Raw genomic sequence first — 144,179 nt, 5'->3', positions numbered from 1 at the left:
AGTTGAGGACTACCTGTATTTTTTTTATAGTTAAGTGTAGCAATTGTGGTCCAGGTCATAGTATAGTATGGAGTGATTTGTTGGTTGAGTTTGGGAATAAACTCATCTTGGTGGTAACATTTAAATTTAGGAACAAGTGATATAATCATATCACTAACTTTCCTGAAGCTCTTAGAACATCTTGGTGACATTTTTTTTATCTGTTTTCATTATTTGACCTATTTTAAAGTATAATTTAAATAGTTTTGATTGCTACATGCCTGATGTTGTGCTATATTTCATATTACAGCCATGTGGTAACCCCCCAAATAACTTTACACCCAGATTTTCTTTCCTCCCCTTCTTCTTACGAGCTCAGTTGAGGCATCTACTTGCTGACTGGAATGCAAAATTCCCCAGCATGTCCATGATTTGCCAAGTAGTAGCTATTTCTCAGTGCTTCACATTGTAAGTCACAGACTTGAGCATTCAACTCCACTGCAGAACACTTTCAAAAGTCGAATTAAATTTTAATGGTGAAAAATGTAATCACTACACTGTTTTATTATGTATGAGTAGTAAAAAATAATTACTTTCAATTTACATAATATCCAACTCTTTTCAAATGCTATTCATTAGCTTGGCACATGGCGAATTAGAATTATTTATCCCACTTTTCTAAATGTTTGCTGTTTCCTAACAGTTTATCACCAGGTTTGCTTTCTCTAACAAGAAGAGATAATTGAGAATTGATTGTTCTGGCCAATAAATGCCTTAGTTTGTTTACTGTGTTAAATCTGCAGACCAAGTATTGCTCCGTTCATTTCCCCAGAATCAACTAAACTTTTTTCCAAATCTGCTAGTATTATTTGGTTTAAAATTTTACTATTTCTTATTTTGTTGTTTGCCATATTCTGTAGATATTCCATCGGGAAGGCTAATTTCTATAGTTTTCTAGCCTGGTCAAACAAAGATGGAAGGAGTATGCTAACATTTTTAATAGTAGGAATCAGGCTGGATTTTATTTAAATCAAGTTGATTTAAATCACTAGTAAAAAGGCTTGATTTAAATCAACTTGGTTTAAATCATAATTTTTAAAGAGCAACTGTCATCTTTGTCCCACAGCAGCTCCTCCTCTCATCCGCTGTTGACTCCCCGACAATTCCAATATTGCAGGATATGTAGCCTTATGCTACATAACTAAGGTCCATTCCATGCTGAATAAACTACATTATTAATGTATCTTAAATAGAAAACTATCTTTAGATAGATCTTTACTCCAAAAGCATTTTATTAAAATAATATTGATAAAAATTTAAAAAATCTAATTTAAATTTTAAAAAACTGATTTTTTAAAAAAAATCATCAATTTTTATCCACCTTGGTAGGGATGTCCACATCCAAAATACCTTAGAAAATATTCCTTATTTACTGGAAGATCAGCCCTTTGGTTATTACCAGGTTGGAAATTCCTGGTGCAATATCTACAGAACTATGACAAAGGAGGAGGGGGAGGAGACATCTCTATCATTCAGAGCTTTAGTGTATTTCTTCTATCTTTGTTTGAACTGGTTTGAATTATTACTATCTGTCCATGAGTATCTGTAGCAGTTTTGCTATTGCCTTCTGTGACTTTATATGAATGGATCCTTTTGCCAAAGTCACTAAAGTGATTGCCTGCCTCCAGCCTCTTCCTATATTGCCGCTGACTAATAAAGGTCCCTCTTGCTTTATCTAGGCAACTGGAAGAACCCCCCTCCCCCAACCTTTGAGTGACTGTGTTAGAGGCATATGCTATTGGCAACAGCATTCAAAAAATCAAACTGGAGTACAGAGTGAATTTACATTCTTTAAAAACGTGCCACTACGATTCCAAGAGTTGTGGACTTTTAAATAGGATAGCACCATCCATGTATGGAGTGGGACAATTGGCCACGGTCAACTCGCCACAGCTAATTCGCCACAGCCAGCTCACCATGGCCAACTTTGCTGTGGGACAATTCAACAATTCAATTTAATTATTTAAAATAATGTAAGAATTATTTCAATTTTTGTCATTCACATTTCATTTTTTCACTCTTGGTATCCTTTCCTTAATTATTCTATTCCACTATTTTTTCGACATTAGTGTAACTCTTGTTCCGTGACGAGTTGTCTCACAGCAAGTTGGCCACGGCAAGTTTTCCCATGGTGAGTTAGCCCTGGCGAGTTGAGCGTAGCAAATTGGCTGCGGTGAGTTGTCATAGACAACTCATGTAGAATTCCTATTCATAAATCTCCCATTTGTAACATTTAAAAATCCGTCTCAAAGGCAGAAATCTCTGATGATATGTAAGCACTTGCCTGTGTTATTGTGTGAGGTTTGGTGGTGGAGAGTTCAGTGGAAACTTTGCATGAGAATTAACTCCTTTTTTTAAAGATCCCAACTTTTAAATTTTTTAGATAATGGAAAGCACTGTGCAAGTTCAGGCAATGGTGATCTAAAATGCCCAAAAAGGTTACCAACATAACATATGGGAATAATCCATTTGAATAAATTCTTTCCAGAGGCGTTGTTGAGGTAACTCATACAGCTGTTTTGTAATCTATGAGCCAACCTCACATGATGCTGATTCACAACCCTTCAAGAACTTGTGCGTGTTGAAGTTTAGGAAAGAAGGAGATAAAACTCAACGGATGGTTGGGCAAGATTGCTGAATTGTATGAGTGCTGTATTGTCTTTTAGGGTGGATGATAATGAATTACATTTTCTGGACAGACATCTGCAATCCATGTAATGACAGATGGATCATCTCAGGCAAATCAAATCTAATTCAAATGGACTTGTGGTTGTAGGATCTTTGTGGGTGGCATAGGAACCATGCTGGAAGCAAGTCTGATCTTACCAACAGTGGTAGGACATCGGTTCCAGCAAACACCCTGCAGATAAGAGCTAAAGAAACATGGGAGTTTGGAGGAAATATGCTAGTATAAGTTACAACGATCCACATTTGCCAGAATTTTTACTTTATTTGAGATTTATTAAATTTTGTATGGTCTTGGGATTTAAAGGCCTTGGACAAGATTGCTTCTGGGTGCCATTCATTCTGGACATTCCTTTTCCCAGGTTTTCTTGCTAATGTTTCTCTCTCTCTTTCTTTCTTTCTCTCTCTCTTTTCTGGAGCCCAAAGCCTGCCTATCTGCCATTTTCCTTTTCTTTCTCAATGACGGGAAAGAAATTCTGCAGTTGTAGCCCTGGTATATTTTTCGTCTTAACCCTTTTCTTAGATTCCATTTAGAAAATCTATCCACACATTGCCCCCGTCCACAAATTCAGTGGTGAATTTTAAAAAGCTCTTGTGCTAAGATCAACTTTCATCTCCATATTTGGAGAGCTTGCAATGCTGCCAGTTAATTTCCAGGTACAATTCAAGGCGCTGATTTAAAGCTCTTCATGGCTGACAACATGAAAATTTGTGGGACTACCTAGTCCCAGCTGATTCTGCCTATCCAGGAAGATCAGATACTGTAGGCTCCCTTTATATCTTTCCGTTCAGACACTTTTTTATGGATCACAAACATGATCCTTCTCAATTGCCGCCTTCCTTCAATGGGACAACATTTCCAGGATATATTTAGGAAAGGGATTAAAAATGGTTATTCCAGTAGGCCACAAAGTTGGGACATTTTGAAACTGTTCCCTCTGATGGTGGATTCCCACCCCCCCTCCAAAACAGTGAATGTTCTGAGTTATATTTGTTGTTGTATTTCATGCTGATGTGGTTTTATTTTTGTGTTCAGAGTTATTTACAACTGGAACTGTATAAGGGGACAAGAGGGAAGGAGGGGAGGGGAGAGATCTGTTGGTTTGAATTTTAAATGCATAAGGGACCAGCACCCTCACTATATACAGTATATGATGAGAATATATACTCATATATATATACACCAATAATCTGCAAAGCATATCTTTATCCAGATGTGCCTTTAGTGCTTTTCCCTTCACTTTCATAATGTCAGGGCTGGAATTAAAGTTTGAAATGCATGGGGAGAACTCTTCCACAACTATGGGGACAAGAGAAGGGAGCATGAATCTACATCAGGAGATAACTTTCTCCTCTTCTCAGAGGGTCAAGAGAACTCATCAAATGACAATACAAATAACATTAGAAAGGTTTGGGTCAACACGTTGTCCTTTTTTGTGCTTATGAAGATTTTAAAAGTGGGAGATAGAATAGCAATCTCTGAAAAGCAACCTACAGTTCCCATGAGAGAATTATAGTGGGAATAGTAGTTCCACCTTTAACCCCTTCCCCCCATCCCCCATGTCCCTCTCAGCCTCCAAAATCATGCAGGGTTTTAAGGTGAAGAATTAAGCCTCCTGCCCTTTTTCCATCTTTCATTTGGGGTGGGGACTCAATCCTGGAAAATGACATTGTGAAAAGGTGGCCATTTGCTATCTAGGTTGAGCAACATGATCTCAAGCTGTGGGGGGAATGAATGGGAGGTGGGGAGGGGGGGCAGAAGTAGCACACAAGCTGCAGGCTGCCACAACTTTGAGAGGCTTCATCTGAAGCCTTGAAACAAGCCCTCCCTCTAATTAGATGGAACCCGTCTCCTGGCCAGATATTCTTGAAAGCAAATTGCTTCCATGAGAGGAACATGCTGGTCCTCTTGAGAGCCAGGCAGCTAATGATGGATAGTGCTTTGAGAAAGCTGCTGAAAGTGAAGAGAAGCATTACTGACAGGTCTTCCTAATGCATCAATATGTCAACTTAAAGCAGGTCTCTGGGGGTAAATCAACAGCTGTGATGTGTTGAATTGCCATGAGGAAGAGCCACAGTGGCTCCAAGCCTGTGAAACCAGACTTACTCCAGGATATGCTGTTTGTGCACTCAGGATAGCTTTCCTCAAGGCTAATACCACATGGCCTGGGCTTTCAGCTGTGCATCCTGAAGAAAATTCACCAACATGGCTGCTATGCTTGTTTGCTATTAAAGGGAGAATGGGAGGTGTTCTTTTCCTCAAGACAGGGAAATGGAGACGATCTAAAAATCTTCATCCCTCCAACTTTGTGGAGTTCCCACAAAAGTAATACAGTTAGTTCTCGAATTGTGACCCACAATTGAGCCCAAAATTTATGTTGCTAAGTGAGACATTTGTTAAGTGAGGTTTGTCCCATTTTACAACCTTTCTTGCCACAGTTGTTGAGTGAATCGCTGCAGTTGTTAAGTTAGTAACGTGGTTGTTAAGTGAATTTGACTTCCCCGTTGACTTTGCTTATCAGAAGGTCACAAAAGGTGATCACATGACCCCGGTACACTGCAACTGTCATAAATATGAGTCAGTTGCCAAACATCTGAATTTTGATCATGTGACCATGGGGGAATGCTGCAACAGTCGTAAGTGTGAAAAATGGTCATTCACAATTTTCACTTCAAATGGTTAGTGACCATTCGAAGTGAATGTTGTCACTTCCAATGGTCACTAACTGAACTGTTGTAAGTCGAGGACTACTTGTAAAATAATTGTGGTGGGCTGCCTTGTACACTCATGTGCTTTGTGAGAGATTTCTGGTTACACCCATTCACAGCAGTGTGACTCTTTGCAGATCTCATTTTTTGGGTGGGAGGGGGAAGCAAATAGATTCAGGCTTTTCTGACAGGAACCTGAAATATCAGGGTGACATACTGATCCCTTATCCCACCATAACTTAATACAGCCTTGGGAGGATGTTTTTGATAGACTAGCATCTTAATTTAGCAAGGAATTTCCAGCATGAGGCTGGCCTTCTCACACCAAAGCTATTGGTGAGCAGGGAGAGCACGGGAGAAAGTTGGCTGGCCGTTCCATCATTATGACTCCACGTGTCTCCACATCTACAAGGGGAGGAAGAGAAATTCCAGGAAAGCAAGAACTGTCAACAGACAAGATGGCACCAGGCAGCTTCAAAATACACAGCTATTTTCTAAAGAGGTTCCAGAAATATCAGGACTTATGCAACACACGATTGGAATGAGAATCGAGGATGAACTAAGTAGTATTAATTCATGCAGGACGTAACAATGAGAAAGCAGGAAGGAAAGAGGAGAAAATCTAGGGGCTGCAATTGAAAGGTAAACAAACTCAGGAACTGGGTAACTGATGGGCTGGCGTAGAGGAAGACAAGTTGGCGCCAAAATTCAAGGAAGATGGAGGAGGCTATATAGGCAAAAGGTAAGAAGGGCCTTGTGATATTGTGGATAGAACATCATGAGAGAATTAGTTTTTAGGGTGATTTTAATGAACTATAAAAAGAAATGGAATGGAATCAAATAGAGTTTCTTCTCTGACCCCCCCCCCCCCCCCCCGGTTTTGGAATTTAGCCTCTCAGTCCAAAAGAGATTGTACACCTCTGCCTTACATGAATCACTATCTCTAGGGTTAAGGTTTTCAAGGGAATAGCCTGCTAAGGAAAGAAGAACGTGCCTTGAGCTCTTCCGATAAAGGTGGAACAAAACACATGATAATAAAAAGGAGCTACTGACAAGAGAGTCCAACTATAAGGAATACTGTAAATTCATGATGCCTATCTCTTTGTGTGTAATGTTCCTCAAAGTCACAAGTATTAGAATGGCCTTTCTAATCCATGCTACATTGCTTTTATATCAGTAGATTCATCAGGATGTTATTTTAATGAGTAGAGTAATATTAACGTTTTGGTTAACTAAAGACATATATTGCCACTGTAATTTATCCACTGTAAAAGTAGCATTTCTTGCTTAACATCTGTTGGGATAAATCATCAAAAACCCACAGTAAGGGATTATCTTCCCACGTTTGGCAAAATTGTCTGTACGCTTCTGACTCCCCAAAGCCGAGCAGAGTTCTTGGAAATTCAAAAGCTAAGAAGCTATTTGGGCTGCTTAGTAGACGTTTTGGCATGATGCATCTCTTTGATTTCTGCTGTCTCATGTTCAATATTGCTGGGTCTGCTTTTTACGTGACCAGAATGCCTAACCTGCATTCTGATGAATTAAGCTTATTGACTTGTGTCTTTTCTGCTTCTTGCTTGTTGTTTGAGAGAAAAGCATCTGATAGATAATAAATAATGAAGCGATTTTATTACCCAGCATAAGCTGGCTACAGCTTTCATCGGGCTACAATAGCTTGATATTCAGTGTTGGTTATTGTGTTCATTTCCTTATGACAAAATATTCCAGAGATGTCTGTAAATCATGCCATTCTGCATTTCTGATAAGCTGGAAAGTTTTGCACTTGGCAAGTACAAGAAATCAGCATGTGCCCAAGCGTTATATCCGGGTGCTATGCAGGTAGTCCTTCACTTATGACCACAATTGAGCTCCAAATTTATGTTGCTAAGCAAAAGAGTTGTTAAATGAGTTTTGCCCCATTTTATGACTTTTCTTGCCACAAATGATAAGTGAATCCCTGTAATTAATTTAATTTAATTTAATATTTAAATTTATATACCACCCTTCTCCCAAAGGACTCAGGGCGATGAACAGCCATAGGTAAAAAACATAGAATACAAAATTTAAAAACAATTTAAAATATATTAAACAATTTGGCCCGACAATTAAAATACCCCATTTAAAATTCAAATTCAAATTGAATGTTGTGTTGTAGTTGTGAAGTTAGCACAATTATTAAGTGAATCTGGCTTACCCATTGAGTGGTTATCAGAATGTTACGACATGATCCCAGGACACTGCAACCATCATAAATACATGACAATTGCCAAGTGTCCCAATCTGATCATGTGACCATGGGAATGTTGGAGGTCATAAGTGTGAAAAACGGTCATAAATCACCCTTTTCAGTGCTGTTGCTCAAGGTTGACTCAGCCTTCCATCCTTCTTAGGTCAGTAAAATGAGGACCCAGATTGTTGAGGGCAACATGCTGACTCTGTAAATCGCTTAGAGAGGGCTGGAAAGCACTGTGAAGTGGTATATAAGTCTAAGTGCTATTGCAACTTTGAACTGCCACTAAATGAATAGTTGTAAGTTGAGAACTACCTGTATTGATCATGGGCCAGCAGAGTTGACAAGAGAAGTGCAGTCCAGCTACCAGTTTCAAATTCCTGCATCAAGAAGGGTCCCTTTAAACCTCACCCAAATGAAGATTGTCTAATTTTCATTTGAGAGCAAGGACCAGCAAACATGAAACATAACTTTTGGAAAGACCGCACACCATATAGAAGTGTTCTTAACATTGATGGAGAATAAAGATTTAAGTAATCAAAAAAATGTTGCTTAAAATTTGATGTTGTTTGAGATCTCACCATGGCTGCTGACACACAGCATACTACCTCTAGCCTGGAAGTCAGGTAAGGCTGTTGCACTACATCTTACATCTTACATTTTATTTTATTTTTTTTAATTTGATTTATATGCCGCCCTTCTCCGGAGACTCAGGGCGGCTTACAATGCGTTAAGCAATAGCCTTTATACTTTTGTATATTTACACAAAGTCAGCTTATTGCCCCCAGAAACTGGGTCCTCATTTCACCTACCTTAGAAAGGATGGAAGGCTGAGTCAACCTTGAGCCTTGAAGAGATTCGAACCAGCAGTAAATTAAATGAATCGTCACTTACAATTTTCTACTCATGCATTTTTACAGACTCCTGGTTTACAACATTTCCCACCACTCTCCACATCCCAGAGATACCTGGAGGATTGCAGGTTTTTTTTGCTGCAACATGTAGTAATTCTTCCCAAAGCATACATATTACAAATAATTTCCCTGGGGCGGTCAGTTACAAGTGAGATTACCATCACAAATACCAAGATAGAACATAGTCTTGTGAATTCCTATCTGTGACTCTAGTAAAATGCCCATGGAGGGTGTGGTTTCATAGGAAGGACCTTCTTTTCTCTTGGAGGTGACCTTTGAGGGCAAATTCTTGAATTCTGATCCTGATTTCCAGCAAGATTCTCAGGCATTTCCCTCTCTAGTTTAGCACGGCTCTTAAGGAATGGATCCGTTGATCTATTTTGACATTTGCTTCATGCATCAGAAGATAAATTGTTATCCACTTGCACCATAATCCAACATATGTCTCCTTGGAAGTAAACCATATCAACTTTCTGATCTCCAGATATTTGAAATAAGGATGACATCATCCTTCAGCGATAAAATGTTCAAGCTGAATAGAACATCAATGATCCCCTTTCCTGACTCTGGTTTGCAATCCACAGGAGCAATGCCACAGTTTGTGGCTAATCACAAAGACATACATAACAGGGTGAGATTGTAGCATCAAAGTAGTAAGCACAATAGGGCGACTGAAACCCCACCTCTTTTTTACTTATAAGTGACATGTGTGGTGCACATTAAAAGGGGGCAGGGCTGCAATTGCACAGCCATGTCTGACAGTTTAATGTCAATCCTCCCCTTGGATGCTTGTAGACATGTAGGCTTTGGTTTGTTGTAGTTTTATTTACAAACTACAAATATAAAGCAGGACCAATACCCAATACGGGACCCAGAAACATTTGACAGGTATGGGATGCTTCTTTTTTCTGCAAACTGATCTTTCATAGAAAAAATAATAATAACACATTTGGTACTCTTAAGGCCCATACCGAAAGAAATTGTTTTCCAGATTTCAACCCCTTTTTCTGCTTTGGCCATAGTGAAATTCTTTCTAGACCAGTGATGGCTAACCTTTTTGCCATCGCATGCCAAAAGTGGGGGGAGTGCGCCCCGCCGTCCACGCATGCGTGTGCAACTCCCCCACACTCCCCTCACTTTTGGCATGCGATGACAAGATAGGCCCGTTTTTCACTCTCCCCAGGCTCCAGAGCCTTTCTAGGAGGCTGGAGAGGGCAAAAATGGCATTCCCCACTCCGCTAGAGGCCCTCCGGAGGCCGGAAACAGCCTTTTTCCTGACTTCTGCTGGGCCCAAAAGGCCCGAAAATCAGCTGGTTGGCGCATGCATGCATGTCAGAGCTGAGCTCGTGTGCCCACTGATATGGCTCTGCGTGCCACCTGTGGCACGCGTGCCATAGGTTCGCCATCACGGTTCTAGACTATATTTACCATGGCTGCTCATGCTGCTTCCTCTTCTCATCCCTCTCCTCTTCCTCCTCCTCCCAAAGTTTTTATGGGGAAATAGGAGGGAGTATTAGTTATATTCATTATCCTGAGTTATATATAAAATGTGGTAGTTGAAATTTTCTTTCATTAAGGATTGAAGATTGACTTATCCAGTGTTTTCAGTTCTAACAGCTGAAAAGTACTTAAACAATTTCCAAAAGTGTTTAGAAATGGAAGTACCGGTATGTAAACCCAAGACATTGACTGCAGTTTGACCAAAAAGACTGTTCCCTGATTTCCTAGTGTTCAAAACCTATAGAGTCTGCTGCCTCAAGATCTCCTTGGGAGGAATTGCCTGGAGCCTTGTAGGCAATCCCGTCTTGTCTTTGTCGGTTTTCAAACAAGCACACATAAATAAAAATGCATTGTGTGAAACCATACGCTTGATTTACGTATGTTTTTGCAGAGACTGTAAGATGAGTGAACTATTTTTCACTCATGAAACATCAGAAATCCTGCAATTCAGTCTTTAGAAATGGGGATGAAAATAGTTGAGCTCTAACAAGAAAGAAGAAAGATCCCAGAAAACTGTTGTCTGTTTGTTTGTTCCCTCCCTGGCTGTTCAAGGTTTAATAATAATACCTAGAACATCAGAATGTGGACTGGCAGCTTTGCAAGTCTAATAAGAGCTATTATCGATAGAGTTTAGTCTTTCATTAATATGAATGCAGCTTGATCGTTTCTCAGGCGCTGCAATGGGAGATTGATTAAAAGCAGCCTCTGGGCAGCTACCAGAGATTAAGAAAAATGTAAATAACTACCTGTTATGTCAAGTTTGATGTTTTTCAGATCAAAATTCACTGTGTCAGCTTGTTTCCTTTGTTGCTAGTTTAAAGAAAACCCCACACAGAGGCGTTTGCACACACAGACACACTCACAGCTATAATGAGGACTTTGCATTCACTGGAAACGTCGTGAGACTGACTCACTAGATTTATATTTTCCAAATTGTTGTTATTTTCTACTTAAAAGACAGCTTCAGATAAAAGCCTGAGTGGTTTAGAGCAGGGCAAGCTGGGATGTTTGATGATGCCATTCCCATGGTTTTATTCACCAATCCAGATTCCGGATGGTTCTTGAGAAACAGATGAAAGCACCAGGCAGGACAAAAATGTGGTCATAAACCTTCTATCAGCAAAATAAACTCTCTTTGTTCCCCCAGGCTTCTGTGGGAAAGACAGAAGGGCCTGCTAAATTCTTCCATTTGTGGAGGGTTAAATTAAAGCAGGACCTGCATTATGAGTCATGCCATTGGTCCCTGAACTCCATATTGGCCCTGTAGTGAGCAGTTACTGAGCTGTGGTGGCACAGTGGTTAGAATGCAGTACTGCAGGCTACTTCTGCTGCCTGCCGGCTGCCTGCAATTTGGCAGTTCAAATCTCACCAGGCTCAAGGTTGACTCAGCCTTCCATCCTTCCGAGGTCAGTAAAATGTGGACCCAGATTGTTGAGGGAAAATACGTGATTTTAATTTTTTTTTTCTGAATCTTTGTTTTCATACTTGGAGACTAATATCTTGGAATATTTTTCCCAATATTGAGACTGAGTCCATTTATTTTATTGAGCCATAATTTATTTTTTTTTGTTTTGAATTTGTGCCATATGTGATGTATAGATTAATATAATTATCACTCTTGAAAGTTTTGAAGGTATTTTAAAAAACATGAGTGTTGATATCTATAAAGTATTATCCAGCTTGTACTGCTATAACACAATTATTTCACTCTGCTTCAAAAGTGCATCATGATTAATATACTTCTCCTTCTATTGTGTGGTATACTCTGAAAGTATTTGTTAGGGAGAATCATAAATTATTTCAATCCAAGGGTCTCTACTCTGGTTTAAAATATATTTTTAAGTAATTATTTGACTTACAAGCAATCAGATCAAAGATGCTAGATAGTGAAGCTATTATAAATTTAATAACTTTTTATTAAATTATTTTTAACAGAATAAAAGATAAATGAAAACAAAAAGAAGTCCAGGAACAAAAGAAGGTATGCTGACTCTGTAAGCCACTTAGAGAGGGCTGTAAAGCACTGCAAAGTGGTATATAAGTCTAAGTGCTATTACTATTGCTATTTTTGCCTCCACACCAATTTGCACTACTCCGGTGACCCTGAGGACACAGATAAACCTCCAAGTGTCCTCCCTGTGGACATTGCTGATATCAAGTACAATGGGAAATCAAAAGGAAGGCCTGTAAAAGGTTTGTCCATGAAAACCACATATTCTTACTGGTCTATTGACCAAACGTAATTGAGGTTTGCTTTTGTAACACAAGGTGGGAGGGATAAAAAAAGTAGAGGAATTCACAAGGTATATCCCGTAATAAGTGCAAGCAAGACAGATCCTTCCATCAGGCCCTCACATTGGCCAATGTGGAGGAAGGGACTGAATACATCCAGAAAAGATTAAGGGGGTTTCATTTCCAGCTCACTTACACAGGAGTCAAGCTGTTTAAGGCTGCCGTGTGAAAGATTTTACTCTCTCCTGCTGCTGCAGCATAGAGAGTAAGACCTAGAGAAGCTCTCCCCACAAAAAGGGGCCTCTCTAGGAATTTCCTGTCTTAGTACACAGACAGAGACCACAAAAGCCTGGTGCTGGCAAATGGGGAAAAAAATGACACCAGTGAATAAGTTCCCCCTCTCCCTTTGGGGTGTCAATCAGGTCACCACGGAAAGGTGAAAACACAGCAGCAGCTACAATAACAGCATCAAGTATTGGGAAAAGAGTTTAAAATAGCCACTCCTTAGTTGATTGGACCATTCCTCATTGTGAATCATCAGCAGAGGGGATTAAGTTGCACATGGATACAGATAGTCCTCAATTTAAAACTATTTGTTTAGTGACCAGAGTTACAACGATGCTGAAAAAATTTACCAGTCCTCACACTTATAATTAACACAGCATCCCCATGTTCATATGATCAAAATTTAGAGATTTGGCAATCAGCATGTATTTATGTTTGAGGCGTCCTGGGGTCACATGACTTTCTTTCTTTCTTTCTTTCTTTCTTTCTTTCTTTCTTTCTTTCTTTCTTTCTTTCTTTCTTTTCTTTCTTTCTCTCTCTCTCTCTCTCTCTCTCTCTCTCTCTCTCTCTCTCTCTCTCTCTCTTTCTTTCTTTCTTTCTTTCTTTCTTCATTTCTTTATTCCATTTTTATTATTTTTACAAATAACTCAAGGTGGCGAACAGAGCCGTGGTGGCGCAGTGGTTAGAATGCAGTACTGCAGGCTACTTCTGCTGATTGCCAATTGCCAACAGTTTGGCTGTTTGAACCTCACCAGGCTCAAGGTTGACACAGCCTTCCATCCTTCTGGGGTCGGTAGAATAAGGGCCCAGATTGTTAGGGGCAATATGCTGACTCTGTAAACCGCTTAGAGACCCCTGCGAAGCACTGTAAAGCGATATAGAACTCTAAGTGCTATTGCTATTGCAAGTGCACGCACACACACACGCTCACAGTTCTGAACCGGTAGCGAAGGTAAGTGGAACCCACTACTGAAGTGCTTCCCTTGAGTTCAAGGGAAGGGGTGCCCATAGTCCCTGTCAAAAGTAGTCAATAAGTGACAGGAATTTCTTGCCTCCTAAAAGCTCACCTGACTTTGCCACAGCCATGCATAGACTGTGGATGAGATGTATGAGAAATGTCCTCATAAAGATGTCACCAAAGCATGCTTCTAACATGGTAAGAGGCAAAGAGGAAAATAATCACTTCATAGTAAACCTCATCGAACTTGGTTCCATTTAATTTTCAGCAAACATGGTTGGGATTATACCACACATCTCAATAAATCACTAATATGAAATGACGTAAGTACCAGTAGCTTTCCAATCAGCGCATTGCCAAGGATCCGTTATATTTTCATGCATTTTCCTAAAAATGCTGCTTTGTTTCTCCACTCATTTTGTTCTTCTCTTTTCTTTTTATCTGTGTGAGGCTCATGAGCATTCCAAGATATGCAAATCCACGCTTCAGCTATCCAGATTCTGGAAATAGTTGGAAAAATCTCATTTTTCAATGTCTTGGCTCCATCTCCTATTTTTCTGGGAGGCACTCCAGGTACCTGAAAATTGCAGAACATAAAATTGTGGGAGAAGATGGATAGGGAAAAAAAAACAATGTATAATTCAAGCTCCTTCAGGAGAAAACTTGGATTTGCTTGATCAAATCAACCAACTTCCAGTCCAGCTGGGACTGAGCCAATCAAACATGCTGAAACAAATATTTAGCATAACTATACCACTAAAAGTATATGGAGAAGGCAGAGGGAAATCACTTATTTGAAAGCAGCCCTCTGCCAAAATCCATGCATGAAAAAAAAATCCAATTTCTGTTAGCCTTTGACTTTAAGGAAATAAACAATTCCTCATGTGCAGGCTGAAGAAGTCAGAGCGAAACATATATCTGTATGCTTGATTGAGACTCTCAGTTCAATAAACATCTCATAATTGTTTTCCCTCAAATTTTGCAATGAGTTACAGTAGTTAGTTTGAAAAATCCTGCAAATGACTTTAGGAGGCAATATAATTTGGAGTGCTTTTCTTTTCCCTTTTTATATGTATTGCATGAACAGTTTCCTATATGTTGGTCCAATACTAAACAACTATTCAAAAGGGTTCACGTTTCTAAATTTATGAATTGAGGGTAGTTGACCTTCAGATGAACAAAAATTGGGAATGGTCAATACCTCAGAAAATGGTACTTTGTATAGACCATTTGCTCTATCTGAATATAAACTGCTGCAAATAGCAGCCATACCCCATACAATTCTGCACGAAACTCTTCTCTCTTTTTCCTCTCTGGCCTCCTTTAAAATAATTCCTATGCTAGAACTATGCAAGTATCATGATTATCACTACTCGCAATTAGTCCAAACCAAATCTGTGCTTCAGTTCTAACCATATTTGCAATTTGTAAGCTATCATTGCATGTAGCCAGCGTTCCCATTAGAAAAAACACAACAAGAATTCGCTTGTTTACCTATGAACTTTATAACACGCTTTCTCTCAGGAGTGAAGGGCAGCCTCCATTGTACTCCAACTTCAACAATCCTTTGAAAAACATTGGGCTAAGAGGAAGCAATCTGCCCCAGGCATCTAAGGATCTTCCTGGATCTCTCAACCTGGATCTCTGGATTGCTCAACGTGGCTCTCTCTACAGCAACGGCCTCCAACCTTTTGGGCACCAGGGATCAGTTCTGTGGGGAGAGGTTTTTCCATGGAACGGAGGGGGCATTGTTTTGAGTGCTGCCTGCATCCTGTAGATGAGGCTTTGTTTGTGCGGTCTGGTTTCTGGCATGCCGTGAACTGGTGCCAGTCCACAGACTGGGTGTTGGGTGCCCCTGCTCTACAGTACTCCTGGTCCAACACCTTTGCCATTTACCACACTTATCTGATCAGCCCAAATTGATCAACTAGCCATGTCCATAGCTAAGAGGGAAATTAAAATTCCACACAAGAGGATTTGAGGCCTACAGAGTGCCACAAAGTTACAAAAGCAAGTAACTGTAGGCCCACTGAAAACCCAAATAATGCTTTGGAGGAGGGGAGGAGAGAGTTAGAATATATTTTGTTTTCTTTGCAATTTTTGCAAGAAAATTTAATCTACTCAAATAGGGCTGAGAATTTGTTACCTGCAGTCAGACTCATGCGTTCTGAAATTAGAAAGAGTCCCATTTTGATTCTGATTTATTCAATATAAATACAATAACCCTTTTCTCCAGAAAAGCAAAACTTTCAATAGGCTTGAATAATAGGTCAAAAGCACTTGCTGATAAATATCTCTGTCTACCTTTGTTGGGTAAAGTGCTCCCTACCAAGCAGTTCTGACTTTCAGTAGGAAGCCTTTGCTAAGACCATTTTGTCTTAGAAAATTAGACCAAGTCTAATTTTAACTGTTGATTCCTGCATGCAAAGACTTACTTCAGCATTTCAGAGATGGTTTGGTTTGGCAGAAAGTATACTTTTTCAAAGCCTATTAACATGAAATTAAGAGAAAGTATAAACAAAGTAAAATGAGACAAAAGAGAGCTAACCAAAGTGGAGAGATAAACATCTGCTCTTTACCTTGATGATTAATTTAAACTTCGGAGTGGAAACAAGTCTAAATGAATACAATACAGTGCAAGAGGGAGTCTCCATTTAACTAAAATCAAAACAGAAATTCAAACTTACATTAGGGATAATTACAATAGTTCTTATAGTTTCACTTTATCTGATCAGAAGTGGGAGAAAATGAAATGAATACAGCCTTCGTCCTGCGGCTCCTTTAAGGTAAACCTGAATATAATTTATAGTCTTTAAACTGCCGCATTAGTTATTTTCACAGCAATGTATACAGCTACCAGTCTGAAAAAAAGAAACAAACCAGGACAAACAAGTTTTTCTAGCAGCCTGGTAATCAGAGTGTTCATGGAGCTTACCTTGGTTAAGAAATGGCCAAGATGCATGTAGGACTGCCATTTTTCTTGTTGCCAGCTTTCACATGTATCATTATCACAAGTAGTAAAGGAGCACGGTGGCTCGTGTGCTTGGAACACTGGGCAGGAGGTTAACAAAGCTGCATTTGAGACCCGAGAACTGCCATGGGGAGGGGTTGAGCTCTTCTCCCTTCCTCCAGCTTCTGCTGGGGATATGAAAAGAGCCCCCAAGTGGGTGTGATGTCACTTCAGTCCAGAAGCTCTTTGGTGCTTCTGACACAAGTAAAAAAAAACAACCTTCAACTAGTAAGTATCCCACCGTCATGTTCACATAAATGCTGATTAGTACAGGACTCGGAAGGCCCTAGGCTACCTTGGTTTCACTTAAGTTTCCTAATCAAAATTTAGTACTTTACATTTAGAAGGGGGGAAAAAAAAACTACAGACTAATCTAAAGGTTTAAGAAGCAGTATGAATTCTGAAGAACACGTGCTATGACTGAAGATTCACCTATCAGTCTAGTTTCTCTAGTTTCTTATTTTTCTAATCAAAGTTGAGTTAATCTATTTATATCAACATATTTTTTTAAAAAAAAGGTTTATACTTGAATGCATTCACTTACAGTTTTCCCCAAAATATGGCCTTGTAGTAATATAATGTCTTTTCTTACTATAATGCATTATTTTTTACATTGGTTTCATTAATACACACAGTTTTGTGCCAACTTTTGTTTTTAAATTTGATGATTTGCATTGCCAACTTTGGAAAGAAGCAAATAACATAGGAACATTGAGTTGTACTTTGGGAATTACCTTCAAAAGGCAACGTGAAATGCTTTCATATCAAAAGCAAACCACACAGATTTCTTCTCCATCTTGGTATCCTCCTTTGGGCAATAAATCCTCCCATTCATCCAATCCATAATGTACAGTATACAGGTGCAAATTCCATCCTACTTTTAGCCTCTCAGCCCTATGAAGGAACTTACTATCTTGGACTCTCTTTTTCCACCAGCTTTGGGAAAGCAAAATTATTCAGCCCCGAGTGATGAATCAGAACCAAGTCAGGAGACGTGAACTTGGCCCAGCAGACAATAACACATCCCACAGGACTTGTTTTAAGAGGTTTCAAAAATTTCTGGGTGTAATCTTCTTAGAGGCTGATCAGACAGTCTTCCATGTGCCCAGGAGTAAACTCTTCGTGTATAGCTCAGGTAGGACAGTCTGGTGAGATCATCTGGGCTTCCACCATCCCTTCCCAAGGGTGGTGTCTGCAACCCACAGGCGCCAAGCTGTGAAGTCATCATGATCTTTTGAAGTTTCAAAAAGGGTGGAAACAGCCTGGCCTGTGCAAGACGGAAAGTGCTGACTCATACTTGTTTGTTCTCTCGGATCAAAGGCCAACAACCTGTGGCAAGGAGATGAAGCTACCTGGTTTGCTTGATCCCAAAAAATAAAAAATAAAAAAACATCCACTGAAAAACATCCATGTCAAGAGGGCCATGTGAAGAGAATTTCTGACAAAAGATTATATTGGTCAGATACTGCAAAAGCTGAGCCTTGCCAAAAAGAAAAAAAAGTGCAACCTAATTCAAGGACTCAAAGGTTGCAAAGTCATAATTGTTCCTAGCTGAGAATGACTTACAAATTCTGCTTTAGCAGAAATTGGAGGTGATTTTTGTGCCCTGGGTGGTAATTGGACAGGAGCAGACTTAATTAACTGCAATACTACTTTATTGGATCTACAGGAAAGTCAATTCAAGAATTAGTCCATGTTTTATTTAGCTTTAGCAATCTACAATATGCTGCAATTTAGCGCCCAAAAACTTTGAGGTAATGTAAATGAAAACAAAGTAAATGTGTTCCTGAACCCCACCTGGGGTTCATGTGAAGCAATTATTAGTGGGGTCAAAATACAAATGGACAGATTTTTGAAAAAAAGAATATGTCTGCCAAGGTTAGGATTAAAATATATTTCATGAATGAATTCTTCCTGGAAACTTTATCTATTCCTATTCCTAAGTATTTTTATATATAAAATATATGGGGAAATACTCAGGCATCATATTCAAAGATTTTTAATTCCCTGGGCTGAATTTCTCTCATTCTAGCTCTAGCATTGTACATGTTTCTTTTCAGAAAGATTTAGGCCATCATGGGCAAGATTATCAAAATATATAGATGAACTGAGGGAGAAAACCATTATCCTTCTCCCTGGCTCCCATCCCATTTGCATGTAAAACCTGCGTATATTGGCTCATAGGTTGCAATGAAGCCATCCACTTTCTGGTTTTTCTGGTGTACGATTTGCATAGTCAGGATCCGTGTTTATATCTGCACACTTAGGGCTCAGCTATCAACACTACTGTTGTAGCGCGGGAATAACGAGAGGCACAAGCAAGCTAGTGACAACAGCTCTTTAATTCAGGGTGAGACTTCAGCAAAGAAATACAGGCAACAGCCCTCCTTATATACAGTTCTGAAATAACCATTAACCAATCACAAGTACTCGTGCATTTGAATTTCCCACACAAAATAGATACATACATAACACCCCTCCATTCGCAGAAGGCACTTATCCTATCTATTTACATATTTACATACAAAATCACGCAGGTGACCAGAGCGTGACTTCACTCTGGTAAATCTGCGCAGTTCAGTTGCAGGCGAGGTGTCGAGCTGGTCAGAGGGACCTCCTGTCTCTCCTGGCTCCGCCAATGGAATCTCCTGGATTTCTCCAGAGGCGTGGCCATCCCCGGCTGGGAGTGTCGACTCGTTGGGGCTGCGCTGAAACTCAGGCTTACCTGATAAGTAATCCGGTTCACTCGGGCTTGAGATAGCTGTTTCAGGGAAACTTTGGAAATTAGGGTTAACAATATCGGGACTTTTACAGGCTTCACAATTCAAACGTTTACGCAACTGATCAATGTGCCTTCTCCAAATTTTTCCTTTCCCTACGTCCACTGTGTATGATTTCGGCCCAGTGATTCCAACAATAATTCCCCCTATCCACAGCGGACCGGTAGCATAATTCCTTGCAAATACCGGGGTCCCGATTTGGAATTGTCTTAATCCTCCCTCTTCCCCCTTAAAATTATCTGTGGAATAGTTCGGATGTAAGCGATCGAGAGTGCACCTGAGTTTACGGCCCATTAAAAGCTCAGCTGGGCTGCGCCCTGTGGCAGTGCACGGGATTGCATGCTGTATTGCTAAGAATTGGTCAATCCTAGCTTGCCAGTCCCCTGCATCGAGTCGGGACAGGGCTTCTTTGGTCGTTCGTACGAATCTCTCTACAAGGCCATTAGAAGCTGGATGGAACGGAGCAGATAATGCATGTCTTATTCCTAACTCAGCCAGGTAGCCTTCAAACTGAGTCGCCGTGAATTGGGGCCCGTTATCTGATACCAGGGTGTCTGGTAACCCGTGGGTAGCAAATAGTTTTCTGAGGACCTTGATTACTGCCTCAGAAGTGGTTGATGGCATTAGGGCTATTTCCAGCCATTTGGAAAAAGCGTCGACAATTATTAGAAAATTCTGGCCATGGAAAGGCCCAGCAAAATCTATATGAATCCTCCCCCATGGGCCTTTAAGCTTTTCCCATTCTCTAATGGGAGCTACAGGAGGATCGGGGCGGGATTCCTGGCAAGGCCTGCACTTTCCCACCCACTCTGTGATGTCTTGGTCAAGTTGTGGCCACCACACATAACTCCGAGCCAGGCTCTTCATTCTGACAATACCAGGATGCCCCTCATGTAGCAATTCCAACACCCGATGCCTTAGCCGGGAGGGGATAACCACCCTATCGCCCCATAATAGACAGCCCCCCAACATAGACAACTCATTCTTTTTGTTAAAGAACACTTGAAAATCCCCACTGTCCACCTTAGTTGGCCAACCCCTCATGACCCAGCCCATAACAGTTCGTAAAACAGTGTCTTTGGCAGATGCCCTTGCCACCTCGCCGGACGAGAGGGGCCCCAGGGACACAACATCGATTAACAATACAGGGGCTTCCGGAGTCGGGTTTTCCAACAGATCGGGCAAGGGACATCGGCTGAGGGCGTCAGCATGGCCCAGAATCTGGCCCGGCCGGTGGATTAGTCTATACGAGTAACTGGCCAGGAAAATAGACCACCTGGTCATCCGAGGGGAGAGAGCAGCCGGAGTAGGTCTGTCGCCAGCCAAAAGTCCCAACAATGGCTGATGGTCCGTTACAAGTTCAAAAGTCCGGCCAAACAAATATTCGTGAAATTTTTTGACCCCCGCCACAGCCGCTAAGGCTTCCCTGTCCAGCTGGCTGTAATTTCGTTCTGCACTGGACAGGGTACGAGAGTAATAGGCAATGGGTGCCTCTAACCCATTCGGTAGTCTATGGCTCAACACAGCGCCCACTCCAAAAGGGGACGCGTCGCAGACAAGTACAAGAGGCAATTCCAAGTTGTATCGGATAAGAAAACTGTCATCAGACAAAAGTTTTTTAATAGCCTTAAACGCGGCCACTTCAGTCTTGCCCCAAACCCAAGGAACGTTTTTTCCTAGCAGTCTATGTAATGGTTCCGCAATGGTGGCTTTGTCTTTGAGAAACATGGTGTAAAAGTTTAGAAGTCCCAGCAAAGAACTTCAGCAAAGAAATACAGACAACAGCCCTCCTTATATACAGTTCTGAAATAACCGTTAACCAATCACAAGTACTCGTGCATTTGAATTTCCCACACAAAATAGATACATACATAACAACTACATTTTTGCCTCTGTGCTGACATGAAACCTAATAAACAAAAAATAAGGTCCTTGCAGATCAGCTAGGCAGCTAGTGATGGCGGCAAAGAGTTCTTCCAAAAGTCTAAAAAGTATTGCTTGGAGCAGAAAAACAGAATAACAGGGTTGGAAGTCTTCCAGTCCAACCCCCTCTCACGCAGGAGACCCTATACCATTTCAGACAAATGGTTGTCCAATCTCTTTTTAAAAACCTCCAGTGTTAGGGCACCCATAACTTCTGGAGGCAAGTTGTTCATCTATAGGTTTCTGTCGGGGATTAAGGGGCGTGAGAGATGATATATGCATGATGATGTCCTCACAAATGTTGTGACTTGTATATTTGGGGTTTAGACCCAGGAATTCAAGCACATAGTGACATTTGGCTTCATCGCGGTTGGACAAGTGTCTCCCATTCAACTCCTTAACTCCATGTTGATGTGAAAGATGAAAGCTATAATCCTTACATCTACATAAAGATAACCTTAAAAAATCACCTCTGTTTCTTTTATCACTCAAGACAACATGTAGCCCAGTGGTCACCCAACCATTTACTGTAGATCTTGAATTACCAACTACCAACCTGCCTTCCATTGAGGACCGGTATACTGCACGAGTAAAAAAAAAAGAGGGCTGTGAAAATATTTACAGACCCCTCGTATCCTGGACATAAACTGTTTCAACTCTTACTCTCAAAACGACGCTATAGAGGACTGCACACCAGAACAACTAGGCACAAGAACAGTTTTTTCCCGAACGCCATCACTCTGCTAAACAAATAATTCCCTCAACACTGTCAAACTATTTACTAAGTCTGCACTACTATTAAACTTCTCATCCTTCCTATCACCCATCTCCTCCCACTTATGACTGTATGACTGTAACCTTGTTGCTGGTATCCTTACGATTTATATTGACTGTTTCCCTATGACTGTCGTTAAATGTTGTACCTTATGATTCTTGACAAATGTATCTTTTCTTTTATGTACTCCGAGAGCGTATGCACCAAGACAAATTCCTTGTGTGTCCAATCACACTTGGCCAATAAAGAATTCTATTCTATTCTAATTATAAATATACATAGGAGGAATATATATATTCTGAAGAAAATGAAGTGGGGATCTTCCCCTTAGCCAAGCACTGGCTTACTTCATCAGAATGGAGAGAGAAACAATAAATGAAAAGATGTTCAGTTAATTCTTCTGTGGCATTAACACCCTATTCGGTCTTGCCCTGTCTTGAACAGCTCCAGGCAAGGCAGTTAACAGAGATCCCATGAAGATCATCCCTAATTTCTCTCTTTGGTATGTAATGAGGAGTTATACCTAGGGGAAAGCATCATTAAAGAATCTTTCAGTGTTATTATTGCTACTATTAGGGCTACAACAATTATTCCCACAGAACCACCAGACAGATCCCCCCCCTCCTTTCAAAATATGGCTAACTTTTTTTTTCCTTCCAAATACCGCTTCTCACATGCAGGATCAGGATGGCTAAAGGCGTAGGCTGCTCAATGACGCATTATTAATGTCTAGGCTCTTATTTATTTTAAAAACTCTTTGTTACAACAGTTACAATAAAAGCTGGGAACTCCATACCAGCTTTTTCCCCTGAGATGATTTCTAGCTGTATTTGGGACTATTAGACTCAACGTTCCCAGCCCTTCTGGGACGGTCTGCTCAGAATGGTTTGGGACATAATCAGTGCAAATAAGAAATGAATAGGGCTAATAAAAATTAAATTGTTGTTGTTGTTGTTAGTTGTGAAGTCGTATCCAACCCATCGCAACCCCATGGACAACGTTCCTCCAGGCCTTCCTATCTTCTACCATCCCCCGGAGTCCATTTAGGCTCATGCCTATTGCTTCAGTGACTCCATCCAGCCACCTCATTCTCTGCTGCCCCCTTCTTCTTTTGCCTTCAATCTTTCCCAGCATTAGGCTTTTCTCCAGTGAGTTCTTCCTTCTCATTAGGAGGCCAAAGTATTTGAGTTTCAGGATCTGGCCTTCTAAAGAGCAGTCAGGGTTGGTCTCCTCTAGGACAGATCGGTTTGATCACCTTGCAGTCAGAGGTGGGATTCACTTACCTACCCTACCTGTTCGCAAATGTGAGCTCGTGCCTCCTCTGTGCATGCCTACAGCGTTCTGCACATGCTCTTTGCTTGCGCATTATGTATGGGCAGGTGGGCGGAGTCTTCCATAGTCACCACTACTGGTTTTCCCGAACCAGACAGAACTGGCTGAATCCCACCTCTGCTTGCAGTCCAAGGGACTCGCAGGAGTCTTCTCTAGCACCAGTAGTGCAAAGGTCTCAATTCTTTTGCACTCAGCGTTCCTTATGGTCCAATGTTCACAGCCATACATTGCAACTGGGAAAACCATAGCCTTGACACATACTGCTGGAGCCCAGCTTGTAGGAGTTTGAGCATAACTTTGCTAGCATGTGATATTTATTTTTTATTTTTTATTTTTTTAATTTGATTTATATGCCGCCCTTCTCCGAAGACTCAGCAATAGCCTTCATCCTTTTGTATATTTATACAAAGTCAGCTTATTGCCCCCACAAACTGGGTCCTCATTTCACCTACCTTAGAAAGGATGGAAGGCTGAGTCAACCTTGAGCCTTGGCGAGATTCGAACCCTGCAGTAATTGCAGGCAGCTGGTCTTAAGCAGCTTAATAACAGGGTGCCTTAAACCCTTGTACTACCAAGGCTATGAGTGCAATGGTGCGATAGTTTGAACATTCTTTGGCATTGCCCTTCTTTGGAATTGGAATGTACACTGACCTTTTCCAATCCTGTGGCCACTGTTGAGTTTTCCAAATTCGCTGGCAAATTGAGTGTAGCACTTTTACTGCATCATCTTTTAGGATTTTGAATAGCTCAGCTGGAATACTGTCACCTCCAGTAGCTTTGTTGTTGCTCAGACTTCCTAAGGCCCATTTGACATCACATTCCAGGATGTCTGTCTCGAGGTCAGTGACCACCCCATCGTGGTTATCAGGGATGTTAAGCTCCTTCTTGTAGAGTTATTCTGTGTAATTTTGCCACTTCTTCTTAATCTCTTCTGCCTCTGTTAGGTCCCTGCCATTTTAGTCCTTTATCATGCCCATCTTTGCATGAAATGCTCCCTTCATATCTCCAATTTTCTTGAAGAGATTTCTGATCCTCCCTATTCTATTGTTTTATTCTATTTCTTTGCACTGTTCATTTAAGAAGGCATTCTTATCTCTTCTAGCTATTCTCTGGAATTCTGCATTTCTGCAAAAATTAAATAAGACTCCCCAAATAAATGCTTTTTGTAGATGATACTAATATGAGAGGAAAGGCAGCTGTCAAGCTGCCTTAACCACGGGGGTGGGGGGCAGGGGGTGGGGGATTAGGAAGTTTGACAATGGATTTAAAGGATCTTTTACAATTTTGACATTTTTGTGGATGGTTTCAGAGGTGGTGAGAGAAACCTTCAGAATTAAAAAATCATTAGTCTCGCTGAAAAGAAATCACTCTCTAGCTCCCTCTAGTGTAGCAGTGCTCAAACCCAATATCTTTTTAAAACTTAAAAAACAAGAGTGGTTCCTTAAGAGGTTATGGTGTTCCCCACTAGCCAATACTAAAGGACCTTACTAAAGTTAAAACATCTAAGGAGCATGCAATCTCTGCTACACCTGTTACACATGTACTCCAGGTTATAAATAGAAGTCACAAAATAATATCTATAGTGGACTGTATAGGAAATACCTTGTAAAAGTTGCATTACATATTAGTTTACTTTATTATTCCTTGAGGCATTTGTCTTGTTTTTTTGCAATCATTTGTTTTTTATTTATTTTTATTTTTTCAATAAAAATTATTTTTAAAAAACATTTTAATAATTTTTATTGAAGAAATGTTTAACAAAGAAAGAACCATAAAAGTAAAAAGATATAATTGTTAAAACCCAATAAAAAATAAAAGATAAAAAGATAAAAATAGTAAAGAGTGAGGAAGGAAGGAAGGAAGGAAGGAAGGAAGGAAGGAAGGAAGGAAGGAAGGAAGGAAGGAAGGAAGGAAAAAGAAAGAAAAAAGAAAAAGCTTCTAAACTTCTTGAACTGGTTATAGACAGATTTATATTTTGCGTTCTCTCTGTCTCTCTCTCTATCTATCTATCTCTCCCTCCCTTTCCCCCCCTCTTTCTCTGTCTCTCTTTTCAGTCTTCAAACTCATAAATCACAAATTCAAATTTCTCTTTTCTTTTTCTCTGTTTCTCCTTTTTGTCCATAAAGGTTTCCAGGCACTAAAGTATAATAAAATTTAAATAAAATGAATTTAAACTGTTCCCTATCCACACAAAAACTAAAGTATGGTGGGGAAAATCTGGATGAAAGCAACCTTTAGATCAGGTGGCATATTGCTATTCATAATAACTAATTAAATTAAAATGTATTAGCCACCCAATTCCAGTGGACTCTGGTGGGGGTCTTCTTTGACCATTTGACAATCATTATGCAGAAGCCTCAAGCAAACCATAGCAAGGGGCAGTCAGCGGAACAACTTGTGTATCTTTCACAACTTTCTTTTAATTAAAATCTCTGATCACATTTTTCTTTGCTTCAGATGGCAATTAAGAATTTGATACCCTAATTGGCTTCCTAGGAATGGAAACAGAAATACTGTTATTCCAATGCCCACTTCTTCTCCTGCTTTTATCGTATGCCTGGCTAGGTGGTTCAGTGGCTAAGACTCTGAGCTTGTTGATCAGAAAGGTCGGCGGTTCGAATCCCTAGTATAGGTCTCCTGCGTGAGCAGGGGTTGGACTATGTGATCTCCAAGGTACTTCCCAATTCTTAGTTACTGTTAACTAACTAAGCCTATTTCCTCACCTCTGTTGAAGTTCTAACTAGAAGCTGGTGTCCTCTGATGCTCCTTCCAGTCCCCAACTTGTACTACAAACAAAGTTTACTCCACGTCCTCTGATGACTCCACTGTAGGGTCGCGTGCATGACATTCTTACTATATGACTGCATGTGTGTCAGAGGTGGGTTTCAGCAGATTCTGATCAGTTCTGGAGAACTGGCAGCGGAAATTTTGAGTAGTTCGGAGAACCGGTAAGTATCACCTCTGACTGGCCCCATCCCCATCTATTCTCTGCCTCCTGAGTCCCAGCTGATCGAGAGGAAATGGGGATTTTGCAGTAACCTTCCCCTGCCATGTCCACCAAACCACGCCCACCAAGTAATGCCACGCCCACCAAGCCACGCCCACAGAACCGGTAGTAAAAAAATTTGAAACTCGCCACTGGAGTGTGTGCACAAGTGTAAAGACACTCTCAAGTAGATCTTTTTAGAGTTCTTTTGGCACAGTTAACAGAAGTAATTTGTCATTGTGTTCTTTTTGGATGTTTCTCCATTACAAGTATCCTCAACTTACATTTGTTTAATTGCTGTTCAAAATTACAGGGGCACTGAAAAAAAAGTGAATTAGGACCATTTTTCACACTTATGACCATTGCAGCCTTTCCATGGACAGGTGATCAAAATTCAGCGGCTTGGCAACTGATTCATATTTATGACAGTTGCAGTGTCCCTGTGACAAGCAAAGTTAATGGGGAAACCAGATTAATTAATTTAACACCGGTGTTACTAACTTAACAACTGCAGTGATTCCACTTAACAACTGTCTCATGTAGCAACAGAAATTTTGGGCTCATTTGTGGTGGTCAGTTGAGGACTACCTGCATTTGATCAAACCAACAATCCTGGGATTCTCATGAATAGTCCAAAGAAGACATAGCCATGTTTTGCTGCTGAAATCAGCCATAGCCAGGTAGGTGCTGACACCCTGATACATGATTTACATCCTTCTAGTAAATCAAGGGACAAGACAGCTCACTACCCCTCAAATTTTCTCACGAGTCATGGACTCAACAGAAAGGAAGGATTGCCTAAAATTGCACAGTGAGCTTCCACTTGTGGACCGTGGACTTGGACCTCGGTCTTCCTAGCTTCCTAAACCCAACTTTTTAACAAGTAACCGAACAATACTTTGGTTCATGGCTTATCTTTGGGTTCAGCAGTATTTTCTATGTTGCCTACTTCAGGGGCACCAAATTTAACATTTGCTCCAAGTTTTTAAGAAGATGTTGGATAACCATTTGTCTGAAGTAGTGTAGGGTTTCCTGCCTGAGCAGGGGGTTGGACTAGAAGACCTCCAAGGTCCCTTCCAACTCTGTTATTCTATTCTGTTCTGTTCTGTTCTGTTCTGTTCTGTTCTAAAGTCTCTCCCTCTACTTATAGGAGGAAAAATATATAAAACTCACAGTTCTGCTGCCTTAGATTTGATTTGCACACAGAAACCACCATCCCTGCCATACTGAGAAATTGATGTATGTCCAGGGGATATCCTGATTCTTATCAATGACATTTATTTGGAAAGTTGCTGTGAGTTCATTATCTGAATGAACATTTTAAAACAGACCGTTTCAAAATGTTGAGAATCCAGGTGTAAATATGAGGCCCCGTCAGGAGAGAGAAAGAGAGAGGGGGGGGAGGGAGAGAGAGGGAGAGAGAGAGAGATCTTTGGCAGCTCCCAATGATAAGGCACCAGGTTTCTGCTCATCTCCTTCCTGGGGGGGATCTTGACAATAAAGGATAACCGATGTTGTGGTTTACATTATTAGAACCAGTCTCAGTGTTGCCAGAGCGATTATCCTGTGTCTGCAGAATCGTTTTAAGTAGGGAGGACAACGGGTGCCTATGGTTTCCGGACCACACATGGACTGAGTTCCATCCAAGGTATTTATTCCGTGTTTGAAATGAACAGATGGAAAGGCATGCTTTATTCGATTTGGTTAAAATCTAAGAGCAACAGTTATTTCTAATTTTCCATTTCGTATACCACTGACTTCAAGGGACAAAAATAAATAAATAATGGGGAGCCACTGAAACAGGATTAAATGAGCAGGGATAATGGATTCAAATAAACCCTGATAAGACTGAGTGTCTGTGGGTGTTTGAACTTGGAGAATTTCCATCTTTAGTCCTCAATATGGTGATGCTTCCCCACTTGGGACTGGGCTAGTTTTCTTGGATTTAGAGCCCCTGTTCGTTTTGGGTTATTTATAGATGAAATTGTTTGCTTCTAATATATCTACACCGCAACACTCTGCATGTTCATCTACGCAGATTGAAGGCTCTGTATTCAGAGAGATTTACATTCAGGTTAAGCATGCACATGGGATGGATGTCAGTTCCTCATTAGGGATTTCCACGGCCTTCCAGCATCCTCCCACTTTCACTGGGCCAATGGAATAGAAACACAATCAGGCTGGATATTGCTTCAGTTATGGCAGATGCTGAGAGTCCCCAGTGAGGAAGGAGCACTTAATCACAACAATGCTAGAGGAAGTGGTAAGCCCTGAAAATGTGACAAGTTACCATTCTCATCATTCTTTACTGCAGGATATTGACAGCTGGAAATCAGGGGAATTGAATTCTACCTTCATTGCAGGGCATGAGATTGTGAAACAGGGATTGGACCTGGGATTGCCCTTATCACTTCACCGTTATCTAGTTAAGGGTTAGGAGTTTTACAATGGTGGGCTAAATGAGAATATGTGATCTGAGAATATGTTGGAGCCGTTGAACTTCATAGAACATAAAATAATAGGGTTGGAAGGGACCTTGGAAGTCTTCTAGTCCAAGCCCCAATTAATAAATTAATAATTAATTCCATTAATTGTGTTTATACCTACATTGTCCCAAGTAGCTAGATGTGCCCATTTAATTGTTGGCAGAACAGGAACCCAATTCAGTAGATTGTGGAAATCAAATCCTGAGATTTCCTTGTGCTGATCTGCACTACCTGCTTCTCCAGTTCAAGAATGGGCCACCTCCTCTTTCAGGAGAATAATAAGTGATGATATAAACTTCACCCAGCTGGGAAGGTGATTTGGCTTTGCATCAAAAGTCATGTTTCGCCTTCTTTCTGGTAGCGCAAAGAGGGCAGTCGAGCCCATCTGCTTTGTTTCAGTCTATCTCAGAGAAATGCCTCTGTTAAGGTTGGCTGGTAGATGCTCTGGAAAGTCTCCACTGGTCCCTTCTCTCTGCACCCAATGACCATTTTAAATTGGGGGCTGCTTGCCATGAAGAGATGGACCTTCTTTTTTTCCTGTGAGCAAGTTCAGTGATGGATTTGCAAAGTGCTGTTCCTTTGGGGATTTCCTCCCTTCTTTCAACTAAGTGAAAAGCACCTGAAAGCAGAACAAGAAGCAATAGATAGAAACCAATCAAGGAGAGTGGTGCTGGAGAAGACTCCTGCGAGTCCCTTGGACTGCAAGATGATCAAACCAGTCAGTCCAAGAGGAGATCAACCCTGACTGCTCTTTAGAAGGCCAGATCCTGAAGGTGAAACTCAAATACTTTGGCCAACTAATGAGAAGGAAGGACTCACTGGAGAAGAGCCTAATGCTGGGAAAGATTGAGGGCAAAAGAAGAAGGGGACGACAGAGAATGAGGTGGCTGGATGGAGTCACTGAAGCAGTAGGCGTGAGCTTAAATGGTCTCCAGAGGATGGTAGAGGACAGGAAGGCCTGGAGGAACGTTGTCCATGGGGTCGCAATGGGTCGGACATGAATTCGCAACTAACAACAAATCAAGGAGAGAACCAAGCTAGAAATAAGGAGAAATTTCCTCACAGATAGAACAATTAATCAGTGGTACAGGTGGCCTCCAGAAGTTGTGAGTGCTCCAGTGCTGGAAGTTTTTAAGAAGAGATTGGACATCCATTTATCTGAAATGGTATAGGGTCTCCTGTTGAGAAGGGGGTTGTACTAGAAGACCTCCAAGGTCCCTTCCAACTCTGTTATTCTGTTAAATGAACAGGAGCCCTGCCAAGTTTTCATTTTCTTTTCCATCTTAAGTAGCTGGAAGATCTGTAAAACTGTGGTGTGATTTGTTTTCTCCACTGATTCTCAGAAGATCTGCCTACAGGAGGGTGAAGATTGGGAAGGGAAAAGAAGCAGCACCAGTTGTGGTCCAGATACAGCAGAGCTCCTAGTTATTCCTATGGAAGAATCCAGAAAGGGATTTCTCAAGGAGCTCCATTTTCATTTGGTTTATACCCAGTAGATAAGCAGCTAAAGGGACATGGAAAAGCCTTCAGTGCCAGAACTAGTATGAGCTCATGTGATGAAGCATTTCTCTCTTCACATGTCATGCTGGCTGGGGAATTCAAGGAATTGAATTTTTAAGTCTTAAAGATGACAAGGTTGGACAGCCCTGTAACTTGTTGGGGGGGTGGGGTGGGTGAAGAAGATAAGGTGTGAATGCAAGAATTATGCAGCGTTTCATAAATCTTATTCGCCAACAAACCCAGGGCAAAAAAGCCATTGACCTTGGGAAGAATTGCAGTTGCATTACAGTAATTAATCAGGATGCCAGAGACAGAGAACCTCTTTCCTACTTCTAAATGGGGTTTCTTCCATTATCCCTTCCTTCCTGGAAGTGCAGAATGAAGGTTGAAGAGAATAACTGGCCACATCCTTTCCAGTTGTTCACTGGGGAGTGCTCAATATTTTGCCCTCTTCCCTTCTCGTTGTTTTATTTCCTTCCCTTCCTTCTACCCTCAGTCCTGAGAACACAGTATATGCTTTCCAAATACTTCCCATATCCCCAGTAATAAGTGCATCTTTAAAGGTTTGCTTTGTAAATAGAACCCAGAGCAATTTCACATCTTCCTTTCCCTATCTTTTTTGCTTCTCTGCCATTTGTCCCATTCTCTGTTCTTTGGCCTGTCTTGCAATGGACATTCTCTCATACTCTCCATATTCATATCAGGAAGCAGAAAACAAACATCCTCACCAGGATTTGTATAAATATCCTCCACACCACCATTAAAATAAATCAGGACAACAATAATAATATTAAAAAAAAAAAACCGGGTAGATGGGAGCGGTGTCTGAGAAAGGAGGAAAACGTGGAATGGATTTTATTTTAAGGAAATAAAATGAAGGTGTCCCTTAGCCTTCTTCATCCTACTATTAAAAACAGGTGATAATTTATTTTTTTTAATTACTGTGTTGCAACTTGCCAAGGATGTAAGAGAAATGTTTAGTATTCAGAAATAGCCCTCTAGGAAATGAGGGATAATAATTTTTGTGTTTTTAGATCTTTTTTCTTAATTCTGGGCACCGTGACAGCATGCAAATAAAAAGAGCCCTCCTTGTTTCCAGCAACACTTTTTGTTGTGACAATAAAGAAAACCTTTAACTAACTGAATTGAATGTACGTTGTAGACTCCTGCGGGTAACTCAATTCTAGGAGTATGCATTGGTTTCAGTCAGGTGACAGGGGAAATGGGTGGCATAAACATTTAATAAATAAATTAAATAAATAAGTTGATGGATATTTTATTTACTCCATGAAAAAAATGAGATGGGGGCCTTCAGAAGGGACAACCAGTGGTATGAAGTGATCACGAGATTGTCTTGAGGGAACTGTCCAGGGGTGGGATTCAATTTTTTTTCTACCGGTTCTGTGGGTGTGGTATGGCTTGGTGGGCATGGCAGGGGAAGGATGCTGTAAAATCTCCATTCCCTCCCCACTCTAGGGGAAGGTTACTGCAAAATCCCCATTTCCTCCCGATCAGCTGGGACTCGGGAGGCAGAGAATAGATGGGGGCGAGGCCAGTCAGAGGTGGTATTTACCGGTTCTCCGAACTATTCAAAATTTCCACTATCGGTTCTCCAGAACTGGTCAGAACCTGCTGAATACCACCTCTGGAACTGTCCCTTTGGAATTCAGGCTCCAAAACCTGTGACTTTCTAGAATTTGGTAGGATTCAGAAACAATAGCACTTACACTGTTACTCCTACAAGAGCTGAAATGTTTGTAGATACTACTGACTTCATTTTTAGATATGACTCATAGAGAGAAGGCTGCAAATGTTTTCCTACCTAGCGATAAAAAAAATTCCCTTAAAGCCTACCCCAGCACATATTTTGTACTTGGTAACTCAGAAAGGCACAATTAAACATGCGTATTGTATCAAATTCCGTTTTAAAACAAACAAAGAAAACTTTAAACCCATCACTTAACCAAATCAGCAGGGGGAAAAATTCAGCTCTGAAACCCCGAATGCATTTCTCTAAGATTAGGTATATTATAGAATTGACTAGGACTGGAAATTTCATCCTGTTCTGCTGAAAAGTAAAAATCAGCAGCCGTTGTGGATTTCCAAAGTTAATTAATAGGAACATAGAAACATAGAATCTTAGGGCTGGAAGGAACCTCAGAGGTCTTCTAGTCCAACCCCCTGCTCAAAGCAGGAGACCTTAGACCAGCCCAGGCAAATGGTTGCTCAGTGTATTTTTGAAAATCTCCAGTACTTTCACTTCTTCCTGAACATTTGCAACTGGAATTATACAAAGAGAGACCTGGAATACACTTGGGTGTGTTGTGAGTGTGAATTTCACAAGCTTATTAGTCAAAGATTGTAGCTGTCTGATATAAAACATTCACTGGCTTAAAGGCACTGAAAGGTTATTTATTTATTTATTGGTTCAATTTATATGCCGCCCTTCTCTGGAGACTCAGGGCGGCTTACAATGCGTTAAGCAATAGCCTTCATTCTTTTGTATATACCTGCTTAGTAGGGCTTTCGGGCCCCCCTAAGTGGTGTTCTTTTTTATACGAAGTCAGCTTAGTTAGGTTAGTAGGATCTGTACCTACTTTAGCCAATAGGTTGAAGTGTGCATTAAAGGCACCAAGCTTGCTCAATGGACAGGAGACAGAGATTTCTTCAGAACTTTCTTCAGATCTCTCTCAAATCCAGCTTGAAGCAAGCTACGGCCCAAAGTGTCAAATTGGCCCAAACGGAATTCTATGCTTGGTACATATGCTAATAAACTCATACAGGTAAATAACTCACATAAGGACCCTATGGGTAAACTCAGCAAAGGACAGGTTTGCTTTTCCTATTGAGAATACATGTGGTGACAGGCCTGCATTTGCCCTCCCCGAATAATGTGATGGGGATTCTTTGGGGAGGCAGCTGCGAAAAGTTTACTGCATTACGGCTTGCTGTACTACTGAGCCCAGAGAGACAACCGAAGCAGCCTTAAGCAAATGACCAGGGGGTGGAAAAAACGTGTACAAAGAATTATTCTTTTTCAAAGGGGGGTGGGGGCGGGGGAAATATCTGTTTTCTGTAACATGTCTTGTACTCCCAGATGAGACTCAAGGATCTGGCTTTGAGATATTTACACAGTCGTGAGTTTTTACATTTTAACCTCAGGTCCCATTTGTTTCTTTTGGCTCATTCCGGGCAGCTGAACTGGAATAAATTTCGTTCCCCAGAGTCCGGCAGTTAATTGGAACCTATAAGAGGTTCCAAAACCCAGTGGACATGTTACTCTCTGTGCAAAATGCTGTGAAATCATTGACAAATCTCCAGGAGCGTCTGGTAGAAAAGGAGCATACTTGGCTGGGCTGTTTACTTGCATCCATCTTCCGAAGAACATCCATCTTCATTTTGCTTAAACATGACATGGCACGCTTCAAGACTCTTCCTCCAACACATAAAAACCAAGAATGCCGCTGAAGCCAATCAAGCAGCCTAGGCCATAGGGGATGGGGAGCATACGCTCAGTAATTTAGTGTTTACTGGCCATTTACTGGCAGGGAATTCTAGGCAACAACTAAGGAATGGAGAACATCTCAACCACTTCCCCCCCCCCCAGGTTCTACAGACAATGGGAAAGTTAGGAACAAACATGCAAATGTGAGCTCAGAAGCCCCTTCCCAAAAGTTGTTCCCCCTCCTCCATACTCAGTACAAGTAGTTTTAACGTACCACCATTTGTTTAGTCACTATTTGAAGTTACAATGGCATTGAAAAAAGTGACTCATTAACATTTTTCACAAATGGGGAAGCCAGATTCACTTAACAACCGGGTTACTAATTTAATAACTGCAGTGATTCACGTAACAACTGTGGCAAGAAAGGTCATAAAATGGGGCAAAACTTAGTTAACAATTGTCTCAGTTAGCAACAGGAATGTTGGGCTCAATTGGGTTCGTAAATCAAGGACAACCTGCAATTATTGCAAGATATTTTTTTTCTTTCAATTTCTCACAGAAGAGTTGTACAACTGAAAGGCAGAGCTGTAGGCAACCAGATCCAGCTTCTTTCCAGGATGCTAGAGATGTTGAAAACATTTTATTATATCCGTTCATTTGGTTTAATTTAATTTAACTTCATTTCATTTCATTTAGGTGAAGCCTAACTCTAAACTTAATAAAACTCACAAACTGCCTCACAGATCTGCTATTTAATTCCTGTGTTCAGCTTAGCTTTCAAGAAAAACAGGAAAGTTGGTTGCTGCGATTGCTGGGTCCCCTCCCAAGAAGAGGGCATGAAAAGGAGACCCTTTTATGCCTTAGCATGCAGGAAGTGCTGGAACAGGTCTACTTTTTATTTATTTATGTGCCTTTAAAATAAATCGTGTAGTATGAACACAACAATGGTAGAACAAGGCTCCTCAGAAGTCTATAAGATCATCTGGCTGCTAAATAAAGAAACAAATTTAGTTGGATTTAATTGGTGTTTCTTTTTTTTTTATATAGTTTGATATAATTTGTTCTACACCAAAAATGAATTAAACACAGCTTTAATATAAGGTGATATTACCTAAGCAATAAAAATACTCTGAACACTATATATGTGTGTACATTTAAAAAATGGAATCTACAGGTAGTCCTTGACCTACAACAGTTCATTTAGTGACCATTCAAAGTTACAACAGCGCTGAAAAAAGTGACTAATGACCATTTTTCACATTTATGGCCTTTGTAGCATCTCCATTATCATGTGAGCAAAATTCAGATGCTTGGCAACTGGTTCATACTTATGACCGTTGCTATGTCCCAAAATCAATGGGGAAGCCAGATTCAGTTAACAACCATGTTACTAACTTACCAACTGCAGCGATTCACTTAACAACTGTGGCAAGAAAGGTCGTAAAATGAGGCAAAACTCACTTAACAAATGTCTCGTTTAACAACATAAATGTTGGCCTCAATTGTGGTCGTAAATTGAGGACTACCTGTGTAAGGAGGTTGTTGAGGAGAGGGTCTGTTTTTCCTTGCTCAAGACATTTTTTCAGTCTAAGGCTGGCTCTATAATCAAAGGACAACCTATTCTAGTATTGTTTCACTCGGTGGCCGACTGGATGTGCTTTGGCATTCTGCCATTACATACCACCACAACAGGGACCAGAATTTCCATTCCTCAGCAAGACAGTTCAGTGAGTCGTGCCTGATTTTACAATCATTTTTGCCACGGTTGTTAAGTGAATCAACTGCAGTTGTTAAATTAATAACACGGTTGTTAAGTGAATCTGGCTTTTTCCATTGATTCTGCTTGTCAGAAGGTCGCAAAAGGTGATCATATGCAACTGTTATAAAGGTGAATCAATTGTCGAGCATCCAAATGTAAATCGCATGACCATGGGGATGCTGCAAGGATCCTAAGTGTGAAAAATGGTCACTTTTTTCACTGCCTTTGTAACTTGAAACTGTGTCTCTAAGTGAACTGTTGTAAAACGAGGACTACCTGTAATCCAATTTATGCTGTGATTGCAGCAGACTGGAATACTGCATAGCATGCAAACTTTTATGTTACTCCTCTAGACATCTCTACTAGTAACCTGAAGTGCTTGGGTTTTAAGGATCACAATCAATATCCAGATGGAAACTATCTATAGATGCTTCTTTAATCTGGGGTTTAGCCCAATGGCTCTTTTGAAAAAAAAAATACAGCTTTGCAATGTGAGTTGAATAAAATACCTATGAACCGTGCCTAACTGGTTTGTAAACACACTAATCTCAGTCCAGCTTTCAAAAGAACAGATGAAACAGCCAACTTCAGCTTTGCTCAGTTTAAGGTTTTTTTCACAGTCAATCTCATTTTTGTATTAAAATGCCTACAGTTTTGCTAACTTACGTAACGATTGCATGCTCTTTTCTTAATCTGCTCACTTATGGGCATAGTTCCTCCTAATATAAGCATTTCTGTTGTTCAGGAACTACACTGAGAAATTCATACAAACTGAAAATTGAAAAACAGTAGTAATTTCATCTGCATATTAGATGGAGAAACATGATTATGATCACTTGAACATCTGTTTTCTGATATCTAGTTTCTATTCAAAGCCAGATAACGAAAAACATCTTTGGATTTCTGACTATACAACAGGGGTAAGTGAGGTTCATGTCCCTCTGTGCGCGCGCGCGCACACACACACACACACACACACACACACACACACACACACACACAAATCCATCTTGGGCTCCCTGGGACCTTCCATAATGGGTTTCGCTGTTCTGAATGCTAATGGCCCTCATGGCCAATAGAGAACTTGGCAGAAGAAAACATGTGTACAATGGAAACTTATGAGGATGAGTCTATGGGACATTCTTCCCCCTCCCTTCCCCCCGGGGGTCAGCAAACATCCCTAAACAGGATGAACCAATTCAATTTCAGCATTCGCAGAAAACGCAGAAATGAAGAGATTGGACAAGCACTTGTCTGAAATGGTATAGGGTTTCTTGCTTGAGCGGGAGGCTGAACTAGAAGACCTCCAAGCCAGTGGTGGGTTGCCCCCGGTTTGGACTGGTTCGCAAGATCTGGTAGTAAAACCGGAATGTGCCAGTGTAGAAGCACACGCACGTCAGTGGTGGGTTTCAATTTTTTTTACTACCGGTTCTGTGGGTGTGGCTTGGTGGGCGTGGCAGGGGAAGGATACTGTAAAATCTCCATTCCCTCCCCAATCCAGGGGAAGGTTACTGCAAAACCCCTATTTCCTCCTGATCAGCTGGGACTTGGGAGGCAGAGAATAGATCAGGGTGGGGCCAGAGGTGAAATCTAAAAATTTTCGCTACCGGTTCTGTGGGCGGGGCTTAATTAGTGGGCGGGGCTTGGTGGTAAGGTGACTGGGTGAGCGTGGCTTGTTGGTCAGGTGGGCGTGCCCAAGTCAATGTCACTTCTTTGCCCTCTTTTAACCTACAAAACACAACGCAACACAACTGGCTCACCCACAATGTAAAAGGAGCTGTACTAGACCCAAAATGGCCCTGCAACAAGCAGGAACCTCACACAGCCACAAAAAGCCCAAAAACACAACTTTCACACTTTACACACACACAACACAACACAACACAACTGCTCACCCACAATGTAAAAGCAGCTGTGCTAGACCCAAAATGGCCCCTGCAACAAGCAGGAACCTCACACAGCCACAAAAAGCCCAAAAAACCAACTTTCACACTTTACACACACAAAATTCCACATACAGCTTTGTGAGATTTTGTGTGTTTGTGTAGTTAGAGTGAAACACTACAGAAACACACTAAATCTCAGAAAGCTGCACAAATATTATTTTATTTTAATTTATTTTTATATAAAAGCAGCTAAATTTAAAACTTCCTAAACTTTAAATGGCTAGGTCTAAAAAAAGAACAACTAAAAAAACCCCAATTAACTATTTTTTTTAAAGCTTCCAAAGGGGGAAAAAACTTACCCAATAGAACAGGGGTCTCCAACCTTGGCAACTTTAAGACTTGTGGACTTCAACTCCCAGGATTCCTCAGCCAGCAAAGCAGGCAGATAGAGCTGCTCAGTTTGATTGCAGGCAGGGAGATTCAGTTGCTTGCTGATGCAATGGATTGCAATGGATTGCAGGGAGCAAGCGAAGCAAGGCAGGTGTTGCGACCAGCAGCTAAGGTAAGCAAGCTGGAGGCGGGGGGGGAAGGGATTTTTGCTACCGGTTCTCCGAACTGCCCGCCACCATCGGTACCTACTTGCCTGAGCCGGTCCGAACCGGGAGTATTTCACCCCTGGGTGGGGCCAATCAGAGGTGGTATTTACCGGTTCTCCAAACTACTCAAAATGTCCACTACCGGTTCTCCAGAACTGGTCAGAACCTGCTGAAACCGACCTCTGGCGCTTGGTCCCATTGCGAACTGGTAGTAAAGGTAAATAGAACCCACCCCTGCTCCAAGCTCCCTTCTAACTCTGTTATTCTTTTCACATCTTTCTATCCTCATAGTCAACCCTGATTCAAAAGCAGACACTGTGAAGACTTGTGGCCATCAACTTTCTGGAAGATGTCCCTTCAACAAAAATGAGTTGAAAAACAGTCATAGAAGAGCACCACACACCCAAAGATGAATAAATTCAAGATTTTCAAATTCAGAAAGTCCTATAATTGCTACAGCTCACTTCCAGGTTAAATAATCTTTCATTTGACAAGACATCTATGTCAATTTGGTAGATATCTTCTGATGCTAGGAACAATAGTAATTCATAGATCTGTATCGGGTAGGTAGGTAGGTAAGTGGGTATGGTATAGTATGACATAGCATGGCATGGCATGGCATGGCATGGCATGGCATGGCATGGCATGGCATGGCATGGCATGGCATGGCATGGTAAATGAGTAGGATGGATGGATAGATGGAGGGAGGGAGGGAGGAATAAAAACCAAGCAGAATAAGTGGTGAATGATTGTATTAAACCACAAGACTTTAAAATCAGTTTAAATGCTATCCTTGCATGAAACATCATGTCAGTGGTTTCACATTAGTCTCTGGAGTGATTACATTTCACAGTATTTAATTAGCACACAAAGAGATACGATACAAAATATCTTGAATTTACACTCCAGAATTATTCTTTTCTTTCTCCCTTTCCTATCATTTTTAGTTTGTCCAGTGCTGTATATGAAAGATAATACAGTCTTTATTCCAGGTGTTGTGTTATAATTTATTTTGTTTCCATTTCTGAGATGTATATGTTAACTTTCCCTTCTGTGTTCATAACACCCCCTCCTCCAATTTTTCTCAACAACCATCTCGTAAAGCCAGTTGGGCTGTCTTGAATCTGAGATTAAGCACTTCACTCCTCCAACATTTCCAATGAAATTGGCAGTTACCTATCAATGTTCAGAAGGAAAGAAAAATACTGCAAGACTTGTAATGGATTCGACTGGAGGAGCTAAGAGTGACTGGGCTGAGGGTTGAGAAAGTAAAACAGGACTTGCCTTGAATTTCTCCCTCTTTGAGGTCAGCTGCACAACAAGGAATGTCTTCTTCTGGATTAGTGGCCAAAGCCATCCCCTCATCCCCACAAATGCCCACAATGGCCCTAGAGCTGTGTTAGGAGCAACGTTCTGAGGGAGCTGTGCTACTATTATGGTTCATTGCACAATCAGACTGGATTTTGGCATTTTTATTCGACTGTTGAGTCCTTCCCTGGGAAAGGCAGAAATAAAGCCGGTTTGGTGTAGTGGTGAAAACATGAGGCTAAAAATCAGGAGACTGGGAGTTCTAGTCCCACCTTAGGCCCAAAGCCAGCTGGATGATCTTGGGCCAGTCACTTTCACTTAACCCTGGGAAAGAGGCAAGGCCAAACAACTGAAAAATCTTGCCAAGGAAACTGCAGGGACTTGATCCGGCAGTCTCCAAGAACTGGACATAACTGAATGAAAGAAATAAAAAAACTGAGGAAAGTTTTTGTATGTCTGTGTGAGAGAGGGTGTGGGGGGAAGAGAGGGAGAGAGAGAGTGAGGGAGGGAAAGAGAGAGAGAGAATAGTAAAAGAATATCAGCCTTCGTCTTAAGTTGAATCTCACTGAGGAAACTCAGTTTGTTTTCTTTATTCATTTATTGAATTTATATAGCCGCCCATCTCATGCTTGTGACTCTTAAAGCTTTCCAGATTGTGTGCTACATAGAACTCTGCTTTCTACTTTGCTGTAACTTATTTTATAGAATCTGCTCCCATAATTCTGTAATTTCTAATATCCTGTTAAAATTTTTAACAGAGTATAAATTACCACAGTATAGTTGGATGACATATTTATAGGTTCACAGTCATGCATTCATACATATGCACATACATATTGCCAGGCCAATCCATATTCCAAACACTGTTCTATGAAAAAACCTCATTAAAGACTTGTTTTTTGGGGGGGAGGAGAATCATAAAGTGTCTCTATACATTTCAGGGTTTTTGTTATTAAGAAGAAACAAAATTGCTGAACTGGATGGAAACACAGATCTTGCTTTGCTGGAAAGAGCCTGCTGAGTAGCCCCGCCTGCTGCAGGAAGATGAGAGAAGGCTCCGCCCCTGTCTGCCCACAGATGCCCTCCCACCAAATTGAAGAACCGCCCCCTGACTTTACGACTCAGAAAGCATTTAAAGACACGATATTTTAAGCATGCATTTGGGGCAAGGATGAGAGGTGTACCTGAGTGGAGATCAATCAGCCTGTTTGGTCTCTTTTCCTCCCTCCCTCCTTTTTCCTTTCTTCCATTCATCCATCCATCCATCAATCCATCCATCACATCTATCACATCATGGTCTTCATGATGCAGTTATGATTATAATGAATGGAAGTGATTTAGTATCATCGTCACTAATAATACTATATAATTTTAATAAATGATGAATTAGAATTTACTGCAGTGTATGTATTTTGTGATTTTTAAAAATAACCTAGTGTTGTTATGATTGAAGCAGCATAGTAGCATGTAAAATAAATAAACACCTTTTCACACATGCACGTGCACACACACACACACACACACACACACACACACACACACAGGTAATAGCATGCCAGAAAGGTTGTTTGCCTTAAACCTGAAATATAAAAGAAGTCTTAATTTGTCTTTTAAAAAAATATTATAATCATAGAACCATTGATTGGAAGGCAACTTGAAAATCTTCTAGTCTATTTCCTGCCCAATAGATTTTACTCCGTTGCTTAATTTTTATTAGCATTCCGAAGCATCCTTCTACACACATGCACATACACACAGAAAGAACATTGTACAGCCCTTTACATATAAATTTTGGCTACTTTATACGATGTTTGGCATTTCCTAAGTGATATCATTAATAATTTGGGGGAACCGTTACTCAAGGGGATAAAAAATGTAACAACTTGTGCTTCCTTTTTTTTCTAGCTATGTTCTGTTATTTGTCTCGTCTTTATGCCTTCCAAAAGAGGAACAAAAAGAAAAATCACAGGAAATGTTGGAATGCCGAATTATTACATTCATTGCCATATTTTAAGATGCTAAAAAGAGGTCAGATGTAACGTTGAACAAGGAGTTGCATTTATTTACAGAATTAACAATGGAATTGGCAACCATATTTTTGCAACCCCTTTGGATCTCTTTCTCTCTCTCTCTTTTTTTTTTTTTCAAAATTGCAATTCAGTGGAATGGACAAGGCAAAATTTAAGGTTCCAAACTCAGGCTGGGGATTGCTGCAAAGTTGCAGTTTGAAATCCAATTCTAGCAGAAAGCCAACATATGTCCTTCAATTGTTGGTCAAAAAACTCCCAGAATCCTACTTGCCTCATTGTGGTCGAATTGAGGTAAGTGAAGAAAAAATGATGGCCCTTCCATTGTACATCGCTTGATGGTTTTTGATTATGCACTATCGAATTGGTGTCAAGTCTTTAGAATAGATTTTCTCCAAGATACTCTGTCCCTAGCTTGATCTTTCAACCTATAGCTATTCTGAATCCATCCACATTGCCATTGATCATTCTTCCAATGTTTCATGCATCAGAGATCATTCATCCTCTTTCCTTCCACCAAAGACTTTAAACACTCTTTCAGAGAGCCAGTTCTTCACACCGTATGTTAAAAATATGGTCATTTGAGCCCTTGAATGAGAACTCTTAATTGGTTGGTTTTCTTGGCTAACCATGGAATTCTCAGGAGTCTTCTCCAGAGTTGAAAAATGTCCATGCTTCTTTTATCCTACTTCTTCAAAGTCCAACTTTCACCTCCATAGAATGTCACAAGAAAAGTGTTGTCTCCACAACTGTGATCTTTTTAGCCTTAGAACAATTGGAATAACAGAGACAGAAGATACATTGACATAAGTCTGGTCAGTTTTAAGCTAATAACTCAGGAGATCTGGGATCTCTTCCTTCAGAACATATCACAGACTCAGACAAATTTAAGGTGGTTGCAAAAAACTTACCTAATGCTTATTTGGCATCAGTAATACATTTCATGCTGGGGTTCTCTGAATAATTGTTCAGCTCCAGATAATTTTATCTGGGCAGATTATTTTGTTCTGTTTTTTACAGTAACTTCTGATAGACCCACTATTGAATCAGATGGGTCTAAAGAAACTGGAGGAAGTAAGTGGAAATGATCCTGCTTCTTCTCACGATCCTGATGGAGGACTTTGTTTGTACTGAGCATGAGACACACACCTATTAATGTAAATTGTTATACTATATATAGTTAGAGTGCACTTTCCTCTTTTCATTAATTGTCTTTAATGATGGAAGACTATATTTGGTACTTGTGTTTTACCTGTATACACTGCCCAGAATCATATGCAAGTAAGATGGGCAGCCAAATAAATTTAATAGATAAATAACTGTGGCAAATGAAGTAGCCCTCTGAATCTGTAGCATGACCTTGAGAGGTGGGGAATTATCATTCCTTTGGAGGGAAATCCTTGCCATAATTTCATGTGAGGTAAAATTGCCAGCCTAGTGCATATATCTCCCAAAATATGTATATCATCATTTGTACCTCCACAATGGACTAAACAGGAAGCCTCACTGAATTTAACAGGACTTATAACATGCATATAATTGCACTGCTTGTTGGTCAAAAGCCTCAATGTTCATTTATACATTGTTTAAACATTTTAAAGGTTTGAGAATTGCCATTACTTTATGATATGAGAGCCAGCTTCTTCAAAGTCCTAAGACAGACACAAGGCCACAGGTGTCGAGGAACAATGATTTAAGGAGAAGGATTGTAGCTCTTTAGATATTGTTGAGTGTCATTCCCTACCATTTCCAGCCAGCATGAATAATGGTAAGACCTGGAGGCCAATGGCATCTGGTCTACTGTACCTCAAATTGTCCATCTGCACCAAGAGATAGAGAAAATTCAAAAAAGGAGTTGTTTGGACCTTCAGGCTGGCCACATTTTCTACTGTGTGGAAAATGGGAGGGGGGATTGTATAGAGTATGGGTGATATATAGTCAAAATAACATTCTTTTCTCAGACAGTCAAGGTCACCTTGCCCTGCAGCTGCAATGAGGTGACTGGAAGGTGATTGGATCATGTGATGGACATGTGGGTGCTGGGTAGGGACTTGAACTTTCTTTTGGGTAGGGAAAACCTGGAAGCTTTCAGATTCGGGTTTTCCCAGATGTGCCAATATGACATCTCTAATAAAATGGAACTTTGAGGAAACTCAAGCCTTGGAGTTTTCTTTCATTGGCGGTGTTATTTGGAACCCTGACATTAACCCGAATCTGAAAGTCAAAGCCTGTCTTTCTCCCATCACATTTAGATCCATTTTAACCCTCTAAAGTAGCAAGAATTCTACTGGATGTGACACTTCAACATTCAAGATATATTTAATTGGATATATAATTGTATCATGGATTTTTTGAACTTTTCAGATGGTGGAACTCAAGGCAGCATTTGTAGAGGTTTTAGGTCACTTTGCATCCAAATACTCAGTTCAAACTGCTTAGCTTCCACAAGGGGATTGCATCATGACTCAAAGAGAGGAAAGAATGTGATCCATCTTGAAATGGTCCATCTCCAAATTGTATACAGGAAGAAGGAAGGAAGCTGATTCCCGGGGAAAAGAAGTCAATTCCTCCCTTACTAGAAGATGAAGGCAGAGAAAAGGCTAGTTTACTTTGTTGTTCCCCAATGGGTAAGTGGGCTCTTTGCCAAATTCTTCTGAACGCCTTTACTACTACCCTATTAGGTCTCAATTGGAAACAATTTCACTAACAGGCAACCCGATGAGATAAGTATGGTGTTTCCGTGCTTTGCTCTTTCTTCTGCAGCCAACCCTGTCATGTTTGGCTCTTCAACATCTGCTTGTTTGAAAAACATTCATAAATAAACACCAGAAATGCCTAAATTGCCGGTCTTCCTTCCTGGAAGAAATTGAACATAATTAATCAAAATCCAGTGCTCCGCTGACTCACTGCCTGTGAGTAATAGCAAATCTGTCTTGCTTTTGAACTTGTGATCACATCTCCGTACATATCCTCTAATCAAGATGGCAAAACAGTCTTTTGGTTGGAAAAATGCAGCGAAGATCTGTTTCATTCTGTGACCAGCTGACTACAATAAAGGGTCACATTGGGATTTGTTAAAAATGTTCCTTTATGTTAACAAGAGAGAATGTTAAGTGTGGTAACTAGAGAATGGGCAGGAGCACTTTATATTTATGAGGGAAACAAAGGGACTTTGGATTCAACTTACTCAACACAATTAGGGATACATGCGCATTGCTGGAGCAAGTTAGAAGCATAAAATATTGACAGTGGGGAAAAAACGGGGCAATAAAGTTGTTGCTTCTTTCTCTTCCTCCTTCATTTCTTCTTCAGAAAAAAAGCCAACAAAAATTATTATGTGTTAAACATTGAATGCCTGTTGGAAGAAAGTCTTAGCTGATCTACACAGTACACGTAGTGAAGATGTCAGGTAGATCTCACTAGGAAGGGAATTCTTCTAATGGAAAACATCCTTAGAAAGTCCACTTTTCTCTCCATTATCAAGTATGTATAGTGGCAGAACAGTTTGTTGCAAAGATGACGTCTCCAGGTATGGAACTCTCCCTCTGTCTTGCTCTGTCCACTTGGAGACCTCCTCTCCAAGCAGAACATCCCCCAAGCCCCTTCCTTCCTTCCTTCCTTCCTTCCTTCCTTCCTTCCTTCCTTCCTTCCTTCCTTCCTTCCTTCCTTCCTTCCTTCTTTCCTTTTTTCTTTTCCTGGGAGCTTGAGGTTGCTTTTTAAGTGAGACCAGTAAATATCGGTACTTATTAGCTGTAACACAGGTATCAATAACTTTCCGACCGAAATCATTGGCTATGATGGCTATCATAAAGCTTCCTGTCAAGTTCTCTGTTTCAATATTTCAAAACTTGTGTTCTCAGAGAAGTGTCCAGTAAAGGATGGAGCAAGTGCTTGGATTTTTTTAGAAAATACTTTTGGGGACTGTAGGAATGTAAGAACTTAACTATCTGTCTTAAAAGGGAGCCTTGCTTTTTTCCTCATGTAAGAGTGACAAGCTGCCATGGCATGTGGCTGGTAGATAAGGAAAGCAATCTATCTATGGTAAGAAACAAATTTCAAAATGCCTACAAAGCAAAAGAGCAGTAGCAGAGAGTTGTAGATGCTTTATGGATTATCTCTGTGTTGGGATTTCAATAGCCACATGTGAATGTTGACAATCCCCAATCAACATTTACAATCACATGTCTTAATGTCTGAAAATATGAAAACAACAACCAATAGTTCTTATTAGGTTCATTTCATTTGTCCTAACACAATAACAGAATAGACCAGGAAGCTTAAGACCTCTATCAGAAATTCAGTCCATCATACAAACTGCATTGGTTCCCAATTTATTTCTTGGCAAAATTCAAAATGCTAATGATGACCTTTAAAGCTTGAAAAAGGTTTAGATCCAGAATGTTTTAAGGTCCTCGTCCTATATCGGTCAGTCTAATCACTAGATGGTGAGACTGTGTTTTGTGTCTTAGTTATAGTGAAACCTGAATTGATAGAGACAAGAGAACGATCTGAATTTAAAGAGTGGGACTCCCTGTCCTCCAAGCTCCAAGCTACCTGGATCCCTCTTTGATAGCCATTCATCTGTACATATGTTCTACAGTGAATATAATTTTTATTTGATATTTTATTGTAGTTAATATATCCTTGTTACTACATAATGTCTCTTTGTATGAGGAGTCAATCCAAGAGTAGAAATGGGTGGCTATAAAAATTGAATATAGAAATTAAATAAATAAAAGTAGTTTTTAACTATTATGCATCTCGTCCATCAAAGCATAATCATTCAAAGGGAGGAATATCACCTTTTATAAGAAATAAATACTGCTGTCCAGTTATTGGAAATGAAAACCTAACCCAAAGATCTTCAACTTTTTGGGGCTGGAGAATCATGCTTGGAATTTTGAAGAGATGCTTTGAGCATTCTCTTAAAATGGTTGACGAGAAATATTTGCCTGTTCTCCAAATTACTGCCATGGTAGAGGTTCAGCATTTATAAAGCACAAATTTATTCCATTTGCTACTGTTATTTCTTCAAGATCCCTCTCCATCTGCCCTTTGGGGTCCCTTTTGAATCCCTCAGGCTTTCTTGGAAATAAAATGGGGCCTTTGATCTGCAGCATGCCAGCTTCCCATCTTTTAATTAAGAAAATTTTCTAAAATGTAAAAAAGCAGGTAGAGCATGAAGTCTGGAGGTGTCAAGGGAAACATTCACAGATAAGTGGGTGGGATTGTATTTCATTAGGGATTTCAGTTTTAGGCATTTAAAAATCATTACAGTATCGGGGGTGGGGGACAGATTACGTGTTAACAAAATTGCTATAAAAATCAGTATTGCTGTTTTTGTTTGCTATTAGGTCTTGTTTTCTCATTCTTCAGCTGAAGAGTTTTAAGAGCAGCTTCCTTTTAGCACCAAGGCAAAAGCACATATGTAAATGCTGCCATTCCTCTTATAAGGATGTATCAACCCAGTCAGGAGAGGTGGTTGCATTGCCAAGCTTATATTGGGGTACTCACATCAATGTTTGTGATAGTTGAATGAGTGCCATGAATGGATTGCTGCCCACAGCTCAGTGACTGTGCAAATAAGGCATGTTGCCTTTGACAGCAAGGCAGGTTACCTGTGCCAAGTGTATAAGAACTGTAAACTTCAGGTTGCTATAAAGTTCACATTGCTGAATCATGGATATGTTTAATAAGTAGTTGTGTCCTTTTTTAGTAAAGCAATGTGGTTTACATTTAAGATTAGGTTAGCAGTTAGCAGGACTTCTGTTGCAATTCTATTTTCGAGGGGATTATAACTTGGCTGTAAAAAGTTGACTGGAGAGATGAGGTTTAACAGAGACAAGGCCTTGGCTCAGCCGTCAATGTGGGAAGTGTTCTTTTGCAGCTATTTTTTTTTTTTTTAAAAAAACATTTCAAATAGTTACATAGCAAAAGTATAGTATGTCTTTGGCTATTTACAGAGTAGATTTATATGGCATTTTACCACAATCAACGGATTCAGAAACCACATTTTTTAATCAACCCTCAATTTTTAGGAATATCAAAAAAAAAAAATGGAATCATTGCTCACAGTCACAGCATTGAAAGAACAAAGGATCAGACTAACAAGTGACTATGCATAACCTAATGCTCAAATTGTAGAAAAACAGCTAGATTGCTCCCCAGAGATACCGCAGCTCTGAAATACGATATCTATTTCCTCCCCCCCCCCCCCATTCATTCAGTTGCCATTCATTCAGTTGAGATAAAGATCTATACCTATAGGGCCCGCTATGCTGGGAGGTTCCTCAGAGAACATTTTTATATATCTAGAATAGAGGTCTTCAAACTTGGCAGCTTTAAGCATAGGTGGCTGGAGAATTCTGGGAGTTGAAGTCCACAAGTCTTAAAGCTGCCAAGTTTGAAGACCTCTGATCTAGAAGTTGGAGAAAGAAGTCCACAGGTTAATATTGTTTCAAGCCCATTTTCACCTGAGACGATTCCAAACTCTTACATTAACCCTTCTTTAGGAAAATGGAATAGAAGTGGACATAGGGTCCTCTCAGGTCTTCTCTTTAAGTTAGTTGAATCAGCAGAGCAACATGCCAGCTATTTAAGTTTTAAACATTATGGGGGGGGAAAGCTTCCAAGGTCCTTGCCACAGAGAAATAGCTCTGCCAGTGCAACCGTTTACCACCTCTTTGATGCCAAAAGCCTGGAAAGGACAGAGTGCCCAGAATGGCTGAGACAACAGAGTAATATTACAACAGCAATGACAATACTGCCAACTAACTTATTTAGTTGTCCACCTCCACCCAAAAAAAGAGGCTAGAAAGTAATCTGACCATAGATCTCTGCTGGACTAACTGTCTTGCAGAAGAAGTGGTTTGAGATGGACATGAGGACATCAGGATTGTGGTGAGACCAAAGCTGGAGGACTTAGAGTGAAAAATGGAAGGATGCACAAAAGATACAGGATGAACAGAGAGTCAAGAGAGACTTGTGGGAGAAGACTAATTCCTGGAAAATAAGAAAAGTTACTTCTAACCAGCCCCCAAAGAAGAGAGGACAGCTGTGCTAATGCAAATGCAGGGGTGCAGGTTACTTTTGGGTGGTGCACCAGCATCCTTATTAAAAACAAAATCACATTGTTAAAGCCATTGACTTTAAATTCATGAAATAACAGTGTTCCCCATAGCTTCAGATTTTGCTCTGTCTCATAAAAATTACAACTCAATGGCAATTTTTACAAAGGCTTTGGGGAATGCGCCCAACATTTTTGCAAACCTCATATAGTCACCCCCGTACCCCGTCTCACAATTTGTACAGTCCTGATTAGAAGAGCAAAATAAGTCAGTCCCTAAGGGTTAAAATATGAGAGAAAGAATAGCTGTCTCGACCAAGCCAACTTGAGATGTCCATTCATCAGAACACCAGACTAGTAGCAGCAAAAAGATGTAATTACCTCAAATCCCATTGGGCTGGTAGTAAAGTGGCAGTATTTGCAATAACAGAAGCAAACTTGGAGACAGCGGTGAAGGACAAACTGAGGAAGATTTACTGCCCCCTCCCTGCCCCCCCCCCCACACAGAAAGAAGCCTTCCTGGAAACAAGCTAAGTGATCAGAGAGTAGTTTTGGCCCCCTCCATCAGTTTCATCAGGAATTTTTGGTATGGTACTCAGTGTGCCAATAACCATGTGGGACCATCAGAGCTGGTTTATGCCATAATCTTTCAACATTCGTTTTCAAATCTTGAGACTTTGTGATCGTCTCCAATTCTTTGTCTTCTACTCTATATTCCTTAATATTGCCACATCAATTACTCACACTTTCTTCTTTTCAGTCACAGTTATAGCTGGTGTATTATGAATCAAGCCTGTATTTGGAAATCCGACAATATTGTAACCTGCTCTTTTTCAAATACTTTTTCAACTATATATCCCCATTACTAGTACATGATAATTTTTACAGATGTTCCAGTGAATCTTTTTGGCGACTACGTGGTGTGATTGCTCATAATCAGTTTGTGCAATCTTCTTGCATATACTTCTGAACCGAGTATATGATCTACTGTTTCTTCTGCTTCTTTGTACAATCTGCACTTTGAATCATTTGCTGATTTTTTCAATTCTGGCCTTGACTACATTAGTTCAAATAGCTTGCTCTTGAGAAGCCAAAATCAAGCCTTCAATTTTTTTTATTGTTCACTCGTAAAGCCATTTATCTTTATCCATTTTCTCTTCAATCTTTTGTAAAAATTGACCAAGTAATTCTTTTCCTTGCCAGCATTCTATTCATGTTTTTATTATATTATTTCAATGTTCACTTTTTGTTCACTGTACATTTAATAAGTTCCAATTTTTAACTTACATCAGTGCTTGTTCATGGTTTCTTTTAGAATAATCAGCCAATGCACGTTTCTCTTCTTCAACAGCTTGTCTTCTATTTTTGTGGGTCAGATATAATCTATCAATATCACCATGGGGATGTAATGCATGATGAATAGTCATCACTTTCTTAATTTTTGGTCCAAACTGTCCAGTTAATAATTCCAACAATGCATCCTATCACAGATATGGCCCAGGTATTAATAGCTTTGATGGTACTTACAATTCAATTTTGTCTTTAGCAATTTTCTCACACTCTTGGACATACTCTTTATTAATTACATTTTTAACTTGTTCATACTTGATATTATCCGACTGTAAAATGCCCAGATGCTTATAAGCTTCATCTTGATGGCTCCTAATGATTTTGGCCATTTGGCATTTCAATTCCATTATGTTTTTGATTTTACTCTGCTTTATTGATATTATACTATATTTCTCTGGGCCAAATTCCATTCCAATATCTGTATAGGAGACGGCTTGACAATCTATATTAAAAATCTTACAGTGTTGTTGTTGTTGTTGATGATGATGATGATGAGGGTTGCCTTCAACCAATGTTGACCTTGTCAAGTCCCTGTCAAGTTTCTGGGTTTTTTTTTGAAGTGGTTTGCCTTGCCTATTTCCACAGGCTGAAGAGAGTGACTGGGCCAAGGTCACGCAGCTGACTTTGTGCCTAAGAAGGGACTAGAATTGACAGTTAAGATGCCTAGGCTGGCATCTTAACCACTACACCAAACTGGCTCTCATTATTATTATTACATTGTTATAAATGTAAGCAATTTATGATATGAAAGATCCCTATCATGTTAACAATACAACATACTACAAAATTCCAAACTTTGAAACACATCCAGATAGCTTCTAAAATCCCATAATACAGGGAGGAAGACCCAGAGAAAAAACAACAAGCAAGTGTGATTTGGCAGACCCTAAATAATGAAGGCCTATAGCAGGCCCACTGTAGGGCATCTCCTTTTTCCAGGGCTGGGGTTGGAACCAAATAAAGTTGAGTAGAATGAGATCACCTTCTCCATTCCTTCGCAGCCCCTGATACCAGTCAGTTTCTTAACAAACTCCAGACATGCCCATTGTCAGGAAGGGAGACATCTCCCAAACCCTCTTCATTTATTCTTGCTTCCAAACAATAATCACTTAATCTCACTCATTTGGGTATGGAGTCTGAAGAAATCCAGTTGGAAAGGATTTGGGGTTTCTATTATGCCAGCTAAAAAATGCTCTCTGTGTGTCTGTATGTGCGTGCTGGCGTACACATGTATTCCTCCTTTTAAAAGGTGTAGAATTAGCCTTTAATAGAGTTGGCAGACACTCTGGCTCTAGCTGCACAGGGGGACAAATATGTGTTGTTCAGATCCAAAGGAACATTTTCATCACGGAGCACAATGTTTGCAAGCACGAGTCCAGAGACAGCTTTCTCCATCTGTAAATATGTCAGGAACAAATTGGCAGAGGCGATCTTCTGTGCAACTGGAATGTGCAGGAAATAGCTGGAACTATACTTATCCATAAAATAAACAGCTTAATTCCCACCGTCACCCCCAAAATGGCTCTTCTCGTGTCCTGTTCACCGTGGTGTGGATGGAAAGCTGTCTTCCACTCAACTTTTAAAGCAGAGCTCAAGTGTGTCATTAAGAGGAGGCTGCTCCCTTCAACTAACCGCAGTCACCAACAGAACCCTGGGTAACTGAAACCACTTCCCCAGCTGTTCCTCGACATATAATCAAACAGGCCATGTAAAATTCTGTTGAAATCCTGCCAGGGTTTCCCAATGAAATCGGGGTATTATACCTGGCAGGAATCCTAAATCCTTAAAATATCAGCTGCCCCTGAGCAACTCAGCTTTGCAGCGGGGTAAAAAAAACAAATACATCCTCCCTAAAGAACTGCCTCGATGCCATGTCTTCCTATTATTTTTAAATGTATGCAATTAAAATGGCCGAGAGGATACTTGCATTTTAAGTCTCAAAACTGCATTGACCCCTGTTAAGAGGAATGCAGATTGCTCTGATGCACTTTTTTAACAGGCAACCTACTTTTCGATATTCTTGCCTTGTTGTATCCTTCCAAAAAAACAGACCAGACATGGCAAGTTCCAATGAAAGTCAGTTCCCAGATTTATTCATCACACTAAACCATCACGCTGCTAGATTTTGCCATGGCGCAGCATGGGCACCCAGCAACTGTGGGTTGCAAACCGCGGGTTGTGGCACAGCACAGTTGTTATGGTTATTAATTGGCTGACTGGTTGGGTGATTAAGATAACACTATGTGAAACATACTATGGCTTAATTCAGAAGTGCCAACTTTTTTCAGCTCAAGAGCTACCCCAGGCTTTGTGTAGCATGTCAGAATGTCGCTGCTGAGGCTCATTCTTGAAGACACAGGTTGCAGCTTTCAAACACATTCAGCCAACACAAATCAGAGCATACTATGAGTTCATCATAATTCTATTTTCTGAGAACCATATGGAATGTAGGGAACCATTAACAGTTCATTAGAATAGAATAGAATAGAATAGAATAGAATAGAATAGAATAGAATAGAATAGAATAGAATAGAATAGAATAGAATAGAAGTGTGATTGGACACACAAGGAATTTGTCTTTGGTGCATATGCTCTCAGTGTACATAAAAAGACAAGATACACTCGTCAAGAATCACAGGGCACAATACCCAGTGACAGTCATACGGTACAATAAGCAATCAAATTATAATCAATCAAATCATTTGCATCATTGTAGTTTCCCACAATTCTTTGAGATTGGGGGAGGATAACTTCAAATTCTTTAATCTTAATATTTCCATGCAACTCTTCCATCCACAGATGTTCCAAGCAGTCTGCAAAGTTAAAAATGAAAGATATAAATAGCATCTATCTAAATAATATCCATTTCACGTGTATAGATTTTTTTAAAAATATATGCCCAACAGCCAATAAAGGCTGAATCAATCCGAAATTCCTGTCAAAATAAAACAGTTTCCTAGCAGCATATTTTAGTAAAGACTTATCTGAAAATTCAGATTGTACTGTTAGAGGGTTGGGATTGCACTATTTAAAATTAATCTCTACATTTGCTAATCTAAAGGTATTATTCCTGCTTTCTGCATTGCCAGAAATATATCACGAAGGCAAGAATCTGAGTTTCCAGGGTCCTTTTCTTCAGATCAAACAAAAGACACTTGAATTGAATGTAAAGTTTTTGGGCTGTTTACATTATAACTTCTAGAACAGGGCTGTCAAACTCCTGGCCCATGGGCCGGATGCGTCACACTCTGGCCACGTCCATGCCCGGTTTAGTGAAGGGGAAAAAAGTCCCGATATGTCACATGACACCACCGTGACAATGCGAGTTTGACACCCCTGTTCAAGAAGGTATCACCAGTCAATGTGAAGAATTACAACATATCCGCAAAGTTAAAACAATCAAGTAAAATGTAAGATCCTCGCCATGATTAATTAACAACACAAAAAAACCTGATACATCTCCTTGCCAAAGTATACACTCTTATGTTTACATATCTAAATATTTTGATGGCTTTCAGAAGCAAATTATCTGTCCCACAAACAAGGATTTCCACCGGGGCATATCTAACTACTCTACTGTTAGCAGTTAGCAGTTAGACATATAACTGTTAGCAGTTATATGTCTAAGTCTGGCAAGAGGAACTTCTGCTGATAACTCACGAAATACAGTTGCATTTCCAACTTCGTCACTTGCCTCCACTTGTTTCTGTACCTCTGACCTTCAGCTAGCTATGTAGGCCTGTTTCATTGTAAGAAGATCACTCAGCTTGTACAGATAATCCTCAACTTATACCAATTCATTAAGTGACTGTTCAAAGTTACAACAGCATTGAAAAAAGTGACCTTTGTCCATTTTTCACATGACCATTGCAGCATGGTCATAAGATCAAAATTCAAATTTTTGGCAACTGACTCGTATTTATGATGTTTGCAATGGCCCAGGATCAGGGGTGAAATGCTCCCGGTTCGGACCGACTCGGGCGAGTAGGTAGCGATGGTGGCGGGCAGTTTGGAGAACTGGTAGCAAAAATCCCTGCCCCCACTCCCCATGCTCAGGTGAGCCGCGCGATCATCAGATCCTTTTTTTTCTTTTAAATGGCTCTGACGAGCCAAGCTCTGATGATCCCAGCTGAGTTGCCTGCTAATCAGGCAACTCAGCTTGGATCGTCAGACCCATTTAAAAGAAAAAAAGTTTTTTCTTTTAAATGGCTCTGACGATCCAAGCTCTGACAATCCCAGCTTAGTTGCCTGCTAACCGGTAGCAAAAATCCCTCTCCCCCCGCCCCCAGCCTGCTTACCTTAGCTGCTGGTCGCAGTGCCTGCCTTGCTTCGCTTGCTGTAATACTTGCAATCCATTGCATCAGCAAGCAACTGAATCTCCCTGCCTGCAATCAAGCTCATCGGTGAGCAGCTTTATCTGCCTGCCTGTCTTCCTGCCTGCCTTGTACCTTCTATTGCAGGGGTCTCCAACCTTGGCAACTTTAAGACTTGTGGACTTCAACTCCCAGCAAAGCTGGCTGAGGAATTCTGGGAGTTGAAGTCCACAAGTCTTAAAGTTGCCAAGGTTGGAGACCCCTGTTCTATTGGGTAAGTTTTTTCCCCCTTTGGGAGCTTTAAAAAAATAGTTAATTGGGTTTTTTTTAGTTGTTCTTTTTTTAGACCTAGCCATTTAAAGTTTAGGAAGTTTTAAATTTAGCTGCTTTTATTTATATAAATAAAAATGTAAATGTCCATTTGTACATAACCGCACATCTCCAAAAGTTCTTCACCAATTGCTTTCAAATTTTGACACAACGTTGCATTCGACTATGGGCGTGTTTTTATATACCTATATTATATACATGTCACACCTGTGACAGGTAAAAACATGAAAAACATTGGAAAACATTGAAAGACATTGACAAACATTGAAAAACAGCACCATCTGGTGGACATAAAATCAACATGGCAGCCTCCCAGCCCTGATTACGCTCAACAGATTTCTGCTCCATATTGCTTCCAAGAAACTGCGCATTTGGAAGGCAGAGACGCCCGAGGGCCATATCCTGCCACCAGGCTCGGCAGGGGAAGCCCGCCGGGAAGCCCTCGCAGCCGGCACTTCTAGGGCTGGGCAGGGCCCCCCGACCCTGGCTCTGACCTCCCCCTCCCCCGGTCACCCCGCGAACTAGCCTCATCCGCCACTGCTGCCCATCCCCCTTGCCAGCCGCTCTCAGGGCTCCCTCCAAAGAACACCTGGCAACGAGGCTGCCTGGGTCCCCCAAGCAGAAACCCTCCATCGGCTACCTTGAGCCCCGAGGTCAGAAAGACCAGCCGCTAAATGGCACTATGCGAATCCGGTCAGTGAGTGGGAGATGGAGGCAACTGGAGCCTCGGGGTCACCTTTGACCAGTGCCGCCTTTGATTCCCAGGTGGGCGCTCTGGCAGTTCACAGAGCCTACATGAAAATTTTGGCCTCTGGCAGAAAAGGGGCTCTGGGGAGGCTTCAGGGGGCGGAAATGGACAGGAGGGAGGATGGCTGGCCCTCCTTCATTTCGCCTGGAAGAGCGGGGGATTTAATCATTCCCCTGCCCTTGGCAGGCGGGGGAGGAGAACTGCGCAGCAGGGGTCCAGTGGGGTGTGCGTGGCTCCTGGCTTTGCTGTTTTCTTCCTTCGGGCGGGAAGTCCCAAACCAGCCTTGAACCCACACTGCACCTCCTCCCTCCCTCCCTTCCCTTCCCTGCTATGCATTTCCCCGTCGAGCCCCCAGAGAACATCTGTGTAGGGAGGACGGAGGGGGCCCCCAAGTTTCTGCTGTGGTATGGAGAGCTGCGAAGGCCTGGCCTGAAAAGGTAAGGGCGATGGCGGGGGATGCAGAAGAGGCCGGGCCAGAGACAGAGATAAACAGAGAGAGAGGGAGAGAGAGACATAGAGAAATACAGAGAGACAGGGGGGGGGAGAGAGAGAGACATACAGATATAGAGGGTGGGAGAGAGAGAAACAGAGATACAGAGAGGGTGGGAGAGAGAGAGACATACAGAGATAGAGGATGGGAGAGAGAGAAACAGAGATACAGAGTGGGGGAGAGAGAGACATAGAGATACAGAGAGAGTGGGAGAGAGACACATAGAGAGATACAGGGGGGAGAGAGAGACATAGAGAGATACAGAGGGGGAGAGAGAGACAGAGAGAGATACAGAGAGAAGGGGAGAGAGAGACACATAGAGAGATACGGGGGGAGAGAGAGACATAGAGACATACGGGGGAGAGAGACACACAGAGATACAGAGAGAGGGGGGAGAGAGAGAGACATAGAGACACAGAGAGATGGTGAGAGAGAGACACATAGAGAGATACAGAGGGGGGAGAGAGAGAGAGACATAGAGAGATACAGACGGGGGACAGAGAGAGACATAGAAAGATACAAAGAGAGAGGGGGAGACAGAGAGGGAAGATTTTGTGGTTCCCATTGTTTTTTAGCAACCGGTTCTCTGCCCTAATCACCAGCTGGGTAGGCGTGGCTCGGGGGCTGTCATGTGACTGATGAAAGTGAGTGATGTCGAGTTGGCCATGCCCACCAAATGTTCATGGAGATTTGAAACTTCAGCCTCGCTCTATTAGCCCAGCGGAAGCACCAGACTGGGCCACAGCAACGCGTGGCCGGGTACAGCTAGTATAAAAATAAAAATAAATAAAAATAAAATAATATTTGTGCAGCTTTCTGAGATTTAGTGTGTTTTTGTAGTGTTTCACTCTAACTGCACAAACACACAAAATCTCACAAAGCTGTATGTGGAATTTTGTGTGTGTAAAGTGTGAAAGTTGGTTTTTTGGGCTTTTTGTGGCTGTGTGAGGTTCCTGCTTGTTGCAGGGGCCATTTTGGGTCTAGCACAGCTGCTTTTACATTGTGGGTGAGCCAGTTGTGTTGTGTTGTGTTTTGTAGGTTAAAAAAGGGCAAAGAAGTGACATTGACTTGGCCACGTCCACCCAGTCACCTTACCACCAAGCCCCGCCCACTAATTAAGCCCCACCCACAGAACAGGTAGCAAAAATTTTTAGATTTCACACCTGCCCAGGATCATGTGATCACCTTTTGCAACCTTCTGACAAGCAAAGTCAACAGGGAAGCCAGATTCACTTAACAACCGTGTTACTAACTTAACAACTGCAGTGCTTCACTTAACAACTGTGTCAAGAAAGGTTGTAAAATGGAGCAAAGCTCACTTAACTGTCTTGCTTAGCAACGGAAATTTTGGGCTCAATTATGGTTGTAAATCGAGGACTACATATACCTTGTTAGTTCTGAACACTTCCTCTCAAATTTGGTTTGAGAAGGCCCAACCTTGAACATGAGGTACAATCATAGCATCACTGGTCTTTGACTTTTTGCCATGTGAACCGTACTGAGATATGCCAACAATAAATGTATAAGTTTTTGATTCAAATATTACTCTTAAAGTATCCCTGAAACTTCAAACAAACTGTTCAGCCAATCCATTTGTAGCTCAGTGAAATGGTGCTGATGCTACCTGTCTTTTCAGGAATGCCATAACTGTTCAAAAAATATGGTCTACTCTACTGTCACTTGCTATTTGTTCTGGAACATCTGCTTTCTGCAGGGAGTCTCTTATTACATATCTGGTATGGGTGGTTTTTATTGTTGAAGTTCCTGGAAACACCTTGAGTCACTTTTGAAAATGCATCTACTGACACTGAAAAATATTATGCCTATAATAGTGTGGTGACGTCTGTATTAATCTTTTGCCATATTAAGCAGGTGAACCAGCACCTGGTTCTCACAGGTGAAGTGGTATTGCCTTTAACAACTTTGGGATATACTGATAACCTGAAAACCATTGCACATTGTTTGATCTGTGAGTCTATTTCTGGCCACAAAATAGCATAAGGAATGATTGTCTCCTCCTTTATTACCCCAAGATAGGAAGTGCTTAGCTCTTCCAACACTCAAGCTCTCAACCCAGATGGTGTGATGACCCTCCAACCCCACATCATACAGCTGCCATCAAGTATGCATTCATCACAGCATATAAAACTCCAAGAACTGAGACGTTTGCTAGGTATTCCTGTCATTCTGGAACAACAGACAGTATTAAGTCTCTCCTTGTTTCTCTCTAAACTATCTTGGCTGTGACAGGAAAAGTCTCAACCCTTGTGACAAAAAACATGTCAAAGGAAACTCCATTTAATGTTGATTTTTCAGGCTGTTTATTCTGCAGGGGTAAAACAAACAATCTATCGGCATTTGCATATTGAATGTCCTTTTGAATTCTGTCTTGTTTCTGCGTTCTCCAAGGGACAAAGCCCAGTGTTGGATTAAAGCAGCTGCTCTAAGAAGAATCTCTTTTAAGGCATTGAAGGTTGATAATGGTGGCTGATGATCCATGATGATAACAAACTCCCTTCTAAACCAGGTTTGGTTGAAATGCTTAAATCCTCAAACAGACCTCAGAGCTTCCAAGTCTACACATGATTCTTATTTAAAATTGGAAACTACTATGATGTGAAAGCTGTTAGGCATTCACTGCTCTCCTCTGCAATACAGAACACAACAAATAGGTCAATGCCATAATGTAAGAATTACAAGCTACCGTCAGTAGTAAAAGTGGGTGGTGTTCAAAGTCACTGTTTTCTTTTGTAGAACGTTAGCACCCACCTCTCTCCTAGAAGAATGAAATTATTTGAGAAATATTAAAAAGGCAGAATATTATATTTCCCTGGATGAGAAATGGAGAAACATGCTCTTGGGGACAGAAAGCAGCCCCCACCTTTCTTGATGCCCTCAGCAGATGTCAGCATTTAAGAGATAAAAAGTTTATTGAGATCTAGGTAGCTCTATTCGTAAGCAAATTCCCTGCAGCAAGGTCTGAACAAAGGTAGGATTAGCCCTCAGCCACAATAGGAATTGCCCAATAAGCCCCTTCATTGCATCAGCAGACCAAGCTTCAACCAAGCTTGGCTCAGACAACCTACAGAGCCAGCTGTGGTCCCTACAACAGCCAATAAAATACATGTTCTTGCACAGGAACAGGAAGTTCAAGGTCAAAGCCCAAGAGAAGATATAACCTGCCCCCCACTCTCAACTGCGTGTATTCAGCTGCCCAGAACCATGCATGTGCTTCTGCTTTATCAATAAATGGACCCTCTTTCCAATCAGCCTCCAGCCTCCATTTTGTCTCCAGTCCCTTTTTCCCGGCTTGGAACTGAATCAGATGGATATTTCTTCCAATCCTTTGCTTGTTCAAGTTCTCCCTTCCACTGACATGACCTCCCCACTGGCAAAGGGTTTGAGAGATAGACTCCTGATGGCTAAATTTGGCAGGGAAATGGTTATAATAATTAACAAATCAAAAATCAATGTGGCAGTTGTGGAGAGCATTCCCAATTGTTTGAATTTTCTTTTCGTGTTACTCCAGGCCGGTGTTTCCCAGCCTTGGCAACTTTAAAATATGTGGACTTCAATTCCCAGAATTCCCCAGCCAGCACTGCTCCAGGCCTTATATAAAAGAGCCTTGGTAGTACAGGGGTTTAAGGCACCCTGTTATTAAGCTGGTTAAGACCAGCTGCCTGCAATTACTGCAGGGTTCGAATCTCGCCAAGGCTCAAGGTTGACTCAGCCTTCCATCCTTTCTAAGGTAGGTGAAATGAGGACCCAGTTTGTGGGGGCAATAAGCTGACTTTGTATAAATATACAAAAGGATGAAGGCTATTGCTGAGCACATTGTAAGCCGCCCTGAGTCTTCGGAGAAGGGCGGCATATAAATCAAATTAATATATATATATATATATATATATATATATATATATATATATATATATATATATATATATATATATATATATATATTAAGGATGTGACAACAATATAGCTTTTAAAAACATAATTGTCATGTCACACTCTAAGACAGGATTCCCCCAACCACCCAGGCTATGGCCCACTACTAAGCCTTGACCCATTCGGAACTGTGCTACAGAAGTGGTGGATGAGTGGCGAGTGCATGTGCATTCCCACTTGTGCCACCAGCAGGCGAGTGCAGCGCATGCACGCACACTCCATTTGTGCGAGCGGCTTGCACACGTGCCTGCTGCTCATGCAAATGGAGCTGTGCACACGCGCTTGCCTGCCACTCATGCAAAACTGTCTCCTCTCCCTACCCCCTACTAGTCCACAAAAACTGGAAAAATTGGGGAACTCAGCTCTAAGATGTATACTCTGCCAATTTCCGCAATGCTGTCTTGAAGTTTTGCAGATACACCTCATCATTCTCTGCTGTGACAGTGATGTCATCTAAATAGCCTCAGGTGCCCAGCGAGGTCTTGTGGCACTTGGTCTCTGTCTCTCTGCAGGCGGTTCTCCACAAACAAGTCTGTAATAAAAGTATAATTCTTTGCAAGGGTTGTATTTCTGTTGAAAAGGCGAAGCCCCTCAAAATATTCCTCTGTACTTATAGATTCAAGCTTCTGCTAGATCTATTTTGCTGAAAGATCACCCAGCAAAAGTAGCATAAATTTCCTTAATTCTGGCCAAGAGATATTGTCAGCCTGTAATAGTGTATTAGCGCTAGCATGAAAACCATCCAGATTGCTAGGTGATTTTCAGGCAATCTTCGCAACACCTGAAAAATAGGTTTTATTTTTTTTCCCCAGTTATGGCAAAATGAGATATAGCCAATGAGTTTCAATCAAATTTTGATTAAATTCCCTCAGCTTCTGTCCTACTAGGGTGTTTGTTTTTTTTTTTGTATGTGCATGACATATGGACCTAGACATGATTTATGAAGCTTGGTTGTGATACTGTGTTCTTTTTTAAATAATGGTTGATTTGTTTGTCTTTAGCAAATGCTTTGCTTATTCTCTAAGCAGCAGGCCTTCTGGCAAGCGCCCCGCCCCCTACATTCCATTTTCTGCAGGTTTTACCTTTACCTTTACATTCAGCTGGTGTCTATGAACCTCTATCACAATGATAGCACAGTTCATGTTGATGTATTAATATCTGTATGCTACTGCAAGCTTATTCACATTTTCTTTTATTCCTAATTACAGATCTATAACATCTTAACTGCAGTTTCCATGTAGATGGTGATTTCAAATGATCTCTTAAATATTAAATCTGCCTCTTTTAAACTCGGTTAATTAAAATACAGAACCTTAAAAATGTTAAGAGGAATGTCTCAGCCTCATTTTCAGTGAATTAATTATGGTGGTCTCTCTCTTTTTTTAAAAAAAAAATCCCCTTGTCTATGAGCATATGGACAGGGTTACCTCCTCTTTGAGAGAAATATTCAAAAATCTCATTCTCCCTTTCCTGCAATTTCTCACATAGAGCCAGAATTTTAGGAGGGAACTATTGCTTTCAATGCCAGCAATATCTGCCATTTAATGTCACTAACATGCACTTTAGCCCATTTCACTGAAAGGGATATGCAAGCTACAAAAGAAATATCTTCTCTGTAAAAAGGGAGAAAATAGTGCTTTTTGTTTGTAACCATTCAAATGGGATTCATGAATTTCAGCGAGGACATTCCCCATCAACGTGATGGGAAGAGATTTATTTGACCTCATTAAATTCATCTGTATTCAATCAGAGAAGTATGCTACTCAGGGTTGTGGTGGTAGCTATCTATCTGTTGCACTTTTTTTCCCCTTTTATAACATTGAAGCTACTAACAATAACTTTGACATTAGGCAGAAGCATCACTGCTCCAATTTAAATATTCTTAAACTACACCAAATGAGATTTTGAAAAGATAAACGTAACTAGAACCTCCTGGAAATAATGCTGATTGTAGCAAAAGTGCAGATTATTCCCATAAACAAGGTCTGTCACGCCCTTGGCAGGAGGAAGTTGGATCCTGTTATCTGTAGCGAAGCTTAGACATTCATCTAAGCAGTCATAATAATACCCTTGTCATAAGTTACTAGGAAATGTACCAGGAATGTAAACATGGATGTGTTTAGGAATATGGGAGATCTAAAGAAGAAACACAAACTAGAACTAAGGCAAATAGCCTTAGTAGTACAGTGAGAGCCTTGGTAGTACAGGGGTTTAAGGCACCCTGTTATTAAGCTGGTTATTAAGACCAGCTGCCTGCAATTACTGCAGGTTCGAATCTCGCCAAGGCTCAAGGTTGACTCCGCCTTCCATCCTTTCTAAGGTAGGTAAATTGAGGACCCAGTTGTGGGGGCAATAAGCTGATTTTATATAAATATACAAAAGGATGAAGGCTATTGCTGAGCACATTGTAAGCCAGCCTGAGTCTCCGGAGGAGGGCGGCATATAAGTCAAATTAAAAAAAACAAAAAAAAACAACAGTATTTAGTTTCATTTTCATTGTATTGTTAAAATTTCATTTACTTTTGAGTCCTCCTTTCGCAGTGCTGGAAAGCTCTAAGATAATATTTGCAGCTCAGGGTTGAACAGTAGGGCCCTCGCTGGTACTGATGATGTTACCTAGTTTGGTAATGAAATGTCTACAAGAAAACCACCAAGCTCAGAGAGCACCAAGGACCCAAACAGTGAATAAAGCACATGCATTAGGATGATGCCAAAATAGTAAACATTATCTGAAACGTTATAAAGAATTATATCAAGACCAGTGGTGGGTTTCACTTACCTTTGATACCGGTTCGCTCGCGCATGCGCAGAGCGTATTTGATGACCTCCGGGTGGGTGGGCAGAGCCTCCCTCCACTGCTGCTATTGGTTCACCCATCAGGGATGGGTTCTACTTACCTCCGTTACTGGTTCACAACGGGAGCACACGTGCGCACTTCTGCGCATGCACAGATCATTCATGATGACGTCTGGGTGGGTGGGCGGAGCCTCCCGCCAGCATTACTACTGGTTCACAAGAACCGAACCAAACCAGGAGCAACCCACCACTGCAACCAGTGGTGGGTTCCTCCCGGTTCGGTCTGGTTCGGCCGAGCTGGTAGCGGTGACGATATGATGTCACCGAACCGGTTCCACCCCTCCCCGCCCGCCCACCCCCACCCCCCCATGTTATTCTTACCTTTTATTTGGTCCCACCCCCAATCTATTGCTGCCTCCTGAGTCCCAGCTGATGACTAGAGGGAAAAAAACTGTTTAAACTCTTGCCGCGGTGTTAGGTTCAGCTTGCAGCGTACTTCTAACTTGTTGGTCAGGCAATATCTGTTTCTTTAAGAAACAACTGAGCCACGTAATCAGGGTTTGCTGAACCCTGTAATTAGGCTACAGTGCATAAATAAGCAGCACAGAGAAGCGTTCGTTCTTCCTGGTTCTTCCTGCTTCTTCCGGATTGATACCTGATTGTATCCTGTTGCTTACTGCGTCTGTTATATGGTACTGTATACCAGAAGTTACTAAAGTCTGTTTGCTTTGGTAAGGGAAGATACTTACTGGACTGATATTACTGTTTATGACCTTGGACTGTTTTACTTACACCGAGACTGTTTGTTATCTATAAAGTATTATTCTCACAAGAGCTGGACGTTTATCTCCTTCCCTGTGTGTTTCTGCTCTGCTCGTTGCACAAGCAACAAATACCTTTTACACACACCCTAACACGCGGGCTTCAAAGGGCCATCCTACAGCTGATCAGTGTTAAAAGCAAACAAATGAGTCGGGTCGTAAGTGCAAGGACTGGTCGTAAGTGCGAGGACCTTCCAGAAATGACTCTGACCAGCTAGCCACGCCCACCTAGTCACATGACCTCCAAGCCACACCCACAAAATAAGCCACGCCCACAGAACCGGTAGTAAAAAAATTTAGAACCCACCCCTGACTGCAACCCACCAATGATCAAAACACAACACTTGTTTATATTTACTGTTTATGTGCTTCAGTGTGTTGCTGCTTGCATTTTGCTTAAGAATATGTTTGCCTTCATATTTGTTTCATGATATTGAATCAAATTTAGACAGCATATAAGTTTATATGCGCTTGCCCAGATCAAGACCTGATGGCAGCTCCGTGCTAATCCATCTCCAACTTTTGCCTGCAAACATACAACCCTGGGAGTTTTATGTTTTATGGAGTATGTACATTAGAATATGTCTTAGAAATTTCCCTAACTTTAGACCGATGACTTTGATTTATCTAGTGCTTTTACTTCAAGAGTTGTTTCCCCTTCCCCTTAAGATATGATCAGGGAGGAGGCGAGACTGAAAAATGCCTTTGGTTTTTCCTGCACTTTGTTTAGCTATTCAACTAAACAAACTTTGAATGGAGACTGAAAACTTTTAAAAGCCAAAAGTCATGGAAAATGTAGTGTAGCTTTATTTCCCTATGGGTTTGTTGCAGAAAAGCCTGGATCTTAAGCCAAGCGTGCCTAGTGGAAATTCTACAGTTAATAGGACCCATCACAGAGTTTCTGACTTGCACAACCAGGATTAGGTGACCCCTTCCCATCTTATATTCAGCATCTCTCAGAGGCTTGCTAAAGCACTCGTCTCTCTCACGTCCACCTCCAGAAGACTATCCAAGGCCTCGTTGCTAATGATGCAACTTCTTTCTTCTTGTTTCCGTATGGCTCGGACCACTGTAAGATTCAAATGTTGTTGCACAAGGCTTCTCACGCCTTGTATTTGTCTCAGAATGGTACAAACAGAAGGAACCAGAGAGGTCAAAGTGTACAAGCAGCAGAGGTGTTAGAGAGGGCAGGGGGAGGGAAAAATCAATATGGCAGCAGACAGAGGAAAAGACAAAAGATCTGCCGGGCAGATAAAAGAAATTCCTCATTCTGATTATTTTGTGGGTAGGGAGCGTCATGTACAGGAATTTGGTGTTGCTTCGTTCGAATTCAACTTTCAAGGCAGAATGTTCCCCATAGGAATAGGGGAATTTTTAGATTGGAAGGGTTTCAAAACTGGTGCATGAAAGCACTCCATTATGACACCATCGCGCACACACTGTACTTTTCAGAACCACAATGCAGTTGCAATTGTGGGAGAGGGTGGGTGGCTCCCATCTTAGAGTTGCCAGTTCTTTTCCTCAATTGATTTTCTTCTTTTAATAGCACACAGTTAGAAAAATGTTTAGCTGGGGTGTGGGGATGGGAAGGAGGACTGTTCCCATTGCTGCAACAAGACAAGCCACATCCAGGTGAACACATGTCCATGTTCAGTGGTGGGTTTCAAATTTTTTTACTACCGGTTCTGTGGGTGTGGCTTGGTGGAAGGATACTGTAAAATCTCCATTCCCACCCCACTCCAGGGGAAGGTTACTGCAAAATCCCCATTTCCTCCCGAAATGGGACTTGGGAGGCAGAGAATAGATGGGGGTGGGGCCAGTCAGAATTTTTACAACCGGTTCTCCGAGCTACTCAAAATTTCCGCTACCGGTTCTCCAGAACTGATCAGAACCTGCTGAAACCCACCTCTGTCCAGGTTCAGTTTTTATAATGAAGGAAAAACTCCTGTGATCCAGAAAGTTGTCAGCTTTAACCTTGCAGTTTTCAAGAAAATGGATCCGCAAGGATTCCCAGTTATCATCCTGGAAGTCCAGATTCTCAAACACACTTTAGTTCCAACTCAGTAATTACAGAATGGAACAGAGTTGGAAGGGATCCTGAAGGTCTTCTAGTCCAACCCCTGCTCAGGCAGGAAACCCTATACCATTTCAGACAAATGGTTGTCCAATCTCTTCATAAAAACTTCCAGTGTGTTGGAGCATTCATAACTTCTGGAGGCAAGTTGTTCCACTGATTAATTCTGGAACAACTTGCCTCCAGAAATTGTGAATGCTCCAACATAATAAGATACTGTATATTATTAAGGACCTTCTCAAAATGGTGACTGATTGTACTGCCTTTAAAGGCAATAGAGTAGAAGAAAGCTGACCCTTTTGAGACAAGGCCCCTGGACATTTTCATCCATGCTGATCAGGATCACAGGCAGCTGTTGTGCTGCTTTCTCATGGCGCAGTGGTTAGAATGCAGTATTGCAGGCTAATTCTGCCCACTGCCAGCAGTTAGATTCTGACTGGCTCAAGGTTGACTCAGCCTTCCATCCTTCCGAGGTGGGTAAAATGGGGACCCAGATTGTTGAGGGCAATAGGCTGTAAACCGCTTAGAGAGGGCTGTAAAGCACTGTGAAGCGGTATGTAAGTCTAAGTGATATTCTTATCTGGATGAGGACTTCGTTTGGATATTTAGCTTCAGTCATCAAAGTTATTGAAGCTGGTGCCATCTGCAGAACAATATAATATAATGTCCTCTTTGTTGAGCTGTGACTGTGCTTGAACCAGAAGCTAAGCTGGGGCAAAAGGAAATGGCTACACTGTGTAATAGTGCATCTAACTCTACGAACATAAAATGCAATTTTTATGGGTCTAAATTTACCATTTTAGTGTCAATCTAAATAATTTTGCTTGAAGTGATCTAAGAGGACACTCCTGGCTGGGACCCATTCAATGCTGGAGTGTCTATGTGGAGGGTTCAAGAGCATCCAAAGGGCAGGTATGTACGGAATTCAACTGCCTGGTCATATGTGCCCCATAGATGCCTCTCTGATTGGCATCAGCCACAAAGTCCTTTTCGTTAGTGGTGCCCATTCTGGGGAATAGCCTCCCATAAGAGATTAAATAGTACCAATTTCAGTGTAAAGTGAAAAGAAGTTCATTCACATTTGTATTTGATACTAGAGTCTTGTCCCATTGCCATTGAAAGTATGGCTTCTTGTTTTATTTATTTATTTAGATTTCTATAATTTCTTCCAGAAGCTCAAGCTCACAGCATTCTGTTCCACCTGTTTCCCATCTACGACAACCTGGGTCTCTCTGAACTTGGTTCAACATCTTAATGACACTGTATACCGTATTCTAATATATATATATATATTTAATTTGATTTATATGCCGCTCTTCTCCGGAGACTCAGGGCTGCTTACAATGCACTAAGCAATAGCCTTCATACTTTTGTATATTTATACAAAGTCAGCTTATTGCCCCCACAACTGGGTCCTCAATTTACCTACCTTAGAAAGGATGGAAGGCTGAGTCAACCTTGAGCCTTGGCGAGATTCGAACCTGCAGTAATTGCAGGCAGCTGGTCTTAATAACCAGCTTAATAATAGGGTGCCTTAGACCACTGTACTACCAAGGCTCTTGGTAGTTTAGTTTAATTTAATTTAATTTAATTTAATTTAATTTTAATTTATCACATTTCTATGCCGCCCAACTCCCAAGGGACTCTGGGCAGCTTACAGCAAAAATAATGCAAACAATGAATATAGAAAAATTATTAAAAACATTATAAAAACATTTTAAAAACATTAAAAGCCCATGCACACCATTCATGTCCGGATCTCGCAAGATTGCAACAGCGAGATCAACGGCCCCAAGCCTGCCGGAAAAGCCAGATCTTCACCACTTTCCGGAAGGCCAATAGGGTGGGGGTAGTCCGCATCTCAGGAGGTAACTGGTTCCAAAGAGCTGGGGCAGCCACAGAGAAGGCCCTCCCCCGTGGGCCCGCCAGCCAGCATTGTTTAGCTGATGGGACCCGGAGGAGACCAACTCTGTGGTATCTTACCGATCGCTGGGAGCTATGCGGTAGAAGGAGGTCTCAAAGATAGCCTGGCCCTGAGCCATGTAGGGCTTTAAAGGTAATAACCAACACCTTGAATTGTGCCCGGAGACCAATAGGGAGCCAGTGCAGCTCACGGAGAATTGGTGTAATGTGGGTGTATCTAGGTGCACCCATGACAGCTCGCACAGCTGCATTCTGGACCAACTGTAGTCTCCGAACACTCTTCAAGGGTAGCCCCATGTAGAGCGTGTTGTAATAATCTAACTGTGAGGTGACAAGGGCATGAGTGACTGTGAGGAGAGCCTTCTGATCCAAGTGGGTTGCAATTGGTGCACCAGGCGAACCTGTGCAAAGGTCCCCCTAGCCACAGCTGACACATGTTGCTCTAATCTTAGCTGTGAGTCTAGGAGGACACCCAAATTGCGAGCCCGTTCTGAGGGGGACAGTTTCTCCCCCCCAGAACCAAGGATGGACAGTCAACATAGTCTTTAGGAGGCAATACCCACAGCCACTCGGTCTTGTCTGGGTTAAGTCTTATTAATAATTATTATAATTATTAAAATATTAATATTAATAATTATTATTATTTATATTATTATTATTATTATTATTATTATTATTCATTAAATATGAAACTCAGTACACTGAACATTTAAAAATGCATCACAAATCCCTTTGACTGGTGCTAACGGTTGATATGGGTTCCTGCCAGCAATTTATATTATTATTATTTACATTATTATATTTTATATTTATGTTACTATTAAATTATTAAAAGACTTTATCATTATTATTTATATCTCACCTTTATTGTTTTTACAAATAACTCAAGGCAGCAAATTTATCCAACACAGCTTCCTCCAATTTTCCCCACAACACCTTAGTGAGGAGAATTGGGTTGAGAGAAAAAGATTGGCCCAAAGTCACCGAGCTGGTTTTCATGGCTAAGGCAGGATTTGAACTCATGGTTTCCTCTTTTCTAGTCTGATGCTTTAAACAGTAGATTAAACTGGCTCTCTGTTTTGATAATATCTGAGAATTCAGTTGAATAGAAGAGTGAGGTACACATTTAATATGCTGAAATAAATACATTAATAGCGAACATGACAATACACAGAAAATTGAGAACAATGAGCAAACTTCTTTTTTTCTTACAGTGCCTTCAGCAATTTTGAAATTTTGGTTGTTTTAATCGTTCCCCATTACATTCCTACATAAACAGCAGAGGGAAAACGAAGAAGAGTCTTGACAGGGAAAATTAATTTTGAAACATTAAGCAGCGAGCGAGCTTGCCAATTTTTCTTTCCCTGGCAACCTCTGCTGAGGAACTCTCAGCTTTTCTTAAGGAGCTATTTTTAAATGTCAGGTCAAATTTTACAGTTGGGGCTGAGAAGACCGTTAATGGAGAACACAAGTGCAGGAAGCGGTTTAATGTACTGCTGAACATCTTCATGTTGGGGTGGCTTCTCAGCACCAAAGTTTCAGGTGGCGGTTTTAGGAAATCCAAAAGGACTAACAGGAAGAGATAATCTGAATAGAGGTAGTCCTCAATTTATGACCATAATTGAACCCAAAATTTATGTTGCTAAGTGAGAAATTTGTTAAGTGAGTTTTGCCCCATTTTATTGCCACATTGCCATATTTCTTGCCACATTTGTTAAGTGAATCTGCAGTTGTTAACTTAGTAACATGATTGTTAAGTGAATCTGGTTTCCCCATTGACTTTGCTTGTCAGAAGGTCACAAAAAAGGTGATTGCATGACCCCGAGACATTGCAACCGTCATAAATGTGAGTCAATTGTTAAGCATCTGAATATAAATCATGTGACCATGGGGATGCTGCAACGGTCATAAGTGTGAAAAATGATCATAAGTCACTTTTTTCAGTTGTAATTTTGAACGGTTACTAAGCAACTGTTGTAAGTCAAGGACTACTTATACTGACCATTCAAAGTTACAACGGCACTGCACAAATACATAGGTCTACATAGGTCTACAACCTGTGTCCCAACCTTGTTGCATTGCATGATGCCACAAACTTTAGAAAACAATCAAGGGAACTAATTTTTTTTTCCTGAAAATTCTGTCCCCAAATCCTCTGGGAAAAGAATGAATAGAAGTGGAGGATATTTCATTCTGATAAAACAATTGTGAGAAGTTTTATATTCAAATATATTGCATTCTTGATACTGTTTCCATCTTCCCTTAAAATATTAACAGAATCCACAAAGATCAGAGAATCAGTGTCTCCAAGTTAATTAAATTAGCAAACTTCCTCAAATCCCAAAATAAGTTACCCAGACCTAATCCCCATATCAAAAGATAAAGTCTGCAAGCACAAATAGAGTTAATTAAATTAAGTCTCCCAGCAGAACTGTATGTTTACAAGAATACAGATACACATGTGCCCTTCAGCATATAGACATTTTTCACACCCCGGACAAGCTCCCCCTATAAAAGTTTGCCACTGTACTCCATTTCTTTGTCGCCTGCCCCTAAAAGCAAACTGTTTTGCTTTTAAGAATAATATTTCTTCTTTCCTCACAGCTGATTGGATCTCATTTTAGTGCCCAGTTTTTAGTCTGAAGAATAATTTTTATTTATTTTTGTAACCCTAGCTCAAGTTGGAACCCCAAATTATTCTTTTGACGATATGGTGACTCCGCTGGGACTTGAGACTAACCTGGCCAGCGGACCTAGCCCGGGTAAATTCATCCAGCTAGCAACAGACCATTTTTGTCTATTGATGTTACTCCTGGGCTCTGCACGGTTGGCACTGGTAATAAAGGAGCTTTGCGTTTGAACCAGACAGCTGCTTGAAAAGAAGAATCTTGCAAGTACCTCCCAATTTCTGTTTTTTGTGCCCAGGGAGGGAGGGAGGGAGTGAATTGTGTGTGCATATGTGTGGGTTTTCCCCTTCTTTTCTTTCCACTACTGTTTTATTTTATGCTCTGTGCTTTTTCTAACTATCCCAAACTCTTGTGACCATCACCTGGCTATGACCAAGAGACTTTGGGTAGCAAGGGGGACTGGCACTCCAAGGGACTGTGAATCACAGTAGGTTGTGTGTGGAAAAATAGAGTGGATGCACAAGTTTTAACTGGGTGATTGCCAGTCTCATTTCATATCGAACCCAAATATATACATATATATAGAGAGAGGGGATCTGTACCTGTTTAATAAAAAAGTCCACCCAAGTGGCAACCCCAGCTCGAGTTGGAACCCCAAATTATTCTTTTGACACAATCCTCACAACCTTTCTACTCTACCTTGGTGAGTGATTCTCTCTGCTATAAACTGGGTTTATCTTTGAGGTGGGGGGTGGAGTAAGAAGACAAGGCCAGTCACTGGAGATGGCAAAAACTGCGGGAAACATAGCTGCTGAGATATCTCTTAGCTACAATCTAGAATACAGCAAAAGAGAAAGCAATATGGCTAATCAAAGAGAAAAGCAGAAGAATCCAAGTGATTCAAATAAATGCTCTTCTTAAAGTTTTCTGCAAAAACTTTTTAAATGTACAGTATGGATTATATCAAAATTAGAACACAAACTGAATCTTTAAAATAGAGCCCATTTAAAGCCAGCAATCTCTAGATTAGGTTCTTTTTTTAAAAAAAAGAAATCAGAAGCTCACGTGTTAATACCACTTTATAATGCCTTGGTAAGGCCACACTTGGAATACTGCATCCAGTTTTGGTTGCCAAAAAGACATTGAGACTCTAGAAAGAGTGCAAAGAAGAGCAACAAAGTTGATTAGGGGACTGGAGGCTATAACATGAGGAACGGTTGCAGGAACTGGGTATGTCTGGTTTAATGAAAAGAAGAACTAGAGGTGACATGATAGCAGGGTTCCAATATCTCAGGGGCTGCCACAAAGAAGAGGGAGTCAAGCTATTCTCCAAAGCACCTGAGAGTAGGACAAGAAGCAATGAGTAGAAACTAATCAAGGAGAGAAGCAACTTAGAATTAAGGAGAAATTTCCTGTCATTTAGAATAATTAATCCATGGAACAACTTGCCTTCAGAAGTTGTAAGTGCTCCAACACTGGAAGTTTTTAAGAAGAGTTTGGATAACCATTTGTCTGAAGTGGTGTAGGGTTTCCTGCCTAAGCTGGGGGTTGGACTAGAAGACGTCCAAAGTCCCTTCCAACTCTGTCATTCTATTCTATTCTAAGATCGAGAATTGTGGTTCTTGTGCATTTCATAGATCTTTGAGAACCTGATATCAACCTTGTATCAACATAAATCTCAATTTCCCGCTGTATTTCACAGCTGTCAGAAACAGCACAGCATTAGTAACTGGATCCACAGTGTGACTCTTGGGTTTTACTTACCATAATTGAACAAGATGCAAACATTATAAATCTGTATATGCTTTCCGGTGGCCTATATGGGTTGACAAACCACTGGCAACTGTCACAAGATCTCCCCTGAGTGATTTCTATCCCTTGGACTGATAAAAAGAAATCAATAGAGAAATGGACTCACCTAGAACGAGCAGCCAGAATCTATAAGGAGATGTTACAGAGTCCTGAATTAAGAGCAGGACGTCTTTCAGGAACTAACAGGGTCGGCAATTTAGAGCCTAAACAAGTCTCCTACTCAGCAGGGCACCACCAGATGTGACAATATCTGCATTTGAAATATGTGAGGCATTTGATATGGAATTAGAGCCCTGATTCATGCCCAAGCTGGCTTGAAAATGGCTGATGGTCGGATTCCGAAAGATCTCCTGTATGGAGAATTAGTGCAGGGAAAGCTCCTCAGAGGGAGACCACAGCTGTGATATAAGGATATCTGCAAGAGGGACCTAAAGGCCCTGGGAATGGACATTAACAATTGGGAAACCTTGACCTCCGATCGTTCAGCTTGGAGGCTAAAGACGCAGCATGGCCTTCTCCAATTCGAAGAGACACTTGTTCGGCAGGCTGAGGCAAAAAAGCAGTCCCCGAACCAGCGAATTCTGGGGGATGGGCAGGGGACAGAATGTATCTGCCCTCAGTGTGGAAGGGATTGCCACTCTTGAATTGGCCTTTTTAGTCACACTAGATGTTGTTTTAGGACCTCTTTCCAGAGCACGATACCATAGTCTCTTGAGACTGAAGGATTCCAATGAGAGCCCTGAGGATTAAGCTGCCAGCAAAGAAGAAAAGAACTTAGATAAGGTGCGCCTGTCCATTTTTTTAAAAAATCACAACCCCATCCCATAAATTGGGTTAATATATTGATCTCCTAGATCTGTTCTTAAATCCAGGTCAGAGAATAGTAAGATTTCCTCCATCCATGATTTGTTGTTGATTACATGACTGGCCTTGTGTGTGCAAAACGTGGCTGAGTGAGTTGACTGGATCAATATTAGATTACCATATTATTTTGGGTAGTCAAGGCTGTATTGAATCAAGGAAGGGGAAGGAAAGTGCTTATAGGAATCCCTTCCTCTATCATGTCTTTCTGTCTCTTTTAGAGCCAATCTTAGATGTCTATACAGATAGTCCTCTACTTACAACAATTCATTTAGCGACCATTTGAAGTTGTAACAGCACTGGAAAAAAAAGTGAGATATGACCGTTTTTCACATTTTCAACCATTGCAGCATCCCCATGGTCACGTGATCAAAATTCACCCACTTGGCAACTGGCTCGTATTTATGACGGTCGCTGTGCCCCAGGGTCATGTGATCCCCTTTTGTGATCTTATATACAAGCAAAGTCAATGGAAAAGCCAAATTCACTTAACAAATGTGTTACTAATTTAACAACGGCAGTGATTCGCTTAGCAACTGAGGCACAAAAGAACGTATAATGGAACAAAATTCACTTAAGAAATGTCTCAGCAACAGAAATGTTGGGCTCAATTGCAGTCATAAGTTGAGGACTACCTGCACCGGGCATTTAGACAAGCTGGATATTCTCTGTGCGCTCTAAAGCCCGGTGGTCCATCTGCCTCAGCTGAGGATTTGGTTGAGGGAGATGCAGAAAGATGAGGCTGGGGAATTTCAATGCTCCGGTTCATATTGCCATAGATGGAGCAGCTTGTGATTTCATGGGAGGCATGGAGAACCACAAGCTTGTTCTAACTTGTTATTAGACCACCCTCTGGTAGGACACACTATGGATGTGAGTTTTTGTTTGTTTGTTTTAATATCATGAGCTGGAGGATAATAGTTTGCAGCTGAGTCTGATGCAGCCTCTGAAACTCCCGAGGCACTGACTATATTAGAGAAAGCCTCTACTGAGATTTAACTGTCATTCTATTATCACATTTTTTAATATATATATGAAATTTGGAATAGAGGATTGGTGTATCTTACATTGCCCTTTCAATGGCTTCAGGCTTCAATAAATGTTAGATAGGATTCTTATGGCTTAAAAACTTTAAAAAAAACAATCAAAGATATTGTTTGCTTTCATACTTTCTACGGTTGAGGTATAATAAATTTGAAATAAATTTATGGGCCTGTTCACTTGCAACTCCTTATAGGTTCAATTCAGTTCAGTTTACTGTGATCATAGACCAGTACAAGCAGAGCGCTCTGTGAATGAATGAATGAATGAATGAATGAATGAATGAATGAATGAATGAATGAAAATGTGTGTGGATGTCTGTCTGCACGTGTGTGTGTGTGTGTGTGTGTGTGTGTGTGTGTGTGTGTGTATGTGTGTTCTGAAATAAATAAAATAAAATTTAAGACAGATTTAAAATACATTTGTAAAACAATCAAACTAACACTTCTATGTGAGGTCCAGGCTGCAGCCTACATTAAATTATAATGCAAATTCTTATTGGTTAGATATTATTATGATAATGAACAAGATTTTTGAATAACTAATTAAAAGTTAAAGATATTAATATTTACTAAATAGATCCAAATGTTTCTGAAAATCTGTATCTTTCAATCTAAAAGATTGGATAATGGAAAAAAGTTTGATTACCGGGATGTGGTGACCGAAGAATGCTGAGTCACAGACAGTAAAATTTGGTTTCATGAAAATCTGTTAACTTTCAGCCTTTGAATTTGTTTCATTTATTAATCAAATTATACACTGCCCATCTCACCATCTAAGTAACTCTCAGCAGTATACAAATAAAAAAACCTATAAAAGCTATGAAATCCTTACAAAAATAGACAAAGTTAAAAAGATGGAGAGGGTACCCTCAAACCACCATCCAGCCCCAGGGTTGTATACCACATTTGGAACCCCATGCCAGTTGACAGAGCCAGATCCTGACACTCTTCCAGGAGGTCAGAAGAGTGAGGGGGGACAACCTCACCTCAGGGGACAAGATGTTCCATAAGGCGGGAACAGCAGCAGAGAATATTCCCCTCCTAGAACCTGCCAATTAGAATTATTTAACCAATGGGGTCTGTAACATGCCCTTCCTGCCCAACTAGATGGGACAGATCACTGTAATTGGGTGGAGACAGTTCTTCGGGCAACCTGCTCCCATGCCATGAAGGGCTTTAAAGGTCATAACCAACACTTGAATTGAACCAGAAGAAAACCAGCACCCAATGCAGTTCCTGCAGCAGAGGTGTTATATGCATATCTCTAGGGGTGCTCAGAACTGCCTGCGCAGACACATTCTGCACCAACTGTAGCTTCAAGGGTAGCCCTACGTAGAGTACACTGCAGTAATCCAGACAGGTGATAACCAGGGGCTGAATGACTATCTGTGTAGGGGTGAGCGCTTAATTTTCCCAAGGGGCCACATGAGGGACTGTTGTGAAGGGCTGCTGATGCATCCAGCTGCTGATGCCACATCGATGCCGTCCGTCCCTCCCACCCCCCGCTGTTGCCTCACCGCCAACACTGTTGCTGCCCCGCCCCATGCCACCCACACCACTGATGCCATGGGCCAGACTGAGACTACCCACCGGCTGGATGTAGTCCGCGAGCCATAAAATGCCCAAGTCTGATCTATGTGGTTGCTAAGAGTCACCAACGATTAGATGGCATATAATCAATCAATTCTATGTTTTTTGAAATAACATTGCATGATTTCAATCTTTTGTAATTCCATTCTAGAAGAAAAAAAAAAAGACTTGACAGATGGCATACGGAAGATTTTTAAAAGGACACAAGATTCAGAATATAAAATTACCAAAGTGGATCAATGGAAAGGCAATGGTAGCAGCCACCAGGAACGACCTTCTGTTCCAGGTAAAGACAGAACAGCTCACCAAAACTGCAAGTTAGAGCATCTTCCTTGAGGTAAAGCAAGAATCTGCAGCTATTTATAACCATCCAGTGCATGCTGCAACATTCAAAACTTCAGGTAAAATAGTGGGACATCCTGTTCAATCCACCTGAGCATTCCTCATTGGTGAAAAGCAACTGAGATGCCTGCAAGCCATAGCTACTCCTTGCTGCCGCCGCCAAGAAGTCAGAACTAATATGGGCAGCAGCCTTGAATGACGGGATACTGAGATTTCACTGTGTGAGGTTCAGTAGGAGTCAGAGGGGCAAGAACCATTTGTGTGGACAACACTATGAGCCCATTGTGCTCACAACTGGCACTGTCCTTTCCTCCTCCTCAGCCCTATTGTCAAATTATATTAATTAGGTTTCTGATTTATAACTCTGCGTACAGAGAATTCACTCTTTCCCCAGTGAATGAAATCAATGGGAAGGCTGTGTTGGAAAAAAAAATTAAAAAAGGAGGGGAGAAGTGATTAATTTGCATGTTAGTGGTAAACAGGGCTTGGAAAGATCTATCTTGGCTTCGAGAAAAAAAAATAGGAACGTGTAATGGGAAGGAAGTAAGAAGAGAAAAACTTGGTGATATATGAGCTCAATGTTTCACAACCCAAAACAGGCCTTCAGCCAGCTGATTCACGTGTGTTTCCCATGAATTTTCTCCTGTTTTGGGTAGGAAAAATTTCCCTCTGTACCTTCCTACAGCACTTGTTCTTCCACTAAGCTGAGAGGGACGATGCCCTGCCCAGCCATAAGGCTAAATACAGCTTTATGGCAAGCATGGGCAGCCTGTGATCTGCAGAATACATACAGTTTACCGGATAATTTTGTAACTTCCAAAATGTTTGGCAGCAAAATAATAATCTCCAGTAGTGTACTTCGCGAATGTTTTTTTTTTCCTGAATTAACCCTAATTGGACATGTTGCACCTGTGAAAGTCTTCAGACTTTATTGTGGGTGTGGGTGTATATGCATGCATATTTTTTAAAAAGCATCCAAATCCCATGAAAAAAACACTGGTTGAAAATGTCAGGCCCACTTCTGTGAGATCATGACTGTATAAATTTCACATGCCTGTTGCCCAAAGATAACAGGAGTTCAAGTTCTGCCTTGGACCCAAAGCCAGCTGGGTGGCCTGGGCCAGTCACTCTCTCTCAGCCCTGGGAGGCAAGCAAGGGCAAACCACTTCTTAAAAAAATTACCAAGAAAAAACTTCAGGGGCCATTCCAGAGTCCAGAGTAACTCAAAGGCACTAACACACCCATTAATAAAGAGAATTGGGGAACCGGATGACATTTAGTCTTTTTTTTTTCCCCAATCAACAAATCTCCCCCAAAGCTTACTATTTTGCCAACCAGAAGCCCCTCTGGTTTAGGAGTTTAAGTGAGCTAAAAGAGTTAAAATTCCTTGTTGGAGCCAGAGGTTGCAGGGAATACAAATGAGCAATGAAGGAGATGAGCAACACACACACACACACACACACACACACACACACACACACACACAACATGTCCTGTTGGCTCTCCTTCAAATGTCCCCCCTCTGTCTTCACTTTTCCTTTAAGAGGGAAAGACAAAGCAGGAACTGGTGTCCTTCATCAAAGTCTGCCAAATACAAATTTGTCAAAATATGTCTTGCTCCTACCAACAACTGTCCATTCTTTATACCTTATCAGGGAACTGGGGGTGGGGTGGGAGGCTCATCTGGAAAGCTCCCCTACCTTTTCCCCAGGCTAATTTTTAACTTTCCAGGCACACTTTTTTTTCCAAAAAAAAAAAAATCAAATGACTACTCACAAATAAGTTTCCTAAGTAACTTGGCTGGCAGGGCTTTCATTCAGGTTAAATTAAAAGAGTGGCAAATCATTTGAACAGAGCCTGGGAACTTCATTTTGCCAAGCATTCTTAGTCTATCCCACTTGCCTTGGGGGCTGTTCTCTTTGGGTTTGGTCCAAACCCCCTATTTCAGAAAACAAAACGGGCTGGCTTTTCTCAGTCATCACTCTTTCCTCTCCTTTGGCAATGTTGGAAATTTTGCAGACAGTCCTTGAATTAGTAGTTCCAGAGTAGGTAGACCAAATAACAACAACAATAACAAAAGTTGGAAATCGGCTACTTATCAAGCCCCCGTTTCTCTATGAGCTCGGACAAAGTTTCCTTATGTGTTTTAAATATGGTTGAACCAGTGGTGGGATTCAAAAAAATTTACTACCAGTTCTCTGGGCGTGGCTTGGTGGGCGTGGCAGGGGAAGGTTACTGTAAAATCCCCATTCCCTCCCCACTCCAGGGGAAAGTTACTGCAAAATCCCCATTTCCTCCCAATCAGCTAGGACTCAGGAGGCAGAGAATAGATGGGGGCGGGGCCAGTCAGAGGTGGTATTTACCGGTTCTCCAAACTACTCAAAATTTCAGTTACTGGTTCTCCAGAACTGGTCAGAACCTGCTGAAACCCACCTCTGGGTTGAACCCAATAGATACTAGAGAGACATGCTAGCATCAAAATTCCAAATTGAAATTGAAAAGCAAGTGAGTGACTTAGCCATCAGAAAAGCTTTTCAAGCACACAAACAAGGGCATCCATCAAGATTCCGGAGCAAATAGAAATAACTTGAACTGACAACAAGTAGAGTGGAATATCCAAGATCCATATTTCCTTACTTTAGGAAGACAATCAGAAACTGGGGTGCCACTATGGAAAAGGCATTCTTCTTTGCAATATATGGTTTGCCTTGTGGGGGGTGGGTGTTGGCTAGGCCTCTGGGTAAGGATCTTATGTATGTTAAACATCCCTGTGAGTGGAGACAGCACCACAGCAAAGATTGGTGGCCAGGTGGTAGATTCGGCTGACAAAATTCTTTCTGGAGAAGGAGAGATTGGGAGAAGACCCAATTGTGCTCTGGATGAGCTGTTTCTTGCAAAGAGATCACAGGAATTTAGTTCCTTGCAATCAATCATGGGATAAGCAGCTTGAGAGCTAAGAGATTACCATCACATTCAAAACCATTTTGCAGCCTTTATGGACATTTGACCTGCAAACAATAGAGGTAGATTTTATGTTTTCTGTTCTGCTCTTTTTCTTTTCTATTTCCTTTTTCTTTCATCTCTTTTCCTTTCCTTTTTTTCTTTTTCACATTTCTTTTTCTATATTTTTTCCTTTGAATTTATTTCTTATTGTATAGATAAAATGTTTTAATAATATTTTTTGCCGGGGGCGGGGGGCGGGGGGGATACTCATCTGATTATTGTAATGCATAGGTCAAGAGGTACTTCTTGGATCCCAAATCATTTAAAACCTTACAGTCCCAGCACTTTGCATTGGGCTTAGGTGTACATGGGCAGCCCATTAAATTCTTTGAAAATGTATCTAAACTAATTGAATGCTGGAAACTTATGCAGGAGTTACATTTACGGGGAACAAAGACAGTGTGTTTATCTGTCTCTTCCACTTAGGAGACAGATTGAGCAGAGGGTTGTATAGTTCAGACTCCTAATGTCTGACTAAAAGCGAGAGAGAGAGAGAGAGAGAGAGGGAGGGAGGGAGGGAGGGAGGGAGGGAGGGAGAAATTAAAGTGGTATGGGCAATTTTAGAAGCACAGCCATCTTCTCAAACCATTCTTGATTCTCTTAAAACTACCGGTAACAGTGGTGGGTTTCAAATTTTTTTACTACTGGTTCTGTGGGGGTGGCTTGGTGGGCGTGGCATGGTTTGGTGGGCGTGGCAGGGGAAAGATACTGTAAAATCTTCATTCCCTCCCCAATCCAGGGGAAGGTTACTGCAAAATCCCCATTTCCATCCAATCAGCTGGGACTTGGGAGGCAGAGAATAGATGGGGGCAGGGCCTGTCAGAATTTTTACTACCGGTTCTCCAGACTACTCAAAATTTCCACTACCGGTTCTCCAGAACTGGTCAGAACCTGCTGAAACCCACCTCTGACCGGTAAGTATCTGCCTTCACCTTCACTATATTTTTAGGCAACTTCAGCTGGGTGTACACTTGTCACCCTCATGATATCATGATCAGGAGATGCAACTCATTCCAAAATTGTGCCCAGTTCCATTTTTTTTTCCTTACACCCTAAAGGTATGTTTACCCAATCATCACATCATCAACTACCTAAGCTTTGTAGGAAACCCAGGATGAAATGCACTTGGATTAAGTTGGGAGTGTCTGTTTGCATTGCTATTCTGACACTCAATATGTTACCATGGTGCGTTCATTTAAGTAGGTGAGTCACGTTGAGAAGATTGCTGACCAAGCCAGCATCTAAGTGAGTTGGTTTATTTCTGCATTTCCGTGACTTGAGGAAGAAATAAACTGACAGTATAGCAATGTCCTTAATATTTTTGGACAGATGGTCCTGGAGAGAGCGAGATTCTCTTTTGCATGGCTCGTTCACCTGTTCCCTGCATAAGAAATTGGAGAAGCCTCACATCACCTCAGTGTCACAAGATCAGGGTGAGAGGACAATTTTGTTTTCCACCCTAGTTTGTTTTGTTTGATCCAACCCGTGGGGTGCTTCGATTTGGCCCATGGGGCCACCCTGGAAATAGCAAAGGATTGGCCTACGGTGCCTCTGCTAGAGAAAACAGGGCCGTGTGCGATCCCTCGCACCCCAGTTTGGACAACAAAGTATTGCAGGAGGCCATCCAGGCCTAAAACGGGGTGCAGGCACGCTGTTTTGGCTGACAGAGTGCTGCAGAGTGCTCCCCCCCAGCCAGCCCGTGGAGGACAACTACAATGCTGATCCGGCCCTCGAAGAAATCCAGTTTGACACCCCTGCTGTAGGTTGACGCCTTATAAATGATAGTTGATGTAAAAAAAAAAGGCTTCTTCCAAGTCACTAACAGATATATCTGATCAAAATACAATTGAATCCTGATAAAACACGTGATTTTTGCTATAGAACTTTGCACACAGTAATGTGTTTCCAAATGTTACAGATTTAAGAAGAAATGAGGGTGAAAACTTTGAGTCAACATCTCTTTCCTACATTTTAAGTCTGGAGTGATTCACTTATTCATCTTCCTCCCCAAGGTCCCTACTTCAGGAGAAAAAGGAGAAGAGAAATTTGCTCTCAATAGAAAGGGAGATTAGTAGTAGGCAGCAAGGCAAAGGCAGTTTTCAGTCTTATATGTTGTTTGAGATGTTTTGTTTAATAAGTAGGCACTATTTTTGGACAAGGTACTATGGCTTGAAGAATCAAGAAGTGGATTTCATCTCCCTCCTCTCGCGCACACAGTCATACATGAAGAGAAATGCCAATTTCTATCTAGCTGCAGAAGTGCTGCAATCATTTTAAGAATGTTGAAATCTATTTTTCTTCTTCTTCTTAAGACTGTCTTCCTACTAGTTCCAAAGAATGCAAACATTCCAGCCACACTTCTTGAAAATATACAGAGCACAAGTTATTCCTCCCACCCCCTGCCCGTTCAAGCAGATCTATTGTAAAAAAAAAAAAAAAAAAAAACCATAAAAAACAAGAAAGGCTGAAAAATTACTTGCTTTACCATTACTGTATAATTATTTGTTTATGTACCACACTTTCCATATCTGCTTCAAGCTGTCAAGATGAAGGATTTCAATGGAACATCTAGTCAAGGAATGAACCTCCGGTACCTAACATGGACCGCAGTTCAAAGTTCGCTTCTCATCCAAGAAGCTTCTTCAGCTCTGACAGGATAGTGGGGAATGGAAGGATTTATATATGTCTTCAAAAGAAGAAACAAGAAAGTCCAGTTGCCTCCTGAAAAAGCACCTGTCAGGTTACGATGTCGTCTCAAATAAATTGCATTTCCAAACAAATAGTCTTTGATGAAATCTTTCATTTATTGAGCACAACAATCTGTCCCCGACTCCATCGTAGTCAGCACTCACCTTCTGACCCCAACCCTCCCTTTCCGTTCCCCAATTCTCTGCGTCTCATTGGCCATCTTCCAAGTCACTCTCCCCATATCTACTACTTCAGCTCACAGGAATGTCCCCCCTCCCATCCCATCTCCTAGGGGATAATATCTTCAGGGAAAATAAGTAGGTGAAGAGTCAAGCATCCTCTTCTCTTCCTTATGTCAGCACTGGAGTGCTGACATCACCTTTGGGACAACCATGACCTGGATGACTGAGAATCTCTACAGACTTTTAGCTATACAATTTGGGATGAACACCCTTTGAATGGGGTGGGATTAGGAATGGATTTCCAGAGGAAAAAATTGCAGACTCAGGTGACCTTGAGGACACAGATAAACCTCCAAGTGCTTCAACGACCCTCTAAAAGGATGCAAATGACCAGCTGTCTGCAAGGAATATAAATCCTTCCATTTCCCCACTATCCTGTCAGAGCTGAAGAAGCTTCCTGGATAAGAAGCGAAACGTCTTCAAAAGAAAAAACAAGAAAGTCCAGTTGCTTCCTGAAAAAGCACCTTTGGGATATTAAAGAGAAAGTGGTATTGTAATATATGCACACCTCTCCTCTCTTTTAGGGCCTCAGTGATGATCTAGAATGCTATCTTCTGAAAAAGGTTTTTTCCAAGAACTGGAGATACCTATAATATAGTGCTTGTGCCTAAATCTGTGGCAGGTTGGTTTAGGAACATTATGTATGTATGGTCAGCCTGCAAAGAGAAGAGGTCAAAAAGAGTTGGAATTGGTTAATGTTAGGTCAAAGGTCACCAAAGCTTTTCATCACTTCCTCTTCCATCTTCCACTTCACCTTTCAGCCAAAATCTAACTAACAAGGAAAACTGAAAGTCTATTCTGAAACTCCCAGATTGGTAATTTCATGCATAGGTTTTTAAAGAAGGCTAAATGTTGTGTCTTTCATAGGATTTACATAACACAAGGGAAAGAAATAATGAAAGATCCTCCCAAGCTCACAAGTCAAGGGAAATATTCATAGTATGAGGTTTGCCAACCACATTCCTTTGATAGGAAAACATTTTGATTTATCTAGATATGATTGATTTTTTTTTAAAAAAAAATGTTTTTACAGGCCAGATGCTTCGTATTTCTGCAATTGGGTCCTTCAGGAATTAAAATGCACAACAAATAGGGAAAGGTAACAGACTGGGACCCTACAACAACAAGCATTAAAAGACCCCCACTTTTGGCAAGTCACCCTATCCTAGTTAGCTTCTTGTTGCCACCAGTCTTGTCAGCTTTCCACCAAACTTTGACAATAACGTGGTGACGTTGTGCATCTGAATTCACAGTAACTATTAACAGAGTTTGAGATTGCATCTGACCCACCCACAAACTGATCCTTTGAGGGGCAGAATCTTCTCAAACAGGGCTGTTCAACCTGGGCAACTTTTAAGACCTGTGGACTTCAATTCCCAAATTCTTCAGGCAGCCATGCTGAAGGTAGTTGAAATCCACAAATTTGAAAGTCGCCAGGGTTGGATTGGATACCCCCTTTCTAAACCCCTTTTCCAGTATACAAGGAGCTTACTGGAAACGTTCTTGTTTGATTGCTCTCTTGATTATCAAGTGGCATGGAATTCTTCAGATTGCAAAAGGCTGCCAGCAACTGTAAAGTTCATATTATGCTACTAAATACTCCCAGGAGAGGCTGAAAATGAAAAGAGGTTGCCGATGTTCTCATCACTCAGTCTCCATCTGTTGTCCGGAAGAGCTGCAGTTAGGGAAGGTCTTTCTCCAACATTACATCACAGGCTGTATTAATAAACACTGAAAATGTAGTGCAGTCTGTTCCTTAGCACCTGCCTCTATGTGTCTGCTTCCTGACACTTGAATGGCAGGTGGGTTATTCATTAAGTGGACTTCAGAGTACTGTATTAGCCTCACTAATGAGGCTCTACTTTGGGGTAGAGACATAAAAAAAGATGTCTTAAAAAACAACAACAACAAAGCAAAGCACCAGCTTGCTCATCCAGTGGGTAGCAACCGATATCCTAAGAAGATCGTATGACCAAGTGGGCTCTTGGTGAAGGGTCAAGTGACAAGCTGATTTGGTAGCTTAAGATGTCCTTCTTATCTCAACTCTTTTAAAATATGTATGTCAGAACTATAATTAATCCCAGTGAAACCGAAGACATCAACCTGACAGGTTGATCTGATGAGGTAAAAAAGGGCAAAAAGATTTTTTTAAAAAAGAAGAAGAAAAAAGATGGTTCAGAGAATGCTGTTTGATTTCTCTAATGAAGGAATTTAGCACCATTTCTAGTCTGTGTCATGAAAGGAATTAAGACAGGAGCAAGACTGAAAGGTAAAGGGAGTTTGCAGAATTCAGAAAGAGGTAGGCAGGTTAGTTTTTTTTGAAAAGCAAGACATGGATATGTCTACCACGTTCAGAAAGTATTTTGGAAATGAAGCATCAAAGAAATTTACAAGAAGGGGGAGGGAGATCAGTGCTTCATCCACCCAGCTCATCTATAAGTGAGTCTTGGTCTTTGCATGTTTATATCTTTGTGTACATATGGAAACTTTGGTTTACATACTTCATGAATAGAGGAATGAATTGCAATAAGAAGGGGTGTAAGTTCATTATAGAGCCACCATTTAGCAGTCAAATACATTAAATTAACACATTCATTTGGCCCCCTTTACAATTTGCAAATGTTTTATATGCCACATGTTCTCTTTGGCAGTGAGGCTCTTGAATATTTGAATATTCTATTCTAAGTTTGGTGCGCTCATAAGACTGTGAAAGTTGTACGTATCTGCTTTTTCAGGTTCTATCGCTGTTCTGATACATTATTATACAAGAAAGCAATTTCTTAAGTTCCTGGTTCAAGGTTTTATTTACAACTCTACACCCCAGGAGAGTTTGTATTTTTAATTAAAAGCAAAATACTATATTTTGATTGGTTAGGTAACTTCTTCAAACACAGTATGTTTTAAACTGGAATCTATACTATCATAAGTAAGATGCATTGAATTGACCAGCATTTCCATCTACCTAAATATGCACTGGGTTATAATATTGCTCCATAAGCTTACTTGTTAAATTATTTGGATAGTTGCATTTTACAAGGGGGGATTTTTAACCAGGCTAAAGGTAAATGAAAAACACTATTAATTGCAGAATAACATCACATGAGTCTACACTTCAGAGTCTATCCCCAATCAGCTGATAATGTCATAGAGGATGGTGAATACTGAGGGGACTAAAGGGGTTGAAGCTTTTAAAATTGTGATGATTTTCTTCACCACTATTTTGTGGTATTTTCTTTGAAGCACTGCAGATGGAGAAGCATCAATGATTAAGTGTCATTAAGTCAATGTCGATTTGGCAGATAGTTCTTCTTTCCCCATCCTGGCCTTTCAGTCTCCTAACAGGGCACCTCTGACTGCTGCAATTTAATGCATCCACCTTGCTTTTGGTCATCCTCTTCTTTGAGTTCTTTTCCCAACGTTATAGAAGTTTCAAGGGCACTAGGTCATTGTACAATGTGATAAGCCGAGCCTATTTCAATTATCATTTATTGATAAGCATTTATTGAAGCAGTTCTGGTCAGTGACCATAATAAAAACATTCATTCGTTCATTGTTCATCGCTGACTATTGGGGGCGAATCGCTGGCCCCCACGGAGAGGTCTCGCAACTTGGGCGTCCTCCTGGATTCACGGCTGTCTTTAGAAGAGCACTTGACGGCCGTGACCGGGAGGATCTTTCATCAGGTTCGCCTGATTCACCAGTTGCGTCCCTTTCTGGATCGGGACTCCCTACACATAGTCACTCATGTCCTCGTCACCTCCCGCCTGGACTATTGTAATGCTCTCTACATGGGGCTCCCCTTGAGGAGCACCCAGAGGCTCCAACTGGCGCAGAGTGCGGCCGCGCGGGTGGTTATGGGAGCAACATGGCGCTCCTGTTTGACATCTCTCCTGCATGAGCTGCACTGGCTCCCGGTGGTCTTCTGGGTGCACTTCAAGGTTTTGGTTACCACCTTTAGAGCACTCCATAGCTTAGGACCTGGTTATTTACAGGACCGCCTACTACCACAAACAACCTCCCACCAGCCGGTACGCTCTCATAGAGAGGGGCTCCTCCAGGTGCCGTCAGCCAAACAATGTCGACTGGCGGCTCCCAGGGGGAGGGCCTTCTCTGTGGGGGCACCTACTATCTGGAACGAGCTCCCCCCGGAGATACGGAGGATCCCGGATCTGCGCACTTTCCGCCGTGCTCTTAAGACTCTCCTATTCCAGCAGGCCGGCCTGGCCTAATTTTCTCCCCTTTCTTTTAAATTTTTTAAACTGAAATTTTAATTTGCTTTTAAATTATTGGGAATTTTAATTGTCTCGGGCGAAATTATTTAATTTGGTTTTAATTATGTTTTTTAACTTTTGTATTTATGTGTTTTATTCTGTGCCTGTTCACCGCCCTGAGTCCTTCGGGAGTAGGGCGGTATACAAATCTAATAAATGAAATGAATAAAATGAATTGTATCATTTCTATTATCATCACATGATAATTTGCATAATATGATCAATTGAGCCTAGACATGTGTGCCTCTGTTGCTTACTCTGCATTGATTTGTTCTATGAACTATTTGTTGTTCTTGGCTAACCATGCTATCTCAAATATCTTCTCCAAAACCAAAGCTGAAAAGCATTTCTTGAAAGTCAAGCTTTCATTTTGATTTTAAAGTCCAGTGGTTGTTTTTTAAAAATGCTCATTATCTTCCAATCCACCCTCTCTCAATACATATTCAACATATGGGTTGAATACATCAGGGAAGAGAATACAGCCTTGTTTCATTCTTATATTGACCAGGGGTGGTTTCAACATGTTCGATCCAGTCTATATCTTTCTTTCCTGGTATAGGTTCTGTACAGTGGTGAAATCCAATTTTTTTTTACTACAGGTTCTGTGGGCATGGCTTGGTAGGCATAGTGTGGCTTGGTGGGCATGGCTTGGTGGACATGACAGGGGAAGGATACTGCAAAATCTCCATTCCTTCCCCACTCTGAGGCCAGCCACAGGTGGTATTTGCCAGTTCCCTGAACTGCTCAAAATTTCCGCTACCGGTTCTCCAGAACCTGTCAGAACCTGCTGGATTTCACCCCTGGTTCTGTATGAGGACAATGAGATGTTCTAGGATTGCCAGTTTTCTAGGCAAATTCCACAGCTTGACATGGTCAACTTAACTGAAGACTGTCTATAGTCAACGAAGTACGTATTGACTTCCTTTTCATATTAATTTTAATATCTAGTAATTTTGCCTCTTGGGACAATGATGTTGCTTAGAAGTTCAACAATGCACAACCCTATTTTCAAAATTTTGTTAAAAAAACCCCAAAAACCTCCCCAATGCTTACATTTTCTGTAGCATTGTTCATTATTTTGCTTATCGATAGTAATGCTGAAAGATAATTCATTTTGATGTTCTGTTTGGCAGATGTTTATTTTTATTTCTATTTTGCTTCTGCTTTTTGTAGCCCATGTTTTATTCGCTAAGATACTTTTCTGTCTGCTCCCTCTGCTGCTGAACAGTGACTGAAATTGGTATTTGCGTATTTGGTGGCATTTCCGCCCATTTTACGTGATTGGATGATAAAGATTTACTATACATTGCCTTGGTAACCATATAGATGTTTTCCACTTCCATAAACAAACAACTTCCCTCCAAGAATTAGAGTTAATACCAGAAGATTTACGGCTTCAACATGTACTTCTTTTAGGACAGATCTGAATTTAAGACTTGACTGCAATTGCAAATAAATGTACTAGCTGGTTTATACTGAATCAGCAGAATATAAACCAGGACACCTCTCTGTGCTCTCTAGGCAGATGCAATTACAAACGTTTGGGATCAGAAAGTTCATCTATCCATCTCTGTTTTGACAGTCAGAATCCTTTTCTTTCTTCTTCTTTTTTTCAAATTTAAACTTAGTAGAGCTTCTGCTTTTTCCTTTTTTTAAAAAAAAAACTCTCTTCAACATAACTGTTATCTTGTTCTTACTAAGATTATTGTTCTTTCTTCTTTCCAAGCCTGGAATCTGGAATTCATTTTCACTCATATGCATTCCCCCACTCCATCTTCAAACTCTTGCCAGGTCTACAATCCCTGTTTTCTTAATTCTTTTTCAAATTTGGACACTTCGTACATTGCTTTAGTCTCTCCAGCTTCTCCTCCTTTATATTATGCTCTCCGTTATCTCCAGCAAGTCTTCATTAACTTCAATAACTGCCTTCTTTCTCACGTGATTCACGTGTGATGTTAACTCATACCTGACTGGGTTCCCACAGCATGTTAAATATACCACAGTGATTCCGTGCGTTAAGCTCAAATCAAACAAATCAAATTATGACTTAGAACAGTGTGCGTGCTTTTTTGTTTTAAAACTGTAAAGCAGGGATGGGAACCTTAACTATAATTCCCAGCATCACTAGCAATGTGGCCAATGGTGGATCCTGGGAATTGTTATTTAAGAATACCTGTGGTTGTAGGTTTGTCACTTTTGAACTAAACCCTTTTTCTTTTTCATTCCATCGTTACTAATCAGCTGATAATTCACAAAAGTTCTTCAACCTGACAACCCCATTCCATCTTTCTGTTGTCAACACTTGTCAAGAAGTGTTGAGACTGAAAGCATGTAAGCAAGGCCTAAATAATTTTTTTGACCAGTGCCTCAGGACTGGAGCCATTACTGATCATAAGAAAGCCATTCTCTAAGTCCATCACTTTTGGTTCCTCCCCACCAACATTGTCATTCTTCTTCCTTGGCTGGCATTTTCAGTTGCTTTTTATATCGCTGACCTTGGCTTTTTTTAAACGTTGACCATGGGATTCCTTTCCACATAATTTTCATCAAACCAATCTGTTGCTTCTGTTTCAAGCCAGCTGATTTAGCCTGCACTTCTGCTTATTAGTCTTTTCTCCACTCATTTTTTGGATTCAAGGATCCTAGGGAAAAGCAAAACCTTGCAATTCAACTGCCTAATATTCAGTATCAATACTGGCTCGTGTCACACGAGGTTCATGTTTGCCTTTCTCCACTTAACAGGAAAATCTATACCTTCTCTTTGATGGTCTTACACAAACAGGATCAATGTTCTTTATCCTCTGGAAATCATGACTTCATTATGGTAAGTAGATATAGGTTTCCAAAGCCTGAAGTATAAGATGCAAGGTAGTGTATTCTGTTGTAAAGTTTGAATTTGGGAATGCTTTGTAGAATAACCCAAGTTCAGTTTTGAGCAGCCTATCTACCTGTTGTGGTCTGCCAGCAGCCTGCGGAGCTAGCAGCAGAGTCAGACAGTGAGGAGGCTTGGGGGGGAACATGGGCCAGTCCTGGAGTCTGGGGAAGGCTCGGATGAGGGCTCTGTGTCGGAAGCAAAGATGGGGCCAGGGCCATCTGGGAGTTATGTGTGGACTCCGGAGCCTCCAGAGTCGGACATCAGAGAGGCAGAGGAACAAGGGGAGGCTATTCCTAGTGCGCACATGCGCAGAGCTGCCAGAAGGCAAGAACAGTTAAAACAAAAGGGATGACTCAGGAGTAAGGTTTGGAGATGATTGGCCCCTCCCATAAGACATAAAGGAAGAGCAAAGGCACATGGGCCTTTGCAGGAAGCAGCGTTGTGGATGGTGTCGGTTTGTACTTTGAAGCTGTTTTTGACTCTGTGTTTCCGTGTGGCCTTGCCAAGATAATTGCCAATTAGGTCTTTAGCCAAGTGTCAAAGAAGATAAAGGTGGGTTTTTACCAGCCTTATCTGAAGGACTTTATATTTATAAACTCTTGGTGATTCAGCACGTGCTGTGAATGAAAGGAATTCACAGCTGTTAAAATTAAAAAAAAGGGGGTTTGGGGACTAATTGTGTGCTTTTTTACTATATCAGGAAGCCTAGGTCAGAACACTACCTTGATAAATATGCAAGTAGACAAGGGTGGTAATCAGTCTAGACATATGGCTAGTGATTCACCAGCAAAGTGGCATAGGACCAGGATATCTACAGGACCGCCTTCTGTCACCAACAGCCTCCCACCAACCAGTTCGCTCCCACAGAGAAGGACTCCTCAGAGTACCGTCGGCCAAGTTATGTTGGCTGGCGACACCCAGGAGGAGAGCCTTCTCTGTTGGAGTTCCTGCCCTTTGGAATGAATTGCCCCCGGATATTCGTAACATCTCTGACCTCCGGGTCTTTCGCTGTGCCCTCAAGACCCTATTGTTCTGACAGGCGGGGCTGTCTAACTGAATGATTTTAAATTGGGTTTTAATTTTGGGTTTTAAAATTCGGCCAAAACTATTTAATGATTTAAATTAATTTAACTATGATATTGTATATTTATGTTTTAATTCTGCCTGTACACTGCCCCGAGTCCTTTGGGAGAAGGGCGGTATATAAATAAAATTATTATTATTATTATTATTATTATTATTATTATTATTATTATTATTATTATTATTATTATTATTATTAAAGTCAAGAGGGGGCCAAGTGCAAGAAATATTATATTTATTTTTATTTTATTTTATTTATTTAATTTATATACCGCCCTATTCCCGAAGGACTCAGGGCGGTAAACAGCCACAAGATAAAAATACATCATACAAAAGTTAAAAAACATTTAAAAGTACATTAAATAATTTTGGCCCCCCCAAAAAACGAATTTAAAAACACCCAATTTGTATAAAACTTAAAAGCAAATAGATGCTCAATCTATGTAGTCCAACTTTGCATTTGGTTTCTCGATAATTTAAGAGTTTGATGGAATGTTAAGAGAGTAGCTTTCAAAGAGTGCTTTGGATAGTGATGTGGGCAGCATATAAATTTAAGAAATAAACAAATCAAATTCTGGAATCCAAAATGGGAGAAGGCATAACAATGGAGTCAGAGGAGCAAAGAGAAAAAACTCAAGCTATAGGCAGATAAATGTTACCCTGTGAGAATATAAATATTGCCCCCTGCACAAAGCAGGAACAAAAACAAAAAATGTAGAGGCATAATCTGGGAGATACATTTTTTAACATTAACATTTGTGTTCCTAAAATTCCCAAAAACCCATTCCGTTCTCATTATCCTCAAGTAAACCGATGCTGTTTGATACTGTTGGCTTTTTGCACTCCGGATCATTTTCTTCACAGCTGACAGCTTCGAACAGAAGATTGTCAGTTCCCTACCCTGGTATTTTCCTTGTTTACATTGTTAATTTGCAAATCACTTAACTCCTGGCAGACTGGAGTGGTGTTTGGTTACATTGTTAGGGTGATCAGCACTTCGGAGAGCTCCCATGACATCATAAAGAAGCCAGCTTTAAAAAATTGAAAATCTTAGTGCATGAAAAATGTTACAATAGTAATTTTAAATACATGGAAGTAAAATTGTTTTTCAGCCATGCTTGACTCCTGGTGATTTCAAGGAGACGTCTGTGTCGTTTTCTTCATTCTATTATGGAAGTGGTTTGCTTTGCTTCCCTGAGGTTTTAGTTACTTCCCAATCTAGATGGCTTTCGGATTCCAAGACTGCTCCCATACAACTACAGGTAGTCCTTGACTTACAACAGTTCATTTAGTGACCGTCTAAATGGTCTGAAAAATGTGACCATTTTTTCACAGTTATGACCTTTGCAGCATCCCCATGACCATGTGATCAAAATTCAGATGCTTGGCAGCTGGCTCATATTTATGATGGCTGCAGCATCTTCTTGGGGTGTCATGTCACCACCTTTTTGATCAGCCTTCTGACAAGCAAAAGCAATGGGGAAGCCAGAGTCACTTAAAAACCGGATTACTAACTTATCAACTGCACTGATTCATTTAACATCTGTGGCAAGAAAAGTCGTAAAATGGGGCAAAATTCACTCAACAAATGTCTCACTTAGCAACAGAAATTTTGGGCTCTGTTGTGGTCGTAAGTCGAGGACTACCTGTATTAATCAGGCCTGACCCAGACCAAAACCAGCCAGGTGCTCGGCCTTAGTTTATAAAACTTAAGATGGCTACATTGTAATCACAAAACTCTGATCAAAACAACACCAGGTTGTCAGGTTATTTTTCTCTTTCACAGAACTGCTCTGCACTTTGCATATTTTCTATAGTTTACGCATGAAAAAAGTAACGTGACATCTTGGCGTGCGTGATTACTCATGAAAATTTCACACACTGTGCACACCAAAATGGGAACCTGTGGTCATTCCTGGTTTTCACTCCATATTCATGTGCAGAAATACGAATTGCATATACTTTGAAATCAGGAATTTTTTTTTTTAATTTGATTTATATGCTGCCCTTCTCCAGAGACTCAGGGCGGCTTACAATGTGTTAAGCAATAGCCTTCATACTTTTGTATATTTATACAAGTCAGCTTATTGCCCCCACAAACTGGGTCCTCATTTAACCTACCTTAGAAAGGATGGAAGGCTGAGTCAACCTTGGGCCTGGTGAGATTCGAACTTACAGTAATTGCAGACAGCTGGTGTTAATCACAATGCTTTTTTAGTCTGCTGAGCCACCAGGAAATGCAGATAGTCCTCGACTTACGACCACAACAGAGCCCAAAATGTATGTTGTTAAGTGAGACATTTATTAAGTGAGTTTTCCCTCATTTTACTACCTTTCTTGCGGCAGTTGTTAAGTGAATCACTGCAGTTGATAAGTTAGTAACATGGTTGTTGAGTGAATCTGGCTTCCCCATTGATTTTGCTTGTCAAAAGGGTCGCAAAAGGTGACCACATAACCTTGGGACACAGCTAGGGTCATAAGTATGAATCAGTTGCCAAGCATCTGAATTTTGATCATGTGATCACGTGGATGCTACAAAAGTCCTAAGTGTGAAAAATGGTATTAAGTCACTTTTTCAGTGCCATTGTAACTTTGAACGGTCACTAAATGAACTGTTGTAAGTTGAGGACTACTTGTAATAATAATATGCAGGCCTCAGTCTTGAACAGGTAATATTCATTTTATTCTCTTCAGAAAGCTCATAAGCGATAATTCTAAAGCTGGTCTTTTTGATTGGTCCTTAGGTTTTATTTTATTTTATTTTATTGGAAATTGGCAGATAATCCTAGAAGAAATTTATGGAAATCCAGGAAAAAAATGGGACTGTGGTGCACAAATATCATCACCTTTAAAGTCTGATATGGCACAGGACCAGGCTATCTATGGGATTGTCTTTCCCTAAGGATGTCCACTGGTCCTACCTGATGAAATGGGATGGGCATCTTTTTAGTCCACTCCCCTACATATTGCCAAGTGGTGGGATACAGGAAGCATGCTTTTTCCATGGCAGCTCTCTGCCTCCTGAACTTTGGCAGGCTCTGCCCTTCTACCCTTCGGTAAAGCTTTGAAACTTGTTCCCCCCCCCCCAGCATTGGGATTAGATGAAAAGATAAGTCAGAAGTTTGGCCTGGTGCCAAGTCTTTGTTGTTTTAATGAATAATCTGTTCTGATTTTATATGCTGTTTTAACTTTTGATTGGGAACCACCCAGAGTAGCTATATAAATGTTTTAAGTACATACACAGGTACAGTACAGTACATACAAAACATTGGACCTGATCCCCCTGCTTCTTCTGTGTAATGGGCAAACTGCATGTAATTGGCAAACATGTCATAGTACTGAAAATATATATCAGCCAGTTGGGTCTGTATATCTTTAAGGTCAGAGTACTTTGGTCTGATGCATTGGCTTGCTTTAAAATACTGTTCTAAAGCCTTCTGAATGATTATTTAGCCTCTTGAGATATAGAACTTGGAAAGCATATGAAAGCTGAGGGTTTTCATATGATACAATGAATTTGAATTTCAGGGGGAAATTATAAATGGTATTATGAGATTTCTAATGGGTTTTTGCAATGCAATTTATTTGTCCAAGGGGAGGGGAGAGGAGAGGAGAGGAGAGGAAAGAAGGAAAGGAAAGGAAAGGAAAGGAAAGGAAAGGAAAGGAAAGGAAAGGAAAGGAAAGGAAAGGAAAGGAAAGGAAAGGAAAGGAAAGGAAAGGAAAGGAAAGGACAGGACAGGACAGGACAGGACAGGACAGGACAGGACAGGAAAGGAAAGGGAGTTGTAACTGTCCCTTTAAGGAAAACTGGAGTAAAATTTGTTAAATTAATCCTATTGAATAGGTTGCATGAAAACTACATTTCTATTTAAAAATGGCAGGCAAATTACAGCTAAAATAAATATTCCATAGAAATTGATGTACAGATTTTCAACCAATGCTCCTTTATTATTTGATTATTTTAGTGCTTGAAACATTGTTGCTTTGGCCCCAAATGTGCTGAAATTTCAGTGCTATCAACTCCTATGGTGGAAAACAGATTGAGAACTGATTGTGTGTTTAAGCAGCAATTCTATACATATTGTGTGATAAATAGAATGTCTGAAGTGTCTCCTTGTGTATATGTGACGGCTCTTGATTTCAGGATACAAGCTGAACATTTTTAATCTTATAATTCCATCTAAGACTGCATATTACTATTGCAAACTGCTCTGAATGAGCATCTGAATATTAAAAATGAATCATTATTACAAATGGCATTTTAACATTCCATGACATAACGCATATGGCTAGAAATACACACCCCGCTTCCAAGGTTTCACAGCTAACCAGCACAGAACTTTTCAGGCTTGAAGTTCAAGTTTTCATTAAGAGAAGGAAAACTGTATCTCACACGCACATTGAAAAGATGGGTATGCTTGCAGATGTAAGTTGTGCAAGTGGATGTATATATGGGTGACCAGATGTAGGGTTGGCATAGTCCATGGCCACTCTTTGCAAAGGGAAGCTTTCCTGCCTGTGAAATTCTTAGATGACATGTGAAAACCTCTTAAATGCTAAGCATCTCCATGTAGGAATGGGACAAATGTCTTCCTGAGCTTGAGAAACTCTACAAGTATATATTGCTAATACTTCCCTAAATGAGGAGCCATGAAAGAGAATCATCAGTTTGTTTTCCGTGGACTATGGGACAAAATGTTCATGTAAACCTCCTTGGTATATGTCATTATACTGCAATGAAACAAAGAAAATGTTAAAAAGTTTTGATATTTATATAGTTACTTACCAAGTACATTTAAATTATAATAAAGTAACCACAATATTTTTTTACAATCCCCAAGGCAGGTCACAACTTTTGAGTACCCCTAATGTTTGGAAATTGAAAGTTGGAAAAGTTGACACTCCCTAATACTGCATGTACCTCCTAACTGTTGAGATGCTGGCACAGGATATTGGCTTGCCAGACAGCCTCTCAATTAGAGATCCTAGCCTGTCCAGAATGTCATGGTCACACTTGGAATAAAATTGGGTTTTTAACGTGCTACTGGGATGCTGGCCAAAATGTGCCCAAATTAACCATACTATCTTTAACAACTGGGAGGAAACACTAGTCTTTGACTTAGGATCCCACAGTTGGGAACCAGAATTTCTGTTTTTTAAGCAAAGGGGTTGTTAAGTGAATCTCATTCAATTTTACGACCATTTTGTCCACCGTTGATAAGCGAAACCCTGCAGTTGTTAAGTGAGTCATGCAGTTATTAAGTGAACCTGGATTCTCCCATTGCTTGTCAGAAGCCAGCTGGGCAGGTTGGAAATGGCAGTCACATGACCCTGGGACACTGCAACTGGTATAAATACATGCTGGCTGCCAAGCACCCAAATTTTTATCATGTGTAGAGATGCTGCAATGGTTGTTAAGTGGGAGGACTGTTGTTAATCACTCTTTTCAGTTTCTTTTGAACAATCACTAAATGAATGGTCATAAGTTGAGGACTACCAATATGTGGTACCGGTGTGAAGTCGGTACATTCACTATTTTATACTAAAAGTGTTATTCTGAAAGATTTTATTGATCAAGGATAAGAAGCAACAGAAGTCAGCATTTCGAGGTCCTCTGGTGATGACTATGCCATATGGAAATTCCCATTCAGAATATGAGAGGACAAAGTGACAAAGAGCATGAATTATTGAATAAAAAGAAAGGGAAAAAAAGAGATACGCTGTATATCTTTGAAACGAAGGGTGAAAGTAAGGATGCATTAAGATCTGAAAGAAGGATTTGGTGGAGCGGAGCTCATGAATATATGCAGGGAAGTTAAATGTAGGTTTAATTATGAATGAAAGGCCTAAACCATATGTCTGTAAGTAGCTGTTGTGGGTGTAACAATCCTCGAATTAGTGCTACTTGTAAGTTATACGGCAATGAATGGAGATGATGGAAGAACTGAAGATTAATTTAGGGGGAAATTATACAGCATTCCTAAATAAATGTAATCCACGGGGAAATTATTTTGCTACCTGTCATGAATAGATAGAAAACATAGGGGAAAAATGTTTGCCTATTTGGAGATCCAACAATAAATAAGAACAGTGACTGCTTGCTGAGTATCTGCTTCATCTATTTTATATAAATACACAGTTTAGTCATAAGTCTATTAATGAATGGGCAAAGAATTAAAATAACTCTAGTAACATGATTGATTTGACTATTTGTCAAGATAGACTAAGAGAACTAGAGTAAAATATACAATGTCTGCAAAAGTCTGCATTTCCTGTGTCGGATGAGGAGAGCACATCTTTCTCTTCCTGTCCTGGCCACTTTTTACAGAGGCACAATTCAGAGCGTTTTAACAAACTGTATCACTGTTTGGTTTGGTGGCTGCAGTGCCTCAGATAGAAAGTCCATACAGAGAGTTGTAAGGACAGCCGAGAAGATTATAGGAAGCTCGCTTCCTGTTATTGAGGATACTGCTTATAAGCGCTATGTGCTTAGAGCTCAAAGCATTGTTAGAGACCCCATACACCCACTTTACGGTCTGTTTCTGTTGCTCCTCTCTGGGAGGACAGTTCGAAGTATTTCTAGTAGGACTACCAGATTCTGTAACAGCTTTGTTCCCTATGCCATCCATCTGGTAAGCTTGCAAGATTCATTTTTCTCACCATGTACATATATACAGTACATCCGAACTAGACTGTTGTTTCACTGTGTCATATATCTGGGTATATGCATAATTTTGTATGTATGTATTTATTTAGTCATGTTTATGTAGTGTATATTGGAGGTGGTGACCCTTTGAGAGCTGTATGCAACGAAATTTCATTTTAATGTATGCCAATTAGTGTGTGACAATAAAGTTATTCTAAGTTCTAATAGTGATGAGACATTCTGAATGTGGCACATATTGTTACTGGATTTGGGGGAAATTGGCATGGGAGTAAAGGAAAGAAGTGAAAGAAGCTAGAGTGAAAGCAGAATGACTTCAGAAAGAGAAAATGATGAGTCCTGCTTTAAAAAGAAACTATGACAAATCTGTATATGTATATAGTTTAAATTTAAGCAAGAATGATTGTCATACATTCAATACAACTCAATGCAATGCAATGCAATACAATTAGGTGTAAACAATAATCTAAATTCTTGGAAGACACAATTGATTATAAAAGAAATTAGCAAACACATAGATGGTGAAGGGGAAGGTCTTAAAACAACCCATCAGTTTGTTGGGGAAGAAGAATGGAGGCTGTTACAGATGGTGTTATAAGCCACAATTCAGAGTTTGACTCTGACTTGGAATCTGATAGCTTTGAATGTTGTGTTTGTTGTGGCTATCACCAACCTTGAAACAAAACAGATGACTATTGGGTTTAATTCAGAGAAAGAATAGCTAGTAATCCATGTGTGTGTGCGTGCCATTGAAGGTTCATCAGTTCAGAAGTAGTTGGAAGTCCGCAAAGTACTCAGTGAAGAGTGAACCATTTAAAAGGAAAAGTAATGAGACAAAATTACTAAGCAGTACTGATATTTGCCAGAAGATAGATGAAAGAAAGAAAGAAAGATCAAAGGCTTACCTATCAGGAGATCCCAGCTGAATCTAGGCCAATTACCAGTTCCTTTGGGCTATACGGAAAATTGCTTGTAAGTTCTGTAAGCCCTTTTCCTAACTTTTGAGGGGGTAGGTTTAGTGTTTAGCAGCACTGAAAGGTGCATATATGCTACGTGCTAAATTTATATCAACACATGCTAAGATGTCTGAAATGGGGTAGGGCAGGAGTGTCAAACTCACAGTGTCACCTTGTCAATACGTGACATATTGCAACTTTTCCCCCCTTACTAAACTGGGAGTGGGCGTGGCCAGTGTGTAATGCATCTGGCCCATGGGCCACAAGTTTGGTATAGGGTTTCCTGCCCGAGCAGGGGGTTGGATTAGAAGACCTCCAAAGTCCCTTCCAACTCTGTTATTCTATTAGTGCTTAGAATGGCTTCAAACTAAAAATTAAGAGTCTAGAGGAAAAGTAAGAGTCTTTTACTTTTATAGCAGATTCTAGTGCTGGGAGGGAAGAGAACTGTTCACTGTAAAATGCAAAACAATTACAGGGTCATAAATCATGTGCTGGCTGGAAACTAGGAAACTGAAATTTCTTTTAAGTTAAATAAAATAACAGGAAAAACTGGAATACTGCCTGGCACTGTCTTTCAATCAAATCCTTCTCAAACCCATGTATATACTCTGTGACAGTGCTATGAAAAGTGGAATCACCCATTAGTAGCGTGCACATCGTTTCCATTTAAAAATGCAAAAAGAAATGTTAGTAGAATGATGAAGTGAAAAAGACTGTGGATGAGAAATCTACATGTATGAGAATGATTGTTGCAAAATACGAGGATAAGATTAGAAAAAGATTTTGAGGAAGAGAAACATGGAAAAGAATGTACTAAAGAGGAAGGAATGGTTAAGATTAAAAGAGGGAGAGAAAGCGCATTGATTTTTATAAAGCTAAAAAGTTGTTCTTGTAGTGAGTGGAAAGGGCACCTCCAGCAGAGAGACCGTGGTTAAAAAAAGTGATGAAATATTTGAGATGACTCTGAAGGGAAGGACTGTTGGAATATTTTAGAGATTTGTTGGGAATGTGAAACATTAGAGAGAAATCAATGCTATAACTGAAAAGAAAGTAAGAAATGAATTGAGGAATCAAATACATGCACAAAAAAAATCTGATGAACATTGAATGGAAACTGGGAGACTGTGAGTTCTAGTCTCATATTAGTCACAAAGCAAGCTAGGTGACCTTGGACCAATCCCATTCTCTCTCAGCCCTAGGAATAAGCAAGGGTAAACTACTTCTGAAATCTTACAGGAAGGAAGGAAGGAAGGAAGGAAGGAAGGAAGGAAGGAAGGAAAAGGAAGGAAGGAAGGAAGGAAGGAAGGAAGGAAGGAAGGAAGGAAGGAAGGAAGGAAGGGGCCCTTATGTATCAGTGGGAACACTTAGGGATTTTTTTTTTAAATTAAAAGAGCCTTAAAATGACTTCCTTCCTTCCTCCCTCCCCCAGTGCTTCAGGGGATTCAACTCTCAGTTCATTTCACTTCAGATTGCATTATTTATATCCACTTGAAGAGGCATTATTTACATGTGTTTATATTTATTGCAATAAACATGCAAGCCTTTCAGTTTGAAAATCAATAGAGTCATAGGATGTTTAACTGGGCTGAAAGCAGTCCTCTGCCAAATGACTGCTTTCCTTCAAACACAGGGAGCTTCATGAAAGGGATGAAAGGAAATGGATCAAGCATTTGGCATAGCATTAATTTCAATCCAGTTATCTTTCTGACCCGAACAGTGCATGAATCCAAATAAATACAGGAATAAACATCAGATTCTTACCAATTATAAATAAGCTTCTTATGACTAAGAAAGCTGCTGCTGTTGCTAACATAAACTATTCACTCAACAGACATGAATACTAATGCTGCAGAATCCTACAGAGATTAAAAACATGTTCTCTTTTTTTTTTCTCTCTTCAAATTCATCCTTTACAGAATTATTATTATTATTATTATTATTTTATTATTTATTAAATTTTTATACTGCCCTTCTCCCGAAGGACTCAGGGCGGTGAACAGCCAAGATTAAAATACATACAATATGAAAATTAAAATAATTTAAAACATAATTAAATCAATTTGGCTTCCCCAATTTAAAACCCCTTACCCATAAAATTACCCCTTACTCAGAATGCCCCAAAAGTGCCCGTCAAAAATCACTAGATTCTTGAATAGTGCTTGTGGGGGAAGTGGGGGAATGCCAAGGATAGCAGGAGAAAGATACAATCAATTAACATTTTATTTTATTTTATTTTATTTTATTTTATTTTATTTTATTTTATTTTATTTTATTTTATTTTATTTCAAATTTATATACCTCCCTTCTCCCTGAGGACTCAGGGTGGTGTACAGCCAGATAAAAACATATAATACAAACATTAAAAACAATTAAAAGAAATATCTCTGTTTGGCCCCAAATTTAAAAAGACAAAACCAATTAAAATTATTAAAAGAATTTGTTAAGCCAGCCCGGCTTGCTGAAATAAGAAAGTTTTAAGGGCGCGGCGGAAGGCACTGAGGTCATGGATTCTCTTTATCTCAGGGGGCAGCTGATTCCAGAGGGTAGGTGCCCCCACAGAGAAGGCCCTCCCCCTGGGGGTCACCAGCCTACATTGTTTGGCTGATGGCACCCCAAGGAGGCCCTCTCTGTGGGAGCGGATGAGTCGATGGGAGGTCGTCGGTGGCAGCAGGCGGTCTTGAAGGTAACTAGGTCCTATGCCATGGAGCACTTTAAAGGTGGTAACCAACACCTTGAAGTGCACTCGGAAGACCACTGGGAGCCAGTGCAGCTCACACAGGAGCGGTATTATGTGGGAGCGCCATGCAGCTCCCGTAACTACCCGCGTGGCCGCATTCTGGACCAGTTGGAGCCTCCAGGTGCTCTTCAAGGGGAGCCCCATGTAGAGAGTGTTACAGTAGTCCAGGCGAGAGGTGACGAGGGCGTGAGTGACTGCGCACGGAATCCCGATCAAGAAAGGGGCGCAACTGGTGAATCAGGCCAACCTGACAAAAGGTCCCCCTGGCCACAGCCGTCAGATGTTCCTCCAAGGACAGCTGCGTATCCAGGAGGACACCCAGATTGCGCGCCCTCTCCGCAGGGGCCAAAGACTCGCCCCCAATAGTCAGCGATGGAGTCAGCTGACTATATCGGGATGCCGGGAACCACAGCCACTCAGTCTTGGAAGGGTTGAGCTTGAGCCTGTTCCTCCCCATCCAGATCCGCACAGCCTCCAGGCACTGAGACATCACTTCAACGGCATCTTTGGGGTGGCCTGGGGTGGAGATGTACAGTTTTTAAACATTTTAAAAGAATGAATCAAGCCAAAATATAAAGTGAGATTGGTGAATTTACGATCCATCAAGTTGAACGCTGTCACCAAGCATTGATATTAGTTTACTTATTAAAAAATGGCAATAATTCCTTACTATTTTCATGTGAGCCAAAGTATGAAGTTCAGAGATATTCAGGAATTATTTTTTTTAAAAAAAAAGATGTTTGGTTTGCTATTTCAACCCAAAAAAAATTCTGGTGAAGGGTAATAGAAGATTAATTTTAGCATCACTTGGAAGGCATTAGATGACAAGCACCAAACCAATTCCATTGTGTTCCATGATCAATCAATCAGAATAGAGCTGGAAGGGACTTTGGAGGTCTTCTAGTCCAACCTCCTGCTGAAATAGGAAACCCTACACCATTTTACACAAATAGCCATCCAATCTCTTTTTTAAATCCTCCAGTGATGGAGCACCCAACGACTTCTGAAGACCAGCTGTTCCACTGGTTAATTGTTCTCACTGTCAGGAAGTTTCTCCTTAATTCCAGGTTGTATCTCTCCTTGATTAATTTCCATCCATTGTTTCTTGTCTTGCCTTCTGGTGCTTCGATAGAGGGCCATGGCTAGTGGTGAACAAATGGAATGATCCAAAGGTGAAAACAATTCTGGTTTTATTACTGCATTTTGAAGAGATTCATCTTAAGTAAAATACAATTGTTTTTATAAATTTTACCAAGTATTATAGATTGTTCAGCATTTCTTACACTTTTTAGGGGGAAAAATCCCTCACATGCTAATTGAAAATGTACATTATATATATATATATATATATTTGCACATCCAGGCTATACTCCAAACTAAACTCTCTATTTGGGCTCTTGCAATGTGCTAGACATTAGATCTATTTGACATTTGGGTTATTTTTCTTTTCCCTTTTTTTGTGCAAAATAATTTTTTTCCCCTCATTGTTAGCGTTGGATGTTTGTTTTTCTGTTTTGTATTTTATTCTTGTTGATAACAGAAAATAAATATGTTTTTAAAAAACGTGTTTTTCCTGCATGCCCAAGCTATACTCCAAACTAAACTCTCCATTTAGACCAGGGGTATCAAACTTAATTTCATTGAGGGAGGCATCAGGGTTGTGTTTGACCTCAGGAGGCTGGGGTGGGCGTGGCCAGGATGGGCATGATGGCCAGCTCGACATCACTCATGTCAGGTGCGCCTCTGGCGGCCCGAGTGCTCTGCCAGTGGAAACGGGCTCCTGAGCTCCATTTTCAGCTGCGATGGCCTCCTGCAATCTTCTGTGAGGAAAAATAAGGCTTGGGAGGGCCGCATGGGGCCCTCCCAAGCTCTGTTTTCACTGGCAGAGGCACTGCAGGCTGGTCCTTTGCTGTTTCCAGGGTGGCTCCGCGGGCTAGATCTAAGCACCCCATGGGCCAGATCCGGCTCACAGGACTTACTTTCCTTAGAATAATAGAGTTTGAAGGGACCTTGGAGGTCTTCTAGCCCAACCCCCTGCCCAGGCAGGAAACCCTACACCACTTCAGACAAATGGTTATCCAACATCTTCTGCAGGCAAGTTGTTCCACTTACAAGTTGTTTGACACCCCGATTTAGACTATTGCAATGCACTCTATGTGGGGATACCCTTGAAAAATATCCAGGAGCTTTAGCTGGTGCAAAATATGGCCGCACAGCAGTGGTAGGATTCAAAATTTTTTACTACTGGTTCTGTGGGCGTGGCTTGGTGGGCATGGCATGGCTTGGGGGGCGTGGCATGGCATGACTTGGGGAGCATGGCAGGGGAAGGATACTGTAAAATCTCCATTCCCTCCCCACTCCAGGGGAAAGTTACTGCAAAATCCCCATTTCCTCCCCCCTGGGACGTGGGAGGCAGAGAATAGATGGGGGCAGGGCCAGTCAGAGGTGGTATTTGCCAGTTCTCTGAACTACTCAAAATTTCCGCTACCAGAACTGGTCAGAACCTGTTGAATACCACCTCTGCTGCACTTGGAGCCCTATAGAACAGTGCATGTAACACCTTTGCTGTGCGAGCTGCACCAGGTGCTGGTTTGCTTTCAGGTCCAAGTCAAGGTATTAGTTATGACATTTAAAGCCCTACCTGGCAAGGGTCAGGGTACCTATGTAACTGTCTTTGCCCTATTACATCTGACCATCCCATCCAGTCAGGCAGGGAAGGTATGTTTCAGGGTATGGAGGCAGGGTCCAGGAAAAAAGCCTTGTCTGCCACTGCTCCCTCTTTTTAAATTTTATACACTTTTCCTATTTTAATATTTTATTTGTACACCACCTAGGGTCCCTCTGTGAGGAGCATGGGTGGTTTTAAAATTTGATAAAGAAATATCATAAATAACCCAAATAAGCTGTCATGGGCAAATAATTTTATTCTGTGCTTTTGCTGTACCGGCTCCAACTCTCTACTTCAGTCGGACAGAGTGACTCACTTAAGAACTGCCTTGCTTAATACCAGGAACTTTGGTCTCAATTGTCGTCATAAGCTAAGGACTACCTAGTCATGAGTGGTTGTGATTGCTTGTGCCTGAGAATACCACACTTCTCTTTCTCAAAGCACTCTAGAACCAGTGGTAAGTTTCAAATTTTTTTACTACCGGTTCTGTGGGTGTGGCTTGGTGGGCGTGGCAGGGGAAGGATACTGTAAAATCTCCATTCCCTCCCCACTCCAGGGGAAGGTTACTGCAAAATCCCCATGTCCTCCCGATCAGCTGAGACACGGAAGGCAGAGAATAGATGGGGGCGGGGCCAGTCAAAGGTAGTATTTGCCGATTCTCTGAACTACTCAAAATTTCCGCTACAGGTTCTCCAGAACTGGTCAGAACCTGCTGAATACCACCTCTATCTAGAACTATAGTCCAGTAAGACAGATTCTCCCTCCAGATGCCTTCCTGGTGCCCCGGATTATGATACATGTAATTCCCAGCTAGCATGGCCATTAATATATTCAAATACATCTACAGGGCATGTTTAGGAAGCCTGCCATCCAGTGCATACGCTCACACTTACACACACATATTTATTGTGGTGGGTTTTCCACCGCTATTTTCAAAGCAACAAAGTGATTAGCCTGACTTGTCGATCAGAAAGGTCAGTAGTTCGGTGATTCAAATCCTTAGTACAGATCTGCTGCGTGAGCAGGGGTTTGGACTAAATGACCTCCAAGGTCCCTTCCAACTCTATTACTGTTAAAGTGGTCTAAACTGGTGGTTCAGGTGCAATCTATTGAAGCAGGTCACATGGAGTTTCATATAAAACCAATTTTTGACATTTTAAATTTGCAAAAACGTTTGGTAGGTCCAATAAACAATGGAAAAAAAATGGGCAAGAATGAGAACTGCTAGGAGAAGAAAAAGACACACCCCAAACATTGCAATGCAATGTACGATAAATCTTGTGACTCGAAGGGTGCCAAAGGTTAATGCATGCAAACATAAGGGAGATAGGGGATCTGTGCAAAAGCTGAAGAGGAACAGTGTTTTTAACTGTTGAATCATCAAAGATTAAAACCTTAAAAAAAAAAAAAGGCAACATTGGTTGAGAATGCTTCCATGCAATTTCAACCGGAACTGCTTAGCTATACAGATGAAGAAAATGCAGAAGTATTTGGATGACTCAGTTGAGTCATTCCAACTCCCCCAACACCCACTCAAACAATTTTGTACATTTTAGATTTGCTTAGTCACTGAAAGGACTGCCAAAGGATTTTCTAGGCTAGCCTTTCTCCAAATTGATACCTTTGGATTACAATTCCCAACTGTCCATTCCCATTTTTCCCCAGCCTGAGGTTGTCCATCTGTGCTAGCCTGACTCCTGCAATAGCCATCTGTGACTTTCCCAGCTGGCTTCCAACAAGCAAATTCCATGGGGGAAGCCAGGTTCCCATAACAACCACATGATTCACTTAACATTTGCAATGATTTGCTTAACAACGTGGCAAGAAAGGTCATAAAACCGGGCACCACTCACTTAATAATCACCTTGCTTATCACCAGAAATGTTGTAGTCGTAAATTGAGGACCACCTGTAAAGCTACCCATTGTCGTCATAAATTGAGAGCCACCTATAAAGCTTCCACTATTCATGAGTGGTTCTGACTGCTTGTGCCCAAGAATACCACAGACATGAACTTTGGTTTACAGGTAACTTCTCTTTCTCAAAGTACTCTACAATTTGAGTCCCCTGCCCCTTGTCCGTGGACCCACACCAGTCTGCGGCATGCCAGCAATCAGTCTCCGCAAACAAGAACAGCCCCATCTGCAGGGCGCAGGCAGCATGTGAAACCACGCCCCCTCTGGTCTGCAGAAAACCTCTTTCCACGGAACCAGTCCCTGGTGCTCAAAAGGTTGGAGGCCGCTGCTCTAGAACTATAGTTCAGTAAGACAGATTGAGGGACTAGAAGTCTGCCAAATGGCAATTCACATGATTCTTTGAGGAAAGTCACAACATTGAATATTTTTTTTAAAAAAACCTACCTCTCTTAATTCCCCAGTAAAAATAGCTATTTTTCTGAGAATGCTGGCAGCACCTTTTCACACATCTGGAAGGCATCCATTTGGGGAAGGCTGGGGATGCAAATGTAGGGCAAGGGAGTACATATTCGGGGTGGGGGTGGGGGAGTCCAACATTAATTAGTGTTCAACACCGGGTCTCTACAGACCTAGTTTAACGGTGCTGCTTGCTCTTTATTGCAACGTGAAAAATTGTGCAGGAAAAGGACATTCAGATTCATAGGACACAAGATACAGGCTGTTTGGAGTTGTTTTTTTTTTTACTTTGCTCCACTAGCAAAAAGCCACCTCTGACAACAGCCATGAATCATCGGAAATGGAATACCTGAGGTAAGTTTTTAATTAAGAAAAAAATGTAGCTTCCCAATGTCTAACGGGTAGGTCAGGATCTGACTAGAGCTAGGCTATTGTCCGTGACTGACCACCATCATGGATCTGTACAGCTGTCGGTTCCGAGCTTCTTCTTCCACCCCCTGAATTCACAATCTATGCTCACGCTCTCTGTCCTCCTGCAAGACATGTTATGCTACAGTAGAATAAATGTCATTTTAAAAAAATAGTGTCTAGACAGTTGTCTGTGCATGATCAGACAATGTGACCGAACAAAGAAGTCAATGGGAAAAAGGTTGTGAGCCACTGCAAGCTGCAAAAACAAACTTCTCCAGCATACTGTGGCTGATCTGTACGGTGAATGTTCTTGAGGAGGAGCCCTCTCCCTTCACACCATCACCCACGCCCCTGCCAAAAATGAACTCTCCATGGGAGGAGACTTTTATAACTTCTTCAGGTTTTGCCAGTATCAGCTGTCCTGAAATGAGTTTAGTTATAGCTTCAGTCTCAAGAGAATGTATCCGTGTGAAAATGTAGACTATGAGTCAGTTTGGTCTAGTGGTTAAAGCACCAGGTTAGAAACTGGGAGACTGTGAGTTATAGTTCTACCTTAGGTACCCTGTTTCCCCCAAAATAAGCCATCCCCTGATAATAAGACCAATCGGGCTTTTGAGTGCATGGTAATAAGGCCAAGCGTTTATTTCAGGGTTCAAAAAAATATAAGACAGGGTCTTATTTTTGGGGAAACACGGTATATCTCCACCCCGGGCCACCCCGGGGATGCCCTTTCCGTGATGTCCCGCTGCCTGGAGGCGGTATGGGCCTGGATGGGTAGGAACAGGCTTAAGACTCAACCCTTCCAAGACTGAGTGGCTATGGATGCCGGCGTCTCGTGTTCTAGAAGTTCCATCACTTTCGATGGGAGGGGAAGTGCTTCCTCCCATCGAGAGGGCCCGCAACTTGGGTGCCCTCCTGGATTCCTGGCTGTCTTTGGAAGACCATCTTACGGCGATGACCACGGGGGCCTTCACCCAGGTTCGCCTGGTGCGCCAGTTGTGCCCTTTCCTAGACAGAGATGCCCTCTACACGGTCACTCATGCCCTGGTTACTTCTCATTTGGATTACTGCAACTCCCTCTACATGGGGCTGCCCTTGAGGTGCACCCGGAGGCTCCAGCTGGTTCAGAATGCGGTTGCGCGGGTGGTTACGGGAGCTCCCTGTTACTCCCGTGTAACCCCTCTTCTACGCGAGCTGCACTGGCTACCAGTGGTCCTCCGGATCCGCTTCAAGGTGCTGGTACTCACCTTTAAAGCCCTACATGGCTTAGGTCCGGGGTATTTGCAGGACCATCTCCTACCTGCCTCCCACCGTCCTGTTCGATCTCACAGGGCTGCCCTCCTTAGGGTACCGTCGGCCAGACAATGTCGGCTGGCGACGTCCAGGGGTAGAGCGTTCTCCGTGGGCGCCCCTGTCCTCTGGAACGAGTTACCCACCGAGCTTCGGATGGCTCCTTCCGTCGGGACTTAAAAACCTGGCTGTTTCAACAAATGGATTGACCTTGATCCTTGGGTTTTTCTTATTTTGATTGTCGTTGTTTTAACTGGGTTTTAATCATTTTGATCTTTTATTATTATATGTTTTTAACTTGTGTTCGCCACCCTGAGTCCTTAGGGAGAAGGGCGGCATATAAATTTTTGGTAAATAAATAAATAAATAAATAAATAAATAAATAAATAAATAAATAAATAAATAAATAAATAAATAAATAAATAAAAATGGCTGGGTGATTTTGGGCTAGTTCCTCTCTATCAGCCTAATTCAACTCGCAGGCTCGTCGTTGTGGAGAAAATAGGAGAAGGAAGGTGTGTTCACCACCTTGAGTTATTTATACAATAATAAAGGGTGGAAAGAAAGGAAGGAAGGAAGGAAGGAAGGAAGGAAGGAAGGAAGGAAGGAAGGAAGGAAGGAAGGAAGGAAGATAGATAGGAAGGAAGGAAGGAAGGAAGGAATTTTCAGCACAAGGAAAAAAACAGCCAATCGCTGGCCATCAACATACCACTAACACCAATAGGAAGGCACTCCATAAATACCATGCATTGAATAACCCAAAGCACATATTACAGTAGAGAGAAGTTTCCTGAAGTTGGGCTCCAGTACAAGTCCCAAAGCTCGGACGATTAAACCTCTGGTCCAGGTGATCGACCCAGATTAGATCTTGAAAAAATAAGTATCGTAAAATACCATGCAGATACCTCCAGGAATATTTCAGAGAAGCCAGCACGAGAGAGCTTAGTCATGCTCATAGTGATGCCTTTTTATACCTGGTTCCAAAATTGTATCTGTATTCTCCAAATTCATTACCTTATATCATTTCTTTAAATACAGCTTTAAGAATTGCAACGAACAAACCCCCAAACAGGCATCTACACAAATGGTAGAAGCAGAGAGAATTCTCAACACAGTATTTTTCAGATCATCATTTATTAAGATCATCTCTCTCTCTCTCTCTCTATTTTTTTTAATTTCATCCTCCTTTCTGCTGCTGCTGTTTGCATGACAATTAGTAAAGGGAGATTGTGGAAAGTCCTATTTTTTGCAGGAGTGGTGGTTGTGTTCACTTAACTTAACCGCTGCTTAGAGAATTCATTGAAAGGGAACTCTTGGGTTTGCAAAATTCACTGAATCACAGCCTAGCCAACAGAGGCTGGATCTGCAAAACAGGACAGACTGAAATGCATCTGGCTCCTTTGCGGTTCAGTATGTTATGCGAACACAGCTTATAACTGGGAGAGTAAAGAAGGGAGTTAATGTGACTAATAAGCTCTGTGATTAATAAACGGAAAGAATAGGAAATAGCTCTAGGGCAGAGCTCCATAGCATTTCATACAAAGAATCTCAGGCTCGACAGAAATTATCTCTCTGAAAGCTTGGAATTTGGAAAACCATTCCCAGACAATTATATTCTTAGGCTAGAATGGACCTTCAGACTTACTCATTGACTCACTATAGCCAGTCTGGTCTAGTGGTTAAGGCGCTGATGTGGGAACCAAGAGTTCATGAGTTCCGGTTCCTCCTTAGGCAGGGTAATTAGATGACTTTGGTCCAGTCACTCTTTTTCAGCCCTAGTCACCTCATAGGACTGTTGTGGGGAAATTAAGAGGAGGAAAGAGTACAGGTAGTTCCTCACAACAGTTCATTTAGTGACCGTTTGAAGTTACAACGGCCCTCAAAAAAGTGACTTATGACCATTTTTCAAATTTAGGACGCTTGCGGCACATAATCAAAATCTGGAAACTTGACCACTGACTCATATTTATGACAGCTACACTGTCCCCAGGGTCATGTGATTCGCTTTTGCGACTTTCTGACAAGCAAAGTCGATGGGGAAGCCAGATTCACTTAACAACCGTGTTACTAACTTAACAACTGCAGTGATTCCCTTAACAACTGTGACAAGAAAAGTCGTAAAATGGGGCAAACTCACTGAACAAATGTTTCACTTAGCAACATAAATTTTGGGCTCAACGGTGGTCCTAACTTGAGGACTACCTGTATTAGGTACATTCGAGATAAAAATCGAATAAACAAATGAAAGTAAAGGCTTGTTAAAAAGGAATAGAAAGGGAGAGAAGGAAAGGTAAACAGAACTTCGCTTGTTAACACTGGGAATTAACCAGGGAGACAATCTGCTAACTGATTCAGCTGTTCCAATTTATCAAGGGAAACATACTGGAGGGGAGAGAACAGCTGGTGTGACATATCTTTAATGCCTAAGTACATATTAGAGAAACATTGCTAATCATTATTCAGAAGACTCCAAAGGACATTTAAACTCTTTGGTTTTTTTTTTACAGATCACACAGGAACTTGTCTGCCATTCTTTGATGTCACTGCCTCTTCCATTTCAAACTCCTAATGACAGCTCCAAGACCCACACAGTTTACTGCAACGGTCCCCAATCTTTTTTGTGGTGGCAGTGGCAGTGGCAGGGGAGAGTGGATGTGTCATGATAAATGCCTAACTACTACATCTCCCTGACCACCCGGACCTTCAAGGGTTAACTAACCACATATCCCATAATCCCTGTAACCACTCCTTACCTCTTAGCCCCTCCTCCTGGGTACAAAAGGTCCAACCACATGTTCCACAGTAGATTCCAGATGTATACCTGAAAGAGAAAGGTACAAGGTCAGTGACCTCCAGTACCAACAGATCAACAATAAAACTACTGAAAAGAATTGGAGTCTGTCTTTGAGTTATTGGGCTAGATCCAGCTTCTAACAAAATGGTAGCAGAGGTCGGTTGCCCATAACTCCAGACAATGACTGAACCCAACACCTACCCTGAAGAAGCAAACAGAGCACAGACCAGAGCTCTTACCAAGAAGATGGCTGAGAAGCTTGCAACCAAAGCCACAGCCATGGAGGAGACAGAAGCTGGAAGCGAACAGGACTCCAGCCTGGACTCACAATCAGATGAAGAGGGGCCACCCAAGGAAATCACCGCCCCGGAAGAAGAAACAGCACAGAAAATGAAAAAATTCAAACTCTCCATCCTGAAACTGATGGAGGGAAACAGCAACAAAGAAAACCTCATCGCGGACCTTCAAAGCCTCTTCGAGCAACAAGAAGCAGCGATCGAGGCCCCAAAGACCACCGAGAAAGAAAAGCCAGCAAAAAAGGGTAAGCCACCCCAACCCGATGACCCTGAGCCGGCAGAATCCATTTCCGCGCCCCCTTCCCGGCGGCCATCTTGGGACGAGCACCAGCCAATGGGAAGCCAGGATTTGAATCCCTTGGCGCGAAAATGCCCGAACCCCGAAACAGACGAGGGGGGCTCAGAAAGCGACTACGAAGAGCCCAGCTCTGAAAGCGACCACGAAGAGATCGCAATAACAAAAAGAAAAACGCCTACCGATCTCGAATTGCAAAAGGCAATCGAGACCATCACCGCTGCCCTAGGCTCTGCTTTCGAGCCCCCTGCGACACTCAATAAATCAAAGAAAAATCCTGGAGGGCACAAGAAGGCCAGGACAACCAACAGAGACCAGGCAACCGAGTCACAGCCTACAAAAAACTCCACGCGCACCAACAACCGGCACAAAAGACCGCCCACCTGCAGGAAAAATCAACCGCAGGACTCGAACTCACCACCCGCTACACCGGCAACGCGAGGCCCGAGGCAGAAGAGAAGAACCGGCTACTCACCAACGCCACGACGCCCATCAGGCCAGTCCACGCGACCAGGGACCAGCGACCACGAGGGAGGATCAGCCGCCGCCGCCGCCATTACCGCCGAGCCGCTGGGTGCAGGGAATCCTCAACCTACGACCTCCGCTGCTGCCGCGCCGCCGATCCGCAAAAGTCCTCGACTTGCGACCGCGTCGCCCCCTCACCTTCTGCCCTTCTTCGCCGGGGATCCGGCCATCCAGCAGTGGTGTCCACCTCAGGGAGGGATCTTCGGACCCACCGGGGGCGGGTCCAGCTTCCCACCGACAGGCCTAGGCCTAGGCCTGGGAGCTCCAGCAACAGGAACCTCACCCGATGGACTCCAGCGCGGAATGAGCTTCGCGCATGCCCAGTACCTGCCTGTAATGAGAGAAGCAAGTTACATAGATCCAAGCAAGTACAGAATGGCCACAGACATCCCAAAGCCTTATTGTGAGTTTAATCACAACTTGGACCATGGACAGCTCCCCCCAGTAAGTAACCTTACTAACATTTCTGGGGCAAATTATGCCAATTTGCCAAAACTGCAGTTAGATGGGGGTAATATTATAGAATGGAGCCAACAATTAAGAGTTGCTCTCATGAGAGAGAATGCACTGTTCCTAGCTAACAAACCTCCCCAAAAGCCCTGGTCACTGGAAATTGACTGCATTCATCACAGGGCATTTTGCATCATGTTAACCTCCATTCCATCTGCTATGTATCCATCTATTGAGGACAATCTAACTGTTTATGATGTTATGCAAAAACTATGTAACCTGTTTTATAGCCAAAGCAGAGCCACCACCACTAGACTATCTAGGGAGTTCCACTCCACCAAGCATAAGGCAGGGGTCCCCATGAGTGAGCACATCTTAAAGATGAATGCTGCAAGGACAGAACTCATGCAGAGGGGGGAAATCATCACTGAAGAGAGCATGATAAGCATAATCATAAACTCTCTTGATAGCAGCTGGGACATCTTCATGACCCAACTAAATAGCCTCAGCTTGCAATACCTCACACTAGGCTCACTGACCAGTCAGCTCGTTGCAGAGGACACTCTGAGGAGGGAACGCCAACTAGCCAAAGGGGACCCTAGACCCACAAAGAGGGTGGATTTCCAGGATAGGGCCAGGGATACCTCAGAATGTTATTCTTGTGGATCGAGGAACCACTTAAAGAAGGATTGCCCCAGGAACCATAGGGATAGGGGACAGCACGACAGTAGAGGGGGAAGGTCACCTGAACGCAGGTACCCAAAGGAAAGGGGGCGAGGGTGGTCACCCAACCCCAGGAAGCACCACGAGCGCAGAGACCACTCCAGGGAGAGTAGTTCTGGCTCCATGTACGGGATCAGGCACGATGACCCAAATGACAAACATAAGATAGAGAGAAACTCATGGCTTCTAGATTCAGGGGCCACAAGTCACACTACCTGTAACCCAGAGCTGCTAGACTCACTCACAGAAATAGACTCAGAAATAAAGGTGGCAAACCAAAGCAAGGTCAGAGTAGTGGGGAAAGGAAACGTACACATCACACAGGTAGGGGACTTAAAAGAAGTACTGTACATACCAGAGATTCCCCACAATGTGCTAGCCATCACAAGGCTAACACGAGACACAAATATAGAAATAAAATTTAAAGATGGAAAGGCACACTTGATCAAGCAAGGGAAAGAGATAGGAAAGGTAACCATACACGAGGGACTTCCCTACTTCACACCCAACGCAAGGGAGGAAGAAGGCATAGATACCAGCACAAACCACAGGGTAGATAAGTATCCAGAAACAGAGGGGGTGCAGCAGGAGGCAGGAAGTAGCCATGAGAAGACCAACAAGTCTGTATCTATCGGCAAACCATTACATGATAACTGCGCCCACCTCCTCCACAGGAGACTGGGACACATAAGCTTCCCCATTGTAAAGAAAATGACGGAATGTACCGAGGGTCTCAAAGTAAAGAACTGCGAAAACTACTTGGAGTGTTCAGTTTGTAAGTGTTCTAAGATCAAGGTTAAGGCCATCCCCAGGGGATCCAAACGAACCACGGAATACCCCTTCCAATTGGTGCATATGGACTTGGTAGGGCCAATGAAACCCTCTGTAGGACATAGGAAGCGATTCTTCCTCACGATTGTAGATGACTACACCAGATACGGGTATGTCTACTCCCTCAGACACAAAAATGAAGTATTCCAAAGGTTTAAAGAATTCCACAGGAGAGTAGATATGCAACACAACATGAGAATAAGGCAGATAATGACTGATAGGGGCTCAGAGTTCATGGCCAAAGAATTCACAAGGTGGCTGAGGGAGCAGGGCATAGCGCATTACACCTCTTCACCTTTCTCCCCCTTCCAAAATGGAGTCTCAGAGAGAAAAAACGGAGTGTTGCAAACCATGATGAGATGCGCCCTGGAGGATGCTGGGATGGGGCAGCATTTCTGGTCAGAGGCATTACACTACGCCAATTACACCCTGAATAGACTGTGGTCAAGCTCTATCAATAAGACGCCATACGAGATGCTATACAACAGAAAGCCCAACATTGCTCACTTACACATATTCGGCGCCCCAGCTGATGTCCACATTCCCAGGCAGCTAAGAAGAAAGGGGGAGAAATTATCAAAAAGGTTAAGGTTCGTGGGTTACGAACCGGGCACAAAGGGCTACAGATTTGTCGACAACAATAACCGTTTTGTGGTTTCCAGATCAGCCAGTTTCCACGAAAACGCAAACTGGTCGAGGGTACACTCCAATGACATCCCAACCAATAGGGTCACGTTCGAGCATGACCAAGGGGAAAGGGAGGTCAGAGAGGTCACAGGGCACAAAACCAACCATCGCAAGGCAAGCGTCAAAGGTTGGAAAGAAGGGCACCCTTCACTGAAGATAGATGACCTGACGGACAATGAGGCAGACAACATGCAGGAAACCGAGCCAACCCCCAGCAGGCCAATCAGAGAAACCAGAAACAAGCTACCAAAGAAGTTAGAGGACTACGTTATGACCATCCACAACACCCATTTCACGCCCAGCTCATATGAAGACATCCTCGGGCTCCCCCAGGAAGAAAAAGAAAAATGGATGTCTGCCATGGAGAAGGAGATGGAAAGCCTAAGGAACCTCCAGGTATACTCACCTGCCCAAGTTCCAGAGGACAAAAAACCAATAGGAACCAAATGGGTGTTCAGGGTTAAGACATTAGAGGACAACAAGGTCCTATACAAGGCAAGACTAGTCGCGCAGGGTTTCGCCCAAAGATACCCCGAAGACTATACAGACACCTACTCGCCAACCGTCAGGGCGGAAAGCGTCAAAAGCGCCCTGGTGGTGGCCACCATCCTGGGCTTGGAGGTCTTCCAGTTCGACGTACAAACAGCGTACTTGCACGCCGAGCTGGATAAAGAAATATACGTCAAAGCGCCGCCTGGGTACAACAAAGGCGAGGACCAAACCTGGCTGCTGAACAAAAGCCTGTACGGGCTCAAGCAGTCAGGCAAAAGGTGGTATGACTGCCTGGCCAAGGCACTCAGATCCATGGGCTTCGAGGCCACCTCAGCCGACAAATGTTTCTTTACGAGGAGAGAAAACAACACATTCGAGGGTGTGCTCGTTTACGTGGACGACATCTTGTACATCAGCAAACACAAGGACAGATGTGACAAGTTCGCCACTGACCTGGGTAGCCACTTCTCCCTAAAGTCACTTGGAAAGATTGACAGATACCTAGGGGTCCAAGTGATAAAAACCAACAAGGGCTTCCGCCTCTCCCAGAGAGAAAAGATCATCGAGCTGCTGTCCAAATGCAACATGTCCGAAGCAAAACCCAGCGAGACCCCCATGCAGCCTGAGTTCCTGAAGACCATGTATGAGGAATCTGAACCTTTCACAGACAACAAATTGTATAGATCAACGATAGGGTCACTGCTGTACATATCCAACTGGACCAGGCCCGACATCGCCTTAGCCGTCAATCTACTGTCCAGGCATGTAAGCAAGCCCACGTTAACACACTGGAACGCCATCAAAAGATTACTCAGATACTTAAAATTCAGTGCGGATGCCCTACTCTGCCTAGAACCAGAAACATCCGAGAAACCAAAGCTAACCTGCTATGCTGACGCTGACTGGGCTGGGGACATAGGATGCAGAAAAAGCACCTCTGGCTACGTGCTACTACTCAACAATTGCCCCATCCATTGGTACACTGGAAAGCAAAAACTGGTGGCCACATCAACTACGGAAGCAGAATTTGTTTGCCTATCAAAGGCCGCAAACAATTTAGTATGGTTCGATGACCTGCTCTGCGACATCTGGGCTGAACCCTCATATCCAATAGTTATCCACGAAGACAACAAAGCAGCAATAGAGATCTCTAGGGCCGATGCCATAGGTCAGCGTTCTAGGCACATTGACATTAAATACAAACACGTCAGGCAATTTTCAGAGATAGGCTTCATTAGAGCAGTACACTGTGACACAGAGGAGCAAACAGCAGATATTCTCACTAAACCCCTACCACATAAACAACATGCTTACCTAATGTCAAAAATGCGTGTTTGCCTGTAATTCATGTCTGTACTTGTGTATTTCCTGTATGTATGCAAACATTGCCCCAGGTACCCAGTTAGGCATTTAGAGGGGGTTTTGTCATGATAAATGCCTAACTACTACATCTCCCTGACCACCCGGACCTTCAAGGGTTAACTAACCACATATCCCATAATCCCTGTAACCACTCCTTACCTCTTAGCCCCTCCTCCTGGGTACAAAAGGTCCAACCACATGTTCCACAGTAGATTCCAGATGTATACCTGAAAGAGAAAGGTACAAGGTCAGTGACCTCCAGTACCAACAGATCAACAATAAAACTACTGAAAAGAATTGGAGTCTGTCTTTGAGTTATTGGGCTAGATCCAGCTTCTAACAGGATGGTTGCATGCAACCTAATCCCGTGCATGCACAAATAAAGCTTTGCGCACTCACTCGCTGCTTGCGGGGCTCAGGGTTTGGGAACCCCTGGTCTATGGTATTCACCTATGTCACCACTACTTTCCTTTTGCTGATTTCCTGTTTGGATTACGAGGATGACTTTCAGCAGAGCGAATGTCAGGCTTGTCCCAACTTGGACATTTAGGAAAGAAAGACCCTGGACTCCACTGTTGGAAGCGAAAGGTTCTTTTACTAAAGAACTCAAGTGATTACAGTAAAGGTGAAGCTGGATCTGGGTATTCCCATGCAAAGCCTACAATTTACCCCTTTCCCTGGCTCTGCCCCCTTGACCAGCCCATCAGTGTCCAGTAGCATTCATTTTTGATGTTTTGGGAATGGTTTTGAGGTTTGGCGCCTCTTTGATGTAGTTTTGCATTCTGCTCTCAGGCTGCGTCCTTGGCCAGCCAGTTTATTCTGGATTGACACCTCTAGTTCCTGTCAGCCTGTCATCCTTCCCTTCCTTTACTACCATTCCTTACTTCCTCAATTGCCTCCTGCCCTCCCTTGCATTTTATGGCAGAATGCCAGCAAAGAGAAGTATGCTGAAGATGGCAGGCCTGACAGTGAGCACCACTCTGTCCCTGATTGGTGAATTAGCCAGTGCTGATTGGTCATATCCACAGGAACCTCCCACCAAAATCATCACGTTAAGATGCACTTCTGCTTGCCAAAGTTATGTCCACATCATGACTTTTCTAAACTTTGGTTCATTCTTCACTGATCGAACTCCAGCTTCATGACATGAAAATAATTTTGTGCATTAAGGAAGAGGGATAGAAATGGGCAAGGCAACACAATAGTTTTCTCCCAGTGAAATATATGTTACCCTCTGTGGCAACTTCTATCCATAAAACAATGAGGTCATGCTTGGGGGGGGCGGGAGAGGGAGAGGAATCCAAAACCAGAAGAAAATTAATCATACTGTTAAAGGGGGGATACAACCACCTCCACTGATGCAAATGAAGCTAATTGGAATAAAACTTTCAAAGATTTATAGTGTTATTTTGCCTTTAGTTAGAATGCAAACCCATACAAGAGCAGTAAATAAGCTAAAATGTAGTATAATTTAACCCAAGAAAGATGCACCAAGAAAATGTAGTGTAATTGAAACCAGGAAAAAGCCATCAAGAAAACACGGTATAATTTACTCCATGAAAAATCAAGCTTTTATATTCAATGACAAATATGTAGCTTTTGCAGCTTCACAGTATACCATTCCAAATATTCTTCTGGTTATCCAGGGTCTTCATTCTTTAATTGCTCTGCCATAAGCCACTCTAACTCTAACCAGTCGTATAATCAGAAACTTAAAAATCACATCTTAAAAGCTACAAATAAATTAAAATATAACAACTACTGGAAGAATTAAAAATTGTTCTTGAAGTCCTTGGAATTAAATCATGCAATACTTATTATTCAGCTCTCCAGTTTTCTTCAACTGAATGAACCAAAAGAAGATTTGGGATCTGAGGCTTAGGAGCTAATCTTCTCATGGATAGGCAAGAGCTGAAGGACAGAAAACAGGGTGAAGAAATAAAATGACCACTAAATTGTTACTTCTGGAACTATCCATTACAATAATATTATATCAGAGCAATGAATTCATTAGAAAACAAGTGATTACTGATAACTACAAAATATATACGGTAGTAAATTAAATTAATTATCCTAACTTTTTTCTTTTTTCTTTTCTTTCTTAGTTTGTATTTTGGGTTTGTTTGGGGAAGTCTCTTTTCTATTTTTTTAAAATATATTAAATATTGTTAATTGCAACTGCATAGCAAAATATTTTTCGAAGTAAAAGGATTTTCATGGTGCTGTTTTGTTTTGTTTTTAATCATAATTATCTTGATGCAGTTGAAACATTTCCAAGAATTGCTATAGCAGTTTGGGAGAAGACAGAAAATAAGGAAAACATAATTTCAAAATTAAAAGCAAACTTCTCCTGTCTTTTCTCGTCTCTTTCTCTGCCAAATAAAGAATGTGTTTCTCCCTCAAAAGAAGACATTGATTTTTTTAAAAAATAAAAATAATAAATATTTAGATCTTATGTCCAACGTTTCCTTCATAGCTATATCTCCTGCTTTGTTCAGCTTCTGTGAATTCCATTTTGCATATATTTTAAAATCTCTTTTTTCCCAGGAATCATATTTTAGGGTTGTGCATAGGGGTGAGATCTCACATTTCATATTGCACTGACTACTTAAATCAGCCCTATTAAAACTAGCATAGCTAAGGAAACGTAATCGGTTTCTTTTGCAGACAAGGGACAAAATTAGATGTAGTCCTCGCATTATAATGGCAATTGGGACCAGAACTTCCATTGCTAAACGGTCTGGTCATAAAGCACAATGTCACATGACCTCATTGCTTAGTGATGGCAGTCCTGGTTGCTGCTATAACTCAAAGACTGCACTGGTAATTAATAAAGGACCTAATGTGACCGGAGTCCTAGGCAAGCAGGCCAGCGGATGAAAGTTGCAGGCGGGAAGTTGAGTGCTGGGAGGGGGGCTACTGAGCATGGGCAGGCTGGGGGGTGCTGCAGGTGGGTCCTACTTAGTGCAGGCTGGCCAATGGGGGTTGCAGGCAGGCACTACTGATTGCAGGCAGGTCAGGAGCAACTTGTAACCTTCCCTGCCAGCTTCCCCATTTACTTTGCTTGCGGGAAACCCTCAAGAAAGGTTACAAAAGGTGATCATGTGTCCACAGCTCACTGTGGTATTGTAATAATGAGTTGGGCACCCAAACACTTGAATCACAATGAATGACTGCAGGGATGATGCAACAGCTGCAACTTTGCAGATCGGTCATAAGTCCTCCTCATTTAGCACGGTTGCAACTTTGCATGGTTACTGAACTCACGTTTGTAACCTGAGGACTATCTGTGAAGCCACACCATGGAGTTATGGTAGAAGACTTATTTTCTTATCCTCCAAAGCAGGAGGAGGGCAGGACAAGAAACAATGGATGGAAACTAAGGAAGGAGAGAAGCAACCTGGAATTAAGGAGAAACTTCCTAACAGTGAAGACAATTAACCAGTGGAACAGCTTGCCTGCAGAAGCTGTGGGTACTTCATCACTGGAGGCTTTTAAAAAGAGACTGGACAGCCCTTTGTCTGAAATGGTATAAGATCTCCTGCTTGTGAAAGGGGTTGACTAGAAGATCTCCAAGGTCCCTTCCAGTTCTATTCTGATTGATTGAAGATGTTGCCAGGGCATGTTCATGTTCTGAGAAAGAGAGACTGAGGATTTATAAACTGTATATATACCTAGATTAAAACAAAAGCCAAAGAATTGGAAAAAGCAATGCTTTGCTTTCTTTTAACCCACTTGAAACAATCTGCTCAATCTTTCATCAAAAAAAAAAAAAAAATAGAACATTTAAATTACAGAAAGTCCTCAAATTAAATTAAATTAACTCAAAATCTTCTCTTCTCTCTATATACCAATGGCTGCATCTCAAACGATCCATCTGTTAAACTACTGAAGTTCCCAGATGACACAACAGTGATCGGTCTCATTTGAGACAATGATGAATCCGCATACAGACAGGAGGTTGAACAACTAGCCTTGTGGTGCAACCAGAACAATCTGGAACGGAACACACTCAAAACCTTAGAAATGGTGGTGGACTTTAGGAGAAACCCTCCCATACTACCATCTCTTACAATACTAGACAACACAGTATCAACAGTAGAGACCTTCAAATTTTTAGGTTATACCATACTTCAAGACCTAAAATGGACACCTAACATCAAAAACATCATCAAAAAAGCACAACAAAGAATGTTCTTTCTGCGCCAACTCAGAAAGCTCAAACTGCCCAAGGAGCTGCTGATCCAGTTCTACAAAGGAATTATTGAGTCTGTCATCTGCACCTCTGCAACCCAACAAGACAGACACAGACTTCAGAGGATAATTAGAACTGCAGAAAAAACAATTACTATCAACCTGCCTTCCATTGAGGACCTGTATACTGCACGAGTCAAAAAGAGGGCTGTAAAAATATTTACAGACCCCTCACATCCTGGACATAAACTGTTTCAACTCCTACCCTCAAAACGATGCACACTAGAACAACTAGACACAAGAACAGTTTTTTTTTCCCAAACACCATCACTCTGCTAAACAAATAATTCCCTCAACACTGTCAAACTAGTTATTAAGTCTGCATTACTATTAATCTTCTCATCGTTCTTATCACCCATCTCCTCCCACTTATGACTATATGACTGTAATCTTGTTGCTGGTATCCTTATGATTTATATTGTTTCCTAATATGATTTGATTGCTTATCTGTTCCCTATGACTATCATTAAGTGTTGTACCTTATGATTCTTGACGAATGTAACTTTTCTTTTATGTACACCGAGAGCGTATGCACCAAGACAAATTCCTTGTGTGGCCAATCACACTTGGCCAATAAAGAATTCTATTCTATTCTATTCTATCTATTATGATCAGAATTGGGACCAGAATTTCCATGCTAAGGAAGGCAGATAAGTGAGTCATGTCTGATTTTACCACCTTTTTTGTCACAGTTCTTAAGCAAATCACTGCAGTTGTTAAGGTAATCATGTGGTCATTAAAAGAATCCAGCTTCCGTCGTTGACTTTGTTTGTTGGAAGCTTGCTGAAAAGGTTACGAAAGGTGATCCCATGACCCTTGGACACTGCAACCATCTTAAGTACATGCCGGTTGCCAAGCACCTGAATTTTGATCACGTGACGGTAGGGATGCTGCGCAGTGCAAGGATCAATCTTAAAGTCACTTTCTCCCCCCCCCCATTGTTCTTGCAATTTTGAATGGTTGCTAAATTAAAGGTTATAAATCAAGGACTACTGTATTACATCATCACAATCTACAAACTCTCCACCTGGGCAATTTCTGTTAATGTCTCTGAAGCTTTAGCATTATCTATGTTATAAACAGAAGAAGGGCCACAGAAGGAATTATCGAATTGTGAGGATATTTTTTTTTCTGAATCAGGATAGACAGAAGCAGGGCCAGTCTGCACACAGTACCCCTCTTTCTATCCTTCTCTTACTTCCATTTTTCCCAGAAAGACCCAGTAGAATATAATATGGCAACCAAGCAACTGGAATCAAGATTTAATGAGAAATTGATTGAATTTCAACAGCCCAGTTTTGCCCCATTTATCAAGATTGGAGGACAGGATTGAGAGATCTCTAGCTCCATTCCTGGCCTTAACACTCCTTCAAAAAGCTTAAAAATGGACCCAATGGCTACATCACTAGAGGGCCTCCTGCAATCCTTCAGAAGATCAGGAGGCTGCACTGTGGCTATCAACCCTTCAAACTTTAGCTTAAGGAAAATATTTACAGTCTCGATACATGGGAAATTGTGAACAGCACTACCTTCTTTGGTATCAGAAATGTAAGAGGGAAGGGGTTTAAATAGTTTTGACAAATTTATTCCTTGGGTGGAATAACTGTGTCACAATAATTTCCCAAGCCAATCATTTTTCATTAAGCATATTTAAGTTCGAACATAATTCTCAGCTACATACTTTATAATGAAGGATTTCTAATTAAGAACACATAGCAATGGCCAGGCGGGAGCCAGGCGGTTGAGTTCTGCTTTAACCTTCCTGACAAGCTTTCTTTGAATATATTCTTACAGTTCTTTTTGCAAAGAGTTGAGGTTGACCATTCTCCACTTGGCAGATGTTTCTCAAAAGGGGGGGAGGGAATCCACATATTCTCAAAAGTGCTCTAAATACCAAAAGTTTGGGATGCAAACCTAAAGTGGATTGATATGCAAGTTCAAAAGATGGTTGCATATACATGTATGCCCACATACATACTGTTAAGGGCTGGGGTGGGTTCTACTTACCTTTACTACCAGTTCGCAACGGGGCTGTGCGCGCACTCTTCTGCGCATGCGCAGAAGCGTTCTGATGACACCGGGGTCGGTGGGCGGAGCCTCCCGCCGGTTTTACTACCTGCTCTATAGAACCAGTGTGAACCAGGGGCAACCCACCACTGGTTAAGGGTGTGTAGCAGGTCTTGAAATGCTTTGCTTATGCAAGTAAAAATCACAACAATAATTATTGCCTCTGTGCGTGTTCTCATAACTACTTGCTGGGTTTTCCTTGTTGTCTGGTGAAAAACTGAAATGAGGACATATTTTTTTGAGGCAAGACCGAACGTTACTTAATAAATGTGATATCTGAGGCTTATATTTTAATACTACACACAGTCCTCTCTCTCTTCCCCTCTTTTGAATGCTTACGTTTCAGAGCCCTATTTCTATTTCTCTCCAGCATACATCTGTGTTTGTTATTTTTTTGGCCTGCAAAGCTGACAATGCGCAACCCTATTTGTGTCTTCCAGAAAGAGAGCACAGTTTGTTTATCTGTCAGCTAGCTATAGGTGCCAGCATGTAATGTGTACTGGGTGAAAGGAAAATAAATGGAGCTATTATATACCACATGTAGCCTTCCAATCCCATAACTCTGCATTTGTCTTTATAGCTGACCTAAATGTGGAGCTCCAGAGCAACATATTCTGCTGCAGCTCTTAATCAGTTGGCTTTTTGCCAGTTTGATAAATAGTATTTTTCAAGGTATTGAATCTGACTTCATTGGGACTTAATCCTGCTCTGATTCTTTTCATGGAAGCAGCCCTGGTCCTCAGGATAGCCAAAAACAAAAAGATAAAAAATATCCCAGAACAATCAAAAGAGAAATGCCATTCAAACTAATGGCACACTTGGTTAGAAAGCAATATTGCAGACAAACTCTGCCCACAGTCTGGAATTCAATCCTGACTGGCTTAAAGTTGACTCAGCCTTCCATCCTTCCCAGGTCAGTACAATGAGGACCCAGATTGTTGGGGGCAATATGCAAATAATGCTTCTACTGTACATTGTAAGCCACCCAGAGTATGCTGTAAAGCACTCGAAGAAACCCACATGGTTGCACAAAGATATCTCTGATAAACTGAAAGACAAAAAGGACAAGTACAAAAAATGGAAAGAGGGACACTTAACTAAGGTAGAGTGTCAGCAGATAGCTCAAATCTCCACAATCAGGAAAACAAAGGCTCAGGATGAACAAAGACTTGCAACAAAAGTCAAAGATAATTTTTAAAAAGTTTCTTTCAACATATAAATAACAAAAAAAAAGTCAAGAAAACAGTAGGTCCACTCAACAGATGGCAAGGAAGTAACAGGTAGCAGAGAGAAAGCAGAACTGCTTAATTCATTCTTTGCATCAGTTTTCACGCAACTATAGCCCAACCTACCAAAAACCTAACTGTAAAAAACAGACTAGAAATAAAAATTAAAATAAGCAAGAAAATGGTTAGAGAACCATTCTGATCTTGATGACTATAAGTCACCGGGACCTGATGGATTACATCCCAGAGTTCTGAAGGAACTAGCAGATGTTATCTCAAAACCAATGTACAATATCTTTCAAAAATCCTGGAACAATGGGAAATTACCCATTGTTCAGCAAGGCATTCGACAAAGTAAGCCACAACCTACTTCTTGTTAAAACTAGAAAAATGTGGGATAGGCAGCATCACCACCAGATGAATTTGTAACTGGCTGACAAACTGTACTCAAAGAGTAGTCTTTAACAGAATTACATCTACATGGAGGGAAGTAAGAATGGAATACCACAAGGTTCTGTCTTAGGCCCAGTACTCCTCAATATCTTCATAAATGATGAGAGAATAGGAGGAGAACTCATCAAATGACACTTAGTGCAGATGACACTAAGATGGCAGGAATAGCCAGAAGACAAATTCAGGATCCAAAAAGATCTTGACAGACTTGAACAATGGGCCCTATCCAATAACATGATATTTAATGTGGAGAAAAGCAAGGTTTTACACCTGAGCAAGAAAAACCAAAGGTACAAATACAGATTATGTGAAACCTGGCTCAAAAACAGAGAGACCTTGGAGTCCTCGTGACCGATCACTTAAACATGAATCAGCAGTGTGCAACAGCAGTCAAAAAAGCTAATACAATCCTTGGTTGTATAAACAGAGGCATAGAATCAAAATCATGTGAAGTACTAGTACCGCTTTATAAAGCCTTAGTAAGACCACACCTGGAATACTGTATCTAGTTTTCATCACCATATTAAAAAAAGATGTTGAGACTTTGGAAAAAGTGCAAAGAAGAGCAACTAAGATGATTAAAGGCCAGGAGACTAAAACATAAGAAGAACGGTTGCAGAATTTGGGTCTGGCTAGTCTAGAGAAAAGAAGAACTAGGGGGACATGATAGCAGTATTCCAATATTTGAGAGGCTGCCATAAAGAAAAGGGGATCAAATAATTTTCCAAAGCACCAGCGGGCAGGACAAGAAACAATAGATGGAAACTAATCAAGGAGAGAAGCAACTCGGAGTTAAGGAGAAACTTCCTAACAGTGAGGACAATTAACTAGTGGAACAGCTGGCCTTCAGAAGTTGCAGGGGCTTCATCACTAGGATTTCAAAGAAAAGACTAGGCAGTCACCTATCTGAAATGGTATAACTTACTTGAGCAGGGGGTTGGACTAGAAGACTTCTAAGGTCCCTTCCAGCTCTATTTTGATTGATATAAGTCTAAATGCTATTGCTATTGCTATACACCTAGTCTTCGACTTATGAGCGGTTACTTAATGACCGTTCGAAGATACAATGGACCACCTGAGAAGATACTTACAAGTCAGTTCTGAAGTTCCGATGGGCGACCCCTGGTCATATGATTACCTTTTGGGCACTCAGCAACCAGCATGCATTTATGGCTGTTTGCAGCACCCCAGTCACATGACTGCAGCTTATGATGTTTTTGATGAAAACAGGCATTTGTTTCTCATTTTGGCAAAAATGTTCTATAGCATACAATGAGTTTGCTTAACAACCACAGCCTTTGCTTAACATCTGCTTTAAAAAAAAGGTGCAAAATCAAGTCAGTCATGAAATGACCTGCTTCACCACCGTCAAACTTACAACCATAATGGGCAGGCTCCATTAATGTCGTAAGTTGAGGACTACCTGTATATCCCCTTCTCCTCAGGTAAAGCTATCATATTTGGGCTACAGAAATACAGATAAATAACTAGATTGCAATAAGAAGTAGGAGTATTGGCCTGGAAAAAGGTGGGTATCAATTACCTCAGCAGCTTATCCCTTTCTCATTCACTACATTCACCTTGACTAGTGCCAGCCATTTTCTACAGGCAATTTCAAAGATGGAGAGAAAAAAATCCAGCCTGGGGAAAATCCATACTGAATTTGATACCTATCATTTCAGAGAGAATGTGAGACACGTAGGGAAATAAGTCAATAAAGTCAATATAACTCAAGAACTAGTCAATTGCTGTCTGATTTCTACTTATTAGCACAGCCTTCTCTTTCTCTGTTAAAGGCACTGGTTTATTTTGCTTGTTCTCAGGAATTAGCAGTGGATCTGATGGTTCGAACGCAATATGCACCCATTTAGGGCTCTGTGTTAAAGGCTGGCAGTGTGAAGGAAGGTTGCAAACCTGACAAGGAGGTAAAAATGGGAGTGAAGGTACCATTAATGGCTGAAGAACAAACCCCAAGAGAAGTAAATCTCAATTTGTCTATGCAGGGGCTGTTTTGAAAAACATCTGTCAAAATCTCTTCCCCACATCTGGCAAAGGCTAGTTGGATGTTCTCCTGTTTGTTTTTATAAAAAATTCCTTCTTTGAAAGACTTGGGAATTCATGTTCCGTGTGAAGAATATTTCATATTCTTAAAGCATTTCACACACAACACTCAACAACCCTTATGAAAACCTTGAAAAGAAAACCAGCACTTTCATCAGGGTACAGAGGAGAGAATATATTTCAAACACTAGGTTCAGCTCTAATGTTACATGTGTTTTCATTCAGTACAGTCTCACATATCAGTTTTGTTGAGTGTGAGCAAGATAACTGTATTTAACACTAAAATATGTTCTTGTTTCCTAGAAAATTCTGGAAATTCTTCTGTACTAAAGAGCATTAGGAATTATTTCGGACGGCCCACAGTGTCTTCGCCGCACCATAATGCTCAGAATTATTTAGACAATAACTCTTTATAACAATTAAACTTGTGTAAAATTTAAATGTTTCATATTGCTACAACATTAGCTAAGTTGGTGGGAAAGAACAGCAGCCTTTACCAGATGTAATGGGGATATACAGCTGTTTTGTACTGCATTTTTACTTGGCCCAGCAGGTCCTAAAGTAGAATAAAATATGAGATCTAATCCTTTAGCCTGTGGCTCATTTTCTGACTTCTGATTATTCAAAGCCACGGACTTCAAAGTGTGACCATATTTGCATAGCCTATGTTTTGCTTCCTTTCTTTTTTTCCTTTTCTCAGTGAGCTGGGATTTTCTTCCAGACATGAATTTGCAGTAATGTCAAAGCCCCTGAATCCCACACTCAATAAAACACAACAGCGATAAAGTTTACAGAGGGCCAGTTTAGCCATTTGATAAACTCTTGAACAGGTCTTCCATTCCCAACCTCACTTTTATCTCTACGCAAAGGGAGTGAAATAAAGTAATGGCTTTTTACAAGTGAAAAAAACAAAACAAAACCCTGATCAGTTCTGAGCTGTCTGCCCTGAGGACATAAGAATGTGTTGATGGCAGTGTTTAGTCAATAGCAATACTACCACAAAATAATAGGATATCATGAGTAGCAGGAAAGTCTCCTATGAAAATGTCCAGGTTGATAGGCTCCACTCTATGTGCAGTCTTGAAAATGTTCACTTGGGCAAAAAATGACTACAAATTATTCCAGAAAACTACAACATTGCCAAAAAAAAAAAAGTGAGTAAAGAATGAATGTTCACCAGCAACTGGCAACTATTCTTGAAAGCATGTCTCATTCTCGTGCGATTTTTGGAAGCTGTGGAGGCCAGGTGAGAATGGGATGTGCTCTCGTGAAGCCTTCAGACCCTCCAGAAGTTGTAGACCTGAAGACCCTCCAAAAATGAGTTTGTTTTACTTGTACAGATAATCCTTGACTTACAAAAGTCACTGAAAAAAGTGATTTACGACCATTTTTCACAATTACGACCATTGGTACATCATGTATACAACCAATTTTGTGGTACACATTATGTACAATGACAATAAAGGCTATTGAACTGCAGCATCCCCATGGTCACGTGATCAAAATTCGGATGCTTGGCAACTGACTCATACTTATGACGGTTGCAGTGTCCTAGAGTCATGTGATCAACTTTTATGACCTTCTGACAAGCAAAGTCAATGGGGAAGCCAGAGTCAATTAACAACCGTGTTACTAATTTAATAACTGATTCACTTAACAACTGTAGCAAGAAAGGTTTTAAAATGGAGCAAAATTCACTTAACAACAGAACAGCAACAGAAATTGTGGGCTCAATAGAGGTCGTAAGTCAAGGACTACCTGTATTTCATTTTTGTAATTATTTGATGTTCCTTTATATAATACATAGCAATGCACACGATTGCATTGTATTTTTTTAAATAAATGAGTATGTAAACAATTGTTTCTCTTTCGTTTGGCTGGTGGCTAGTATACAAATAGAATCAAATTAGGAATATTCCAAATTTTTGATGGGCTGAGCTCAAAAGGTTCACCATTACTAGTCTATACCAACTAAAATATTTCTAAGCAGGTTATATGGAAAGCAGTGCAGAGCTCTCCACTCCCTCCACCATTTGATTCAAAATGAAATCCATAGTTACATTTGATAATCCAACACCTCTTATTCCCCATTGAATAATAAAAGAAATTCATGATTAGTTCTCCACCCACTTTAACCAGCTCTGGAAAAATGCAAATGACCACTAGGGGAAGGCAAAGATTCTGAGTTTTCTGTAGTGCTTTGCTGTGCCATCTTCTGGTCATCTGGAGTTTTGAAATACAGATCAAAAAATGGTAACCCTATTTTTAACAGAATACAATGAATGTGTATAGAGATTCTCAACCATCCAGGTCATTGTTGTCCCAAAACAGGGGTGAAATCTAGCAGGTTCTGACAGGTTCTGGAGAACCGGTAGCGGAAATTTTGAGTAGTTCGGAGAACCAGCAAATACCACCTCTGGCTGGCCCCAGTGTGGAGTGGGAATGGAGATTTTGCAATATCCTTCCCCCAGGAGTGGAGAGGGAATGGGGATTTTGCAGTATCCTTCCTCTGCCATGCCCACCAAGCCACACCACACCCACCAAGCCACGCCCACAGAACCGGTAGTAAAAAAAATTGGATTTCACTACTGTCCCAAAGGTGCTTTTTCCAAAAGGCAACTGGGCTTTCTAGGGTGTTTTGTTTTGTTTTTTACTTTGGAAACATTTCACTTCTCATCCAAGAAGCTTCTTCAGAGTAGTGAAACATTTTCAAAGAAAAAAAAAAACAAAAAGTCCAATTGCCTTTTGGAAAAAGCACCTTTGAGAGAATACAATGAAATTACAAATTCCCAAGGATGTAAAAATGCACAAATAAATATGACAAAGGAACTACCTGAAAAACAGTAGAAACCCTGGAATGCACGATCTGACTAGAATAGAGCAATGATAAATCCTAAATCTGATATAGTTCAGATATTTAAAAAAAACAACTTTCAACCACAGACAAGAGTTAAGAAGGGAAAGACAGAACAATAAATGAATCTTATCTTGTAGACCAAAGCCCCATAGCCACATGAGCTCCTTGATCAAACTGAAATAATGACAAACCCTTTCTCTGAAAATTGAAATTGAACATTGAACATTTTGATGTCTGCAGATATGGTCCCATCTGTTCTATATCACTGATCTGCCCAAAGTGGATCTTAAACCACCAGCCCTGAATGTTGGGCAACTCCCAAAGGGTGTTCTGTGTTCTAGAATTAGGAGCAAGCTTTCAATAAATGGATTAGATTGGAAAATGAAAGTTTTTAGCCAAAGGGCAAAATAGTTGGAATAAGGGGACATGTCTAAAACAAGATCTGTTTGGAAGGAGAAGAAGTCAAGAAGATAACACCAACCACGAACACCTTCTTCCACAAACTTTTTTCAATACAGGTAGTCCTTGACCGTTTGAAGTTACAGTGGCACTGAAAAAAGTAACTTATGATCCTTTTTCACTCTTACAACTCTTGCAGCATCCCCATAGTCATGTGATCAAAATTCAGATGCTTGGCAACTGCTTCACATTTATGACAATTGCCATGTTCCAGGGTCATGTAGTAACCTTCTGACAAGCAAAGTCAATGGGGAAGCCAGATTCACTTAACAACTTGTGTTACTACCTTAAGTGCAGCGATTCACTTAACAACTGTGGCATGAAAGTTTGTTAAACGGGCAAAACTCACTTAACTAATGTCTCACTTAGCAACGGAAATTTTGGGCTCAATTGTGGTCATAAGTTGAGGACTATCTGTAATTCCTGCTCAGATGAGATAGATAATACAAGCAGAAAATTGTAGGATCAACATTCCTTCCATAAAGCATTATGACTGAAAAGTCCTAGTAGACTATAACATCTGACTGGAAGGCAAAAGGGCCAGTCATTTATCTTCTCTTCGTCCTCTTCTCTTTCCATCGTGCTGTTTGTCTCCCTCCAGTTCTCCAAAGATCAAAACTTACATGAAATTCCAGAAAGACTCATTTATAGCCACTCTAATAGGCATGAGCGAGTGGGATGGGTGGGATCTAAATATGACAAATAAATAAATGCCATTTTATCTCAGAGCATCACAGCATCTCTCTGAAGCAATGCATTCTGTCTCTGGAGTTTGGAAATAGGCTGAAAGTGATGGCACTTCCCTTGTATTAACTGCTTTGGGGGAAAATACAATTGTCAACAACATGGAGAACGGGGGATTCCATGAGTCTAAAGACAAATCTCATTACCAAATATCCTCAGGGCTAGCACTTTTCAGTATTGCTCTGTAACTTCAGCGCTCTAATTAACTGCAGCTCAACAAATACAAAGCTTGTTTATGGCCAGGATGACTAGCAGCCAAAAAGACCCCAAAGAGGATAATAACAGTCAGATCTTAATCTACAAATTGGTTCTGAATTTCTATGCTATGTTGTTCTGCGGGCATGGCATGAGGTGTAGCTTTTGCAATGACCTTAATTCTGAGTTTTAATTTTGAAGACAAATGTGGAGAAAAAGGAAACATGCAGGTGGCTGTCGGAGTAAAAGAATTCAACAGGGCTTTCTGTTGTCGAGAGGAACTATAATTAATATACTCAAGAGTTTTATTTATCTTTATTGGTATAGAGATGAGAGAGCATTTTAACACTGGGGGATTCCTAGTGGTGTCACAAAGTTCTAATAATCCTAGTTATATTTCTGCTGTAGATGTTGTTGGTGTCAATGTCAGATATTGCCTGCATATGATGCACCAGAGACTAGAAGGGGTTAAGTCTTTACAGACATCACATGTGACTATATCAGCCAATGAACTCTCTTATTGGACTCTTACCTAGAAACCACTTGGATATCTTCCCCTTTTTTCCCGCTCTCTCATCTATCTCTCAACGAGACAACACGTGAACTTCTCTCTCCTCTCAACATCTGAGTCATACAGTTAGGGTAAAAATGCAACAGGACACCCTGTTCATTATTGTATGCATGTATATATTGGTAAATAATAAAACAACCTTTTGAACCTGAAGCTGTATTGACTAAATAACTTCCTCATAGAACCAAATGAGCACGACCATCAATATATATCTGATAGTCAAATTATTCCAGTAATCAGAGGTGTACTGTTTCTGAATTCTAAGGTTAATAAACCAATCATTCACCCTTCAGTAAACATGTTTTGCTATATTTCTATGAAGATTCTCAGTCATCCAGGTCATGGTTGTCCAAATGTGCTTTTTCAAAAGGCAACTGGACCTTGAAAAAGCCAGTTGAAAAAGCAAGGTAACTGAACTTTTGGAAAAATCCAGTTGCCTTTTGAAAAAGCACCTTTGGGTTTTCCGATACACCGAATCACAGGGATACTATATTACACTTTATACTACACTATTTATACTATAATATTTCGGACAAACAGCATGTGATAGAACAAAGGAACAGGTAACATTCTATTAATGTAGTTGACAAAATATTATGGAAAGTAACGCCTCACTTGTTTTGCTTCCAGAACAATCTACTTTTAATATAGAGGAACATTTAAATGTTATAGCAATGGAAAGACTTACTATATATGTATAACCCAAAATGAGGAAGGATGAAAATGGTTTGATAAATATTTTCCCTTTTTTTTCCCTTTTAGAAAATCCCGTGGCCATGAATATGGTTCAGAAATAGACATTAAAGGACATGATTTCCTGATACGAAGCACTTGCAACTAGTGAATTTTGACCTTATTGAACTACATTTGAAAATTCTTTGGAGACTCTCTAGAAAATATTTTTACACATAGGCTGAAGCACCCCTAATTTCATTGGAGTAAACTAACCTTTGCTGTATTAAATTTTCCATTAAATGCTTCCATCAGGAAGCAGCTCTGTAATTTATCAGAACTTTTGGATGAATTTGCTTCAACATTGGCAATATTGGAGGAGCTGAAATTTGCCAGGATTGTTGTGATGCTATGAAATGTCCATCTTTTTGTTTCCAAAACGGAAGGAATTACCTTCATGGTTTGACTTCAATGAAGAGATGGAGAGGACTGTCAGGAACCTGCTTGAAGAGACAAAACATTGAGTTCTTTCAGGAGAACTAAGATCTTTGTCCTTCATTGGCAGAAATGTATAACAAATGGTGGTGACTAGGCAGGGAAGAAAATACAGGTAACAAAAGAGCTCATTTCAAAGATTATTTTCCTATTTCCCACACAGCCCAGAGTCCCTTTTTGAGGGAGATGGACAGTTCAAAAATTTGAAATATGAATGAATGAATGAATGAATGAATGAATGAATGAATGAATGAATGAATGAATTTCCTTTATTAAAGTATCTGTAAGCAAAATCATACAGATAAAGGCATTACGTTTTATTCAGCCTGCATAATGTTCTGCCCTCTTTTTCAATTAGCTGCTACAAACCTCAAGAGTTGTCTTTCTATTCCCCACGTCCCAGGCTTGCAAGATTTAGTAAAAAAGTGGAATTTACTAAAAAAAAGGGGGGGGGTGAAACTGATGAACTGTGTATTTGCACAGCAACAGCAATTTTTTCCCTGCTCCTTGAATGTCACTTAATTCCAATTCAGCATGCAAAGCAATTTTCAAAGCCATTGGAATCATAGAACACAGTGACTTTTCCTATAAAGCCTGCAAACCAGCACAAACCCCTAATCTCCCTCCCACTCTCAATATAATGCCTAAAGGTAAAAGTAAAGGTTCCCCTCGCACATATGTGCTAGTTGTTTCCGACTCTAGGGGGGCGGTGCTCATCTCCGTTTCAAAGTCTAAGAGCCAACGCTGCCCAAAGACGTCTCCGTGGTCATGTGGCCAGCATGACTAAACACCAAAGGTGCACAGAACTCTGTTACCTTCCCACCAAAGGTGGTCCCTATTTTTCTACTTGCATTTTTTACGTGGTTTCGAACTGCTAGGTTGGCAGAAGCTGGGACAAGTAATGGGAGCTCACCCTGTTATGCGGCACTAGGGATTCGAACTGCTGACCTTTCGATCGACAAGCTCACCGTCTTAGCCACTGAGCCACCACATCCCTTTTTAATATAATGCCTATAAAGCTTTTTTTCTTTTTTTTTTAGAAGTACCGGTATGTAAAGTACTTTAAAATGTAACAATTTTGGGGGTTAGGAACGTTTAAATTTTCAGTTCAGCATCAATAAAGTTTCCACTGAAACGTCCCCTCACCCACACATAAGACAGGCAATACTAACATTATGGATGAGATTGGCGTTTCATCCTGTTTAATTTAATCCTTCTAAATCTCCCACTTATTGTAGCCTGTAAGCTCACTTTCTCCAAATGTTATATTTAGTACTGATTTACTACAGGTAGTTCTCAACTTACAACCATTTGTTTAGTGATTGTTCAAAATTACAACACCACTGAAAAAAGTGATTTATGACCAGTCCTTGCGCTTCTAAATGTCGCAGCATTCCCACTGTCGCATGATCAAAATTTGGGCATTTAGCAACTGATATATATTAACAAGAATTTCAGCATCCTGGGTTATGTGATCGCTATTTGCAAACTTTTCAGCCTGCATCTGACATGCAAAGTCAATGGGGGAAGTTGGATTCTCATAACAACTGTATAATTCATTTAACAACCACAGTGTTTTGCTTAACCACTGTGGCAAAAAACGGTGGCAAAAAAACGGTGCAACTTGCTTAAAAATGGCCTTGCTTAGCAACTGAAAATCTGGTCCCACTTGTGGTTGTAAGTCAAGGACTACCTGTACAGGTAGTCCTCGACTTACAACAGTTCATTTAGCGACAGTTCAAAGTTACAACGGGACTAAAACAAGTGACTTATGACCATTTTTCACACTTATGACCTTTGCAGCATCCCTATGGTCAGGTGATTTACAGCTGGATGCTTGACAACTGACTCACATTTATGACGGTTGCAGTGTCCTGGAGTTATGCAATCCCCTTTTTGTGACCTTCGGACAAGCAAAGTCAATGGGGAAACCAGTTTTGCCTAACATCAGTGTTACTAATTTAAGAACTGCAGTGGTTCACTTAACAAATATGGCGAGAAAAGTTGTAAAATGGGGCAAATTCACTTAACAAATTTCTCACTTGACCACATCAATTTTGGTCTCAAAATTGAGGGCTACCTGTACTCTAGAAATGGCTGACAGACAAGTGGCAGAGCTCTTTCAATTTCATTTTAAAACTATCTACTGCGCCTATCACGTTTCTCACTTCTAAACATGGCGGGTTTTTTTCCTTTTCCAGATAGCATTATTCTGGAACAGCACCATTTCAGTTGATGGCCAGCCTCTCTTTAAACACAAAATGGGAAATCATAGCAAGAACTCCCTTCCCTCTCAGCCCTTCTCATGTTATGGACACAGGAGTCAGAAAGAAGATTCTATAGGTTGAAGGAAGGTATTTGGCCACCCATATCTACTGTACATGAGATTTTTCTCCATATTGAACCTGCAAAGACAGCCCCAATCTCTTGCCTCCTTCCTGAGACAGGACAGGGCTTGGTCACTGCGACAGTGCAATTTATACCAGCATACTTTTCTGCCGACTCAGGAGTTAGAGGAATGCACATTAACGTGTCTGGGAGGGGAAAAAACCCCCAGACTGATACTGCAGAAAATGTGCTTATAAGGAAAGGAAGCTCTCAGAGAGAGAATGTAGGAGGAGATGTCAACCCTGTCAAAATCTGGGCGTTCTTCCTTCACAAAGATCAAATAACTTTGGACTAGGATAAGAGAACATTCATGTGGTATTTCGTGTGATATCAGCAACCCGAATTTTAGCTAGGTTTGCTTAAAGTAAGCCCACAGGTAAAATGATAGACAATCAATATCAGGCTCACTTAACATCTACCACATAGGCTGTTTCCCTTCCTTCTCAACAAAGCATACCCACTTGCCAGTAGTAACCAGGAGATTAAAGACAATCCTGTCTACCTAGTTTCTCTTCAGATTGTATACATCTATTAAGAAGGGGGAAAAAATCAGTATTTTAGCTGGTTTTTATCCTAATGTGGTAGGCAAATCAATTTCACTTTTCCCTCAGAAATCAATATTAGGCAGTGGATGTAATGTCCTAAAAGGAAGAGGATTTAATTAAAACAACTGGATCCTAGATACCTGGAGAGCATAAATGTTCAAATTTTTCAATATTTTAACAAATCCACTGGAAAATCAGAATGCTGATGCAGTCTAGAGGAAGACATTATTTCTGGGTCCCCAAAGGAATGAGCCAACCCCATTTTAAAAAAGGAAAGCTTCCAGGTTATTTTCCTTATGAAAGTCTAATGCCCTTCTCTTCCGCTCTTGCTGAACATAATACATCCGGTGTGGTGAATAATTAATGGTGCCATCCATCAGAAGTCACTTGCAAAGAGAGACTCCTGTTCTGCGTCTATATCACGTCTGGTATAGCCACTGCCCATTTGGTCCTATCAGTCAAACTGCCTCCATTCCCCCCAGCCCAAGGGCATACTAGGAAGTGAGGCAGGCAAAATCATCAATCTAAGGCAGAAAACGGAAAGAGAGGCTCTTCCTTCCTCTCTTTCTCCTCGTTGCACTGAGACCAATTACTACGGAGCGAGGCAGAAGGTTTCCTCCTTTCACCATGACCGCAGGGCACAGAGGCTTATCTGGTTCAGAAAACAGCTCTAGAGTTCTCATAAAGTGGTTGGCCACTCCAGTGTGGCTGATCATAGAGGAGATCCGTGGGAAATGGGGAAAGAGCAAGATGTGTTGCGGTAAACTTATTAATGTCTCAAATTTTAAAAATGCATTTATAGACTTATTTTCTGATCATGCAAGGTGGCAACTGAAAAATCGATTTGATATTGTTCTAGCAGATGTCTGGAGTTAACATCCTGACAGTCACGAACAATCAGACCCACACATGTAGAATTCAAACTAGCTCCTTTATTGTTCTATGCCCATTTCACAGGAATCTCCCCAGACTGACAGCTTTTGTCTGGGAAAGACTAGATAAGGCTCAAGGACATTCAAAGGGCGGTCAGACCTTGCACTCTTGTGTTTACAAAATGAGTCCAGGCTCATCCCCCACTTGACCCCTCCTACCAACAGGGATGCTCTCCAACACAACATTCTTTATTGATTTCTGTGACTTCTGATATACCACTTCAAATACTTTGGCTGCCTAATGAGAAGGAAGGACTCACTGGAGAAGAGCCTAATGCTGGGAAAGATTGAGGACAAAAGAAGAATGGGACAACAGGGAATGAGGTGGCTGGATGGAGTCACCAAAGCAGTAGGCATGAGCTTAAATGGACTCCATAGGATGGTAGAGGACAGGAAAGCCTGGAGGAACGTTGTCCATGGGGTCGCGATGGGTCAGACACGACTTCGCAACTGACAACAATATACCACTGAATTCCAGTGTTCTGATAGAAGGAAGGATAAGTTCGCCGTCTTGAGTTATTTGTAAAAATAATAAAGGTGGCATACAAATAAATGTAAATACTTTGTTTTGTTTTGTTTTGCATGTTCCCTAACAGCCTTGGATCATCCAGAAACAGAAGCAAAGTCAGAAGGTAAGCAACAGCACTGAGATAAGGAAAACAATCAATACACAATCAATAAAATATAAATTCTCCACAGTCAAAATATTTTCTTCCTTCAATAAATGAGTAAGTTCCCACTGTTAGTTTGAAGTCGAATTATTCAGTACCATTCTAATTATGGTAATTTCAATTATGGACCTGAGACATGTTAAGAGACATACAAAGAGCTGAAAAAAAATTACCTATTCCTAATGGATTCATAAACATCATTTTAAAAAGCCATGTAGCTTGTTACATAAAATTACTTTTAAAATGGTCCTATCAGGGGAACGGATTGTTACGAGGAATGGTGGATCAGGCCCAATAAAGAGACTTGAGTCATCAAGTAAAATATCTCTCTTTTATTTGCAGGTTTATCACTTCATCGCTTGGTTACATCTGGAACAGGAACATGGAGGAGTGTGCCCACCTTTTATACCTGTGGGCGGGGATTCAGGTAAGGAGGGGTTTATGGGCGGAGCTGACCTGGTGGGTGTCTGGGTTAACCCTTGCACTACTGCGCTATAGCTGACCCCTGGCACGGGCAGAGCATTTATGCCTGACAAATCCCCCTCTAAATGCCTGACCCGTGTCTGTAGGCCTGACTGACTGGTTGGTACCCTGGGGTGGATGTTGAGCTTGGAAACTAAGTGTGAGTGTTGCTTACCCTGTAGGGGTTTCGTGAGTATGTCTGCGGTCTGCTCTTCTGTATCGCAGTGTACGGCCTTTATGAAACCAATTCTGGAGAGCTGTCTAACGTGCTTATATTTAATGTCTATGTGCCTTGACCTTTGCCCTACGGCGTCGGACATGGATATCTCTATGGCGGCTTTGTTATCTTCGTAGATATTTATTGGGTAAGCTGGTTCTCTCCACACGCTGGTGAGTAGGTCGTCGAACCAGATGAGATTGTTGGCGGCTTTGGAGAGGCATATGTATTCAGCTTCAGTAGTCGAGGTTGCCACCAGGATTTGTTTGCCTGTGTACCAATGCACCGGACAGTTATTTAAGTAGAATACGTACCCAGACGTGCTTTTGCGGCCTTTGGCGTCTCCGGCCCAGTCAGCATCAGCGTAGCATGAGAGGATGGGTTCTTCGGATTTTTCAGGCTCTAGGGTTAAGCATGCATTGACACTCTGTTTCAAGTATCTTAGCACTCTTTTCACTGCGTCCCAGTGGTATGTGGTGGGTTTGCTCACGTGCCTGGATAGTAAATTAACGGATAGAGCAATGTCCGGTCTTGTCCAATTAGCGATATACAGGAGGGAGCCTATGATTGACCTGTACAGCGTGTTGTCTCCAAATTCGGGTGATTCATCATGCATGTTTTTTAGGAAGTCCGCCTGCATGGGTGAATCACATCCCTTGGCGTCTGCCATGTTGCACTTATGGAGTAACTCTTCTATTTTCTCTTTCTGTGATAGTTGGAAACCTTTTGGTGTTTGGTTGACTTGTACCCCCAGGTATCGGTTTATCCTCCCAAGATACTTTAGGGTGAAATGCTCGCTCAGCCTGCTGGCAAAGGTGTTGCGGTTGGCTTCATGTTTGCTGATGTATAGAATGTCATCCACGTAAACTAGGATGTATTCTGGTGAGTCCCCCTCTTTCCTGGTGAAGAAACAATTGTCAGCTATGGTCGCCGTGAATCCCATAGACTTCAGGGCCTCTACCAGGCATTCGTACCATCGTTTGCCTGATTGTTTTAGTCCGTATAGGCTCTTATGAAGTAACCAGGTGTCCCCTCTGTTGGTTTCTTTGCTGTGGGGGGCTCTGATGTATATCTCTTTGTCTAGTTTGGCGTGCAGGTAGGCGGTCTGCACGTCGAACTGGTGCACCTCCAGCCCTAGCAAGGATGCGATGACCAAGGCGTTTTTGACGCTCTCTGTTCTTACGGTGGGCGAATAGGTGTCTGTGTAGTCCTCCGGGAACCTTTAGGCAAACCCCTGGGCAACTAATCTTGCTTTGTATAGACTTTGGCCACCCTCTAAATTCTTGACTTTGAATATCCACCGGGTGCCTATTGTGTTCTTGCCCTCTGGGACTTTGGTGGGGGTGTATACCTCCAGCTTCCTCAGGCTGTCCAGTTCTTTGGCCATGGCTAACTCCCACTTTGCCCTCTCCCCCTGGGGTAGTCTCAGTACCTCTTCGTAGGAGTTTGGCGTAACGTGGTTCGCGTGCACGTGCATCACGTAGTCATTTAGCCTTCTTGGCAGCTGGTTTCTGGTTGACCTGACCGGTCTGGTTGCTGTCTGCTCAGTATCGTGCAGATATCTGGCCTCTCTTTGTGTCAGTGATTCGACATTTATCTTGGGATGATTCTCTTTCCATCCCTCAACCTTGATGCCTTGGAGGTTGGGCTTGGGCCTGCTCCCTTCCTGTTTATCCACTGTCTCGATTTTGTTCTGATTTTGTTCGATTGGGCTATCCTCCCGCTTGGTGGGTACCTCGTTTAAATGTATTCTGGACCAGTTGGCTTGCTCATGGAATGCCGCTGTCCTAGAGACCACAAACCTATTGTTGCTGTCCACAAACCTGAAGCCCTTGGTTCCTGGCTCGTATCCCATGAACCTGAGCCTTCTGGATACCTTATCCCCTTTCTTGCGTAACTGCTTGGGTATGTGTACATCAGCAGTCACACCGAACACATGTAGGTGTGCTATCTGTGGCTTCTTGTTATACATGATCTCGTACTGTGTTTTGTCTATCACACTGGACCACGTTCTATTTAGTGTGTAGTTGGAGTAGACCAGCGCTTCAGACCAGAAGTGTTGGCCAATGCCCGCGTCTTCTAAGGCGCACCTGACCATCGTTTGGAGCGTGGAGTTCCGTCGTTCTGCGACCCCGTTCTGAAAGGCGGAAAACGGGGCCGACGTAAAGTGAATCACGCCCTTAGACCTGAGCCAATTGGAGAAGTCCTTAGATAGAAACTCAGACCCTCTGTCGGTCATGATTTGTTTGATTTGTTTGTTGTTTTGAGTTTCTACTCTTTTATAAAACTCTTTGAATTTTTGGGAGGCCTCATCCTTCTTCCTTAAGGTGTAGACGAAGCCATATCGACTATAGTCGTCCACTATGGTGAGGAAATACCTTTTCTTATAATTTATGGATGGCCTTAGGGGCCCTACCAGGTCCATGTGTACCAAGTCGAATATTTGTTTGGCGGCACGCAATGACTTCTTGGGTCTGGGTTTTACCTTTAGTTTAGAACACTTGCACACCGAGCACTCGAGGTAGTTTTTACAGTCTTTTATTGTGATACCCTCGGTACAATTGGCCATTTTCTTTATCACGGGAAAACTGGCGTGTCCAAGCTTCCGGTGCAGCAGATGTGCACAGTTGTCATGCATTGGTTTGCCTATTGAGGGCCTCTTTTGGGTGTGTTTGTTGTGTTGCGTTTCTGTTGTCGTGTTATCATCGCTATCTATCTCTCTCCTGTCTACCCGTTCACTCTCAGCCCTGTCTTGGTCGGTGTCGTCTGTGTTCTCTGAACTGGTGTTTATGCTGTGGGTGTATTCCTTATAGAAAGTTATGTAAGGCAACCCTTGGTCAACGGTTACCCTTCCTACATCTTCCCCATCCTTGCTAACCCTGACATTGCCTTTTGTGAATATCACCTCAACCCCTGATTCCTTGCTAAGCTTCACTGCGGCCAGGATGTTGTGGGGTATCTCCGGGACTAGCAGTACCCCCTCTATTTTTCCTACGCCAGGTAATGTGATTGCCCCTTTGCCTGTTACTCTAACCTGGTTTTGGTCTGCAACTTTGATCGAGAAATCCTCCCTCTTGAATGATGAGAGCAGTTCCCGGTTGTATGTGGTGTGGTTGGAGGCTCCCGAGTCTAGGAGCCATGAGCTGGTGTCTTTGTCTTGGTGTGTGGTGTGCGTGTGTTCCCCTATCCCGTATAGAGACCCTGTCCTGCTGTCGCGTGAGCTGTCTCTGTTTCCTCTCTTATCCCTGGGGATGGGTGAGTCTCTGTGCCTATACCTTTCTTCGGATGTGTGCCTTTCCGTTTGTCTATACCTATGCTCTGGCCTGCCTCTCTCCCTATAGTTCTTGGGGCAATCCCTTTTGATGTGTCCCCTCGACCCGCAGATGTAGCACTCGGGCGTGTTGTGTTGTTTCTCTTGGAAGACTACTCTCTTCTCATTTTTGTGTTCTCTGGGAGGGCCGGGGCGGCTCCTCCTCAGATTATCTTCTGCGATAAGTCTGTTGGATAGCCTCTCCACAGACAGCATCCCTAGGCTAACGGTGTCTAAGTGTGTTAGGAAGCTATTCCATGAGTGATCTAAAGAGTTGATTATCACACTCTTCATGATTTGGTCAGAAATAACTTCTCCCCTAAGGTGTAGCTCTGCTCTGGTACCGCTCAAGGACACTAGGTGCTCACTCATGGGGGTCCCTGGCTTAAGTCTGGCGGAAAAAAAGTCTTTGGAAATTTGTGTGGTGGTGGACACACTCTCACTATAAAACAATCCAAACATTTTCCCTATAATCTCTGATACTGTGAGGTTATGGCCAATACAGTGGTAAATAGTGGGGGAAATACTGGCAATTAAAAGGTAGAATGCCTTATGGTGCATGCAATCCAGCTCTAAAGTCCATGGCCTCTCTGGAGGGTCATTAATAAAATGAGACATGTTTTCTTTCAGAAATATCACCTGGAGCTGCTGTGACCACTCTAGGATATTGCCCCCATCCATCCTCAACTTGGGAAAGTCAACAGGTAAGTTCCCAGCACTAGTAGTAAAATTACTTACTGCTGGCTGCTGTCCATGGTTCCTTATGTGCCTATAGCAGCAGTAAGGCATGGGAACGCTTGCCGGTAATTTAAAAGTCCCGCTTTGTAATTTTTTTCTTTTTTCTTCTTCTAGGCGGAAGAGCGCATGCGCGAAGTCCATTTCAGCTCCGCCGTCGCCGAGGAAGGACCTGTTCATTGTGGCTCCGCTGTAGAGGCCTCTGCCGGTCGGGTAGGCCTCGGCTTCGGACTTGGGGGTCCAGATGTGCTCCAGAGGGTGTCGTCCAGCGGCTGCTTCTCCGGAGTGAAGATCCTGGCGGCGTTGGGGCTCCGGTGATGGCTGTAAGTAGCTGCCCCAGTCTGCGCGGTCCGGGGTGTGCGGCCTGGGCGATCGGAGGCGCGGTGTCCCTGGGGTGCGTAGGTGGGCTGGCGGGCTGGCACGGGCGTCGGTGGCTCTCGGGTGGGTGCTTCGTTGCCCCTCTCCTCGCCTCCCTTTCTGTTTTGGCCTCTCCGGCTTCTCTTTTGTAATTTTGAGGCCTGGGCCGAAGGCGGCGGCAAGGGTCTTCATGGCCCTATCTACTTGCCGCTCGCTGGGGGTGTACCAGGGGTCAGAGTCGGATTCGGTCCCCTCTCCCCGGTCACTTTCCTCGTGGTTCTTGGTCCGGCATTTTTCGCGCGCCGGCCATTTTGAACTCTGGCTTTCGATTGGTTGGGGGTCGGCCATCTTGTCCGACCACGTGGACAAAGATGGCCGCCGTTTCAAATTTAGAGCGGGGCTTTGGGGCTCGGTGGCCGTTGGAAGTGCCCCTTTGGGCGATCCACTCACCGAGTCCAGCTCCTCGAGCTCTGAGTCCGAGCCTTCTTCGCTCCTTGCCGCCTCGTGATCGAGTATGAAGCTCCGCAGGTCGGCAAGGAGGTTTTTGTCGCCGGCTCTCTCCTTCAACAGCTGCAGGACGTCGAGTCGCAGCTCCTCTCCTTCTTGGTCGTCGTGGTGGCCCCTTTTCCCTTTCTCGATCTCCCCCTTTTCTTCCGTTGCGGTGGTTTTGGGGGTGGTTGAGGATCCTGCCTTCCCTGGCGTGCCCGGTGGGTTGCCTTCCAGTCGCTTCGGGGGTGTCGCCATTCTGCAGGTAGGTATGGGTCCTTGTCTTGTGGCTTGGGATCTTTGGGCCTTACCAACCATCCTCTGCTACCATTTTGTTACGAGGAATGGTGGATCAGGCCCAATAAAGAGACTTGAGTCATCAAGTAAAATATCTCTCTTTTATTTGCAGGTTTATCACTTCATCGCTTGGTTACATCTGGAACAGGAACATGGAGGAGTGTGCCCACCTTTTATACCTGTGGGCGGGGATTCAGGTAAGGAGGGGTTTATGGGCGGAGCTGACCTGGTGGGTGTCTGGGTTAACCCTTGCACTACTGCGCTATAGCTGACCCCTGGCACGGGCAGAGCATTTATGCCTGACACGGATTAGGTGAAACTTCCTATAGCAGGGGTCTCCAAACCTGGTAACTTTAAGACTTCTGGACTTTTAACTCCCAAAATTCCTCTGACAGCATGGAGTCATGACTGGCTGAGGAATTCTGGGAGTTGAAGTCCAGAAGTCTTAAAGTTGCCAGATTTGGAGACTCCTGTCCCATAGTTTGAAAGATTGATATATAGCTTAAGAATAAAGGTTATCTCCCATTCTTTCTAGGAGGAGACCCTTCTGGATCAGAATCTTTCTATAGGTAGAAGGGAGGTTTCCAGACATGGAAGGGTTATACTGAATCCTATCCAGTTTCTATCTATTGATCCATATTATTTCAGTCCTATCTGTAAATTATAAATGCAAAGACGTGAAGAAGATCCCACTGAAATTGAGTTTACAGAATGCAGTAAAAAAAATTTTTTTTAATTTGATTTATATGCCGCCCTTCTCCGGAGACTCAGGGCGGCTTACAGTGCATTAAGCAATAGCCTTCATCCTTTTGTATATTTATACAAAGTCAGCTTATTGCCCCCACAACTAGGTCCTCAATTTACCTACCTTAGAAAGGATGGAAGGCTGAGTCAACCTTGAGCCTTGGCGAGATTCGAACCTGCAGTAATTGCAGGCATCTGGTCTTAATAACAGGGTGCTTTAGACCACTGTACTACCAAGGCTCCTTGGTATGTTTCAAATGTTTCAGATATAGTACAATGACCTAGATCAGAGGTTTTCAAACATTTTCGAGACATAGAATATTTCTCTCTCTCTCTCTCTCTCTCTTCCTCCAGAAATTGGATCAAAAGGGGGTGGGGCTTTTGAATGTCAGATGACAAGCCCCACCTTTTTAGCTTACCTTAGTCAGCAAGGGACTCCTTTTATGAATACTCATGAATGAGTCCTCAACTTACAACCACAATTGAGCCCAAAATTTTATGTGGCTAAGTGAGACATTTATTGTGATTTTTTTTCCTCATTTTATGACTTTTCTTGCCATAATTATTAACTGAATCATTGCAGTTGTTAAGTTAATAACCTGGTTTTTAGGTGAATCTGGCTTCCCCATTGGCTTTGCTTGTCAGAAGTTTGCAAAAGGTGATCACATGACCCTAAAACACTGCAACCGTCATAAATATGAACCAGTTGCCAAACATCTGAATTTTGATCACATGATCATGGGGATGCTGCAATGGTTGTAGGTGTGAAAAACAATCATAAGTCACTTTTTTTCAGTGCTGCTGTAACTTTGAACGGTCACTAAACAAACTGTTGTAAATTGAGGACTACCTGTAGTTTTCCCTTAATCTCCTGTGGAAAGGAGCCCACAGGAGCTCCCCTTAAGCCCACAGAACATATTCAAGTCCTTTAGGGTTCCATGGTACCCAGTGTAAAAAACCCTGATGCAGGCGTTACCGTGTTTTTTGAAAAACAAACCAAAAAATAATTCTGAAACTCTGTCAAATTAGCTTCACGAGCCACTTTCTTAAAAACAAAATGCCTACAAGGTCTTCTTACCAAAGATACTGCTGCAGTGTCTAAAAAAGAATGTATATTCCAGACAAGACTAGAATATCTAAGTTCAAGGATCTGCAATGGATCTGCGCCAAAATATTAAGCCTTAGTCAGACCCAATTAATACTCAAATGTATCCAGGACTGGAAGGTACATTGGGAATTTGAACAAAACATCCCAGGAAAATGCAACGATAGTCTTTTGGCCTTAGTAAGCATTTACATTACAATGCAAATGATAAATGTGTTGTTGAGTGTTGCTAAGAGAACTACATTGATGTGTCTGTAAAGTCATCAGGAATCAAACTCAACTCGAAAGAAACTTTTCTTTTATTGCTGAAATATTGGTCAAGGTTAACATGACAAAAAAAACACCCAACCCAACCATCTTTGCAATTCTCTTTTGAGAAATTGCAGGATTGCAGTACAAGGAATTCACATATAATGTGCGGGAGGAACAGTGAGAACTAATGTTTGCTTTATGGTTCACTAGAGTTAGTCAGTTCAATGTTCATTCTTTCCTAAATAAGATTGTCTCACAAAATCTACAATAGAGTTATCATGGCAGTAAGGTTGACAATAAAGGAGTCAGTTTGGTATTGTGATTAAAAGCAACAAACTAGAAACTAGGAGACCGGGAATTCTTTTCCTACCTGAGGTACAAAGCCACCTGGTTGATCTTAAGCCGGTCATT

The sequence above is a fragment of the Pituophis catenifer genome, unplaced genomic scaffold, assembly GCF_029215685.1.
Source record: "Pituophis catenifer annectens isolate HBS135680 unplaced genomic scaffold, rPitCat1.0.hap2 SCAF_2, whole genome shotgun sequence".
Taxonomy (NCBI): domain Eukaryota; kingdom Metazoa; phylum Chordata; class Lepidosauria; order Squamata; family Colubridae; genus Pituophis; species Pituophis catenifer.
Note: the sequence above shows the minus strand (reverse complement) of the source record.